General features: G+C 32.2%; 6 protein-coding genes across 6 annotated transcripts; 2 read left to right on the forward strand and 4 right to left on the reverse strand.

Moving 5' to 3' along the window:
- The first annotated feature begins 3981 nt into the window (after nucleotides 1-3981).
- Nucleotides 3982-67904, forward strand: LOC123661278 (proto-oncogene c-Fos). Its single transcript, XM_045596264.1, has 6 exons — nucleotides 3982-4480; nucleotides 58437-58917; nucleotides 60640-60729; nucleotides 62101-62256; nucleotides 66817-66975; nucleotides 67224-67904. Exons 2-6 carry the CDS (start codon nucleotides 58654-58656, stop codon nucleotides 67758-67760), a joined length of 1206 nt encoding a protein of 401 aa, XP_045452220.1. The 5' UTR covers nucleotides 3982-4480; nucleotides 58437-58653; the 3' UTR covers nucleotides 67761-67904.
- A 4009-nt stretch (nucleotides 67905-71913) lies between these two features.
- On the reverse strand, nucleotides 71914-87112 carry LOC123661065 (histone acetyltransferase Tip60). The gene is made up of 14 exons (XM_045596077.1): nucleotides 86985-87112; nucleotides 86781-86907; nucleotides 84926-85078; nucleotides 83771-83914; nucleotides 81680-81834; nucleotides 80358-80537; nucleotides 79051-79134; nucleotides 78512-78713; nucleotides 77459-77581; nucleotides 76681-76843; nucleotides 76052-76160; nucleotides 75080-75183; nucleotides 74862-74910; nucleotides 71914-72126 (listed from the first exon to the last, which is right to left on the reverse strand). The coding sequence occupies exons 1-13, from the start codon at nucleotides 87027-87029 to the stop codon at nucleotides 74904-74906; spliced, it is 1596 nt and encodes a 531-aa protein (XP_045452033.1). The 5' UTR covers nucleotides 87030-87112; the 3' UTR covers nucleotides 71914-72126; nucleotides 74862-74903.
- Nucleotides 87113-87770: 658 nt separating this feature from the next.
- Nucleotides 87771-88842, forward strand: LOC123660858 (mitochondrial import inner membrane translocase subunit Tim9-like). Its single transcript, XM_045595885.1, has 3 exons — nucleotides 87771-88023; nucleotides 88112-88207; nucleotides 88631-88842. Exons 1-3 carry the CDS (start codon nucleotides 87979-87981, stop codon nucleotides 88763-88765), a joined length of 276 nt encoding a protein of 91 aa, XP_045451841.1. The 5' UTR covers nucleotides 87771-87978; the 3' UTR covers nucleotides 88766-88842.
- A 2171-nt stretch (nucleotides 88843-91013) lies between these two features.
- LOC123661245 lies at nucleotides 91014-94244 on the reverse strand. The gene is made up of 2 exons (XM_045596231.1): nucleotides 94196-94244; nucleotides 91014-91787 (listed from the first exon to the last, which is right to left on the reverse strand). Exons 1-2 carry the CDS (start codon nucleotides 94242-94244, stop codon nucleotides 91063-91065), a joined length of 774 nt encoding a protein of 257 aa, XP_045452187.1. The 3' UTR covers nucleotides 91014-91062.
- A 1424-nt stretch (nucleotides 94245-95668) lies between these two features.
- Nucleotides 95669-103900, reverse strand: LOC123661169 (UDP-glucosyltransferase 2-like). The gene is made up of 4 exons (XM_045596156.1): nucleotides 102975-103900; nucleotides 96974-97196; nucleotides 96522-96738; nucleotides 95669-96295 (listed from the first exon to the last, which is right to left on the reverse strand). Exons 1-4 carry the CDS (start codon nucleotides 103785-103787, stop codon nucleotides 95980-95982), a joined length of 1569 nt encoding a protein of 522 aa, XP_045452112.1. The 5' UTR covers nucleotides 103788-103900; the 3' UTR covers nucleotides 95669-95979.
- A 6061-nt stretch (nucleotides 103901-109961) lies between these two features.
- On the reverse strand, nucleotides 109962-117018 carry LOC123661168 (UDP-glycosyltransferase UGT5-like). The gene is made up of 4 exons (XM_045596155.1): nucleotides 116185-117018; nucleotides 115019-115241; nucleotides 113217-113433; nucleotides 109962-110492 (listed from the first exon to the last, which is right to left on the reverse strand). The coding sequence occupies exons 1-4, from the start codon at nucleotides 117001-117003 to the stop codon at nucleotides 110177-110179; spliced, it is 1575 nt and encodes a 524-aa protein (XP_045452111.1). The 5' UTR covers nucleotides 117004-117018; the 3' UTR covers nucleotides 109962-110176.
- Between the last annotated feature and the right edge of the window lie 27161 nt (nucleotides 117019-144179).

Raw genomic sequence — 144179 nt, forward strand, 5'->3', positions numbered from 1 at the left:
GCCTGCGGGTGCAGGACAAGCCGCCTCCTGTTGTGGAGCACTCTCGGGCACCGAGAGCGCTCCCACGTCTCGCGCGTGCGGTCTCAAGCCAGCCGAAGATCTTGCTGTCCCTCCAGCCGGCCACCCCACGCAGGGGACGCTCAACCGGACCAGTCTACCGTCTGCAGAATGGGGACACATGTCCAGGAGCGTCCCCTCTCCAAGCCAGGCAGTCCTGACCCCCAACGCCGGCAAGTAGCGTTGGGGGGCAGGACCGCCCGTCCTCCAACGCCGGATCGCACCGAGCAACCCAGCTAGGGTCTAGGGAGCCCAGCGCGACCCCGCAACTACCCCACGGGTCCGCCGGACTGCACTGACCACCGAGCTAAAAGCTCCAGGGAGCCAGCACAGCCCGGCCCTCACGCATCCGGTCTGCCGGATTGCACCAGCAACCGAGCAAAGCTCCAGGGAGCCAGTACAACCCGGCCAGCACACCGCGCCCCTGCGCTACAGGACGGGCGAGCCAGGCCCCCCGGACCCACCCGCCCTGCCCCTCCCGGCTAGGCGAAAGTCTCACCTCCAACGCCGGATCGCACCGAACAACCGAGCAAGCTCCAGGGAGCCCAGCGCGACCCGGCAACTACCCCACGGGTCCGCCGAACTGCACCGACAACCGAGCCAAAACTCCAGGGAGCCAGCACAGCCCGGCCCTCACGCGACTGGTCTGCCAGATTGCACCAGCAACCGAGCAAGCTCCAGGGAGCCAGTACAACCCAGCCAGCACACCGCACACCGCGCCTTAGCGCCGCAGGGCGGGCGAGCGAACCCGCCCACCCCGTCCACCGTGTGGGGGGAAGGAAGAACCCGCCCCCACGTCTCCGCGCCGTCTCAGCGCCACACACACCGCCGCGCCTCCGCGCCAACAGACCCGCGCTCACAGGACCAGAACGGTACCCGAGTACCGTTCTGGTCCCGGTAGCGCCTCGTCTGGTTTTGGTCCGCGGGGGTCCGAAGACCCCTACCTCCCGCAGTGGTGAAACCGCAGGCGGCGTTCCCCTATCCGCCACCCGGGGGACGCGCCCGTAGAAGTCCAGCAACTCCTCCTGGCCTGGAAGTTATGTCATTACCTACCCCTTGACTCATCATCATTAATTTTGTATAGTTATAGGTACATTTGGTCTTTGGTTTAATTTAATGTCCGTTGCTTTCATGAAGTCTGTGTATTTAACGTTTGTTTTTAACTAAACTTAGAGTACCTCCTTTAAATACAAATGTGTCTAAGGTATTAATCGTATTAAATACATGGATTGACATCCGACTAAGAAATATTAGGTATCGCATGCATCATTTACTCACTAAATCCAAGATAATCTAGTGTTTGTCTCAAGGTTCAGCATGTAGTAGTATGCTATAAATAAAACATAATTTATATAAAGCCGAATTGATATATTATCAATGCAGAACAGTCAAGTTTCCCATTATGTTTTACTAAAAATTTACAATATCACTAGTTCACGTTGAGATAATTTCACATAAATAAAATGATAAAAGAGTATCTGGTAAGTGGTAACCTAATAAATGTACAACGATATAACATTTTGAAATTCTAGAATAAAATAGAAAATAACATTTTACTCGTGCGTCACTTAAATATATGATTTAAAACATACTAATATACATAAAGATTTGATAAAAAGATTTAAATAGGTGTTATTCGACTAAGACTATTTGTAACAAAACATAGTTAATGCAAAAGTTTTGCTACTATTAATTGTTAACCTTCTATATTTGACATTTCTAAAAATTTTCAAAATATAATTTTTATTATACAATATATTGTAATATACAAACGTATATCTTGGAACGGTTCACGAAGATATAGAAGAAGAATGAATAAGAATGAAAATGAAACTAATATTGTTAAAAACATATAAAAATATATTTTATCGTATGTACTTTTGTAATGACTGTACCGCATTTAGCCTGTAACATCACTCTGCTGGGCATTGGCCACTTTCTTCATGTGGGAGAAGGATTGGAGCTTAATCCACCACGCTGTGCCACTGCGGGTAAGCGGATGTGTTTTTTTTTTTCATGCTACATGCTCTATGCATTACTATTTTATAACACATTACACGCTTTATACATTAAATGTGTAACTACAGTGTTAATTTACCGCATTGTCGACGGCCAAACTCATTTTTCTAAACAGCGCCCGCTGGCGGATATGTTCCCTACTATGAGTAACGATCGCTATCAGGTATTTATCATAACGACCGGGACCGATGCCACAAGGACAGACATGCAAACCGGAAAGACATATTAATACAACAACAAATACAAATACAAATATCTATCCTAATCGAAACCGCAAACTGTCGGTGTTTTAGGCGACTACTCGCACCACTACACCAGAGAGGTTGTTACTGACTGTGAGACATGTTTTAAAAGAAAACTCTGCTATATAATTTTTTATGAAAACAATATCAATCAAAATATATATACAGAATATATAATTGCCTGTTTATTTTGACATTAGAAAAATTGCCACAAAAAATGCGGAAGCAAATTTTGTTTCTGATGATCGAATTTAAATTAAGCGTGTTTTGTTTTGATACATCGTCCAGAAGTTGTATTATTTATTGTTATTAAATCATTTTTGCACTTATATAATTTATTAAATTTGAATTGTTAAGAACTTTTTAGTACATAAATAAATTCATGATAAAAGAAAATCTTTGCCTATCGCTTTAACAGCGGGTCACTGGCTAAATGACGTAGCGCATAGGCCTCTACGTCATTCGGGATACTCTACATCTTATATATTTTTTATCGAATTGTTGTCAAATTAAAATCATTGGAAAAAAATCATCATAGTGGATTTTTTCACATCGCATGTTTATAGAGGATATTTAATAACTGATCATATAAAAAGAGAATTTGTAATTTGCCTTTGACGTACATAATCTTTTCTAAAACATTATAAAATTTTAACTGGCTGAATAGGTATCCCAAATATTTATAGATGATATTTATGTGAGCAAAGTATTTTTATTATCTAGGTTTATTTTTCAACGTGTATAAAGTTGCGGGCAAATGCTAGGTAAAACCGAAATTAAAATGAGTTATTATCACTAAGCGCGCTTCTAACAATACTTAAATTTATTTTTATTACTTAGAATGTTCTTTAAAGGTAAACATGGCAATATAATCTTTGTTGCATTTGTTATAAAGCATAGAATGGCTAGTTGATAAAATTTTTGACCCCTGAATTCAATATGCAGGCAAAGGCACGATTCAACGAGTGCGTTGCGCTTATTAACACACCATGTTTTCTTCAATTTCAATTAGTTCTCCTAATAAATAAATATTAAGCGCTTAGATATCAACAACAGTTAAAATTTTTAGATGTCATAGGTATATTCGATTATTTAAATTTAAAATCATTTCAATGAAACAATATGTATTAAGTATGTTTATTAATAAGTCTCTATATCTATTATTTTTCATTACAATAGACCTTAACAAAATAAGAATAATAAAAATAATTTTACAAAACTTTTAAGTTTTAAGAGATGTAGGTAGTAATAATAATCACAAATCCGCTTATCGTTAGGTAGCGCTGGTAGAGACGGCAGTAACGAACTTTTCGATTATAAATGTTATTGTTTATGTGGTTTATTCAATGTTATTCAAAAAAAGAAATGTTATCAAAGGTCTCATTTTACAATTTTTCAATAATCTTAATTACTTTTCCGATATTTTGATAATTGTTTATTCGATTTCATATCAGTTTAGTTTTATCAAAAAGTTTCAGTTAATCGCTAATTGAACTGTAAGTAATCCGTCAATGAAGTCTTCACCAATGGTATTTAAGTGTAGCGTGATCGTTTCTAAATCCTATTGGTAGACGATGATGTGATGTCTATTTTGGTCGCGAGCGAGAATGCGCGCGCTGAGAAACGTGAACGTGTGTGAATCTGTGCACGGTAGATCAATGTATGTGTGTGTTGTTGAGGCGCGCTCTCTCTGTTTACCGGGCGGTACTGTGGCCGGCGAGCGCCTCGCACTCACGTGTGTATCGCGAAATCGAGTTTTCCAGCGGCTGCATTAGCAATCTATGGTGTTTTTCAATAGTTTATTGGTGTTAATTCGTGCTCGGCGTTAATATAGCATTGCAGGGTCCACCGGATAGATCGAGCGAATCTATATCGGTCTCGCTCATAAAAATTATAGGTGTTTTCGGCGAATGCGATGAATAAATTTTGCAAATCGAGTCTGTGTGTCGAAAAGGTTCGTGAGAGCTATGTTTTGATCGGTCGGCGTGTTGTGGCTGTGCCGGGCGTTGCGGATGCTTTCCGTCTCGCGTTCCTTCTACCGGTATCAGTGGAATTGCGACAGTGCTGTCTGTTATCAACCCTGAGGGTACCCACTCTTGAAGACGGAACTGGCTACGAGAGCTTGATCCAGATGCTTCATGCTGTGCCTGGCACGTGTTAAGGTAAACATGACCCTTCATCTGAAAAATATGAAATGCATTCTTTTGAATTTCTAATCACGTATACTACGTTTCCTTATTTTACTGAGTGTTCGTTTGTTTCCGCTACGAAGCGCAGCGAATCTGGTAGAGATTTTATGATTTACGTTACTTAGCATGTGTTACAAAATATGAACATCGCTTCAAAGAAATGAAATAGTTATTACATTTAATACAATGTTCAAACATTTGCATGCGGATTCGAATAAGAATGGTGATGCGATCATGAAATATCGTCTCTATCGATAACTATGATTTTATCTTTCATATTACTTAAATTTTGATAACACAGACATTTATATTGATAGAGACATCAAAATAATACAAACTTGGTAAACATACAAACTCGGTAAAAACTATTCATCTAAGTAAAGCTACAAGATGTAACCAGCTTGTGAGGATGTACGAATATATATGTTACTATTTCACGCAAAAATTGCTGGCACTATTTTAATGAAACTTGGTACTTAGATAGCTAGAGATCTAGAATAAAACATAGGTTGATCCCAACATTCCCATGAGATTTGCGCAGGTGAAACCGCGTGGCGCAGCTAGTACAGAATAAAAAAATAAGTCAAAGAAATATTTTTAGCATTTAAAATGATGATGTTAAATATGAAAATTAAATAAAAATCAATTTCTTAAAACAGGTCTATAGACATTACATTAATTCGTTTTTTTAACATGTCATAATTAATTAATTGTTTTAAATAAATTAATAACACAAGACAGACAGACCGTGACGGCGCAACGGTCATAGCCATGGATTGTACCTGTTGCGCTGGTGGTTGCGGGTTCGATCCCCGCACATGACAAACATTTGTACTGGCCATACAGGTGTTTGCCGTGGTCTGGGTGTTTATACAGTCCTTGTGTGTCTCCCCACCGTGCCTCGGAGAGCACGTTAAGCCGTCGGCCCCGGTTGTTATCATGTACACCTGATAGCGATCGTTACTCATAGTAGGAAATATATCCGTCAACCCGCATTGAAGCAGCGTGGTAGATTAAGCTTTGATCCTTCTCCTACATGGGGAAAGAGGCCTATGCCCAGTAGTGGGATATTACAGGCTGAAGCGTAGCGTAATAATACAAGATTAAATCACAGACCAAAAAAAAGTTTTGATGTAGTGGAGTAGCATAAGACTTTTTAAAATGAAATATTATGATGAAAAAAGTATTTTTATTTTTGTAATAACACTGGAAATAATCCAATCATCTAAATTCCAATAGACATATAATAAAAGCTAAAAATATTTTTTATCATTTACACATTGTTCATAGTAACATTAAGTGTCATATAGTAATAAATAACATGTGATTGATATAGAGATATATACTCCCGATTTTATCATATATTTATAAAATAAAAACATAAACATAAATTAATGCTGATTATTTAAAATAAAAATTATCGATTAATTTGTCATAATTACTTAAATGTATTGTTATATACCGGAAATTGATTATATAATGAGATTATCTCATATATATATATATATGCTTGTCTGTATTTCCTTTATAGAATCGGAAACTACGCATTTGATCATGTCAGGATCTTCAGCAGAGTGTGCATGAGTCCACAAAGGTTTCTGATATACGACCAAAAATAAAAATAAAACATACAGCTAGTTAATAATAAAAATTATCCTTCCAAATAAAATAATAATTGTAGTGTTGAAAACTATTCATTTAAAATGAATTACATGAACAAAATATGTGTGGTTAACAAAAATAGTTTATTAATATAGCTTGCATGAGTAGATTCTAATAAACTTTTATTGTAAATAATATGTATCTTAAAACACCTGCGTTTCTTTAATTTCGTAACAATAAACTACTTATTATTTTTAAAAACAACTAACATTTTCCTTGATCAGAAGAAACAAAATCATATTTAACATTTTTCTAAGCAAAAAACGAAATAGAAAAAAATTACAGTCTATTAATTAGAATTATACTGTTTATTTTCCAAATAAAATAATACAAAACTTCATCAACATAGTGCTAATTGCATGTGTCCGACGGTAATTAATTATAGGGCGCAGCAATAACTTTATGCTTTGCATGAAAACGCATAGCATTGTAATATTATAGACCTGAAACCTTGAGCCTCGGGTAAATAGCTTTAACATAAATACGTTAAAAGCTATGAATTTGTTCATATATCACTGTTGTTATTATTATTGAAGTTTTAACGCTCAATTAGATTTAAATGTAAATACTTTTGTTTTGGCAAAGATGTAACTCTATGCTGTAAATTTTAAATATTAAAATTTGTAACGTCAAGAGACATTTTGTACATATCTAAAAGAGGTATAACTAACATAAAACAATTCAAGTCTAAGTTTCTTGGAATATACGGCCCAAGAGGCACTTAACAAAAACATTCATTATGTTATTATAACATTGTTATAAGTGTATTTTGCTAATGTATCGTCCCTTCTAAATATGTTTAATAATTAATTTCAAAAAATAAATGTCATATAAAATAATGTAAAGTTAATAAAATATTTTAAAGATTATTTTTTCTAATCACTAAGCTAAAATTCAGTAATATTTAGACTCTACTATTTTCTTTTAAATTTTAAATTAGCCTCAATACAAAAGTATTAAATTAATGGAATTTTTATGTTATTAAAGTGTGATACATAATTACTGAATTATTAATCGACGTAAACGTATATACGGTGATATACGGGTAAAATATACGCAAGTAGATACACAAATATGGGGTGATAATAAACCTCTAAAAAACATAATAATAAACCTATTATTTTTAGTATGTTTATTTGGCGTTTTTCTTGTCATAAATCTAGCGTGTGGCGTTTCGGCTTAGAAATTTCTTATTTATTTGGATTATAAATGGCTGACAATTTTTTTTGGAATACCAATCTCTTTATTTGATTAGATAGGAGCTCTTAAGAATAAATAGTTATAAAATAATTTTTCAAAATCCTTAATTATAATAAAATTTGACACTTAACTCTTTTTTTATATTATGTAATTTTATAATGTTAAATCTGTGTAAAGCTATTTAAAACATTTTTGTTCTGCGGTAAGTATGAATTTCGATTCAATAGCCTAGATAAAGTTTGATCATAATTTAAGGACAAAATATGTGATAAACTACGAACTGGCAGATATTCAATCATATAAAACCATATACTCAAATTGTTTTCCTCTAAAATCCACGTTGATTCTCACCAAATACATCGGCTATTAACTTTGTCACAAATATTTACAAACAATGCTTGGACGCGATCATCACAGCATTCATAGCTAACATAATGATATTATAGTGGCCTAGTATATGAGTCAATCAGTCTATAGAACATAACATACTGTGAACTGTGCAGTAGGACATCCTGAATATTCATTATTATTGTTATGTAACGAATAAAATGTGACTAATATACTAACCAAGTTAAAATTAATCACCTCTTAATCAGTTAATGGTAATCGCGTACCTAAACAAGCATATTAATTTTTATTTAATTTGTTTTAAATATTAACAGTTTGATTAGTCAAATATTTGGTTTTTATAAGACTATTTGTTATTCTTTAAGAAGCATACTTAATTCTGTAACGGATTAATTTACTTATTAAATTCTACATAATATTAAAAGAGGAGTTTACGATACAATAAACTACCGAATATGACATACTAAAATGAGAAAAAAAAAAGATTGTTTCGGCGGAATTCGTTCGTTATATTTATTTTAAATGAAAGACATCGCTCTGGGGATGGGCCTCACACACCGGCAATTGTGGGTTCGATTTCCGCACCGGGATCAATATTTCATCACTTCAGCCTATCGCAGTCCAATGCTGGACATAGGCATCCATAAGTTCGCGCCAAAAATGGCGTGAATTCATGTGTTTTGCCCATAGTCGCCACGCTGGATAGACGGTTTGGTGACTGCAGGGCTAGCTTTGTCGCACTGAAGACGCTGCTGCCCGTCTTCGGCCTGAGTATTTGGAAGCCAGCAGTTTGATGGTTATCCTGCTATAGGTCGGCTTTAACAGTTTCAATGTGGTAGTGCAACTTATGACACCTACGGGAAGGTGGCTATATTCTTTACTGCCGTAACCACACAGCAATCATCAATCAATATTTGTATTTGTACTAATTTTTCTCTCCGCTCTGGTTGTCTGTCCTTGTGGGTGTTCCTTTCTTGCCTCGGAGCATGTTAAGCAGTCGGTCTCTAATATAAACACCTTTTAGTCATAGTAAGGAATATATCCGCCAACCCGCAGTCGAGCAGTGTGTTGGAATAAGCTCCAATCCTTCTCTTACATGAAAAAAAAGCCTATGAAGTGGGAATCAATGCAGTTATATGCAAATAAATTTATGTAATTACTAGTAATATATAGCCTTTTCAGTAAACCATCAATTATTATACAAATAATTGTGTTTGCTCGCAAACGAAAAAAAAACCGACTTCAATAACATCGACGAGTAATACAACGTAGATCGACGAAAAAATAGTCAAGTAACTACGCGTTGTCAAGGATTACTCAAAAAGTAGTTATCAGATCTCAATAAAATTTATTTGTGACCACATGACAAACATCAGCTTTCGATTAAATTAAAAATTATTAAAATCAGTACACCCAGTAAAAAGTTATTGCGGATTTTCAAGAGTTTCCCTCGATTTCTCTGGGATCCCATCATCAGATCCTGGTTTCCTTATCATGGTACTAAACTAGGGATATCTCCTTTCCAACAAAAAAGAATTATCAAAATAGGTACATCCGGTAGAAAGTTATGCGGTATAATACAACGTAGGTCGACGAAAAAAGCGTCAAGTAAAAACGCATTATTAGATATAACTCGAAAAGCAGTTGTTAGATCTCAAATAAATTTAAATGGGACCAATTGGCACACACCAGCTTTCGGTTAAAAAAAAATTGTCGAAATCGGTCCACACAGTCAAAAGTTCTGATGTAACATACATAAAAAAAAATACAGTCGAATTGAGAACCTCCTCCTTTTTTGGAAGTTGGTTAAAAATAATATTAATCGTTTATCGTACAACATAGAAATTGAATTATTTCACAATCGTTTACGAAACGATACTTCAATCGATAGGTACTTATCAATATAACCAATATTACAAGAACAACATCTTGAACAAACAACTTATGATTCTTATGAATGAGTTTCGTCGCCTACGCAATGCCGTTTTTTATAACCGTTCATGGACGAACTGAAATAATTGTTTCAACAGAGTTCTATCTATCAAATGTGCGTCTTACCAAGCTCTTATCGCAAATGATAATTTGATTTACAATACATACATTTCTTTAACGTATTATACAATACTAAAAAAATATAGTAATTCACTCTTTAATATAAGCGAAACAATTTCTATAGCAGTTACAATCGTTTTTTAACCGACTTCAAAAAAAGGAGGAGGTTACTCAATTCGACCGTATATATTTTTTTTTTTTTTTTTTTATGTATGTTCGGAGATAACTTCTTCGTTTATGAACCGATTTTGATAATTCTTTTTTTGTTTGAAAGGAGATATTCATAGTTTGGTACCATGATAAGGAAACCAGGATCTGATGATGGGATCCCAGAGAAATCGAGGGAAACTTTCAAAAATCGTAAGGGTGACTAGTAAATTTAATCATGTTTTCATTAGGTACTATAAAGCACTACTATTTAATAAAGGTCTGGAGTCGATCTGATGATGGAGAAGAGAGATAGTCGAGGGAACTCTTCAACAATTTATAGCAATTACCTGATTTTTGAACTTAATTCGTTTCTATTGATGAGAACTTTGCACCTGTATGAGTTATAAGTGCCATTACAGTCTGATGATGGAGACAAAAGTTAGTCGAGGGAACTCTTTAACGATTTATAGCAATTACCTGCTGTTTGAACTTAATTCGTTTCTATTGATGAGAACTTTGCACCTATATGAGTTACAAGTGCCATTAAAGTCTGATGATGGAGACGAAAGATAGTCGAGGGAACTCTTTAACAATTTATAGCAATTACCTGCTTTTTGAACTTAATTCGTTTCTATTGATGAGAACTTTGCACCTGTATGAATTATAAGTGCCATTACAGTCTGATGATGGAGACAAAAGTTAGTCGAGGGAACTCTTTAACGATTTATAGCAATTACCTGCTGCTTGAACTTAATTCGTTTCCATTGATGAGAACTTTGCATATATATGAGTTATAAGTGCCATTTCAGTCTGATGATGGATACGAAAGATAGTCGAGGGAACTTTTCAACGATTTATAGCAATTACCTGCTGTGTGATCATCTGTGTCGCAGGACCAGGTTTGATGATGGAGCCCATAAACACTCGAGGGAATTTCTCAACAATTTACAGCAGTTACCTTTTGCTGTTTAACGACCGCTTTGATATAATTGTGCATGTGCCGTGTCGGCGGCGCCTAAACACCGACGGTCGCGGGTTCTATTCCAGCTCTGAGTGGATATTTATGTTTATATAAATATTTATTTTTGGTCTAGTTGTTAATCCTTGTGGTTCTCCCAACCTAGCCTCCGAGAACACGCTAGGCTCTCAGTTCCGGTTGTTATTACGTACACCTGATAGCGAATTTTACTCATAGTATGTCGACGCGTTAGCGCAGCGGTCACAGCACCGGCTGTTGCGCTGGCGTTAGTGGGTTCAATCCCCGCGCACGACAGACATTTGTATTGGTCATATAGATGTTTGTCATGATCTGGGTGTTTGTGCTTGTGTATTGTGTATGTTTCCGAACCCCCGACATAAGAGAAAAAGCATACTTGTTACCCATACCCATCACTAAAAATTGTAAAATAAAATAATTTTTAACAAAAAAAAAACCGACTTCAAAAAGGAAACTAAAAAGTGAAAAATAAATTTACTTAGTACAAAGTAATTCGTATTTTGATTTAGTTAATCAGAAATGATTAAATAAATATTTTATAATTTTGAAGTTGGTGCCAAGTAAATACTACAACAACCTGGCTACAATAACAAATACAAACAACACACACACAACAAACAAGTACAAAAAATATTATTAGATATGTCAAAACAATAACAGAATAATAACAGTATTCAACCTAATAGTCAATGAAACAAATTATGAAAGAAAACTGAATACAACTTATAAGTAGATACTAGAGTAGTTATGGTTTTACTTGGCACCGACTTCAAAATTATAAAATATTTATTTAATCATTTCTGATTAACTAAATCAAAATACGAATTACTTTGTACTAAGTAAATTTATTTTTCACTTTTTAGTTTCCTTTTTGAAGTCGGTTTTTTTTTTGTTAAAAATTATTTTATTTTAAATCATTTTTTATATAAATATGCTTCGAGTAACAACGTACTCGGCGTTGTTAATACAAGCTTTTTTGAAATAGGTACTTATTTTCTGTTTAAATGGAAATATCATTACCATTTAAAAACAACGAAATGTTTGAATGTATTATTAAAAACCACACTATATACGTGACTTAAAATTGTAATATATTATTTTAATATTAAGTTTTATACTATTTTTACGTACTATAAAAATGTAAATTTGTTAACACGTAACGTTAAAATTTATTTCAAAGTTACAAGAAGAACATATTCTAGAGTTATTGTACTATAATGGCGTTGAGAATGTATGTACGTATCCATGATAAGACTCGGCACACATACATCGGACAAGGCCCAAACACATTTGAATTAATGTTAATTAGTACGTGTTTGTTTACAATACACCCACACCTGTACGTAACTGCACACATATGTAAGCACCGTGCATAATGAGCCTTCACATTTAAACTGTTGCTGATTAGAAAATAAACCAACTTCGGTACGGACATTGAAAAATGTCACGTTTCTCTTAGATTAGGCACAGAGACAAAAGCAATATTACAATAAAAAAATCTCTTTGTGTGGCTTATTTTATGGTATTTTGAATTCAGTGTTAATATTAAAACGTGTTTGTTTTGTACTAATAAAGAACTTCGTTCCAATAATTGTAAAGAAAAAAAAAAATGTATTCGTTAAATTTATTTTTGTCCATACATTCGTTCATCAAGTTCTATACGATAGTACCGTCGTGAGAACAAAATGTTCAAACTTTTGTTGTTTTTCATTTTTTTTAAATAACACTTAATCACTTCCTACAGCTTAAAGAGAGGAAGTCATGCGTTTACAGAAATAATAAATTAACGCCGTTGTTTCAATACAATTCGTTAGATGCCCTTGGTTTGAGGTCAATTTTATAAATTTTCGGTGCGTATTGAAACACTATTTGTTTCTTTTTAAAACGTATTCGGTTACTCTCGAAAAGCTTAACAATCTAAAGTGGGCATTGCATGTCATCTACACGTTGAAATATTTATTGGGAAACGTAATATTCAAGTATTAGCTTAGCTTATTTGTTTGTGGATTGACTACTTGACAATGTTATTATTTCTATTTATATTTATAAAGTTAAGTATATGTTGAAAGGTTTCGATAAGCTAAGGAAATCGACCCCGATTGGACCAAAAATTTAATTGTATTTTTTTATATTTCTCATTTTTTTTAAAGTAAAAAACAGAACACTGACTTAACGCTGGAATAAGTTTTCTTCACGAAATAAATGAATAACCAAGGTCTAAATGGCTTTTTTGTAAAATTGTACCTTTTTAATACTTTATCGAGTTGTTTCAGATACGAGGGCATTTTTTAGCAGATTAATTTTTATGTGTACATATTTTTTTGACATCTAGAGAAAGACAAATAACAAATCATCATGCTGAAAAAATGCACTCGTCGTAAAATTCATATAACCATATAACTTTTTTATTAAAAAATATTATCTAACGTTATTACTGGTACCTTAATTTTAACCCTATAATGTTAGACGCAGCAGTGAACACTTCCAAGTACGGGTGGTGAGATGATTCTGATACACAGTAGATATTATTCGTAAAATATATATTTTTTATTTTTGTTCTAAGTTATAATTTATTGCATGCTAAACGTACAAATCTAAGTTTAATTCTAAATATCTTATACTGTTACGTACTTATTTAAGTTGTGTTCTAAAAAAGAAAACAAAAGATAGTTCTAAAAAATGAATTATATTTTGTTTACGTATAGGGCACGGCTTATGCTATTCGAAAAACATAGGTTTTAATATTTTCTAGAGGGGTCATTTTATCTAGCTTATCGATACCTCTTATTTTTGATTTCGTACAAAAAAGATTCAATGGTTTTTCAATTAAAATCTTTTTGTTCAAATTTCTTTTTAACTCAATGGTTTTATTAAATCTTTAGGATGATCTCGGGTCACTTTCGGTGTCATATCCACGCTCGCTCTTGGCAATTGCAAGTTATTTTCGTATGCACCCAGTTACACAATATCTTGAACCGGAATAATCGTCTTGTTTGTCCTTCGAATTAACAAGAATTCACTGAATCTTATATTCAACGATAAACTTTCGAAGTATAAGAGTTAAGCTTTTAACTACCGAATACGTATATAAAAACTTTTAGTTCATTTGTTTTAATGTCATCAGATACGGATTTTCATGCCTAATCTCTTTCGTTTTTGAATTTTATTGTTATTATGTTGTATTTTTAGACCAAACGACATTGATTTGAAGATTTTAATTTGTGTAGTGATTATTGTGACTCGTCTCTGCGTTATTGAGAATAGATCATTTTTAATTAATTTACGACTACTAATCAGAATGTACATATGCATGAATAAAAGGAATTGCAACGAAATGAATACTTCTTTTTTAACCGAGTTCCAAAAAAGAGGAGGTCTTTCAATTCGACTGTATATTTTTTTTTATGTGTGTTCGCAGGATAACTTTGTCGTTTATGAACCGATTTTGCTTATTCTTGTTTTGTTGGAAAGGAGATATCTCAAGAGTCGCACCATGATAAGGAAATCAGGACCTAATGATATCATCTCTCTCATCTCATGAAGGCATCTCAGAGAAATCGAGGGGAATCTTCGAAAGTAGTGGCGACTAGTGCGTTTGTTAATTTATTTCGTCTACTTACATTGTATTACTTGTCGATGTAGTTGAAGTCGGTCTTTTTCGTTTGCTAGCAAATACAATAATTCTATTCATTGTTGCCAGGAAAATATTTCTATAGAAGAAAATAAATAGGCGATACGGCAGTACGAAGTTTGGTAGATCAGCTCGTCAGCTCGTTTTAAATAAAGACTCATATGCAAACGACGAAAGTAACAGTAATTCAATATCTTATAAAAAAAAGCCTAACGTTTTGCAAATAAAAGTATATTTGAATGAGGCGTCTGCCAAAAATTAATAGAACAATACTAAATGTGTGTTAATAATGGCAGTTGAAGGTCCTTTTCGAATTACACAGTCAATTTGCAGAACAATTTCAGAATAGCTCCGTTTTACGAGTTCCCACTGAAAATATCTGTTTGTCCGTAATAATATTTTAATACTGTATTACGTATCCGGCCATAACTGTATGTAAATATAAAAATTAGATTACAGATACCGCCGATATAAAACCGTTAGGAAACTTCTAGACCTAATTAATTTAGTAAATGTAATCAATATTTTTGATTTTTTTTAATACCAATTCCTCTTTGTATTCTCGTATCGAATTTATTGTATTTTTGCTACAATAAATAAAAAAGTTACATTAAATAACATTACTTACTATAATTTTATTATTTCCTATTTTATGTTTTTCAAATTGTTTACTTTTTAAACAGCATGTACATAATTTAATCATGGAACAATCTCATTGAATTATATTATTTATGGTTAATATTCAAGAAAGAATCAACACTGATAAACTTACTTGTGATTCATCTTGAGTGCGCGGCGTGAATAGAATATTTAGTTATTATAACCTACATCCTGGTAGGAAATAAAATAATTTATTTCTTATATCTATATATAAATTGCATTTCGAATCATATAAACGTAATTACCTAGGTTCTATTGCACTTATTCAAATCTGCTTACTAGACCATCTAAATATAATATTGTTCGTCTCTTCAACAATAATCGTGCTCTGTTTCCATATTTGGTTTTATTATACAACTCCTTTCGTCATAAGTGTATTAAAATGCTATTAAATTTTGTTACAACAATTTCTTTTCAAAAATATCTTTCACACATCACTTCAGCCTATGGCAATCCACTGCTGGACATAGGCCTCCCCAAGTTCGCGCCAGACATCCCGGTCTTCCGCAATCCTCATCCAGCCTACACCGACAATCTTACGTAGATCGTCGGTCCAACGGGCCGGAGGATGTCCCACACTGCGTTTGCCAAGACGCGGTCTCCACTCTAGGACCCGTCTACTCCAACGGCCATCGGTCCTGCGACACAGATGACCAGCCCACTGCCACTTCAACTTACTAATTCTGTTGGCTATGTCGGTTACTTTCGTTCTCTGACGGATAATCTCACTTTTAATCCTATCTTTGAGAGAAACCCTAAGCAGAGCCCGTTCCATTGCACGTTGGGCGACTTTAAATTTGTAGACCATCTTTCACACATTCATATAAATTTATCTTCATTGTGGAAGCTCGGTTATAAAATATAATTCTTTCAACATAATATTTGTCAGTCTTAAGTATTATTTTCGCCATGAAACGATTTATTTATTGCGTTTATCATAAACTTAATAAGCCCCGTAAAGATTAATTTTTATCTCGGAAAATTTGCACTTGCAAATGGCCGAGCCGTCTTTGTCTGAACTGAGTGGGATCTCAAATATTGGTACAGTGTCTCTAAAGCAAACAATTTTATCCGAGTCCGTTTACTTCGCTCTATATGGACAGTTTGCCAGCTGTCTTATCTCTATTTAGGACACTCGCTTTAATACAATTTATTCATTTAGATTTAAGAAAATTTAAAATAAATACAGCTAACATACACATTTGTAATGCAAATAATAGTTTTTTAAGAATAAATTTAACTCTATAGAAACTATAATACAGAAATCAGTTAAAATAACTACTTTGTATAGATGAATAGTGCAGTTCCACAAATCCTTATAAATCTTTACGTTAAAATGGTAGCAATTATTGTAATTTCCAGTAAGTGATAAATACCTTGTATATTTGCATACAATAAATCCATAAATAATGGTAGAGATATTGAAGAATAATAAAATTACACGTTGCTTTTTTATTTAAGCATTATATAATGAGTATAAAGTCTGTTTTGTAATTCTAAATAAACAAAAATATCTTTTAAAGATTATTACTTTTTTATGACAACTGTAACTGTCTATAAATTTGAAAAGCTATTCAAATATTATAATCGAGTAGACGTTGACCCAATAAGCACGGTAATCAGGTTACGGGTCGGGCCCGGTATGCGATCTATTGACGCCTCCATTGTGCCATTAGCCTTGCCAGCCATTTAGGAGATTCATTTCGTCTCATCTCGATTTTAGACAAAATATTTTTTAAAATGTTGTAAGGAAAATTATGTATTTACTTTTGGTTTTCTTAAAAATGTAATAAGTACTACGTTACTGGTGCAGCATATCTCTACATTTTTATAAATAAATAAAATGCAATAAATTTGAAATTGGCAACGCTAGGGACTTTTAGCGAGTTCCTTACAATGGCAATTCGTTGCCAAATGTGAAACCTAAGTTGTCACGTCTTATAATTGAAGGCATAGTCACCTATTACGCTTCGTGTCACGACATATAAAAATATAGAGCGTGCGATAGTATAATGATAATTTTATAAATTTAAAAATCTATCGAACGACGCCTAACGACGACTGATGCCACCTTTTTCTTTAAAACATTTATTGTACTTACTCGTAGATAAAACAAAACTATTCATCTATTTGAGATTTTTACCGTTAAAATACATAATGTATTTCGTCATGTAACTGCATTAATAGACATTTGTCTATGAATGCAGTTCTGTTTGCTTTTTAGTCGTCGAAGATTTTTATTTTTTAATATCAAGGTCGATCGAATTTATTGACTTTGTGACCTATAAAAAGCATTCGTGTAATGAATGAAACAAGTGTTGTAGGATAAATTGATAATTTATTTACGTATGGAAACATTTGAAGCCTCAACAAAATTATGATAAAGAAAATTCTATTAATATATAGATAAGGTTACATGTCAATAGCTATCTAAATGTCTTAAATTATAACAAAAACAAAATGTTTGTTTAATAGTTATAATAGTTTTTGTTAAGCTATCTAATTTGAATTACCGACATATAATTGTTGTACTTGAAATTATAAAGACAAAAACTTTAAGAGTGAATATAATATGTACAGATAGTCATTTTATACACATTTTATTATGTATATCTCCACCTTATAAAGCTACATCATAACTTAATATAGTATTTTCAATATTTTGCTGACTTTTGACTGTTTATTATTAAAATTAGTTAAAAAAATGTGGTGTCATGGGACACCAGGTAGGAACGAAGTTCTTTCGGATAGTATAGAAGCAACACAATTTGAAAAAAAAATGTTGAATTTTGTATATATTTTCTAGTTCTTGATTTTTTTTATTTTGTTGATTGGTTTTTAATTAAGTACATAAAAGTATTTAGGAAATTTAGTATTTTAGAAAATAACAAATACCGTAAAATAAAATAAATCAAACAAAATAATTATAATAATAATAATTCAAACTATTAAGTGAAATAAAAAAAACATATGTGTTTATTTTTGTCGACAGTATAAAATTACATAAATAATTTAAAAAAACAAAAAGTTTACTAGTAATATTTTAGTTTTACAAACGTCATATTATTCAGTCGTGTGACTGATATTACGTCACTTCCGTTATATATTTTTCTTACGGTTTTAGTATCCCATTTTTTCAGTTCGCTCGCTCAGCCAAATGTCATGCCTGCCGTAAGGAACTTCGTTCCAATTATCACTAATTTTTATCAATCTGTTATTAATATCATAAAATAGTCCAATAAGTTAGATAAATCTTATTAAAAAACACCAAAAACAAATTACTAAAAAATATTAAGCATGAAAAAAATATTAAGTATTTATGCATGAAAATATTAGTCGTAACTTTTAATTATTAATTTATTAATGATCTGCCTGTGTAGGTAAAAGACAAGCTAACATATTGCAAATGCACTGCTAATTGAAATCTAAATGACCCGACTTACAATTTGGGAGCCGCTAAATCGGCTAACGAATCTCAAGGCCTAGAATGTGTAAATTAGTGCACAGGCAGTGAGGCCGATAGCGCATACTTGATTGTGATAAAAGCAACCTCCATGCATCAGATCATTAATTCCTTAATTATCTCGCCGTCCTACATCAAACGAGCCGGCGCGACAGTATAGTACAGATTCTAGAGAATGCTGATAATGACGCTGCACACAAATTATATGCCGCTCGTAATTCGCGACACATCGTGAATTATATTATATTTAATATTTTTTAATCATCGCACGTAAGGTTACATAAATAAAGATATTTTGTAAAAAAAATCTCACAAAATGTATTTTTTGTTGATGATAAAAATGTTTTTTCAATGATTCTATTTATGATTTATGATCTAATTCATGTTATTTCAATAACTCAACACTCTTATAGATATTTATTTTTGAACATTATCGAAAACCATTTGATGTCAGATGTTAAGAATTATCTTGTATGTAGTAAGGGTCTGTATATTGTTATGTTGCGTGGTCTGTAGTAATGTGAGAAAAATGGGACGTACTTGAAATTGACACTTAGCTTGGAAAGTGCTAACTACATACCGATAAATAAATGCTTTTTATCTATGAAGTATTTATACGAATATCTAAATAGACTCATACTGCAATACCGTAACGTCTGTGTATTATTAACACCAAAACTGTAAATAGTCACTGAGTGTGTTTAAGTTTATACAAAATAACGTACAAACATTTTACAAAACTTGCACACACTCAGAGAGTTGATAACAGAGCTGAGGAGAACAGAGTGCAGGAGGTCGTACGCTGCTCAATAACAATTTGTCGGTATCGCGCTGCAAGTACGATAAATACGATCTGTTTGATGACACCGTTTTGCCAGATATTATTACTTTAATACATTACATTTTCTTAATAAATTGCCGCTTATATTCAATACATATACAGACTATAATATACTTTTTATATATCGCAAAAAAACATAAACACCATTGTGTCTGCATATACTGCCGCCTATGTGTTAAACCAAATGTCTATACCGATTATTCTACAGTTCTTGCGAAATCACATTTTGTAACTAAAAAAGGAATTGCTAATATAAAAATATTTCTATTTAGTTGAAAAAATGAGCGGTGTCTATAAAATTTATTGCTTTAACTGTATTAGTCTACCTGTTAACCTGATAGGACTTTTACTGCGGATGACTATTAATTCTGAATATTATTTTGTAGTACGTACATTTTTTAATTATCAAGTAAACTAAATCTTTGTTTCAAATATTTATTATATTGAGCGTCGTTTAATTTTTGAAAATCTCGTTAATTTTTTAACTGAAATTTTACCTCTCGATATTAATTAGAAAGTAAAAACTACATAAGCAAGAACTAATTACAGCAATTTATATGATTAAATGACGAAACATTCAACTATGTATAAAATAACTAATAAAACCGTTTATCCAAGGAGCCATTTAAAAAATAAAATTGCTTATAAATTAGGAATATTCCTCATAAAAATGTGGTTATTGCCGACCTAACCTCCATCGTACAGGTGTGGCGATCACGAACGTTCCAAAATCATTCAAACGTTTAAATACCGCAATTACCGTTCGAAAATTGTCTTATTAATTCATTCGCTTTTTATTTATTTATTTTAATTTTATTGATTGTTTATGCAAGAATCATCCCAATTAAGATATATTAAGACATTAATTGTAACATCAAATATTGATAAAATATAATTTTATATGATTTTACGCTTAAAGGTTTTACAATTAGTCAAAGACAAAAATTAATAGAAAGATTGATCCCACCAAAAACATTTTCATGTAAAATGTTGCCAAGACGAGATCATATGGCTCGCACTGTCAAAAAGTTATCAGATCTCATGTAGAACCAAGCTTCTAACTCTACACGCCCTAACTCTGCAAACCCTAACTTTACAAACTCTACACCTTAGTCAAAATATGTGGCTTGGCCGTTTCGCTACCGTCACGTGGGCGTAAGGTGAAAAATTTATTCACTGTTTATTACGTTTCTGTTATACAATAGTTCTATTAAAGAAAAAATAAAAAGAAGAAGAATAATTGATATACATATAATAAAAAATAATAAAAAATATACATATATATAAATGAGACAGGAAAGTCGTCGTCTACAACATCGGCAACCGGTAGTAACGAAACGGCCAAGCCACATATTTTGACTAAGGTGTAGAGTTTGTAAAGTTAGGGTTTGCAGAGTTAGGGCGTGTAGAGTTAGAAGCTTGGTTCTACATGAGATCTGATAACTTTTTGACAGTGCGAGCCATATGATCTCGTCATGGCAACATTTTACATGAAAATGTTTTTGGTGGGATTTCACTTCTTTTTGTAAGTTGCTTATGACAATATTATAGCTGCATTTTAGCTCCGACACATTTTATGCCATAAATATCATCCAATCTTCACAATATTCGGTTTAAGCACGCTGTTTTTGATTTTATGTTGAACTGATATGCAAACGGTGACCTCCGCCAAAACTTAAATAGCAAAATTACAAAATGTAAATTTTCGACATAAACTAATAACCGATTTTTATTTTTTATATATTTTATTATTATTATTAATAACAAGGAGGTCCTATATCAATTTTCAGACCTCTAGCATCAAAATTTGCGGAAGTCTCATACAAACTTCCATCTCCTAGTTTAAGGGGTTGGGGGGTAAAAGTTCTAAGTTTTAGAATTTTTTTGTTGTTTGTGTACTAATACTAGCTTACATACCAAATTTCAGCTTTCTGGGACTTCAGGAAGTACTCTATGAATTTTGATGATCATCAGTGAGTGACGAAATCGGGGTTTTTTAGGTATCAATAAAATCTAAAGTATAAGAGCTATGCAATTGAAACTTTATATGTTTAATAAATCCGCTATTGACATCATATCCCCAGAATTTTGTTTATCTGGTATAATCCAAACCCAAGTTATGAGGGTTCAAAAAAACGACGAAGCGCTTCGAGAAAAGATAGGTAGTGCTTTTCGTTTTTTTTTTTTTTTTTTTTGTTTCGTCTTGGCGGGGGCACTACCATGCCCCCAGATATACTTAATATTAATTTTAAAATTTACATTAATTAGTATTGACGAATAATATAACTAATCTTTATACATACCTAAATATCTCATATAGGTATTAATTTATTCGGTAAATCTTTTAAGTGCAAATAAAAAAAAATATAGAGTATAAGAATCGTATGGTAATTATATAAAAAAAAAAACTAATCTTAGATGTACAAAAAATATGCTAATCTAATTGAGTGGTCTACTACTAGTAATATAAAGTAAAATAGTTTTAACTACATTATTTATAAAGAAAAAATATTGTATTAAATAAAATAGTATTTAGATAACTTTTTAAAAAACTTAACTTGAAATTTCTTAAAAAATATAATATTAGGTATGTTTATTAATTTTAAGTAAAACACAGAGTACAATAAATTTTTAGAAGTAACATTAATAGCCGTCTATGAAGTTATGTATTTAGAATGAAAATTTATAGAAGGATTATGATTATGGTCACCATAAAGTGTAAATAAATATGTTAATTTTATAACATTCATTATGTTTCAAGGTTATTTATGCGATGTTAGTTTTACGATGTTTTGAAGGCAAGGCATACAGTTTTAAATGCAAGCGTATCAATACACAATAAAATTTTAATAATTTTATAAATACTAGTTTGTTTCACGCATTTACACTAATACAGTTATAAAACGTATAACCTAATATATATCAATATAGAAAACTGCGCCTCGCGTTTTTACCCGCGAAGTTATAATCCCTTGGAAATTTTTCTCTCTAGATCTCTAGTTATCTACGTATCAAGTTTCATTACAATCAGTTCAGTAGTTTTTGCGTAGAAGAGACAAAATTCCGTCCATCCTCAGAAACATTCGCACTTATAATAAATATTTTATTAAGTATGAAATAACTTAAAAATTTTAACAATATCTCTTTATTGTTTTCATTTATAATTTATTAGGATAAATTTATTTAAAATATTTATTTTATTCCATGCGCTTTTTATATTATACATCTAATATATAAAATTCTCGTGTCACAATGTTAGGAGCTAAACTCCTCCGAAACGGCCTGACTGATTCTTATGAAAATTTTTGTGCACATTTGGTAGGTTCGAGAATCGGTCGTGAATTATTTATTAAACCCCTAAGTAATAAGGGTGGCCCAACCCAAAATATTTTTTCATTCTTTTGCTAGTTTTTATTTTATTTTATTATGATTTGGTATTGAAAATAGATCCAATACCTAAATTTTCACCCTTCTACCACCAATCCCTATTTTTAATAGCGTTTAGCGGCAAAACAACGTTTGCCGGATATAAAAACGTCGATGAGTCTAGTTCCTCACAAAAAGTAAATATTTTAAAGCTTAGCTAGTTACAAATGTATTTGGTGTATATGTACGTATGTGAGTATAATACGTTCATGAGTATGTTACATAACATTTTTGCGCCCCGTCCCACACTTCTTATTTAGTCCTCTGCCCAAAGGTTGCCTGGAAGAGATCGCTGTATTAGCGATAAGGCCGCCTGTTGCAACTGATGCAAATTCTATTTTTATATATCATTTGTTATGCTGTTAAAACCTTGTATTAGTGTGCGAAAGTATCAATAAATAAATAAAATAAAATTGGCAATAAAATCGGTAGTAGAAATTCTAGAAGTCTAATGGATAGTAACAATTGAATACGATATTTTTGTCATATAAGAATATGTATTAATTCATATATGAATACTTATGTGTTATAATTCGTATAAGAACACGCATTGAGCTACATCCGACATAGGAATCATTTAAAATTAAAAAAACAAAGAATCATTTACAGAACAATTCACTATTATTATTACTAAATTATGTGCGGTGACTTAAGTAACCTGACTTTGTTTAGAAAAATACAAATTTAACACAACCTACGACATCTTCAGTAATAGGTAAGAAGAACTTTCTTACTACTGAAGTCTGCATTTTCTTTGTTTATCGTTTTAAATCTGTTTATTGAAGGTTATGTTGTAACTGTTAGCTTTATTAAAAATACCCAATTAATTTATAATGATTGTATGTATTCATATATATGTATAGACCGATAGGCGGCCAAATTTCTTTTATTTTTCACATCTGTGTAACACTTTATTGCACGTCTTAACGTTGGTGAGACATTTCACCTTTTGTTCAATATATATAAAGCTTAATCCACCATTCTCAATACGTGAACAAATTGTATTTGTGTAAATATTTCTTCCATAATATGACATATTTATCACGAGCGCGAATCGAATCCGCAGTCGCAGGTGTGTGAGCGCCTATACATGGTATACTTACGCACAAGAACACCAGGGCTATGTCACTATAAAATCGTAACTATTTAAAATTGTATATACTATTGGCTAATTAATACCGAGTACGATCACTTAACCAAGTCACCTGCTACTACACCTGTTGGTTTCCATTAAAACATCCTGCAAGTTTTATTGGTTTGACAGGTTAACCCATGTAAGTTTTTTACCGACAACGTACTAAAATTTCGATGTACTGAACATATCCAAATGTAGTTAATCGTAAAGATGTGTGCAGTTATTAATAAATGAGATTTATATGTTTGTGTAATTTTTTCATTTTCCAATGAATGGCATTTCCGTTAGTTCTTAAATTCACAATATCGTTATATAAATTATTATTTTAAATGGATAACATAGCACAAATCAGGAAATAGTGATGTTTTCGCGCTCTTGTACTCTATAAGCTTGTTATGCTTACGCTTATAACGCAAAATATCATCTTCGGAAAAGCTACTTCCTTTCAGAATAGAGTAGGTACTCGTCTTAAGTTCGCAACGGCCAATTCTGTTCAATTATTTAGTAGTAATTAGAAGTTCCACAGGGCCAGAGATAGATTAAAAAAAATGATTATATTATGCAGAGAATAAAGATACACCTAAATATAAACAATAAAACAAATAAGTAATTAAAATTTTAAAAAGCTAGTCTTTATTTTTATTGCAAGATAATGATAAAAAAATTAAAACATATTTTATCTTTCTGAAATGTAGGACAATCTTTATCAATCTTCTGAAGATAAATATCACTTTGTATAATTGTGTTTGCTCGCAAACGAAAAAAAAAACCGACTTCAATTACATCGACGAGTAATACAACGTAGATCGACGAAAAAATAGTCAAGTAACTACGCGTTATCAAAGATTACTCAAAAATTAGTTATCAGATCTCGATAAAATTTATATGTGACCACATGATAAACATCAGCTTTCGATTAAATTAAAAATTATCAAAATCAGTAGACCCAGTAAAAAGTTATTACGGATTTTCAAGAGTCCCTACGCGCTGTAATTGGTCGAAGCGTTACCACACGAATTAGTTTAGAATTCAAATTTTTATCGACACTGTTCCATAGTGCCCCGTGTTCCATTGTTCACCAACTCAGTAGTTGATCCGATGAAGCAAATTAATATAATCGGTGCGGTCGAAGCCAGCCTTAATTTAAAAGAAATATTTACATGCGTTAAATATTTTTTTTGCTTAGGTAGCGTTCCCCTCGATTGTAGAGTTTCCCTCGATTTCTCTGAGATCCCATCATCAGATCCTGGTTTTCTTATCACGGTACCAAACTAGGGATATCCCCTTTCTAACAAAAAAAGAATTATCAAAATCGGTACATCCAGTAGAAAGTTATGCGGTATAATACAACGTAGGTCGACGAAAAAAGCGTCAAGTAAAAACGCATTATTAGATATAACTCGAAAAGTAGTTGTTAGATCTCAAACAAATTTAAATGGGACCAATTGGCACACACCACCTTTCGATTAAAAGAAAATTTGTCGAAATCGGTCTACCCGGTCAAAAGTTCTGATGTAACATACATAAAAAAAAATACAGTCGAATTGAGAACCCCCTCCTTTTTTAAAAGTCGGTTAAAAATTAATTTAAGTCTAATCGAAGGTTTTTTTAATTAATCAAAATCTGGCAGGAAAGTGTTGATTGGTTTTAAAAAATATCGTGAGACCGTACACTGTGTTATAAAACAGAAATAGCCGGGCCTTGAGCTATTATTTAATTTTAATGTGTATTGGGTGTGAACATTTTGGTTCACATGTGTGCACTAGAGACGTGCACTAAGCATAAGAAAATATTACCTTCACGAAATTACGTCAATGTTTACAATGAAAGTGTATTATCTGTTGTACTCGGTGATTGACGAGAAAAACTGTTTAATCAGTTTCATTAAAAACAATTGATTTCGTTAAAAATACTCTATATAACTGTGCCAAAGTTTTTTTGGTTACGATTAATTTAAAATGTGTTAATATTTCTGATTTTTTAAAAGTAAGCGTTTGTATTAAACTTTAATTGAAAATATCAAGTGACTTTTTAATTAAACCAATACCGTTGAAAGAGGAAACGCAAGTAATAAGTTTACCTTCTAGTTAGAGCTCCGTAACTCCCACATACCTACTGTAAACAAACGTTATGATTTTATATTGATTTTAATCATCTTGACACTGTAATATATAAGTAAATTTCAAGGTCAGCCCCTAGTTTTTTGTTTTAATTATAGCCTTCCTTACATATCAAAACAAGGTTTATTTTTTTAGATTTTTTTTTAGATTCTGTTAAAAATAGTCAACTAATAGACGATGTACATTCATATTATCTAACAGAAGTTGGCACAAATCCAGGTTGATCGGAGCAAAATGTTTTATGAAAAAACGCCCGCCCACGCTTGTCATATAATGCCGTATTGATCGTTTGTCAAAATTGAACGAAAAGAAATATATACATATGTTTTACGATATACCGGGAAAAAAAATCATGGATTTATTTTGATTTAAATTCCTCTAGTACAAGATTTAATAGGTTATTATGATTTGATTATTTACCAGATTTTTTTTGTAATACTGCAACATTTATGACTGAAAAAAATACACATATATACACATACATACGTACGTATTTAGTGCTACCGCTGCTACAAGAATATTTTTCTGTCTCGGAAACATATAATTAAAATAAAGACAATTAAAGGTAAAATTAATAACTAAAAAATATTGAATTCTACTTTAAGTATAGTTATTAAGAGAGGAAGCCGTGTTCGACAGGTAGTTCCGCACGATTTGAACGCTGGCACAACTCCAACAGTTTAAGGTGTTAAATAGTGAACTTTAGATGATTATATATTCTATGTGAGAAGAGGCAATTAGCTTTACAAATTTTGACATAATATGATTAACTAGTCACTATTCTTTAAGTTTACTAATAAACAAAGTTTTGTTTAAAAAATAAAAATTAATAGCTTATCAAAATTATAAACTTTTAAATGCTTTAGAGATCACGGTAATACTATGAACACTATGGTTACTATGTACACACACTAAGCTGAAAATCTGAAAGACTTTTTATTTTAAAACATACACTGAAATGATTAATCGAACAGCTTAAATTAATCTTTTGTATCTACGTTTTAATTACTTGATTGTGTATCGATCTCGACTACCCTTCCTAGCCCGATCCTTTGTTCACAATATTCATTAGCGATTCAATGTAAATTAATTAATCAATTCGTTATGTAATGAAAAAGGCATGAATGGGCTAGTCGTTCGTCATTGTTCACTTGTAGTATCTTAATAGAATAAAAATTAAATATAGCCTATAGCTTTTTTTTCTACACTATTATATTTTTATTGCTTTTATATTCATTGTCGAGTGTTGCAAATTCATCAAGCATTGGAAATATCGTGAAATAAAAAACATTGTTGTGATGTTAAATGTTGCCATTGTTGCCAAGGTAGCAATATCTAAATCTAAATCGGTTAATTAATTTTTGCGGAAGCATTCATGGAACCATAGTTATGTCTTTAATAACAGAGTCTAAAGCTATTTCTAACATTTTAAAACAAAAGTGAATATTTCTTTTTATCATAGATATAGTACGACATTTGAATGGAAAATCTTGGGCGGTTGTTGGAAACCTCATTATTAATACAGAGCTTAACAAGTATTTATAGTTTTTTTTTTCTGGAAATTTTAAGCGATATTTGTATTATGTCATATTATGAATGAATTATTAGTAGTAAAATAATCTAAAACATGACAGATGGTTTCCCCATGTCGTATAAGAAACAAAATGCGGGCGGGCTGCCAGTCGGAATTGGGTCGATTCCCCAGTCTCGCAATTTCTGCATTTTTTTCGTCTTGATCGAATAAACTCAGATCAAAGTGTGTTAGCAACAATACGCAAGCTATAAATATATTATAATCACTAGACTATAGTCATACTTGAACTATGGGCACACAAAATAGTCACGGGTTCAAATTATGACTTTTAATATTTGTGTATTCAATTAGCGTGGGATTTTAGTAGTACATTTAAAGTAAAGTTTTATTTTGTTGGCTGGGTAGTATTTTATTTACTTAAATATGTTTACAAATATCATAATCACTTTTTTATACCCACTGCAGAAGTCAATTCGATAGCAGTCTAATCTATTAACAATCGAATTTTTTTCATTATTCCATTCGCATATCTGTTGACGTGATTTATTTCATTCGAGACATCCATTAGCAAGTAAATTGTATATGTTTGATAATAAAGTCCCACGGGCGAAGTGCCAAGCACAAAAAATATTAAATTATATAAAAATATAACCAATATTGTTGGTTTTAATTCTTGTTAATTTATGTTTTTGTAACTTAATTCTTATTTGAAGTAATAAATAGGACATAACTGGTTTCAAATTTAAACTGGATTTTTTGAATGTGGGGTCGGCTATCGTAAAATGTGTGCAGCTGTCTTACCTACATTATAATATTAAAGTTTCATTCTCATGTTTTGTATCCTCTGTTTTTGTGTTACACATGCATGAACGATTTTAAACATTTTAAATAAATTTAAATTAAATTTCATAATACTATTACTTATTTAAAAAATGCTTATGACAGAATATTAAATAGGGATATTGCCAGGCGATTAATACTTAATTATTCCACGTTGCGAGAACAAAACAATCGTTCTTCGGTTTGCTCGTAAGTGTCGAATTTTAGACAAAACCCTACATTGTGTTACGCACTCTTACATAACACGTATTTTCACAGCGACCCAGAATAAATGAGAGTGTTGTCTGACAAATGTAGCGAGAGAGGGGAATGGCCTGAAGAACCATTAATTTTTGTGTTATTATGACATATATATGCAGCTGCGTTTTTGTTTAGACTGTAGGTACTGTTATCAAGTTACAAAGTCGCAATGTATCGAAGTGTACATTAAAAGGAATTTAAAGGGTCAGCATTGGAAAAATCCTCCTCATATTTCAACATAATTTATAGAATGTGATTAATTAAATACACAAATAGCAGGTGTTAATGAAATTAAAACATTCATCAGCAGTTTAATTTTATTAGTTGACAGTTTTTAAACGTAACTACAGAAAAAAGTCTCAAGTAAATTAAATTAAATAGAATTTAATATACTAAAAATTTGTCAATTTTATGAATTTTAACATTAATGAAAAAAAAAACTCACTGTAAAAAAGGTAGAATATAAATTATTATACATATTTTAATCTATTTACTATTTAGGTACATATATATATATATATATATATATATATATATATATATAAACGAGTACGATTATATAACGGAGAATATCGATTTTATTATTAGACTCTTTAAATGTTTAATGAGATAAAATAGTTAAAACTTGTTTATTAAAACACAAAAGCTGTAGCAAATTAATCAAGATCAATAGCAAATATATATAGGATATTTAAATAGATCTGCGGCATGTTTTGAAACAATCTAAATTATTCGTCTCTTATATTTATTTTAAATGTTTTATTTCTTTCTTCATTGGAACCCTTTGTTCTATTCATTGTGTACAGAAAACATTGCGTTGCCTATTCTCTCTTATTAAAAGATTAGCTATGTTTTGGTTTTGTGCTGATATATTGTTAGTTGTTGTTGGTGATTTTAATAAGCTAACATACTATTGCGTGTTGCCTGTACTGCTATAATATTCCACAATCATAAGTCAAGTATCTATCATGAGCGTATCGACTATTACTAGCTTAGAAGGTGGCTCTGCATCACTTGACAGGTTATCGGAACAGTTATACTCGCCACTTTTCCGTTCAAATAAAAAATTAATAGATTCGACATTGTTAAACGTATTAGGAAGCTAAAGTAGTAATAGCAATGGTAATCCCTCGCCTGATAGGATCGTGTAAGCATCAACCAGAAGAGGATCTCGTCTTTTAACAACATAAGGGAAGTCTCGTTTCTGACAATCTAGAACCACTATTGTTAGAAATAATCGCAGGAGCTCTATATACAGCAGTGATCAATATTTGGGGCACGATGACCATGCCGATATAGGGATTACCTACCTACCTACTTTAAGTTCATTTTGAGATGTTGATACATTTATAAATTATAAGACTTTTATTATAATCGTTAGGTAATTCAAGTTAATCGAATTACAAATTAATGAATTTCTATACAACTAGGTCGGGAAACAAGCGTACGGTTCACCTGGTGGTAAGCGATTATTGTAGATTACACACGTCTGCAACACCAGAAGCATTGCAAGCACGTTGCCGACCCTGCCCTTTATTCCCCCCAGGAGCTCTGGTCACTTACTCATCAACCGGAACACAACACTGTTTAAAAGCAGTATTATTTGGATGTGATCTTGTGTAAGGTCGAGGTACTTACTACCCCAGTAGGGCTGCTCCATATTTTGAGCAGGAAATTTCCTATTGTGCCCTACCTCAGTTAAAGACATCATATTATATCTTAAAGAAATAATCCCAATTCTTTGAGCTATCTACGTGTACAGTACTTTGACTCTGCGCAAGCAATATTTGCACTAATATATTGCACTTGAAGTGACATTGACGATTTACGAAAACACATTTATCTTTGTATCTTGTCAATATATCATGAGATCTAGGTCAGATCGGTCCTGACTTACTTTGAATTTTATGAATAAATGGATGAGGACCCGTTAGACCCGTTGGTCAAATGTCCTTTAGGATAAAAACCCGCATTTTAATCATATTTACCGTTTGTGTAAACTTTCACTCTTTGTCAGTTAATGTTATTTTTTTATAACAAAGACTGAATCTTTTTATTACAATATACATATAAATATGTATAATATATATATATATATATATATACATCTAGAATAATTAGTTATTTATTACTATTTAAAGATATATATCTAATTTAGAAAAATATATATTCTAAAAATATTAAATTGTATGTGTAATTAAATACACGTTTCAAATCTTACGGATAAATTAAATTAAATTTGCATATTATAAATATGTGTAATTTATCATTTCATATACTTTTTTAAAACAAGACAAGATCATTCATCAGATTTTATACGCAAGACGCCGCTTGTAATTGCGTAACACAAATTGAAAAGCAACAAGCAAAAATATTAAACAGTATTGTAATCCTATTCTTGGCATTTATAAACGTCTGTGAAAATACTCAATTGAAACATATGAATATGATATATAAATATATAAACAGCAGCAACAGCAACTAATGTCCCTCCTCGAATATCACACATAAATGTGATAAAAAAACCACTCTTTGATCACATCTGTTTCATAGAGAGCGACAACGAACAACGAATTTTGATTAGGGATCCGAAATAACGAATAATGAAGGTGTTTTCATAGTTATATAAAAATTTAATTACAAAAGAACAGGTGTAAATTAAATATATTCAGATTCATATCAAATTTTTTACAAACAAATATAATTAAACTTGGCATAGCAACCACCTTGTGCTTATAAAATAGTCTACTAATATATTCTTTATGTTCCATATGACCAACACACACACACACACACACACGCACACACACACACACACACACACACACACACACACACACACACACACACACATATATATATATATATATATATATATATATATATATATATACCGCTTACTTATTTTAATCTTAAAATTGTTTCAATTTTAAAATATGTATCTTTTCTTAATAAAATTACATTAAACTAAAAAAAAATTAAGTTATATATATATATATATATATATATATATATATATATATATATATATATATATATATATATATATATAATATAATAACTAAAAAAATAAAATATAAAATACAAGTAGGTATCGCAGTATAAACACAAGAAGGAATAACAAAATTGTCACTTCAAGTTTCCGACAGCGCAAAGTAAACGTCTCCTTTTTGGGTTATGGTACTTACATGTATAATGAAATCCCACTAACGATATTGAAATTGTCTGAGAATAAATTAAAAATTTGTATTAAGAAGAAATTAGCAGTTAAGCTTATTATTCGGTGCAGGATTACATGAATGATAAATATGTGTGGACTGATGTGTGACGCTGTTGATATTTCATGCAAGATACCAAATTTGTATAGAAACAGTAACTGCTCAGCCGACCCAAGTCTGAGCTGGTTCGTCGCTGCAGAATCTACATTTCGAATCTTTGGTAGCTTCACTTTTAAAAATAATTAATAGGTATTTTAATTTGTAAAATGATGATTCGTAATTTGCAAAATGATGCCTTTGAAACCTATTTGAATAAAGCTATTATTTTTTTTTTTTAATTTTTATATGCATATACCTACCTACTAATAAAATTTACTGCTTATTAATAAAGCGAAAATTTAATTAGTTTTTATCTATTTAGAAATAATTATTATAGCAATAAAACGTGCAAATAAATAAAGATAAGATCAGCATTTGATAATTTTTAAATATAAAATTTTTTATTTGCTCTGCATCGACCAATAGGATTTGTGTCCAACCTTCGTAATATTAGCTAAATATTTTATATTTATTTGGCACAGCTAAAAGCGTTCAAAACAAAGGAGAAAATAGAACATTACAATTTATTATAGACTCTGCCTTAATTTGGAGGTCAGTAAAATTACTCGAATGAGTCAATTGAGAAAATCGCTGCTTAGTAGTCAGGAGCGATCTAAGTGAAATGCAACCGCCATTCACAATCCGCCAATAAGACACCTTTTGCAAACAAGGCCACGCCCACTTGATGTGCTACTGCGGTTACCTTACATACATTATGTAGCTAGCCTAGTACTTACGCAAGTCCTAGGTTGTGATTGCCAATACTTTGATGGATGACCTTAGCGACGGGTGTTCCCGAAGGTTTTATATTTATTTCTCATTTCATATATACATACCACATTCTCATACTTTTGGAAGCATATTTTTTATATTAATGAATAGATTAGGTAACAGAAATAGTTTTGACGTCTTTTCATCCTATCAAACAGACTGATTTTAAATAGGTGTTATGATTAATGATGTCCACTCAAACTTTATTACGTAGTTCTTTTTATTATTAATTATAACTTGGTTTCCAAGGTTATGTGAAGTCTGTGAATTAACTGACAGCAACGGAAACGTCACGAGGTTTCACTATCTAGAAACTCATTAATAATTGTCGAATTCACGAGATTACCTGTTTTGTGGAGTATACTTGATACCTACTTACAAAATACGAGTATTATTATAACCTATTAATCAACGATAGACAAGGTGAATACAAGTTGACCTTCAACTTGTTTAACGTTTTTATTTTTAGGATGAACATGAAATTTTATATTACAATCTGTGCCTCACGATTTCACTTGCGTTAAGTTTAGGAAAATATGTACTAAAATATTATATTGCCTAGTCTTAGAGCCAGTAGTTCCTGAGATTAGTGCGTTTAAACAAACATGATTGTTCAACAAACTTCTCAGCTTTATAATATTAGTATAGACTAGCTGTGCCCGCGACTTCGTCGGCGTGGAATAAAAAAAAATGTTCAATTCGCAGAGTTATAAAATAAATAAATTTCTAAATTAAGAGTGGCCTCAGTTACTCCTTATTACATCAGCTATCTGCCAGTGGAAGTCCCGCCCAAATCGGTCCAGCCGTTTCAGAAATTTGTTGAAACAAACCTACAGACAGACAGACAAAAATTGTAAAAAATGTTATTTTGTTATATGTACCGTGTATACATCCATATAAATTTAGTAAAAAGCGGTTATTTTAATATTACAAACAGACATTCCAATTTCATTTATTTGTATAGATAAGTAATAAAATTTAAGCTGCTCACAAATTATACATCAAATATTTGAAATTTCAATATTTGGTTTTTACTAATTTTCCATATATTTAAAGAATTTAATCTCTAATTAGAGTAATTGGTACCCCGCAATTATGCATGCAATTTGATATTTGAAGTCTTAAAATATCTGATGTGCAACATTTCAACTTACATCTTACAATTTTTACTTTTATATAACCAGTTTTTTATTACTTGAAAATATTATCTTTACCAATTTATTATGACCTAGATGGAACGCGTGACCTATTAATAAAGTCGTAGAATTAGTGGGCGAGCGTACCTAATGGATTTCCATTAAGTGAATTTGTTCACGAGAATATTTCCGATTCGCTATCGTTCTTCTTGAGTGCTTGGCGTGTTTTATTTTTGATATACATAGTGTATTTCAAGAAAGTCTTGGTTAACTTTCCCTACAATCATTTACTGGATACAATCATATCCTACTGTTCTTCCAGGCTATCTGGATAAATGTCTCGCGATTGATAGAACCATGTAGTTCCTGCCAGATCACAACAATATTTGTTAACGTGATATTTTCGTGTTGATTTACCTAACTAGGATTTCGTGGGATACTTTTGTGTTTTTTATTGTAAAAGAGAAACTAGCCGATCATCCAGTGGTTCCCCTATTACACGTAAGTTGAATAAATCTATAGATTCATTTCAAAGAACAAATTTGATTAATAGACAAGTTATCGATGTACTCGTAAATGGTAGTAGGTAGCCCCATTATTTTATATTGCCTAGAGACTCCCATAGGTTGTTAATGGTACTGGACGTAAGACACATACGTAGTTACATAAGTTGCAATTTATGCTGTAATTGGTTATAGTACCCATACGCTAATTTATATGTGACTGTATACAATGCCTTAATTTGAATTGAAAATGCTTAGTTATCTTTAAGAGAAAGCTCAATTCCGCGAAAACAATCTGGAATATAAGTACACGTGCACCGACTTCACAAAGATTTTCAAGACATCACAACGTTTCACATGTAACCGTATCTGTTATTGTCTGCGTAGGATTGTGGAGATCTTTTAAGGTATTTACTTGTCGGACTACGTAATTTAAAAGCAGATTTGCTGTGGTGCCACTTATTAACGTCAAAACGTAGGCTGTTTTGTAGCAACGTCTCAGTTTTTGTTTAAGGTCCCTGCGGCAAATAAGAGCCACCTTAATTCAACACTTAATATTTTAAATATTTAAACGTTGAGAACAAAAAACAAGACATCAGAGAAATATTTTTTTTATTATTAATCAAACCAAGTACAATGTTTTGGATTACTATTATAATTTTCGTCTACAAATCAGTTTTTTAAAAACCCTCTGTGTGGTCCTTAATAAACCCTGGTGGTTTAAAAAGGGCCAAATTTAAATAATTTTGTTTCACTTATATCAGCACTATTATTAAATTTTCTTGTTTCCACTAATTATCATTTATCACTTTCTTTACGGATCACGCTCTAGATGAATTCTAACTAATCAAAAATATATCGATGGCCCTTATTAGAATAAACTAACAAAAATTCGCATTAAAAAGCATTACGAAAATAAAATAAAAAATATTAAATATATTTAAGAAGAATTAGCGCGTAATAATATCAAAAGCTTTAATAAAAACAAATAAAACTAAAACTTTTTTTGTATAAAAAATGTGGCCCTTATTACACTAATGAGATCAATCATTATAAAATCCAGTAGAAATCAGTTTTATCGTTATGCTTTATTTTACAACTTTGATCAGCTAATTGCACATAGGGCATTGAAAATCAATATCATCTTTTGTCAGGCCCACGCATTCTTCATGGAACCATTTTTGGCATACTGGACACTGTCGCATGTCTTTAAAACTCTCTGTATTACAAGCATGACAGTACCATTTGTCAAAAGTGTCATTTAGTGTCCGTTTCTGTTTTCTATTTTTTAATTCCTGTCCTTTAAATTGTTTCTTTTCTTTATTTCTTCTAATAGGACGAAATGTTTTTGGACATCCTTTCGTCCTTACCTTTGCCTGCTGTGGCAGTTCACTATTTGTTTCTTTCTCACGTTGGTGTTTTTCATCAACTTTTTCAGCAAACAAATACTTGGTTACAACCCGTGCTTTATAATTGATGGCCTTACGTCTTGGCTTATTTTGTTTCACCACAGCTAAATTCGGCGTCGGTATCAGCTCCTGAAATGGAGACTTTGTGACTTTTTTGACTTTTATTATCGATAGCGGCAAGTTGTCTTCAGAATCACTTGCTGTTGTAGAGCCATCACGTACTTGTCTTATACTGTAGAAGTCAGTATATGCTGTATTCTTCTTGGGAGTTTGTTCTTGCCTTGATATTGGATCTACATTTTTATCAACAAAGGAACTGTATATATCACGGATATTTTGAGGCGTAAAATTTTGTGGCGGAACAAGTGATTCTGCAATAAAAGTATCAAATTCAGAGCTATCAATTATTAGTCTTCTTATCGATGCAGCATACTGACTTAGACCTGTTAGTGAGTTTGAATTTATAAGATCAGAATCAGATGAGCTGTAATCAACTAAACGTTTTTTTACCGCTATCGTAGATAAAGCGGGTGAAAAGTCATTCTGATGTAACAAAGATGGTGAATATGGGTAATGATCGTCAAAAAAGGTCATGTCAGAATCTAAACTACTAACATCGGGACTTTTCACTACATGCCGGTAATTTATACCACTAGGACCAGGAGTTGGCGAATTTTCCAAAGGCATATTACTATTTTGATCAAAAACTGTCTTCTCAGAATGTGGACGATCATCAGCAAGATTTTGTGATTCTAAAAAGGAAATAAATAATAAGCTCAAGCAAAGCAAATACAGATAAAGTAAATAAAACTTACAATTATTTATTGGTTTAAGTATTTAAATGTTTCGCTTAAGTTTTTAATTATGACATTATATAGGCATTGTAAGTAATAAAGTAATGAGCAACGCTTAAAAAATATATTATGGGAAATGTAGAAAAAGGTTATGCAAATGTCTAAAAAAATATTATTCCACTAGTTTAATAAGGTCCGGGCAGGGGCTCTATTTACCGACCACCTAAGTGGCCCTTATTAGACCATGAGAGTGATTTTTAGGCGTTTCTTTGTAAAATTGTTAATTGTCAATAAAGCGATTAAACTTACCTTGATTAGTCAACTCTTATGATTACTTTTTAATATAAAACAGAAAAAAATTACAAACAGCAGACTATTTTACACACAATTTATAATGTTTATGGAGAGATTTTTACTAACGGGTGACGTCCACCAACTGTTCGGACAATTTCTTGGCTACTGACAAGATGGCGGATCGTGCTATCACGTGGCAATGAAATTAAGCTTTCCTTTTGGTTCTTTATATGTGTGCGCAAGGGCCATCTTATAAATACTTTGGAAGTGTATTTTTGGAGTAGTGGCCCTTGCAATACGCCGGCTCTTATTACTCGCAGGTACCTTATGAATGAATCTTCTATCTTTATACCAATCTCTTTAGATAACTTATTTAAAAAGTTGTTATTTTTCATTAACGAACTTAATGTATATTTATATATAGAAAGAGATTAGATTATATCGCAGTAATAGATTAATGAAATTGAAATATGCAAAAAAATGTTACTGATAGGTCGTACAGTTGACGAAAAACATACTTCCGCATTTTTATACTTATTATATAATAAATATGTATGTATCTAAAAATGTGTTATAAATAGACATACCACCAATAAAGGCTTAATTAATAAAACTAGTTTATTCACAAAGTTTCATTCATTGGGTCGTTTTTGTCTATTTTTGTACATACAAGTACGAGACTAAAGTTTCTTTTCAATGAAGTAACGTCTAATAACCTCTCAACGTGTAAATTTCTGTAATACTGAGTACATTATAGTGATTAAGGGCTCTATACAGTCGGCACTAACACGTAGTGGGCTATAAAATCTCTCACAGCGCTACGAAACGGTCATAAACTCAGACTTTATCAGGCTTACAATTAATGTCTTCTTCGAGGTCACAATATACCCATAATATACATGTAATCGATTATACGATAGAGGGAAAAGTGCCTTTAATTATAGTCATTATCTTAGATTGAATGGTAGGTGCCATTCATTCCTCTGTCGGAAAAAAAAGATTTATATGAGATCTTAATATATAATAGTATTGCTTTGACGACTCAGTAAGAAGTACGTTTTAAATTGTAATATATTTGTTTAGAAGGAGTCTTCTTGTCAGCTCAACGAATAATTTTAATTGAACTTATTGCTTATACTAAATGAACTATAAACTTAAAGTAAAGAGGTTAAGTATCTCTATAGTTTTGTTGGATATAAATAAATAAAATGAGCTAAACATATTTCTCAATAAAAAGGTAATAGAATATGCTTATTTATATTTTATATTTTTATTATTCTAACCCGTTGGCATCGTTTGTAGTGGCTCTGCTTTATGCTCCGCGGGTTGAGGGTTCGATTCCCGCCTGAGTCTGAGTATAATATATGTATTATTCCTATGTATATTTATTAAAAACAAATGTTTAGCTGTAACAGTCGGCTGTTACCTATAATACAAGTATTAACTTGCTTATCTTAGGAAAAGACGACCATGTGTGTATGTTATAAGATATATTAAGACAAAAGAAATTTAAATTGTAGCACGAAATTATAAATCTTACAAAGTTCTATGATATCCTTGGCAGATTACAAACGAGATGATAGAGCAACCTTCCATTCGAAGGTAAACGTAAAGCTACTTTAAAAAATACATTAAAATAATACAAAATTTAGATAAACATCTTACGCGGTTATAATTCCCGTTGGTGCAGTTTGTAGTGACCCTGCTTTCTGCTCCGGGGGTTGTATGTTCGAGTCCCACCCCGAATCTAATAATAAAATATATGTCGCTGTACCAATCGGCTGTTACCTACAACACACGCATAAAGTTTCTTACTTTAGGAACAGATGACCGTGTGTGTATGTTGTAAATATTTATTTATTTTATTTATTTATTTTATTAAGTTTAAATCTAATGCTAAAAGCTGTGAAGCATTTTAAAACAGTGAGGAAAATAGTAGGTACTGACCATCTTAAATCTTGTAAGTAACCTTAACCCAGTAAGAAATGTTGTGCAGATGTGCGCTTCAGAACAATGTAACGATCTTTATCTATAAACTTGTACTCTTTATAAATAATTGCTCAAATGTTTCTTTAATATTAATTCCTATAAGGAAATAAAAAAACAACATCTGTTAATACGGTATCTTTAATTTGGTTGTGTACATAGGTAAGTATACCGGTAGGAGAAGTAATTTTGCCAAGGCTCCGTCGTTTAGTAGTTATGTATTAAAACAAATATTATTTCTACTAACAAAACATTTTTATGATTGTCAAGGAAGCAATGTATAAACAGTGAATAATTTTGACTTTATACTTACATGTATATCCAAGGTAAAACAATTATCATACGGATTGTTGTAAAAATGTACATCATATACATTTGTAACGAGCTTCAAAACTTTTAATGTAATGTTTAATGCAATATATTATATACTATTTATATAGAAAACTAACTGACCCCGCAAACATTGTTTTGCCATATATGTTATTAACCCACTTAAATACGCCCCCCCCCCTAACTTAGGGGGGTATGAGAAGTAGAAGTTCACCGATTCTGAGACCTAGCCGATATGCACACAAAATTTCACAAAAATCGGTCCAGCCGTTTCGGAGGAGTATTTTCACTAACATTGGGAAACGAGAATTTTATATATAAGTTATCTGTGAATGAACAAATTCTTAATACAAAAACAAAATTTACTTTTTAATTTTAATTTCCTTATTAATCTTATCTTTATGAATTTTTACGATTAAGTACAATTTTTAACCGAGTATAGATAATAATCGAGTATGTAACAGATACGAATAATGTAAATTGTAGTAATCCAAGTATGCATATTTTTTCGGTATTTAAATACACCGAGCCAATACATTACTTACAAGTAAATATTATTAAATATTAAAAAGTCACGTACGAAATATAACTTAATGTTATACAGGAACGACATTGAAGTATTCGTTAAGCAAAAATGTGGGCTGTATAGATTAGGATGACCGCAATATGGGTCAGGATCTCGGAACCGAGAGTACAGAAATGGCATCATATTATATTAAAAACCTAGTTTATTTCTGTAGACTAAACTAATTGATACTTCGAACAAGACGTGTTTCTTTTATTTGTTTATTTTAAATTAATGTTAACTAAAATGGACTAGGCTTATTACAACTTTTACGTCGATAAAGTGAAATCAAGTTTGTCTATAATGTACAGAATTAATGGCTGGGTTATAACAAGAAAATAACTTTTTTATCCTTTTATTGATAAAAATAATTAATAAGTCTAAAAAGAATTTAATTTATGTACAAATAAATTAAATTAAACTTTTAAACATCTTAAACTATGCAAATATTATCTTTTGGAGTTCTCGAAAGTTTTTAAATAATTTTCATTTGTAAGGTTAGGTTTTTTATGGTCGAGGTACTTAATTGTTTTTAAGGTCACGATGATATATGAATATATGCGCTTATGGTTTCGTAATGCGGTTAGATTATTATTTTTATTAGGAATTATTGTTATTCATTTTGTTTCATATTGCGTTTTGAAATTGGAATAATATTCCAATTAGAAATAGGCAGACGTGACAATATTATTAATTTGTTTTATATACTAACCAAGAACTGTTTGTAGTGCTACACTAAATTATGAATAAAAAAATGAGTTATAAAAATGGTACACTTTTTTGTAAGAAAAGTGTTTATATTTACATTTTTTGGTAATATAAATATACAAATGCGACACGTTGGACAAATGTAACATCTTACGCGAAAAATGCTTTTTCGCTTTTACTGATATAAATTATCTTCAAAACGTGAGTGTATTTTGTGAAATAAATGTGTATAAGTTAACATTAAACTACATTATGTAACTACTAAATTTTTCGAAATGTTCAGATACCTGTATTAAACGAATTTTTTTATTATATTTTGACGTGCGCTTCTTAAGACCAAAGCATTTTCTGTAAGTCCTGTGACAAGGGTATTATCCAAAAAAAAAAATAGCAAACATTCTAGTCCCTCGTTATAACTAAAGTCTCACCCACGTCACATACAATTTTGACTTCATAATATTATTCCTTACAATATTAGAACATTTTAAGTTTGAAAAAGGGAACATTAATCAATACGATCCTTTTCTTATACTAGTACTCGTATGTTCATAGAAAAAGCTTTTTCCTACAATTCATGTTGCCTACATTCGTGCCTAACTTATATCTGTTTTTCACATCCTCCGTGAGTGGTTTATAGATAGAATATTAAGACTTGAGCTGTGTGGCTGCGGCACTAAAGAATTTAGCCACCCCCTCTCTTCCCGTGGGTGTCGTAAGAGGCGACTAAGGGATAACAAGGTTCCACAACCACCTTGGAACTTAAGAAGCCGACCGATGGCGGGATAACCATCCAACTGCTGGCTTTGAAATACACAGGCCGAAGACGTCTTCGGTGCGACAAAGCCCGTACTGCGGTCACCAACCCGCCTGCCCAGCGTGGTGACTATGGGCAAAACACATGAGTTCACGTTATTTTTGGCGTAAACTTGTGGAGGCCTATGTCCAGCAGTGGACTGTATAGGCTGTAATGATGATAAAAACTTGAACGGAGTCAGAACCGAAATCAAAACAATCTTTTAACATTATATAATGAAATATTTTTTTGACTATGTAGTCGGTTTTTATGTTTTACGATTTCATGATTATAAAATAGTTATTTTTTTTTGCAGGTATATTATCTTCCTCTACAAGTGACATGAATTATATCTACAGATTTAGTTATGTAAGTTTATAAAAACTTATATTATTATTATTATTATATCTATATTATTATATCTATATTATTATAGACTGTAAAACAAATAAAAGATATCCTATGTATGTTAAGCTTTTTACGCATAAGCATTAGGTAGTATAAGTTCGTGTGAATAGTAAGTTTGTTACAGATACTACGTGACCGCCTCGGGTGATTTCTTAATCAAATATAAACATTACGTTAAAATTTTTAATTTTGTTTAAATATTAGTTTAATTATCAAAGATTGAAAAATGTAAACTCAATAGCTAGGAGTACCTAATTTAACGATAAGTATAATAAAAATAAAAAATCAAGTAGATATATTTATATATCTCAACGCTTTAAATATGAATAAATAAAATAATTAAGTAAGTTACAAAAAACTCTTTTTCTCTTTTTTTTAGTCATCTTGAAATGGCTTTTAATTGAATGAATATACAAAATAATTGTCAACTCTCTGGGTTTAACGTTCAAGTTCAATAATCATAAATCACAATCGTACAAAATATTACATTATTTGTTGATGTAAATCGTGATAATGATTTGTCACGGGTATGATCTTTTCATCATATGTATTTAAGTTACTTCGTCTTTTCATTTTTTATTTACCTTTTTATTATTTGAGACGAGCACAAGCTAACGCCCACACTCATACATTAAGTTGGAATTTGCGAAAGTCGGCCTTTGTTAACTTTTTAACTTTTACTTAAGTAATATTTTTCATTTTAAGGAATAAAAAAAAAATCTCAATTCTAGCCGTGTAACATAAATAAAAAAGTTATGACTTTATTAAATCGTGTTTGATTATAATAACAAAACCAGTTTTATAGTCACTTCTACTGTATAGATTTTTAAAATACGTATTGTTTTCCTTGAATTAGGATCCGTTGTACCAATTCAAGAATAATATGTATACGTGGGGTTAAAAATACCTATATATACACAAGGTCAACACAGACGGCTGTCACGACAGTATAAAAATTGTTGTAAGCAAAGTTAAATGATTTTTAATTTAACATGTCGACGCACAGATTGGAAACTACCATTTAGCTTTACTTTGTGTGCCTTCCGTTTCATGCTATGATGTTAGTGAGGCTCATAGAGCTTACTATCTATTGCTTACTTGGTATGCCTAATATCCTTACGACATACTCGTATCTGCAAATATATGTATTTAAAATTAATGCAGTTTACTTCTTTCAAAACAGAGTTACGATTACTTATCTTTTTAGAATATCTTCTTCAGGATAATAGATCCCTTGTAAACATAACATGGACAATTTTTGACGGTAGCCGTGCAGATGATGCTTACTAATTTTTGAGTTATATAGTACTACAAAACACGAGAATAGAAAAATCATGAAATGTCGAAAAAGTTTTCTTTTGGGAAAAATACTTAAAATGCAACGACAAATACAGGAGTCCTACAAGGACTTACGGCGTGTTAGGTTTTCGAAATACGCGACGTAAATCGAAACGACGTAAGTCGATACATATTTTTGATATGTTTACATATAAAACTCAAGGGTTAGAATCCACACGGACTCAAAATTGAAAAAAAAGCTGCATTTATAACAAAGGATATATATACTTTATTATCAAAAGTAAGTTCTTAAAATAATTATATAATTATGTATTTATGAAGTGTATTTATTTTTGGTATTTGCGTGTACTTAAATAATCAAAATATGTAATGAGAAATATAATAAATTAAACTTTTGGGTTACAGAAACTATCAATTCTAGATTGCTTCGCTTCTTTCTTCTTGATATATATACAGGTATAATATATACATGTCTTGGTAACACTGATAGGCTGCAGTACTTAAATATTTAATTATAGTACACTTTTGAAAAATAACACTAATATAAAAGAAAAAACAGAAGGAACCGAAAGAACCGGGAATACCCGGGTCCGATAAGATAAAGTACCGAAAATCCCGGTTCTTAAACAGACCGGTTCTAGAAACCCTTATTTAATTTATTTTATGTTAACTTTTTGTTTGTTATTGTAATGTAAACATTGGAACGATTACTGATTCAATTTGTTTGACAAGATATCATAGCGATTTATACTATTTCGATACCTAAACAAAATGTTGATTTAACTAAGAAGAACGTTATTGAAGTTTGAAACACTTATTATTAACAAATTTACTAAAAAAATATTAACAATTGTTGTTCTCCGTGAGCTTACCTTACAAGGTCATATTGCGGCTACAGCTACCATCAACAGTAGAATTAGAAAAGTGATGATTTAATGAGAAATATTAATAAATCTATATTAGCTTAAATAAATCATAGTTATATTTAGGATTTCGTGGTTGTGCTGTTATAAAAAGAAGCAGTAAATTGTAATACATTAAAGAAAAATACTCTATTGCTTACCCATTGTACGAAATCATGACAATATAATTATATTGTTTTAACTTTTAAATCGTAGGTATAAGACTTTTCTTTTCGTGTGTTGATAAAAAACAAATAATCAACATTTATGGCAACAGTAATATCAAATCAAATTATTATTTAGCTATTTTTTGAATCAAATAAAAGTTATTGCATCAATAAAGTTTTTTAAATCACCATCATCAATATTAAAGATTCAAAATACAACCTGACAATGCAAACACTTGATTCAAATGTACACATTACAATATAAACTCAATTTCATATTACGCCATAAACGTTTTATCACTTGTTTCTTAAGTATGTTTATTTATGAAATTATATAAATACTTACCAATCTACGTTTAAGGATAATCGCATCCATATCAATGGTTCGGATCGACAATGACAAATGTTATATAGCGCACCTAAAATTACACATACATAAAACTAAATTAAATAACCTTGTCGCAGCTCACGACCACATGATGACTTTTGTTGTTTACGTGAATAACTAAACATGTGTTGCTCTGAGCTAAGCAATCACTGACATGTTATTGTATTTTTTTATCTATGATCTACGTAATAAGAGCTATAGGCTAATGTAAAGGACAATAGGCATAGTAATTAGTACAATGCTTTGTAAGTCCAGGTATTATCAATTTATTGGCTTCCTGTCATAAAATGTTCAAGGTCTCAACAAAATTGCAAATCCATAGTTGCAGTTTTTCCGCCTATATATTACGTGGGTTGGGTTTTATATGCTCAAATGTATTACTTAAGTAATGTTCTCTTTATCTCTTTGCTTGTAAAACTTAAAAAAGATACCAAGCTTTTACAAAAAGATGTAGATAATTCAAATCGATTTTTTTTAAAATAGGTATATGTATGGTTATTTATTAACGATTAATGTATTTTTCCTTGACTTGTTATGTAATCACAAAATAAATTGTATTATAAATTACTTATTTACTCTTTTTAGTTCACATAAATGTATTAAAGTTACGTATAGAAAAAAAATTAAGCAAATATTCAAATATACTTTTAATTTTTTTTTCTTAAGCAGTGTTATTTTTTTTTCATTTTAAATATTATTCAGTAAATTTAAATTGTGTTTTTTACTCATATACTTGCGCATACGATAGTATAAACATTACATATTTTTTTTAAAAATCTGAATGATTGTTTAGTCAAAAAATATTCGTAGTGACACAACGTTTACAAGCGAGATTATGAATATAATTCTTAAATATATATATTATCTTTTTTAACCGTGCTTGTAAGCGTGAGAACCAATATAGTATGCACTGTAAAGATAAATAAAATCTCTTAATAAGGTAATAAAATTCGATAAAAAACTTTATTTACGTTTGTGACAGATCTCCGTTTCGTTCATTCGAATTACTAAAAAGCTTATTGAAGTGGAACGTGTCGATTATGATAATTGTATAGCTTTCAATTCGTTAAATACCTATAGGTATATACGAATGATACAAAACGTCAATCGTGACTGCGCCAAGACTGGGTATTATGAATAATAGTTTATAGCATTCATTTAATGAAGGTTGTAATATAAATAATTATACCGGAGAATTAGCTATATATTTATATAAAAAATAAATGAAAAATATTAAAAAGCAATTGATATTATTATACATTATTTATTTTACTGCACAATAATCAAGTCATCAGTATAATTGTAACTTTAGATAAATTAGTTAGTTGTTTCCTATTTATGAACAATAAATTAAAGTTTAATGAAAATGTAGGTACAATTTTTGCAACATAAATTATTTTCACATATCACCAAAAACTTCTCTAAAAACCATCTATTATCTCTATTTAATCGAAATAGTGTATAATATCTGTAATAATCTAAATAAATAATACAAATCATACATATTTTACGACCATTTAATTATATTATATTGATGTCATTTTCTAGTTAAACTTAATAGATATATTTTATAGCTAGGAAGAGACGCCGCGACAGCCTACATGCTAATACTATAATTCTATCCTTTTATAAAAAAGTAAAAAAATAATTATTATATATCTATGGGTTTCGATCGCGTCATATCCATAAAAAAAAACCTTTTTTAGGTTTTTAAAGTATGTATATAAATAATATATAAAAATTGTGTATAATAAAGAAGTTTGTTTCCAAAAGTATACACATGTTGCGCTAATCACAAATGTAGTTAGGTATATTTATATAATTAAAACTTGAAACATAAAAACACAACATCTGTGTACGATCAATATAGTAATTGTTGCCTATGTAGTATTTGTTATATTATAATAGTTGGTACCCGCGACTTCGTCTGCGCAGAATTAGTAAGTACTTCGAGTAGCTTATTATCTTTTCAATATCTATCCTTATACCAAAATTTATCAAAATTGGTTCTGCGACATAAAAATCAATTTGTACCAAATGTTTATTAGAAATATATTATCAATTTTTATTGTATTTATGGTTTATTGTTTTTGCGATAATGGCTTACTCATAAAAGATAGATATATATGCTATCGCGGACTTTTTTGTGGGACTAATTAATTCATTTCTGTTATACATTATATACATGTAAACTCTACAGTTTTTGCAGCGCACGCCAGAATAGCTCGCAGATAGCCGATGTTTTTCCGACTTACTTGACAATTGACAATTATCGTTATATTTTGGACAATTCACATATTATCTTAAAAATTATAGCCTATAAGTTATTCTAATGTATAAGATTAAAAACTTTAATAAGTATTGTATTTGTAACCTTTCATTAAAATCCATTCAGTAGTTTTTGCGTGAAAGAGGAACAAGCATCCATACATCCATACGTACAAACTTTCGCGTTTATAATATTAGTAGGATTTAATATGTGGGTGTCAATATTCAATGCAAATTTTTTTCGTCTACACTTGACAGACGCGAAAAACGAGTGAACAATGCGTTGCCAAACTTCTTTTGTTCCTTTTACGCGATGTATAAGTGAATACATAAAAACCGGCGCTGAATTATACGGCAGACGATTAGATTAAAAAATCAGAAGTGCCATTAAAAAAAACGAATAATATTTCTTGATAATAATATAATATGAAAATTAAATGTATGAAAGAATTGGCCAATTAGTCATAAATTCGTCCATTGTAGGTACTGCACAATCTTTAGCTATTTTAAAATTTTGTTTAATAAATAATATTTTGCATAAAATTCGTTCCAGAACAATAACTACTATTCAAAACAATAAAACCGATAAACAAAAGTAGGATATAAAATACATGTTGTATTATGTATTTATTGTACAACTTTATAAGTACCAAGTGTAAAACAGGACAAGGCGAGGTATTAAAAACATGAAGTGGATTAATGTTTTTTATGATACATTAAAATAAATTATGTCTGCTTTCCCTAACATGTAGGACTACTTAAATTATTTGAGCACGAAAGTTGAAGCGCAGGTATGAACATATAGACTTTATATTATTAGTATTTGTGTTTGGAAATATTATTGAAATTTATTCTTTAATGTTTACTTTCTTATTTAAATTATATTTAGTTTTACTTTCTTATACTATTAAAATTACTTATTTATTTCTTATACTATTAAATACCATGACATAACTAAACCTAATCTATTGATTAATCTAGATATTATAGGTACATAAGTAGGTGGAATAAAAGACCCAAGTTTTAGTAGCGTCACAAAAATGTATTATTTTTAAGACTTTCATGAAACAGGATTTTGACTGTATTTTTTACATCGTGTTATAATTTTTGAATATCATATCAAAAATTGACCGCTCCAGCGGGGTTCGAACCCGCGTCTCCGACGTACCGTGTCGGCGCTCTAGCCAATTAAGCTATGGAACGATACACCCGCTCGAGTTATAATTATTTGAAAATCCATCCTTAGTATTTTTCGCGACTACGAAATATCTTTTATGTACAACGACCACGTAAATTAGTAAAATTACATACATATTCGTCAAAATATTCTAAGAGAAAATCCGACGTTTATACTCTCTACATAAGTTTATTCTATGGTCTGTCGTTGTTGTGTGTGTGTGTCGGCTTACTCCGGCACACCCACCGACGCCGAAATTGCGGCCGATAGTTTTTGCCCGCAGCCGAGTGTCAAGGACATACTTCTGTTGCTACGTTCAAGCCATGTTCAACCTCAAGTTAAATATATCATTTAGTTTAACTTATACACGAGGAAAAAGTTATGAATTATAAATATCGTTTCTTTTCGTACTTATGGTGAAGGAATGATATAATCTATGTTATAATACAGAAGAGTATGGACTCTACATTAACAGTTTACACCATCGCACAAATATTCATTATGCTAAATTATGTCAATATTATTAATAATGTTAAAATGTAATTTAGACATTTCGAAACGCTTATAATTATTTGAAATTGAATTCTTTTTATTACGAACGTATTATTAGATTTTTGTAGTTATAATGATTAATTTTCTTTTTAATTATTTCAATTAATCCAAAACATTTTAATATATTAAAAAAATAATCTATATATTAATATGTGAAGCAAATCTTTGTATCTCTTTTTACGAATATTGCGCGGACGGAGGAATATTTCGCACACTTATAGTTTATACAGAGAAGGAGCGCAGAATGCTGAATGAATATAATATGTTCTTAAATATTATATTAAGCAATATATTACAAACACTGTATATCATTTATTTGACACACACATTCATATATACTTTTTTTTCAATGTTCAGACTTTTAATTTAAATGAATTATGGTCGAATTTCGACCACTAGTTTAACATATTTACTTCAGTGTGAATGACAGATATACAAATACAAATCCTTGTTGGATAAACGAATAGAATTTGAACACCTTTCATTTGTTTTGTGTGAAAAAATATGTAATTTTTTATTATGTAGGTATGAAACCGAGTTAACTAGCTCTTCGTCAATGATTCCAAATCGTAAAACTCTAAAAACGGAAGGTAGATCCAGTTTAATGGATGTCATTGACCCTAATGAGTTATGATAATAAACAATATAAACAATCCGACGACAACATCAAATGATGACAGTCACAGACTGTATAGCGAAAAATGTTGAAATAAGTGAATTGACATCATAAATATAATAAATTTTAAACTTATTATATGACTCTAGTAATTATCATTTCTAATACAAGTACAATTTTATGCTTCTGTTTTAATGAAACACTTTTTATCTGTAAATGCTAAATCGCTAATTCAAAGACTTCTTTGATACCTCTCTGTATATTTGCAACGTTTCGTAGTTAAAAAATTTTTTTGGTATGTTATATAATTCACACTAAATATGATAAATTTAATACTTTAATAAATATACGTACATACATACTTTCATTCGTATAATTTTTATAGATAGCCTCGCCCACCTGACATACGAATGAGATACATTTAATATTCGGCTATCTGACTTGATGAAAGAGTTTTTTTTTTATTTTACAAACCAATTCAAGTTGTGCCTCGAGCGATAATAGTTGCCTATATAGAAATTAGTAATACGTTATGACAGGTCATTATAATTGATTTTAACTTTTTTTTTGCGAAATATTTTGTTTGATATTTATTTTGATTATCTTTTTATTTTGATTCATATTTTTATGTTATCGTAGATCTATATAAATAGAATATACTTTATTACACACCATTCAGAAAAGATTTGCATGAAACGGTTATTTACACATAGAGTTAGAAATGGACATATTCGGTCATATCGCTTAGTAGCGATCTCTCCCAGGCATTATTTTTATTAGTGAAAGAATTGTTAAAATCGGTGCATTAAATCGTTTTTGAGTTTATCCATTAACTACACGTTACAGACGCTATGACCGCAGGACGAATCAGTATCGGGAACCTCAATGTGATAATCGCGGTAAATTCACAAACATAAATACTTATATATTATACATATATTATAATAACGAAACCTTTGTATATTAATATTAGTCAAGATTAGAACGTTAAGTCAGGAACTGGTAATTATTCTACACTAAATCGTGAAGTAGTTAATTTTATCTACAATCAATTAAAAACCATGCATAAAGGTTTAATTTTTGAAATAAGAATATAAGTGCAGTTTAGGAATTTGATAACTTTAAATATTACCAATAATTTCATATCTATAAATGTCAATAGATAAAAACAGGAAAAAGGTAAATCAAAGATTCAAATTTCCTTATAATCTTAAAATCAAATATTAACAAAAGTCTTCAAAATAAGGCTTCAAAATAACCTTTAAATCTTCATTTTAAAAATATACCTATTCTTTATCGCTTAATTATTTAACTACTTTACTATATACCTAGTTGTAATAAAGTTATAATGTAAAGTATAAACGATTCGGAATATAATCGTAAATTCTGCGAATAAGATTAGCAATAACTACAACAGTCCACTTTTAAAAACGTGCCAATACATGTGTACCAAACTATTTATTACAATACATTATGTTCATTAGTTTTATTTATAGGTATTTTATCGTTTAGATATTTTTTTTTTTTGGAATAAAGGTACATTTGCAATTTTGTTCTCCATATCGCCACAAAAGCAATGACAGTCTCTGTATCAGGTAGGTCGTGTTCAGTTGACAGATTTATAAATGATATGATCTCGTTATGTTTAAGGTTAGGCCTAAAATAAGCAATAAATCTTGCAACATTAGTCACTTGTGTAATACAAAGCTCATGTACAATTTAAAGTATATATATATGAAATCCAACAGTCAATGTATAATATTTGTTCATCGACTGAAAAGTGTTATTGACTCTACAAAAAATACTCTACATAAAAGGGGCACTCATCCTTCGATTGAATTATATTCTTATCTCTTGTATTTATTTATGATAAAAGTTAGAAAAAAAATGCTTTATAATGTTTTGTGTATATTCGACTGATGTGTGTATTTTTCTGCATTTTTAACGGACTTCTTTTGCGAACGGCAGGATGGGGAAAGTGTGTGGGGGGGTATATATAGGGTCCTCGGCAGAACCTCCAGGAGAGACGAGGATCCACCGCTGGTGGTTAACGGCATGGGGCTTGATGCCAGGGGCTCGGCCCGACTCCTAGCCGAGACCTTCTATCCGGAGGACTCCGAAGAGGATGACTCCGAGGAGCACCGCCGGGTGAGGGTTTTGGCCGGGCGGGCCGACGTCGATACTTCTTCGGGTCAAAGCGACCCTCCCTTCACTCATCTCGAGTTGAAGCTGGCCAGTCGGTCCTTTAACCCGAAGAAGGCCCCAGGTGCGGACGGTTTTACCGCCGATATATGTCTGCACGCGATTGCACTGGACCCGGACCTCTTCTTGTATCTCTTCAACAGGTGCCTCGAGATCCAATATTTTCCTAGGCCCTGGAAGGAGGCCACGGTGATCTTTCTCCGCAAGCCGGGGAAGACTACCTACACGACACCCAAGTCGTACCGTCCGATCGGGCTCCTTCCGGTGCTTGGGAAGATATTGGAGAAAATGCTTGTCGCCAGGCTGCAGCACCATCTGGTGCCCAGGTTAAGTACTCGCCAATTTGGTTTCATGCCCCAGCGAAGCACCGAGGACGCCCTCTATACCCTAGTGAACCATGTAAGGTACAACCTAGGAAGGAAAAAGATCGTTGTTCTGGTTTCCCTGGATATAGAGGGCGCCTTCGACAACGCTTGGTGGCCAAAAATAAAGATTAGACTGGCTGAGGAAAAATGCCCCGGAAACATCCGAGGGCTCTTGGGCAGCTACCTGTTCAAGTGTCTGGTAGACCAGGAACAGTTCAACGCCAATAGCGACAATGATTATAACATCTTTACAGACGGCAGCAAGATTGAGGGCAAGGTGGGGGCGGCGTTATCCGTATGGAACGGCGCTGCCGAAGCCACAACCCTCAAGCTTGGATTGCCGTCCTATTGCACGGTCTACCAGGCCGAACTCCTGGCGATATGCCGGGCGGCGCGGATGGCCGCCGACGACTTGGCCGGATCAGTTGGAATATATTCCGACTCCTCGTCGGCACTACTCACCTTAAAAAATCCAAAAGCCCTCCATCCCCTGGCCGTTGAGGCGCGGGGACATCTGCAGAGGGCTTTGCTCCAAGGCAAACGTGTCAGTTTGCACTGGATCAAAGCCCACGCAGGACTAGAGGGGAATGAGCGTGCCGACCATCTGGCCAAGGAGGCTGCGCTGGAGCTTAAACGCGCTTTCGATTACGACAGTTGCCCGGTTTCATTCATCAAGCGGAGCATTCGTATGCAATCGCTTGATGAATGGAACCGGCGGTATCGTGACGGGGAAACGGCTGGCGTTACCAAGGTGTTTTTCCCTGACGCGATAGCCGCATACAAGATCACGAGCAAAATAAAGGTGGACGGGTTCGTCACCCAGGCGTTGACGGGGCATGGCGGGTTCTCCGAATACTTGCATCGCTTCAAGTGTAAGGAGAGTCCGTCGTGCGTCTGCGACCCTGGGTGTCCCGAATCTGTCTTCCACGTCCTCCTGGAGTGCCCAACTTTTGCCTATGAGAGGCTGCGTTTCCAATGCCAAACTGGCGTAGCACTGAAAAAAGAAACGCTAAGTGAAATTATTAAAAACGGAAAAGTCAGACCACTGTTCCTGCAGTATTGCAGTAAAATAGTCATAGATGTAAATAATAGAAATAGACACTAAGAAATTATGTTAACTTAATATAGTGGTATATTTAGAGTAACATAAGCAATTAATGTATATAAGTAGGAACAGTAATAAGGCAAGATATCTTTAATGTAAAAATAGTTAGAATTTTGCATGAAGATAGTTAAAAATTGTAAGATATTAATAAGTATATTCATAATTGAAAGGTTAGCTAGAATAAGTGCCTCCATAGGTTGAAGTTACGAATTAGCGAAGTAACTGTGAATCTTACGTTATAAAATAGAAACAAGAATTGTTGTAATTGCAAGTTATGTATATAAAAGATAAAAATAAGATAAAAAGTGTAAATAAAAATATTATGCTCAAACCCCAATCATTTTCCCGTGTTAAAAAAAAAAAAAAAAAAATAAGAAACAAAATTAGAAATTAGGACTAGCGTAGATGGGAACCCACCCAGTGTGTGAATGTGGAAGAATGAAAGAAAGAAAATTAGTATGCAGGATGAAAGTGCGAGAAGAATAAATGCGAGAACTGGTATGAACGAGTAGCTTAAGTAAGGACTCCGATCCCCATGTCGGAGGTGTATAAATCAAAAAAAAAAAAAAAAAAAAAAACGGACTTCAAAAAAAGGAGGAGCTTTCTTAATTCGACCTTACTATACCCTACCTACCTTATATATACCTACTTATATATATTTTTTAATGTATTCGCGGATAATTTCGTCAGTTATGAACCGATTTTGATGATTTTTTTTTTGTTAGAAAGGAGATAACCCAAATGTGGTACCGTGATAAGACAACTAGGATCTGATGATGGTATCCCAGAGAAATCGAGGGGAACTTTCGAAAACCGTTTTGGTGACTAGTGCGTTTGTTAATTTTTTTCATCCACTTAAGTTTTATTACTTACCGATGTAATTGATGTCGGTTTTTTTCCTTTGCTAGCAAACAATTAATATTAGTAGATTATTAACCAAGGGGATAAAGCAGTGTCTTCTGTTGCGGGTGACGATTTAAATCGCGAGCGTAACGAAGGACTCGAAGCTTACTCCCGAACGTAGCGAGGGTGTTAAAAAACTAAATCACGAGCAAAGCGAGGAATTAAAGACGAGTCCTGAGTGTAGCGAGGGATTTATGTTCACCCAAGACTAAGACAGCTTTATCACCGAAGAAAATACTCTACTTTTCGTACCATTTGCGAAAAAAATAACACAATAATAATATGAGATAAACATTTATTAAAAATAATGACAATTAAAAGTAAAAGTTAACATTCGAAACATTGGTCCAATTATTGCTAGAGAGATACATTTTTGTTTGGTACATTTATTGTTGATGAGTTGATTTGAGTATTTCTTAATAATCATAAGTACATAATAAATGCGTATTCCATTTTCAAAAAGATGTATAATGCTTTATATAAAAACTCAATGGTGTAAACACTGATGTAGTTCAGTATAAATTTCGGTAAGTATTCCAAATTTAAATCACATTCTCCCCCTAGAAGATGAATGAAATTCAGTACAATTTTCTTTCCCTGTTTTTAACAGATTAAAAATGACTATTGTTACGAGTATGTTCGCTTTTTGTGGCATAGAATGTCACTTTTTTGAGCAAGTGGTACGAAAAAAATATTTTCAATTTCATACAAAATTAATGAGAACAATACGTATTAAGCCACGAGGAATATTTCTAGTCTTGTAGTTGTTATAATACTATAACTAATTTCAACAAATATGAGTATTAATTTCGTGCTTTAAAATATATTCAAAGAACAAATATAACGACTGTGCTAATTGTAGAAAAAAAATACGGTAAAACTTAATTATCTGTCTTTTCTCAACATAAATTTAAAGTTTTCAATAAAAAAAATAAAAATAAAAAAATAAAAAAAATAGATAAAGCTTATTATTCGGTGCAGGATTACATAGTTGATAAAGATGTGTGGACTTAGTGACGCTGTATTTTATGCAACATGTTACTAATTTTGTACTAAAACACAGTATATATATATATATATATATATATATATATATATATATATATATATATATATATATATATTATTTTTCAAAAGAGTAACTGCGGAGTTTCTTGCCGACTTTTCTCTGTAGAATCTACATTCCGAATCGGTGGTAGTTTTACTTTTACGAAAATAATAATTTATTTTTAAAGTTTTAATTTGTAAAATGACGATTCGAAAGTGTTCTTGGGGCCTATTCGAATAAAGCTGTTTTTGATTTTAATTTTGATTTGATAATTTGTAAGATGTAAGAAAATGCGACGACTAAAATAATTATTATCGTAAGTACATAAACAAATTACAGTGTTTTAATTAGTAATAAAATTCAATGATTTAAAGAACACACAGTCTCTTTTTACATGATATAGAAGTATATAAGATACCCATAGGTAATAAGTAGGTACCTATGTAAGTTTAATAAGTAATAAAAACGATTAAGTGTTATTTGGTACATGCGTATAACGTTACTAAATACCTTTATAATCTGTGTAATTGACTTGTGTACAAAATGTTGTATACATAATGCTCTCGCGTCAAAATACGTACATAGGTATATGATGCTTACCCTCCGCTTCAAGCGCTTCGACAAATACGCTAGTCCAAAATTTCCTCCAACGTATTTGGATTTCCTTAAAAAGTTTTATCTTCAACGTTATTATAATAATATATTCTTGATTCAAAATTTATTAAAATGCATTTAAAAGTATTTAGTTAGTTTTATAATATTCTAAAACCGTGGCTATTATCATTTTAGATATAATAGGATACTTTTAATACGTGTTATTATGAGGTATTCATATGCGCGGTCGTGTAATCGTACTAAGTCGACCTTCATATACCTATTAAGCTATATTCATTCATCACTTTATGACCACTTATTATTTTATGCTTCAAAAGCTTCAGCGTTTTTTAATTTAGCGTTATAAGTATAAAACATATGAAGACATATATTTTACACACATGTATATGCTTGTACAAATTAGTATATTAATATTTTATAACTTATTAATCTTTCTATTAATAATGTTAATAACGGTTAAAAAGTTATAAAATAAGTACTTCATATTTAGAACCGCATTCATTATTAAGTGTTCTCTTAAACAGTAATAAAAGTAATGCAATTAAGTTGACAAACACAGTTTATATATTAAACTGTCGGTAGAGTTGGTGAACGGGTGCGGCGTAAAGTAGGTTACCTATTTCTCGTAGCGCCACGAGGATAGGGACACCATTACTAAAGCCGAGAAAGCCGGACAAAGCTTTTAAAAGCTCCGGAAATTTTAGAGCAATTGCGTTTCTTTTTCTAAAATATTTATTTTAAAATGTTATTATATTTTACAGTACTTTAAAATGTATTTTATTACTATTGTATAATTTTAGTTTATTGCATACTAGCTGCATCGTGCGGTTTGACCCACGTTATTTACGATCGCGGGAGTGTCGACTTTTCGAGATAAAAGTAATCTATGTATTATTGTAGATCTCCAACTATCTACTTACAAAGTTTCACTAAAATCGGTCCAGTAGTTTTTGCGTTAAAGAGTAAACATACATACATACATCTAATATTGAAAATTTCATATTTATAATATTAGTAGGATATTTTATGCTATTAAGTATCTATCCCTCCCCTATCAGATACTCTTTGGAGTATAATAAAAAGGTAGGACAATTCCGGGAATTGCTGGTTGAATGGCAGACCTACATGAAGACAAAGACCCGATTCCACTTTAGTTTTAATGTTTACGACCTTTTAGAAGCAAACTAAGCGACCCCTTTCATTCATACTCTGGTTTATGATTAAATTTTGTCTGCAAGTTAAAATATACTTATTATGAATATTTAAACAAAAAAGTCGATTTTTTTTTACCGTTATATCAAATAAATTTGAGTTTAAATGTTATAATACTCAAAAGTAAAAAAGTATAATAAGGATAAATATATTTGTCAAGACTTAATACAAGCCCACGCGATATCGGCCGGATACATTTATTTTTCATTTCCCTTTTTTGGGGTACGGACGTCCTACTGACTGGTATTTGCATATTATATGTTAGCGTCGGCCCACGCGTCACAAACAACTGTTATTATGTAGGATTAAAAAATCTCTATCATTTTAAAATATCTTTTAAGGAATTACAATTATTAGAGTATTTAGCTTTCTATAATTATTTATACGTATATTTATAGTGCCAATTGCTAACACATGGTATGTAAGAAGATGTTTCCTTAAAGCACTAAGCGGCAAGTTGATATTTATTGATGTGAATTTCAAAATAGAGTAGAATATCCTCCTTTTTTAGAAGTCTATAATCTAACTAAATGTAAATTGTATTGTATTTAATTATATTGTATATTGTACACTTGTATAACGATATGGTCGCTTCAGCCTATAATATGGCACACACTGGGCACAGGTCTCCTTCCCCATGCAGGAGGTGGATCAAAGCTTAATCCACCACGTTGTTCTAATGCTGGTTGGTGGATATAGTCCCCACTACGAGCAACGATCGCTATCAGGTGTACATGATAACAACCGGCACTGACGACTTGACGTGCTCTCCGAGGTACGGTGGGGAGAACCACAAGGATTTCACAAACACCCAGACCACGGCAAACATATGTACGGGCAATAAAAATGTTTGTCATGTGATATGATATGATACTTTTGTATAATTTAATTTGTGACATCAAACGTATACACAATAATCAACTTGAATAATATACCTATTATACGATACTTTTACACAATACATTTATTATAGAATCATAAATCAATGTGAGATAAAACAGATACGGGGAGTGGCAGTCCAAAATACCTATAAGCGGTTTGAACCTTGAAGACGACAATCTATTAAGCGTCGTCCAACCATATTACTGTCGGTGAGGAATTTTACTTACATATTATGAGAGGAATGAGCAAACTCGTACGCAACTAGGTTACCAAGAGTCAGGATTTTATTGTATTTACGTGACAGATATGACTATAGATATCTGCATACGTTGCTATAAACGCTGTGTCAAGGTGCCCTACAGCTTTCGAGTCGCAGCTATATAGGGAATGAGCGCATTTAGCTCCTGTTTTAATCGTATTCTCGAATCGTGTTTTCGGTCACGGCGTGTCCTAGATGTTCGCCGAGCACCCCAATTTCCACACAATGTTGTCTATGCTAACAAGTATGTCGTGGCGTCTGCTAATGGCTTAATGCATGCATGTCCTTGTCGCGGTAATCCGCACGATACCGCGCCCGTTCGAACAATGGGCAAGACGACATGTTACACGGAAGAGCGTTAAAATGCGTCGTAAAAAGCGCTAGTTTTAATTTTATAGCGCGCGTTCAATTGGTGCCTGTAAAAAATTGTTTTATTGAAGTCACATCCTGGATACGAGGTCGAGATGCTCGGATAGCTCTAATTAAAAACTTGTTGCGAGATCTTTCGAAATCGGGGCCCCGCCGAATTGCGAAACCCAGACTTGCCCTTTGCGAGACTTTTATTACGCATTAACTGTTTTATTTGAGGATAAACAATCGTCCAATTTATGGCTAAGCAAAACTTTATACTTACATAAACTTTTCTTTATTTACAGATCGCGTAACTTTGTTACCAACGTTACCTCCCCGTGAAGACTTCTAATCGGACTCGAGTGCCATCGGGAACCAGCTTACCACAATCAGTGATATTTAGCATTAGGACATAGTGATAGTGCGTAATCGTGATATAGACTTAGTGTTAATTCGTTGACCGATAGTTTTAGTGTGAAACGTAACCAAAAAGAAGCGAAACTGGCTCCTTACAAGGATATAATGAATTCGTCGAGCATAAGCTCAGCTGTGCCGACGATTAAATGTGAGGACACTTCCCCGTCGCCTACGGCTGCAGTGGGCACGGACGGAGAGTCGGGAGCGTATTTGAGCGTGAACGTCAACCTCAGCGCGACCATGATGAACTTTCTCGCGGCAGAGGGCGGCGGGACCACGACGCTGCGGACACCTGAGATTGTTAACGATGTCATCACCATGACAAATCCTCTAGACCAGTACCATTACGACAAAAGTTCTAGTTTAAAGGTAAACAATCTTAAATGTGTATAGTCACATATTTCTTACACACGCCTCTTTAATAAGTATTACGTATTATGTATTACGTATCGATATATGTTATTCCAGATATAATAATCGTTCTCAAGCGAATTACTACAACTTATATAATAAATCACTTTTAGCGACCTTGAAATATTGCTTGCTTAACCTACACCATTGTCAAACATTAGAATAGAGCAATTAAGATAAAGTGCTCGATTGGAACTACTCGGTAAATATTCAGTCTACTACAATATCGACAATTTTTATAACGACTAATAAATTAATATTTAACCTTGCGCTTTCAAATTGCAAATTGATCAAAATTCAAAAGAGGTCCTGGCAATGTTTAGATCCGTTGCACGCGAAATGCTCGTTCGAATGCAAAATAAGCTATTGAATACTTGCCAAGCATTAGCTGCCACGTAACGCTATGCGACCATTAGCCGTCATTACAAGCATTGGATAATTCTAAGCGCCATGCAATTTAAGTTTATACGAGAATATCAACAACAATAAAACAACTAGACTAACGGACGCCACCAACTTCTTCATTGTCTTGCATTTTGTTTATTCTAAGTAATCACATCGATAAATCATTAGGTATTAACGTTTCACTCTATAAATGAGTGTCATTAGCATACTATATTACATACTTGGGAATGTAGAGCGTGAAATGATCACGAACAAAGGGTTAATCTGTTGTGACCCATCTTATTGTAATCGTTACATATTCTCTCACATAAACACATCCGCTCTGTTACATAATGTTTAAGGGAAGTTAGCGTGTATTATGTGCGGACAATATTTTATTTGGTTGTCATATCTATCCAATTTAATAACACACTTTTAATTAAAAGTGTAGCTCATTACTCAGTTCTGTTATTTGCGTGACCTGACACTAAAATGTCTGAAATAACATTTTGTTGTTTAGTTATTGTTACATTCACATATTTTGTATTATTGAATAATATTTAACTGTAATTATAAGTTTTCTTCATCGCACAGTATAAAATAAACCTAAAATAAATTAAGCAATTGAAAATTCCGCTAATTCTCGTTTGAATCTGATAATCGTCTTCAATCCAGGTTTTCTATACAGAAGGCTAAGTTGTCCTGCCCAAAATAGATGCTTAGTAACACACAGGCATGATACCAATAGTTTTATAATAGTTATACAAACAGTTAATTAAATATACGTATAAATTTAAGTCTATTATTTATTATTTTAACAAAACCTGTTAAAAGTCATATCGGCATACATTTTACCAAACCGTATTAAAAGGCACTTTAATAAACATGTCGTCCGTCAAGAACATACATAGTCCATTTAACAAGCGGCTAGTGACATTGAAAATATTACACTAATTCCAGCACAACAATATAACAAAGTAATACAAGAAACCAACTAAAAACACGGTATTCAATTTGATTTAAAACAAGAGCGTATTTATAAAAATTTACACAACAGCCCTGGAAATATCTACTTTTTAATATACTAATATCGATTAACAATTGGCTAAATTATCACCTAATACAAAACTATAAAAACGTTCAATGTTTGGCTACAATTAAACCTATATTAGAAATAGTATGGTAAAAATCCCTTTTTTTTTAAAGGCGGGTCATTATGTTCATACATTTATACGAATACTTGTAATTTATTAGTATTTTCGTCAATTAATTATCTTATTCATCTCTATTTCACAGAACGGGATCTGTCAAGACTCCAACTCCTCTATGTCTAACAGTTCTTCTGCAACATCGCCAGCTTCAGGCACTCCACCTAGCATACAAAAGGTAATTAAAAGATATCAAACTTTCATAGGTTTAAAATATTAATTCTTTTTCTTTTACTAAAGTGAATAAAACAAATCTTAGGAAATGAAATTTTCAAACACACACAACAAGTCTTCATACGTAATTGAGATTTCGATAAAGTAAAGAATATCATAATTTTAAAGCTGTCATTTTACAAAAAAGTAACTTTACCTATATCATTCCAGCCGATACATTAGTAATTGTGCTCAAAATTTATTCCCTAAGAATTGATATGCGTTTGTGTACCTAATGAACAAAAACATTTAACCTGTTCCGTTTTAGTAAGCTTTATTTATTGAATCGGGGATAGAAAAATAAAATCGATATTACAAAACTTTTGGTATAATTAGTTACGTGCATAATAAGTTATGTATAAGAACATAACTTCTTATTGTAAGTATGTATATAAGTTTTAAAATATTAACGTGCAACCTCCGTCACAACCTCATGATAATTTTTACACTTAATTATACTTTTTACTATTATAATCGTGCAAAATTTCCATAAATGTAGTTGATTGAATACTCGATGTTTCTTTTTGTTTAGAACTTAAACAATGGACGGACGTTTTTAATGTGAGAAAAATGAAGACTTCTAACTATTACAATAATAAATACTACTGTTGCATTTGTCCACATTACCGTGGTATGTTATAAAGACTACGCGAGAACATACATGATTGTTATTATTACGCTATAACCTTGGTTGGTACCATCATTTGATCAAGGTTTTATTATTAAAAATAAATTATCTACAAGACGTTTTAGTGATTTATTTTTAATATCATGATTATAAACAATCGGCACGATTTTTATACATTTTATTAATCAAATTGTATAAATCGTAATTCGTTATTTGTTGAATTTTAAATAAACATGAAGTCATAAGCGTGATTAGTCATAAGAGTATTTAAATTATTAAAATTATGTAACATGTTATTAATAACATTAAACATGTATTCTACTGAAAGAAATTTTATTGTATAACGCTTCAGCCTGTAATATCCCACGACTAGGCCTCTTTCGCCATGTTGGGGAAGGATCAGAGCTTAATCCACCACGCTGCTCCAATACGGGTTGGTGGATATATTCCCTACTATGAGTAACGATCGCTATCAGGCGTAAATGATAACAACCGGGACCGACGGCTTTATGTGCTCTCCGAGGCACGGTGGGGAGACCCACAAGTATAAGTATAATATTGGTATAAGAAATATAATTCGGATAAAGTTGTTCTATGATTCTTTCTCTATTTACACTTCTAGTACTGATTTTCAGAAGTGTACTATTATATAATAAGGTTTTTTATACTAAAAAAATAAAATAAAAAGATCATGAAATTTCCTTGCAGACGTGTTCGGAATTAATAAAGGCTGGTTTAAAGTTGTCAATAGAGTCGAAGAGGAAAATGTCAGGCAGCGACACAGATGGAGGATTCAAACGGCTCAAGAAAGAAGAAAGTGATGATGACTACGACAGTAGCCATACGCAGGCACCCAAAAACGAAGTAAGTGTCCATAGCACCCACACCAAAAATAAAGCCATTCTACACAGAAGGTAAGAGGGTATCATAATTAAAAAACGTAATATTATTCAACGCTTTTTTATTAAATACTAGCTGACCCGGCGAACTTCGTATCGCCTAACAGTCGATTCTTTAATTTTTTATTTTTTTAAGTTAATAAGTCAACAATTACATTATGTCAAAAATTAAAAATTATAAAACTCACAAAATTCTTTTAATAGTCACTAAAAAATCACAATGAATTTTTTTTTGAATTTTTCTCTCCGTAAGAACCATCCTCGTACTTCAAGGAATATTTTAAAAAAAAGAATTAGCGAAATCGGTCCAACCGTTCTCGAGTTTTGCGCTTAGCAACACATTCAGCGACTCATTTTTATATTATAGATAACGCCCATTTGCGACAACAGTGTGATATATCAAAAATCGTAGTTTTACAGAAAACCACTTTTTAACTTTTGAATGACCATAACTCTTAAATTATGGTCAGAATAGCTTAACTGTGTATGAAGTGATTAAAGATAAACTATTAATGAATTAAAATATTAATAATAGGAAATAAATTAGCGTCCAAATTAATGACATTATAACGATTGAAAAAAAAAGAGAAAACATATCGCGTTGTTCTAGTAAAAAAATATATTTTGAAGATGGTAAGTTTAGTTGTCACGTTGAAGATGATGTAAAAAATATATTTGTTCATGTTATTTTTAAATAAAACGTTTATCATGAAAATATTTTTTTTATTGTAAGAACAATACTATCAGTTCAGATGATAGATGAGAGGTAATTGTTGGAATAGGCGGACGTTTTGTTTTGCTATTGCAAATTGCACCTGTAAAAATATTTTTGAAGTAGGTAGGTACTTTAGAAGGTATATTATATTTAAAATACTTATGCTCACATTACGTTTTCTTATCCTAAAAACTAAAAATTATTAAAATAAACGTAAGACTCTCAAAACTAACAATTTCGTAAAGTACTAAAAAAACAAAGGAAGAGGAACTATAGGTATATAATATGTATACCTCAGTAGAAGAAATTTTACCTACTAGTCTAATAAATCAGTATAACAGACTAGTTATTACAATCAAATACTAAAATTATTAACGCACACATTAGACACTTAGGACTATTATAGATACTCTCTTTATTGTACACTACAAAGAAATGTTACAAAAAAGGGATACATACGAAGAAAGATGTACAAAGGCGGTCTTATCGCTAAGAGCGATTTCTTCCAGACAACCTTAGGGTATAGGACAGGGCATATAAAATGAGAAGCGGTAGGGAAGTGTACAAATAGTACAATAGATATTTATCAGTTCTATAAAATCATACTTAATTCTTATGGTTTAGGCTTCGCCTTTAGTATAGTCATATAATAAATGATATATATTTAACATTTTTAATCAACGTTAATATAAAAGTATCAATTTTTTTTTTTTTATAGTAGTTCACTTCAGTCTATCGCAGTCCACTGCTGGAACAAGCCTCTGCAAGTTCACGCCAGGCATTATGGCGCGAACATTTTTGACTCGAACTTGTGGAGGCCTATGTCCAGTAATGGACTGCGAAAGGCTGATGTGATGTGATTATGGCGCGAACTCATGTGTTTTGCCCATAGTCACCACGTTGGACAGGCGAGATGGTGACCGCGACGCTGCTGCCCGTCTTTGGCCTGTGTATTTCAAAGCCAGCAGTTAGATGGTTATCCCGACATCGATCGGCTTTATAAGTTCCAAGGTGGTAGTGGAACTTTGTTATCCCATAGTCGCCTCCTTAGACACCTACTCGAAGAGAGTTTTTTGTTAAAAGCGTTCTTAAGTTGTATCTCATTAACAACTTTCTTTTTTACTAACACAGCTTTTTTCATTTGATCCGCGTCAGAAGTACAGTAGTAAATCGCATGGGATAATCTTTTTGCACTCGAACTGCTTTGATTTCAAATGTTTTAATGACCTTTTTGTCTTCACCCGTGTAAATTGTAAAATTCATTTGATTAAGAACAGCCATAAATGATATTTTGTTATTTAAAAGATTTCATTTGATAAGAACAATCATAAATGTCACTTTAACAATTCGTTTACATGCATTGGTTCTGACTTTTTTCTTGCAGCTTTGATCGCCCCATAAATCCTTCGAGGATAAAAATAGGTCTGTTTCTTAGTTCTCTTTTGAAACTCCTCATTGTGTGTGTGCCTCTTAAGAAGAAATTTGTGTGTGGTGGAGTTATTGTTTGGAAGGTTCTTCACAGCATAGAGGTAAATAGCAATCATGAACTTATTTATCTGTGTAAGAAACACCACCTATTGCTCTTTGCCTTTCAGAAATCTTCTTTAAGTACTCGTCAACACAAATGGCAATCTCATTCACACCGCTATGAATTCGATTTAAAATCATAAATTGTCAGGTTTAATACGTTTAATTTTTTAGTTTAGGTTTATAGTAGAAAAGGTAAATTTCTTCTTGGGACACTGACTGCATGTAAATCAAATACATCTACAAAAATATACTTATCTTTCTTCTTCTCAGTTCGCGACATCTTCTTTTCTCCTAGGTTAGTTACATATTGCTCTTTTTGACTATCCCTGCCTTCATCATTACTAATTTTATAGGCTTCGGAAAGTACGCGTGCATCTTTTTTGGGAGTAAAAAAAGAAATATTAAAATTTTGAGTAAATAAGCGATAGAATATTATGTAATTTGCGTATAAAACGTTCTGGGCCTTGCAATATTCAACGTAGTCTCGGTACATATCGGAAATGGGTTTACTTCCATCAATGTAATGTCTCTTGGAATTCACTCTGGATATAATGGGACTCTATTTTTGATATAACTTCGATGAAAGCTTTGACACTAATTTTTATTATTTCGTTAACCTAGTCATGATTATTGTGACATCCAAAATTGTATTTAATCAAAAAAATATTTGTATTTTTATTTTCTTTAGTGCGGTTTTTATGGGTCTATTGTTAACATTTAGAGTACATATTTGAAAAAAGGTTTTACAATTTTTATCTTAACCTCAGATAATGTAAAAAAGAAAGCTTTGTTGTTTTCTCGCTTTAGTGCTCAGTTCGTTCCATCTATGTTATTTATGTACAGTTTGTAAATACATGTTGTTAGAAGTGACTAGGTTTCCACTGAGAAAAACTTCATCCTTGTGTCTTTTTGCTGTTTCATCATCATTCACAGTTTGTAACGAACTGTTAGAAGAGACCAGGAAACTGCTGCCGAGCCAATCGTCGGCTATATTGCGTTGCGCTAATTGTAATATACATTTAGGCCTAGTCCCCATCTGCAAAAATAACTGGATTTAGTATTACTGTTTAGTGTATATAACGTGATAAACAGATATACCATTCAATTTCATTAGCATACATTCTGCAATAACAGAACATCAACAAATGACCTACAACATTTTTCCGATATAAGAAAAATATTCAGCATCTACAACGTTACTATTTAACATGTCCCGGTGGTGCTTTGAGTTTCTTACAAGAATAACGTGACATTAAAAAAATGTCTCGTTAACTATGATTTTTGTTTTACAAGAGCATTGTGACAAGTACGACGTGCCACATTGTCGAAAAAAATAAAAACAGTATAAAATACTTACCTTTATCAGCAATACCGCGGTATCCTCGAATATCACGTTTTTTGTTAAAAAACGAAGAACACCTCACATCAAAGTGCAGGTGGCAACTGAACTGTCACGGTGTCGAAGCAAACTAGATCGCCAAACGAGACAGTGCTATAAAGTTACATTTTGTCTTTTTCTCTCACAGTATTGTTGTTTTTGGAGTAACAAATACCATATTTTTGGAGGTAAAAGAACACAAGATCGCGATTCAGAATTTCTATAAAACAAAAAAACGGATAATTCGAGATGTCACACTATCGTCGCAAATGGGCGATAAGCTGTTAATTAATTCTTGCACAAAGTCTTTTATTCGATCTATTTGTTCATAATATACAAACTTCATACATACCTACTATAAAATCAAACGAGGGTACCAGGAACGGTTCATGAAGATTGCAAATCAAAACTAAACTGGCTTTATAGCAGCTGAAGAGCATTACAATTCAACGGCTTTATTGAAGTTTTATGAGCTTACAAAGAAGGTTGGCATTGCAAATGTGGCTAGGTTCGTGACTTAACTTCCTGATTGAAAGTTGACGACAGGACGATGAGAAATTATTGTCATTGGAAGAGTTTGAAAGCAAGTTGATGCATTCAGGGCATTGTTCTATTGATTGATTTATTTTATTAATAGTTTTGTTCGTTTGCAACTATAAGTAACTGTTTTGTATTCTTAAGAATTGATATTAAATATTTATTTTAATGAAAAATTATTTTAGTTGATTACACCGAAAACTTAATATGGAATTTAAAAGATTATATCTGCAATATAAATTATCTTTTAAGTAGTCATTTTATCTTATTTTAAAGAAGATGCTTGGATTTTGTTTAGGGATTAAGGAGTAGGTAACCTACACAAATCATTTTATAGAATCAATATAATATTAACCTGGTTACAGTTAACTCCCGAAGACGAAGAACGCAGACGTCGCAGAAGGGAAAGGAATAAAATAGCAGCTACGAAATGCAGAATGAAGAAAAGGGAAAGAACTGTCAACTTGGTGAATGAAAGTGAAGTCCTCGAGAACCAGAATATTGACCTTAAAGCACAACTTAAGGTAACTTTTCGAGAATTTTATCTATCTCAAGCGAATGTGAGGTTATCCCATTTATTACCGTTCCGTTATTATTTCCGATTGGTAGCAACATACGAGTAATGAGAAAAAATCAATAAATAATGACTTTAAAATTCTTAATTTGTACATCAACAAAAAATACTTAAGTGGTATCTAATATATATTGAATTTTGTATTTTCGATTCATTTGTTTGAATGTTATTTGAAACATTATTTTTTACTTTTTACAGGATCTCGAAGTCCAAAAAAGGCAATTGATTGACATGTTAGCGCTGCACGCTGCTTCGTGTGTCAAGAACAATTCAAACGCGAGGACGTCGCCTACAACACCCTACAACATGATCCGAACATTCGAATCGCCGCCATTCCCCGTCTCATTCGACACTCACTCCCCGTACATACGTCCGGAGTCTGCAAACATACTTGCTTCTAGCTACACATGTGCCACTCCCATCAATGGTGATTCCATAGATACCATAACGTCGCTCGAACCGACGTATTTGTCTCCACAAACCATAGACGTCGAGTACAACAGGCCCGATAGCGTCCTCAGTCTTCCAACAAACTCTGACGCGAATTACATAACCACAGATGGCTATTTGCCGAAAGCCACTACAATTTTGGGTCCGATTGAAACAGAAGCGGAATACTACGAATCGGAACTAACTTATGTGTCCGCCCCTCAACAATGCCATAGTTATCCCGGCAATATTCAAGACTCCCAAACGAAAATAAGTAACAGTCTCAACGACGGATGTCTCGTCTAGTGGTGGGCAATACAGTATATGGTCCAAAATTAATTTCGCAAGTATATGTCTAGTTTAGACAGTGAATTAAAAAAAAGTTTAATCCCAATTTACTTCGCATTCTGTTGAATAATGTTTCGTTATATTATATATAGATAGTTTTAATTTCGGTGTATTAATATCACATCTTTCTTGATTTGTCTCGCCAGCCGTCGGAAAGGTATTATTTCGAAACGAAATCGTATGTCTACTGTGTAGAACAACAACGTAGAGTAGTATGCAGCCTGTAACCTAACGGTTACGTGCTATAAATAACAACTGGAAAAATCTGATAGTTGCCGCAATGCGGCGTTGCGATGTCACATCATATAATTAATTTATTTTTTTAATATTTCAAGTGTTGTGAAATAATAAAAATCACCATTACCAAGTAACACTCAATAGGACTGTATAACAGTCGGTAGGTTATATAATATTTTATTTTGATTTTAATTTAGATTAACTCTATGATTACCGCATTCGTTATTTCGTAAGTTCTATAATTTTGCTTTGATCTGTACAAAATATTTATCTAATTCTTAGATCTGATTAATTTAACGGCGGTGCAATTGCTGGAGAGGTCGGTTGTAAATAGCCCTGCAATAGCTACCCGTGTCTAGTCGCCAATAATGACGCCAAATTGAAAATAAAATCATCACATAATAATATACCTATCGTATCTTACAGTACAATCAATTTAAAGATACCTCCTGTTGAAGCTCCGTATATTTTATTTTAAATAGAAATATATTCACAGATTATATCGGGATACTGATATTCCAATAAACGTTGTTTTCATAAGATTTAGATTTAAGATGCTTTAACTCAGAATAAGTCGTGATAATGTAGCTTGTTATCGATTAATTACTTAAGTTTAGAATTACTGCATATTCAGCTTTTGTTACTAATAATTATGATATAATAATATATTGCTATGGACACTTGGTGTTATTTGAAAGGTTAACAACAATGAACGTGCCTGTTTCAAATAAATTATTCTCGTAATGTATTTTTTGTTAAAACTTCAAAACTAATGAGTTGTTTTGGTTTTTGACATTTTGTTTCGATAAATAATATTTTTGTGCAATATTAAATGGAAAATGAAAATGTTATCATGTTCTAAAACGAAGAAAATAAGAAAGTAAACCTAATGTAAAATGTGCAAAACTGTAAATAAAAGCCAGGCTTATACAAAACAGTGCCTTCAACAACCAGTGAAACTAGTCTCTCGGCTGCGAACGTATAACGGCATTATAGCAGCCAGTCGCGAAAGCATTTATTTTTTTATTGTTATTGTGATAAATAATATCATTCGTTCGAAAATTTTAAAAAGTGATTTAAGTAAAGACATCATCACTGTCATCTTTTATGGGGAGGGGTAAAATATTTGATGGAATGAATTGAGAATGAGGATCGACCAAATTTTCGAGACCTAATACTTTGGAAAAATTCGATTGCTAAATTAAATTATATGCAGCTAGCATAGATTTGACATTACTTACATTAATAAAATAAAACGATACTGGTCATTGTGTACGATCCGTAAGGCAATCATGTTTAAGGGAATGGGATCACTCATCATTTACAAAATATATACCAATATAAAGTATTTAATAAAAAATATGATAGTTCTGTTTGTTATTTGTAAATAAATACTTTTTTAAAAGTATAATGTTGTAAAGTAAACGATTATTGTTGTAAATTTATGTTGCGACTACTTCGAAAGTATGTCTATATTCTCGTAGTAATCTTATGTTTAAGATTAACTTTGAAGGGTATACTTAAATCAGAAAGTGATTGTGTTGTATTTTTGATATGACGATAAAATATATCATGATTATCACTTATCATTATTTTAAGACAAAATCGTTGATACTTTGTTTTTTATTGTGGACATTTTTAATTTTTTCAACATATTTAAAACTCTATTTGTTATGTAGAGATACCTCTTAATATTTAAAAGACGTCTTATATACACAAACCCATACAATTAGTATACTTACGTTGATTAACACAAAATTTTCTGTCCCATCCATAAGTGCCTACCTATATCTATATTGATAATACGAAAAAAAAAATGACTTAAAAGAAGATATGTATATATTTAAGATATACTTACAATTTGTATACTAAAATTAAGTATTTTGATATTGAATATAAATTTTTGTTGTAAAATACCTGCACGAAGATGAAAGCAAAAGTTCTTTTACGTTTATACTTTCAGATAAAAATAATTCGAAAAATCTATTTATAAAATACCTATATATTCAAGTAAAGGTTGTTAAATCAAATACTTACTTGGTGATGCTGATACCTTTTTTACATATTTATATGTTGTTTATAGTTTTCGCAATGTATTATTAAATCAACGGACATTTTAATTCTATTTATATCGATATAAAATACGATATTTTAATTAAGTATACGCCTTATGTCTATGTAACGCCTTTTAATAAATCTATAAATTATTTCAAGAAGTCCTAAATAGTTGTTATTATGAAATTTTATCTGATACTGATTAAAATATTTAAATGTTAAACATCACTTGTACCTGCTTCTTGAATATAAATATTTTGACAATCGAAGCAAAATTACTGTGCTTAACTACTGAAAAATAAATCATATATTACATTGTTTTGTTTTCTTTCCTTCTCATTTATCCTTGTTTTTATTATTTTAATTACAATGAAATCTTTAAAAGTGTAATTATGCAGATAAAACTAACTGGAATCTAAAAATTATTTACTATCAACGTAAATCATATATCATTTTAATCGATTTACGTGCCTGCGACTTCGTCCGCGTGGAATTTAACAAATAAGTTATTTTTCAGTTCGTAGAGTAACAAAATAAATAAATTTCTAAAATAAAAGTAACTTAAGTTAATCCTTATTACATCTGCTATCTGCCAGTGAAAGTCCCGTCAAAATCGGTCCAGCCGTTTCAGAGATTAGCCGGAACAAACAGATAGACAGACAGACAAACAGCCAGACGGACGGACAGACAGGCAGACCGACAGAGGCAAAAATTGCAAAAAATGTTATTTTGGTACCGTGTGGATGTACCATATGCATTAAGATAAAAGCGGTTATTTTAATATTACAAACAGACACTCCAATTTTATTTATTTCTATAGATTTTGGGGTCACACAATCATATTGTAGGTAATACATCGCCACCCACCTCGTCCGTCTGTTGACTATAACCTAAAAACTAAACTTACACAGCGATTTATGACTGGTTTAGGCGTAAAATTTGTTAAGGTTTTGTATGAATTTTTTAACAGACTTCCAAAAAAAGGAGGACGTTCTCAATTCGACTGTATTTTTTTTTTAATGTATGTTACATCAGAACTTTTGATCGGGTAGACCGATTTCGACAAAAAATTTTTAATCGAAAGGTGGTGTGTGTCAATTAGTCCCATTTAAATTTATTCGAGATCTACCAACTACTTTTCGAGTTATATCTAATAATGCGTTTTTACTTGACGCTTTTTTCGTCGACCTACGTTGTATTATACCGCATAACTTTCTACTGGATAAACCGATTTTGATAATTCTTTTTTTGTTGGAAAGGGGATATCCCTAGTTTGGTACCCTGATAAGGAAAGGATCTGATGAGGGGATCCCAGAGAAATCGAGGGAAACTCTTGAAAATCCGCCATAACTTTTTACTGGGTATACCGATTTTGATAATTTTTAATTTAATCGAAAGCTGATGTTTATCATGTGGTCGATCTACGTTGTATTACTTGTCGATGTAATTGAAGTCGGTTTTTTTTTTCGTTTGCGAGCAAACACAATTATTGGAATATGACGTTGTGTAAAAATTTCGGAATATGTAGGTATATTAAGAAGCTTCCTTGCTTTTATCAAAAACGCAGACTTAATTTCTTTGGATAAAACAAAAAATTTGAATTGTTTTTGTTTTATAGTTCTACAGAAAAACCTTAGCTGGTATACATATATCTATCTTTTAAGAATAGCTTGCTTTAAAAACTTTTAAAAAAGTGGTCACACACAATGCAGTAATCAGAAAACTATCGAGACGGATGCAGCAATCCATATCCTATTATCCTATAATTTATAGTTTTTCTTACCAAGACATAGAAAAAATAATAAATAAAACGGAATAATTTGCTTAAAAATATTTGTTTTATATCACAATAAACAGAAATAGTTACAGAAATTGTTTCTACAATACTTTAGACAGTATTTTAATATCAGAACAAACAAAATATGTCATGTACAGTAAGTAAACTTCAATGCTCAAAAATAAAAATGGCGTAACAACGTTGACAGCTGTCTTCTGAATGTTCTTGATATAACTACCTTTCAATATTCCCTACCTGAAAAATAAACATTTATTTAATATCTGCAAATGCAATCATCGGTTATCCTTGGAAGTTAATTTTCAAAAATGGTCATGCACAAATTTAAGCAATATTTACCAAATACTTCTACTACCAAGTCCTACACTTATATAAATGCTTAGAAAATAATTTTAATTTCACCATAATTTTAAAAATATTTCACCATAAATTTCAAATTTTTGGAACAGTTGACTTGACCAGTTTTGAAAACAACTACCTGAATTTCATTCCAACACAACATATATGTGTGTGCAAAACGTAAACAAAAAAGCAAAACTTCGAGAAGAACAAAAGCCTTGTGAGTTATGGAGGTCAAAAATAATGGTGATTATATTTGATAGATAGATAAAATTGTATACATGTAACCTTAATATTTTAGATACGATCAGTATGCAATTAATGCATTGCTAACAGTAATAACTTGAACTGTTCCAAATTAACGAGTAAAGAACATCGATAATATCAGACTATTTAAAAGCAAAATAAAAACTATTTAACCCTGGAGTGGGCACGTGGATAACTTATGTAATCCATCAATTCAAAATCGATAAATTCTAAAAATCGGTTAGCGTTTGTTGCGTCACGGGATCTCTGCAAACATGCGTGCCTTACATATATGTAACCCATGCAACTAAAATCTTACTAATTTTGATACATTAAAATTATTTTCTTTATATTTTTTTTTTGTGATAAAATTAACTTCAAAGTAAACTTTGACGTATTGTGGATATTAATTATTATCATGAAAATATTGTAACACTATATCGCTTATTTTTTTTAGAATAATAATGAATCATCGACTAATTACAAATATTTAGTCATGGCTGGCTGTATGAGGGCAATCACAAAAACGAAGTTTTTAAGCTGAGTCAAGCCTTGACAAGGAGATAATTCATTTGGAAGAGCAAATTCATAAATCTTAATCGGAGTCCAAGTAATCCTGCTCCTGGTGTGTTTGACAAGAGATCTAAAGTTAGTTACGGGCCTCAGCGACATCGTTGCAGTGAATTGACGATACGAGTACGGTAAAAATAGTTCCTTCGAATAGAAAATTACGCAGACAAGTTAAGTAGTACTTGTGCCTCCTGGGCTTAAATAAACAGCTTGACAAAAAATAACAATTAAAAATGTATGCACAGTGAATAAAACTATGATAATGTTTGCAGACGTGGGTTTTTGATTAACCTGTCTAAGACATGGATTAAATCATTGGCTCATAACAGAGAATAACAAAAATAATTACAAAGTATTCTAACAGTAAAGACGCAGTTATGATATTTTTATATAATTAATAAAAATATTTTGTTGCAATACTTGTTTTTTGTCAGTTTGCTAATAGATTACGTCTGCAATCCACGCGACCACTCGCGTAAATTTTTGGTGCGTAAACACTGCAGGGTTAATAAAACAGATGTAGGTTTTGTAATACCCGTTCACAATTTGACAGTTTGCAATAAATTGACAACAATTGTATTGTCTGTTACAAGCCAATAATATTAAAAATAATAATGAAACATATATAGTACTAGCTGATTTTTTTCCTTCCTTAATATAATAATTACATATATCAAAATAAAATTCAGCCTATATTTCAAGTTGGATCAAACTGCACATCATCATCATCATCACTTCAGCCTATCGCAGTCCACTGCTGGACATAGGCCTCCACAAGTTCGCACCAAAATGGCGTGTATTCGTGTTGCCCATAGTCACCACGCTGAATAGGCGGGTTGGAGACTGCAGGGCTGGCTTTTTCGCACCGAAGACGCTGCTGCCAGTCTTCGGCCTGTGTGTTTCAAAGCCAGCAGTTGGATGGTTATGCCGCCATCGGTCGGCTTTATAAGTTCCAAGTAATAAGTAGTTTAGAGGTCCATCGCGGACAAACAACGTGACGCGCAATTTATATTATATTATGATAAGATATGAATGGGTCATTTCATATTTGAAAGAGACTAAGTTATCAACGGTAGAATGAAATGGCTGATTTTTTCTCATTGATTGTAATTTAATGATAAAAAATAAAAAAGGAACCAAAGTTCATAATTATGATAAAAACATTTTCAAAGTTTCATATATTAACATTTTGTTTACATTTTGCATAATTTAGTTGTGTGTTGTAGTGACAGCTATATTAGATAATTTTAGTTAAAGTTAGCATCGAGGGTCGAAAGCAATAGAAAATAAATAATAAATGGTTGAAAATATAAATAAAATAAAAATTCCAGTGCATATAATTCTCTAAAATTGTTGTAAATGATTTATTTTTACATTTTAAAATTACGCTTTACTATTTGTGAAATAAAAAATATAAATAGCTGTAAATCTTTAGCAATGAGAAAAATGACTAACATATAGATTAAAATTACAAAATTGAGAAATTATAATGAGAGGGATAAGTAGATTGTAATATTTTTTAGTAATATAACTAACTGTATATAGATAAATGTGATTTTAAAGCAAAATTTAAAATGTCATAAAATGTACCCATATAAAATACTCAGTCACCCATTTTCGCTAAAAATATTAAAATATTATTAGCAGAAATATATACAAAATAAATAGCAATGATATGCGTGCATTTGAATATGTCAATAAAATTGTGTTAGTCAATGATAATTATAAATAATGATGTCGAATGCCTTTGTTACTGACGTAAATTTAATGATAGTTAAGCAGTTACATATATTCGTTAGGTACAAAATGAGTCATACGTGTCGAAGCCAGAGTTAGATAGCTCGCATCTCCGAAACACTTCAAACGCTGGTGACAAAAGAGAAATATTTACTTTACAGTTTATTATGTTCTATTCTTCAAGTATTAGAGTTCAAAGTCGTATTTAACATGTGCGACAAAGCTTACAATTTTTAGAAATGAAAATAATATAAATTAAATGATAGATGAATTGTTTGTGTTAATTTCGGAAACATACCATTTCGCCCTTTTTGACCAATCCTTCGGAGTCCAATGCAAACACTTGGGATCGATTCTTAGTAATTTTTTCTCCATAGCTTTTTCGTGTTGTTGTATTGTTTCCTATAAAATATATTAGTTTTCAAAATGTTAAAACTACATATAAAGTTGCATTTTTCAATATTACTTATATTTTAACAAAGTTATTATAATTATTAACTTATGTGTAACTGTTTATTTCAAACTGTATTTGACATGCCCAATGTTATGGTTTGGATATTGTTGTCGAATTTATGATTTTTGATAGAACTTATTGTAAATCTCTTTATTACCAACTCTTCATTGTATGATATAAGTTGTATTATGGACCTAACTATGTAATTTGTAACCTTTTAATTAACTTGAAGAATTTTTTTATTTTTATTAATTTAATGTATCTTTTTAATTTTAATTTTATAATTTTGACTTTATATTTTTGCCTTGTGTTTTTTTTTTGTTTAATCATTTTAAATTATTGTCCTTTGGACATTGTATTTTATCATGTAGGTAGGTAAAGGTAAAAGGTAAGGTAATTGTTACAAGATTTACACGTGTTACTAGACACATTTTAACGATATTGTTCATTTTAAATTTTTAATTAGTGATTGTCTATTGATAAACTTTTTTATTGAGTAATTGTTGTACTTAAATTATATTTAAATTCTTTTGTATTACTTGACGTGATAATGCATGTTGTGATAACCTGTAATTAAAAGAACATTGACATCCTATTGTGAAAGAAACTATTATTAGTGTATCTTTTGTTGGCTATCCTCCAATAATAAATATATCGTAAAAAACTCCTAATCAGTCTATAATACTACAAAAAAGTTCACATTATAATATAAATTTAATATTTTTTTTATAGCGTATCAAATAATATTCAGATCGTAAAATTTACTAGAGGTAATAGGGTTGATAATTAATTAATAAAAGTTGATAAGTTCCTTACCTGATTCACAGATATGATGTACTGGCCCTTATAATAATTAATGAGGTTCAAGTTCTGTAAGGTACTGATGACGTCTTCTTTCTTAATACTTGTTAATTCACAAATTTCACTAAAAAAATATAAAACATTTTTGTGACAAACATATAATGTGAAATAAAATATATTTAATTACAAACCTACGTAAATAAAAATGAATCGAGGAAACATATGTACGCGCATAACTTCCCAATTACGGCATCAAATTTGATCATTCCTTTTTTCTTGGTATTGTGAGTACAAGGTTTGTAAAACAAGAAAAAAAATTGGCTGTTATAAAGACTGCCGATAGAAGTGAAATCTTAGAACTTTTAGTATTAAAATATGCATGTCGGGATTTCACCCACCCAAAAGCCTCTAACGCGCACAAAACACGGCCGCTGCGAGTCATGAGAATGTCGGTGACACGAATCCATAAGATTTTCCCCTACCAAAAAGTACCCAACGCGGCTGAGTTACTTTTCATTTCAAAAATTTAATAAATTTACATTTAAAAAAAATTACTTGGCAGTTTGAATAAAGTTCACTGGGTTTGCTAGTATATCTACATTAAAATTAAAATTTTACAATAAAATATATAATCAAAAACATACTTAATTGTTATAATGGGTTTCTCGTTCTCGCCAACTGGTTTAATATTTATTAGTATTTCCAATATAGTTTGAGCCCAGTAACTTCTGTATGACAGTAGACCAAGATCCGACAAAGGTTTTTCTGGAGAGCCGGTCTTGCCTTCAAACTTTGATAATTCATAACCTGAAAATTCAATAAACAACTTATTTATCTAGATTTTGATTACATCAAACATTTTTTGGAAAGAAAGACTAAATTTTGTAAGAGAAATGATGAGGTAATTTTGTATATTGAATAAAGTTTGTATGAAGAAGTATTTATAAACTAAGAAACTTTATAATTAAAAAGCTAACAGTAATCAAGACTTGATTTGATTTATTTCAAAAGTCACCAAGAAACAAATGGGAATAGTATATTTCGCGTCATGTAAAAAGAACGCTGGCCTTGAAGCTGCGCAGAAGCGATTTATCGGTCTGTTTAGTGGTGGTATGGGGTAGGGGACGGGAGTGTTTATCACGTGTCGCATGCTTGCCGGAGTGCTATTTGTTGGACAGTTCGACGTCGACACAAAATACTATCGCGCACAAAAGTTTTAAATTACGAAATAGTTTTACATAGAGAAGCGAGAAAAATTATTTATAATATATAATTGGCGCCATTTAAAAAGAACGCTGGCTGTCAAAATGCGCAAAGGCGATTTACAATACTATAACTACTATGACAATTACGGGTTAAATAGCACCTTTGTTATTCAAATAAATATGTCATGATCATACAATGCTAATTTTTTATACTTACTAAATTCTATAAGTAAAGTTCCATATCCCTTTCTTTGGTATGGAGGTAATGTCAATATACATGCTACATTGTAGTCTTCTGTGCTTTCTTTCTCTTTAGAAAAATATCCTACTATATGAAACCCTGAAAATAAAATATATATATCGATAAGCATAAAGAACTTTAAAGGTTAACTTAAAAAATAGTAAAAACTAGAGATGCCACGAACAGTAATTTTGCCGAATACCGAATACCGAATGTTCGGCGAGGCTCTTGGCCGAAGCGCCGAACATTCGGCAGCCGAATATTCGGCCAAACTTAGTACTTTTCGCGGGCGACAAGACACAACTCGCCACCGTACGAATTAACTTGCATCGCTGAAGTACCTAATACGTTTGGTAGGCGCGGGCGGTTTTGTTTCATATTTTCATTTGTGATTGTGATTAGGTCACGGTCGTGTCACAACCTGCTTTATTTGTTGATCGTTAGTGCATCGTACGTACTGTATACTAAAATATAACATTTAACGTGATTGATTACCATAAGAAATATCGTTTGTTCGAAAAAAGCAAAATGAATCAATTTAATAAGAAATCGCCTATTTGGAACTATTATAAAATTTATAGTGAAGACAATAAACTGGCAGTTTGTTTGTTGTGTTTGTTTCTTACCACTGGTAGATTTTAAATATTAATTTGTTAGTTCTTTTTTGGTTAAATAAATATCTTTGTGAGTAAATTTTGAGTTTTTTCATAATTTATTTTGGTAATCCTTACTGTATTTTATCATAAATAAGGAAGTAAATCTGTTTATCATGATTTCACGCCCAAACTGCTGAACCAATTTAAATGAAATTTGGTACACAGATACCCTAGAGCCTTAGAAAGGACATGGGCTATAATTTACGCGAAGTCGCGGAAAAACAGTTGGTAAGTAATAAAAAAATTGTAATTCGGTATTTGGTCAAATGGTTAACCATATTCGGCCGAATAGCGAAAAAAAGAGGCTGAATAGCCGAATACCGAATAATTGCCGAATATTCGCGGCATCTCTAGTAAAAACTAATATAAATACCTCTCGAATCAAACTCTGTCATAACATAGAACAAAAATGGATCAGTGTCATAATACAACGTCTTGTGGTCTAAGAATAGTTTAGCAAGTAGGCACAGGTTCTGGGCATAGCATTTGTTTTTTCGGCCATCTATCTCGAAGAATGATATACTGCCTTTGCGATATATTTCGTTGCCAGGTGGATGTTTAAGTTTACATTTTATCTAAAAATAGAAGATAATACATTAATGTTTCGTCAACATTGTGCTTGAAGCTGTGCTTGCATCGTGCTTATTTTGATGAAAAATAACAAGTTTATTAAAAATTTTGACATAAAAATACAAGTTAAATAATTATGACAGTTTCCTGTTTCTTTTTTTTTTAAACACACGACAAGTTGAGTTGAACTGTTTGAAAGAAAATTTGGAAGTATTTAAATATTTGATTATAGTTCCAATTAAAATCATGATTATCAAGTTAAGAAATATAAGGATTTTCAATACATATAATTTTAAAGCATATGTATTTAAAAATATTATATTAGTACAACAAGATACTTACTAGATGTCTTTCCAGACACTTTTTACTTTTTCTGTATTTAAGACAGAACTCGCATATGTATATGCAAGGTAGGTTGACCATTTCCTGGAATAAAAATAAATAATAGTATATGATATAAAATGTTGTAATCAATATAGAAGCACGTTTCCTAGTTAACGTTGTGTAATATACAGAAGTAAGCGCCGTATTGATAATCTATCATCATCATCATCATTACAGCCTATACACTGCTGCACATAGGCCTCCACAAGTTTACGTCAAAAATAACGTGAACTCATGTGTTTTGCCCATAGTCTCCACGCTGGGCAGGCGGGTTGGTGACCGCAGGGCTGGCTTTCTCGCACCGAAGACGCTGCTGCCCGTCTTCGGCCTGTGTATTTCAAAGCCAGCAGTTGGATGGTTATCCCGCCACCGGTCGGCTTTTTAAGTTCCAAGGTGGTAGCGGAACTGTGTTATCCCTAAGTCGCCTCTTACGACACCCACGGGAAGAGAGGGTTGGCTATATTCTTTAGTACTGTAGCCACACAGTAAATATACTATACAAATAAATAAAATTGGAGTGTCTGTTTGTAATATTAAAATAACCCCTTTTTACTAAATTCATATGGATGTATACACGATACATATACCAATTCACAATTTTTACAATTTGTGTCTGTCTGTTTGTTTGTTCTGGCTAATCTCTGAAACGGCTGGACCAATTTTGACGGGACTTTTACTGGCAGATAGCTGATATAGTAAGGAGTAACTTAAGTTACTTGTTACACTGGCCTAACCCCACGGTATCAGTGTGCCTCCGACTTAACTTCATACGAAGATAATTAAACAATATATTTGAATATAAGAAACCCAGGTGTGCCCACAACCTTATTTTCTCTGTACGGCACACGCGCAAGATTTCAACATCATTTCGGACGAAGATGGCAAGCAACGGAAAGCGACCACCGCAGAGACCACCGCAGCGACGGCCACACCGTGGAAACCTTTCTTCAACTTCGTTTTATTAAATCATTCTTCTACTTAACATCAGTAGGGAATCACCTCTTTAGTATTAAGTTTAATTATAATGTAGATTAATAAATTATTATAAGTAAATTGCTTTTTTTTGGCATCTGCGGCTGCAACAATCGTAACTTACTTTTACTTTAGAAATTTATTTATTTGATAACATTGTAAACAAAACAATAACGTTTTTGTTAAATTCCACGCGGACGAATTCGCGGGCACAGCTAGTAATAAAATAAATACAGACAAAGACAGGGCCTGTATACATTCGAAGTGAGCCGATGTCGAGGGGCGAGGGCTACCTGCGGGTAGGGCGCGAAGTACCAGGGCCGGATGCGGTGGCGGCCCAGCTCGATCATCTCGACGTTCTTCATGCGCGTGACGAGGTCGTCGTGGCCGTGCGCCAGCATGCTGCCGGACGTGCGCGGCCGCGCCGTGGGCGTGGCCGCGCCGCCCGCCTCCTCCGCCTCGCCCTCCGCCCACTGCGCGCCCTGCGACCGAGCCGCTGGTTACTTCAACTACCGATGATGCTCTTTTTAACCGACTTCCAAAAAAGGAGGAGGTTCTCAATTCGCCTGTATTTTTTTTAATGTATGTTACATCAGAACTTTTGACCGGGTGGAGCGATTTCGACAATTTTTTTTTTCATCGAAATGTGGTGTGTGTCAATTGGTCCCAGTTAAATTTATTTGAGATCTAACAACTACTTTTTGAGTTATATCTAATAATGCGTTTTTACTTGACGCTTTTTTCGTCGACCTTCGTTGTATTATACCGCATAATTTTCTACTGGATGTACCGATTTTGATAATTCTTTTTTTGTTGGAAAGGGTATATCCCTAGTTTGGTACCATGATAAAGAAACTAGAATCTGATGTTGGGATCCCAGAGAAATCGAGGGAAACTTTCGAAAATCCGCAATAACTTTTTACTGGGTGTACTAATTTTGATAATTTTTAATTTAATTGAAAGCTGATGTTTATCATATGGTCACATTTAAATTTTATCGAGATCTGATAACTACTTTTTGAGTAATCTTTGATAATGCGTAGTTAATTGACTATTTTTTCGTCGATCTACGTTGTATTACTTGTCGATGTAATTGAAGTCGGTTTTTTTTTCGTTTGCCTGCAAACACAATTATAACGCTCTTAATATATCATTATAATTCTTTTGCTGGGACAAACAGTTGTCACCTAAGTTCTCGGATAGATTTGATTGAAATCTCGCATGTAACACAATTAAACCAGGTAGATGGCGCTGTTGTCAATTTGTCGGTACCTAAATTTTGTTTTCCTGCCATTATAAAAAAAAAAAAAACTTATTTCGTCAATGGGTTCACACGTTATTTTGCTATTATCAATCCATCCAAAATGTTGACATGCAACATAATATTTGTTTAATCGATACTATATTAGTATTAAAAAAGACTTCAAATGACATTTAATTTATAGTTTCATTTGTATTTTATGTAACAGTATTTATTTTATAGTATACTCATGCATTGTTATAAAACATAAGAGGTTTAAGTGGAAGCGCTTCCTGTATTTTTCATTTTGTGAGAGTAATGCACAGTCTCCTTGGAGACGTGCAATAAAATATAGTATAGTATTATATATCTTACATCATTCTCTAAAGAATTAGCTTTTCGCTTCCTATTCATTTTCTTTTGTAATGCAGCGGCCAGAACTGCGCCTCCATTGACTAGCGACGATGAGTCGTTCACAAGTGTTGGACTCGCCGGCCGAGAAACAAGTTGACGGGGCTCCACTGGTGGCACTTGAAATATATGAAAATTTTTATGTTTATTTTAAAATTGACATTTGCACTTCTTATGAATAATTTATGTTACTGAATTTTTTAAAGTTGATTCTCATGTGATACATTCTTGTTCAATTTTAATATTTGTAATATTAATATATACAAATATATTATATGGCTCTTTGCTTCATTATTTACGTCATATTATATGGCTCTTTGCTTCATTATTTACGTCATAGCCAGTAATCTATAGCTTATCCCCATATCAAACACGCTATATAATATCCACAAAACAATATGTACATAGAAACATCATCCATTTTCGAATGAGAGAAAAGAAAGGGTGGGTAGAAAAGCCGTTTTATCATTGACATGAAATCTGTAATTTATATCATTTATTCCTTTCTTTGTGTAAAAAGATATCCAGACAAAAATTATTTTTAAGATAAATTGGAATAGCACTTCTTTAATTAGTGCATTAAACCAAACTAACTTTTTTATACTGATATAAATTAAATATATATTCAGTTGTATATGTGTATGAGTTTTATGCATATATGTGTGTGTGTAATCTTATTTATATGTAAAATTTTATAATTAGAAGAACATTAGTTTTGAAGTATTGAGTTTCAGTAAGTGCCCTCTAAGAGCCTTGTAAATATAAAACAGTTGTACTGTTTGTTAAACTTTCATCTTCATCATCATCATTTCAGCCTATCGCAGTCCACTGCTGGACATAGGCTTCCACAAGCACGCGCCAAAAATGGCGTGAACTCATGTGTGTCGTCCATAGTCACCAAGCTGGGCAGGCGGGTTGGTGCTGCCCGTCTTCGGCCTGTAAATTTCAAAACCAGCAGAATATCTCGCCATCGGTCGGCTTTATAAGCTCCAAGGTGGTAGTGAAACTGTGTTATCCCTTAGTCGCATCTTACTTATAATTTACTCGATTGTAATAATTTGCAACTTTGTTTGACCCATGTAGGCAGTCCTTGATTAATAAAAATTATATACTGTTGTTGTTAATTTGTTGTTGTTATTTTTTTATGCCATCTTAGACAAGAAGTGTGTCTAGTAAAATCAAAGGCAAAGTGAGCTAGTATCATATGACAAACTTAATCAAAACATGTCTCTAACATACAAACTCAAAGGAAAGTAAACATTTGTAAAATTTATTTTATCAATGTCTTGATTGTGTATTTGTTTAACAACAAGGTCGTTTATTAAATAAATATGATTATTTACTAGGTCCTTATGGAAGATCAAAAAGTGTTATCCATAGACAGAAGAAGGAAGTAGTAGGATTTCTGCGTAATGAATGTGAAATTTTCTGTAGAGTGCGATCAAACAAAATAATTTTAAAACAGTTAAATTTGTTTGTCAGCTAGTCAAGTGTATGAGGATACAATAGCTAGATCAATGCTAGATCAGTCGCATCTAGCAAAAAACAAAAAAAAAAAAAAAAAAAAAAAAAAACAAGTTAAATATGTTGACAAACAAACTCGATGATTGTTAAATAATTTCATTAGTCTCACAATACTTCTATAACTAGTATCAATTGAGACAGATCATGCTCTATGTTATTATTATAAGTGATGGGATCAAAAACAAATAAATGACTTGTGAATGATGTACTAAGTATATCAAATGTAAATTTGAACAGCTCGAACAATTTCTTGTATCTTTAGGAGAAGAAAATTGTTTTATAGACTTTGCTTATGGCTTGAGAGATTATAAAACAAAAAATCTTTAAATATAAGCAAAAAATTATGTGTAAACTTTTTCTTAAGACATTAAGAGCAGATACTTTAAGAAAGATAATAAGATGCTTAAAGTGCATCCTTATGTTTATAAACTGTTAAACATATAACCTGCCTTATTTGAAATTTAACAGTTCCTAAGCAAACAAATTGTTTTTTGAATATAGGAACTGGAAAATAAAATGCTAAAAATGTACACATACCAGATATAACTTTTTGTGCAGCACCATTGACTGGTGTTTGTACTTTCTCAATTAGTTTAGGTTTTAATTGTGGTTGCACATTGTTTTCTCTAGTGATACTCGAGATGATTTTCTGAGTTTCATTGCAGACAGTATCATCTGCAGACAAAATATTATAATTATTATAAAATTATAATTATTTTTCTATATATATAATATAGTATATATAATCATTATTGAAATCTCGAATTTTAATAGTTAAGGTTAACATTAATGGACTGAGGACTAAAGCAAAGAAATGCATGCAATCTACAACACTATATTGTTTCATGCAACAGAAATGAAGAGTCAAATTGGTAGTCTTAATTGATTGCTTTTTTCTAATTTCTAATAGATTATTTAGAAAAAAGTTAAAAAAGTAATGAGAAAAACCATATATGCATTTTTAAGTTTGACTGCTAATTATTTTTTTATATTAAAATATCAAATTACTCACAAATTAAGATAGACGTAACAAAACATAAATACATACAGAATAACATATATTATGTCTATACACATAAAACATACACACACTCAAATACATGCTTATGAAACATTTGGGTTAGAATAATAATAATAATTATAATAAATAAATTGATAATAATTATAGTAGTGTTTTAGTTAATTTTTATTTTAAATTTTATTTATTTCCTTGTTTTATTTTTATTTCTGTATATAGAATAATTGGAATACTTTTTTTTCTCATATTTAATACATAGTGTTTATTTCCCTATCTCTTCTTTATAATACATATTTCCAATGATGTGTCGAGTTAGCCTATTATTGCAATATATAAAAAACAATGAATATACTGTTATTTTTTTATAAAAAAAATTATAAAGTTATACATACATGTGTTGGCTTTCTCTATAGTAAAAAAGAGTGTTAAGATTTGCAACATAAATACAACTAAAACATTATCCCTAAGGTGGCCTTATAAGAACTAGCCACACAAAAACTATTTGAAGCAAAGAAAAAGCTAACATTTAATAAAAATGTACATTCTGACACACATTTTTTGTAATAAATTGAAGTGAGGTAGTAAAGATAATCATCACTAACCTAATGATAACTACTAGTGTATAGTGATTTTAATTGTGCCGTAACTAATAGCATAAACACACATACTAAGAAAATTAGGCATGACGCCACCTCCAGATCCAATATGAGTTTTCTTTGGAGTTGTTGTGCCTGCGGTTGGAGCCCCATCTCTTCTTGGAAACTGCACTTTTCGTGTATCGAGCCATGATTCTCCAACCCATTCATCTAAACGTTTATTGACTGTAATAAAAAGTTTTATTTGTATTAGATATATTTATAATTGACTAGCTGAAACAACAGACGTTATTCTGTTGGTGTTCTTGCACAACATGCAACGTGTGTCTTGTCAAACGTGTGAACTTTACATAATCCTCACATTAACAGAAACTTGGAAAATTTCTGTGTAATTTCACTTCAATTTTCATTCCCTAAAAACCTTCTACAAAATATTAAAAACTGAAAAGAAAAAAAAAATATCTGGAACTGAATTGATCCAGCCATTCTTGAGTTTTGTGCTTAGCCACATATTTAACCATTCATTTTTATTTATATACATCTGTTTTTTATACTACTAGAGTGGCAAATATGACACAGTCCACCTGATCATAACCATAACCTATGGATGCCAGATGGAGGAAAGCATGTAGTGTGTTATAAAATAGTAATGCATAGAGCATGTAGCATAAAAGTAAAAAAAAAAAAAAAAAACAAATAACCATAGTCGCAAATAATTATCTTAATTATTAACCTACATAAATATATATGTATATATAGGTATATATATCTCTCACGGTCAGTTTTGAACTCACCATCGAATTAGAGAAAATAAGCTTTGCAATTTGAAGCATGCAATGTTGAACTTAATATGCCTCAACGCTTTGAAAATTAAAATGTAAATAAAAAAGGCATGAGTACTTAAGAGCCTATGGATGTTAAAACTTAATATTAAAAAAAAAAAAAAAACCTATGGATGCCTGTAGCACCAGAAGCACGAGCCACAGGAACAAAACACTACTTGATAGCAGTATTACTTGGCTGAGATTTTCTCTGAGGTTGAGATACTTCCCAAGTAGGGCTGCTTCAAATTTTTAGCAAGATATTACTTGTTATGTTTTAACTCAAAAAATCTACTGTGATTATAGTAATTTGTATTACCTTATTAAGATACTCTTTTATTAACTGATTCCAAAAAAGGAGGAGGTTACTCGATTCCACCGTTTATATTTTTTAATGTATATTTGGGTTCGACGTTTATGAACCGATTTTGATAATTCTTTTTTTTTTTGTTAGAACAGATATGTCTCAAGGTTGGTACCATGATAAGGAAACCAGGATCTGTTGATGGAATCCCAGAGAAATCGAGGGGAACCTTCGAAAATCGTAGTGACGACTAGTGCGTCTATTAATTTTTTCAACTCCTTATGTTGTATTACTTATCGATGTAACTGTAGTCAGTTTTTTTTGCTAGCAAATACATTTTTTTTCAAATATAATTATTTGGTTTTGAAGAGTTGGTCATTAGGTATAAAAAAAACAGAACTTAAATGACTTAAAAGTAAAAGGACTGGTCTCAAATGTATAAAACTATAATACTAATGTATAGTATTTAATAAAAATGTTTTCATTCCTTTTTAAAATTATAAGACAATAAATAAAAATTTACTCTCAGTTTTTCTGGTTTCTTTCGTTTGTTTTAAAGAGATCCTAATGTTTTTTGTATATGATTTCAAGCTTTATTGATTTAAAAAACAATTATTATAACTTTAAAGTTCAGGTAGTGCTATTGTCAGTTCATAAACATCCTAATTATAGTTTAGGAATCAAAGTATAATTTCCAATTAATTGTTGATTATATATATCAATTACTTACATTTTTATTTTTAAATAAACCATTAATGAATAAGTCGTGAAACGATTTTATAAAACAACAACAAATACTTACAATCTACGTAGTGAACGTAATATCCTCTTTGCCCTCGGACTTCTTTTATACTTATTATTTCTGCGAGGGGCCAATCATCACCTCCTTGCATTCGAACGGGTAGTCGACATCCTTCCACCAACGATGCCTACGCATAGTAAACACAACATAAGTGAATATTTAATACAAACTATTTGATAACATTTTTAATTATTTAACACATACTGCCGAATCACAAAATGTCGTTATTTCGTCCTCATTTTCAGTCATTATGGAAAATAAGAGTATATCCTTTTAAAATAATACAAAATCGTTTCTATTGCTAATGTTTTACCATTAACTGTCAAACAAAATGATTGTCAATTGTCAGTTAAACGTTAAACAAGTGTTGCAAAACTTATAATACATTTAAGAAATCGGTGCTGCTACCAACCTCAAAATTGGTAAAAAAAAGAAAACAAAAAAAAAAAACCACAATATCAGCAGCGAACTGACAAAAGTGAAAGATAGTTACTGTGTTTGTTTATTCCATTCTTATCCCATTTTAATTTTCGGAAAACCTTTTCTAATACAGCCTTGGATAAGTTTGTTGACAATAGGCCTGATTCGGTAATTATTAATTATAATTTCTTCTTTTTCTTTTTTTTTGTCAAATTATATTTTGGCTATACTATTACATACATTACATACATTGCGTATACATTTTGTTCAAAATAGGGTTTTATGTACTTGTGTTCAACTCCTTGGATCTGAAAACTAATAATAAATTAATTTATTTCTATATTATACAATATTCTGTCAGATTATAAGTAGAATAGGTGTCCTAAAAGTAAGTCAGCCAAAATTTTTAAAATCAATCGATTATTTTATTATTCGATTTTCTTACGAAATGTCATATCTCTATGATTGGGTGAACTTACTGGCAACTCTGGTATATATCAGTGCCCTAAAAGTCTAGATACCAGGCCATAAACTCCGAAAAAAAAGAAAAAATCAATAATCAGTTGGCACCGCAGAGTATAGTAATAGTTACTTAAATACTCTTTGATAGTTACAGAAAGCTGGCACTACTGAAGTACTGATACCTCCTAAATTACTAACCTCGAATTTCTGAATCCTAGTTATAAGGTCTAATTAATTTCTTTTTGAATGAAATTATTATAATATAAAATTATTTGAGCGATAATAAAAAATATTTGAGCTATATTCATAAATTACGATGGCTGCTCCAGCACAAATGAGTGAAGCTGATCAAATAAAAACGGTATTTGTTACATTTTCGAAAATAAACATTTTGATTATTGGTCCTTAAAATATCGTTTTTATTACAAATTTTATGTATTCTATTACAGTTTAAGGACTTTTTAGTGCAATACAACAAACTATCTGAACTTTGTTTTAATGATTGCATTCACGATTTCACATCAAGAAATCTGCGACCATCTGAGGTATGTTTTCGTTCTAAGAATTTGTTAAAAAAATATTCGCGGTGTCAAGAAAAAAGAAGATAAGTTAAATTATAGTCAAGTCAATATATAAAATTTTGATAATGAAATATTTACACCTATTGTTTAAAAATATTAATAGTTCTCATGGCAAAAAGGAGTTAAGTCTAGTATATTGAGCATTAAATAAATTTCAATTTTCTAAAAAATCACACGAGTTGCTTTCTTATACATTGTCCATTGTGAAAAGTTCAAATATATGTACTTATCTTCTTTTCCTGAACACCACAGGTACTGACATTTTGATTTTCATTACTGATGATTAGATTTCCTACTAAAAATAAAAATTTTCAAGAAATGAGAATATCCTAATACCTTTCTTTATAAAAAGGTTTTATATAAATAAGGCTTTATTTAACATTACAGGAAAAATGCACAGTGAATTGTATGGAAAAGTATTTGCGTACAAATCAACGAGTATCACAAAGATTCCACGAGTTCCAAATGATAGCTAATGAGAATATGCTTGCTTTAGCTCAGAAATCAGGAAATCCAAGCTAAAGTTTTATAGTTAATTTTAGTATTATCTTATTAGTGTTTCTGTTTGAATGTTGTCAAATAAAATGTTGTTGAACAAAGCCTGACATTTACATTATAAGAGGCCTATTACTTTTGTGTCCTACAGAATCTTTATGATTATAATCCTTCCTTAGAAACTTAAAATCTTGTTGCCCATAAGTCATGCTGTTATCTAATATTCAATTTTTAAATTATCAAAATTTTTTTATCACAATTTTAGGTTTTTAATGCATTTAAGAAGCTATCAAACAATGTATTCTTATTCTTATTAAAATTTACTGATAAGAATAACTTAAAATATATTCACATTAGTCATCTATAATAGTATCAGTATTAGTGAGATGAACAGTGCTGTTTAGGTGCATTAAGGATGACGGAGGTGCATTATTGACGCATCCACAGTGTGTATAAAGACAAATATATAATTTCTGTGTTTTCTATAACTCAAAAAGTACTTACTCGTTAGATCTCGATCAAATTTAAATGGAACTCCCATATCAATCATTACCTTTCGATTAAAAAAGACTCATCAAAATCACTCCATGCAGTAAGAAGTTATGAGGTAACGCACATAAATACAGCTATCTATAGGCTCTATATATTTCCTCCGTTTTTAAGACTGTTAAAAAAGCAAGCTGTTCTGCGAAGTGAAAATCGATTGTGACAAATTGTATGGAATGACGTATAATTTCCCGCCAACCACGCGCCCCTGCCTCTGATAGTTTTTAGTTCTGATAGTAAATTCGGTGTTTTTTATAGTTGCAAAAATTTTAGGCCCACTCATGTATATTGCTCGCAGCAATAGCAAAATTCGCAACGTGAGTTACAGCCGATGATGAATGATGATGATGATGATCATGATGATGATGATGATGATGATGATGATGATGATGTGATGATGATGAAAAAAAAAATGATTTTGATCCCGACCGAGACCCGCGAATGAATAATTTTAGGACGCATTTATTTTTAATTCACCTATAACTCCTAAGATAGTGTTAAGGATTAATACTGTATCCATCTTAAATAGCTTTTGAATTACTGCATTATACAAGTAATCATTTTTTCAGAGCTAAAAATGTGTAGTGAGCTATTCTTAAAAGAGCACATCTCTGACTTCTTTGTAGATCTATAAAAAAAAGAAATAAAATTCCATCATACATTATTTTGTTATAACTGTATCAAAGGGCTTAGCTTAGCGTTTACGAAGAAAGCTTCCACTTAAAGAAAGCTTTAACCTAGACTAACGCCGAGTTGCACGAAAAGAAATTAAAATTTAAGTAGCGATTAAACTAATTTAACCGTAAGAACTGTATGAAATTCTTGTGACAAAAGAGTATATATGGTAGTGTGTGTCAAATACATGGTAGTGTGTGTAATGCTTTTTTTATTGATTGAATGTATTTTTATACATAATTTTTAAAATAATATTAGCATTCTGTGCTCCTTCTCTATATAAACTACTAGCTTTTGCCCGCCGCTTCCCTAGAGCAATATACCTAAGGGTTAAGACTATTTATTTTTTCTGTCTATGCTGAAAGTACTTCTTTATGGAGAACACTACACCTAGGAAGGTTCGAATTGAATAGTAACCCCATAGTGGTGAAACGGGAGTTCAGAGTTTGTATTGGGAAACAACTGAATTAATTTTATGTCATTTCCGCCGTCTTAGACTTCGAAATAACTGCCATTTTCGCAATCAACGTCCCAAAAAACATAACGACACCCATGTCGATTATTAGGGTTATTTACCCTATTTCACCCCCTAAGGGGTTGATTATCGGAAAATCACGAAAGACATATTTGCTTATTTATTTTTGGGAGTACTCCTACGAAGCTTCGAATCGAAATGTCTATTTAATATTGTTTTGCCATACAAATTTTGAACCACCATTTTACTCCTTTAGGGGTTGAATTTCGAAATATCATTCCTTATTCCTTGTATACATCATAAAGGGAAACTCTGTGCCAAAATTCTAGCTTTTTAGGTCCAAAGGAATGCAGAATGCTAATATATTTATTTAAATAATGTATAAAACATAAATTAAACCGATAAACAATAAAAAAAGAAGACATTACATACACTAGGCATATATACTCTTCAGTTTAATGTTCAAATTTATAATTTAAATTAATAATTATGGTCAATTTTCGATCACTGGGCGACCACTCATATTCTCTACAATAGAACATGAGAACTCTATACATGAAAGAAATGAGTAAACAAAAATCGTTCACAATATTTTATTTTACGATAATTATAATTGATAACTTGATATTTATTTTGTGTTACATGTGATTTTACTTTCTGTGGGAGATGTACATGTTACGGTTTTCTTTGTGCAAGATTTTACACAGCTTGGTTCTGGAGGGGAAAAATCTAAGACAAATGAAGACTGAGAAGAAGTATAATCAAAGTGGTAGTCATTGAACTTGGCTTCGATACTATATTTTGCCTCTGTTGCTTGATCATTGTTATCTGTATTTAAGACATATTTTAGTGGATACGGCCCAGAAGGAGCGTTGCTAATATTCGAAGGCTTAGTGCAAATGCTGTACTGCCCACCGCGTCTAATTATTCTAATTAAGGGTTGATTAGAGACAGAAGTTTTGCAACATGATGTAGATGAGGGACAAACTGCTAAACATTTTGGTGGCATGCAACATGGCTTTGAACACGGCGTTTTAGAACAACTGGATGGGCACGGCGTACAATCACTTGATTTCATACAGTTATGTTGTTCAATTTTCTTAAGTACTTGACATGCTATGTGTCCTGGTCGCCAACCACAACGCAACTGGAAATAAACTATTTTATATAACAAACTATCAAAATAATGGAACATAAAGAAAAATGTTGAAACCTGATGTTCAGGTGAATCCTTCGCTGTGTACAGCCATCCCATATGCTTTGGAATGGGACCCGGTTTAATTTCTCCTTTTCTTAAACATCGATGTTTAGGTAGGTCGCAACGACCCAAACAACTGACAGAAGATTTATTTGCTAGAGATTAAAAAATAATTAAAACAAATACGCGACATTAAATTTTTTATTTTATATGATTAAAACAATAACTAACATCGACCAGGTTTACAGCAGCACGCCATTTCTGTTAAAGGCGATCCAGGAACAAATTAATTTTCTGTAAGTTTACTGATTTTTGCAAACATGTCAACACACACTTTAATACCAACAAATAGGCATATATAATCAAAACTTACGTTTTATGGCGTTATAGAAGTTTCTACTGTTGCCATGTTGTTTTAACATAAATTTGTCCCTCTTACATTCTATTAATTATATCTTCAGATAGTACTTTAAAATAGTGTAGTATGTTTTATTGAAAATATATGTCAAAAATGACATTAAATATCTTCTTTATTGTGATTTTTTAAAGAATGTAATAGTTGTATTGTAGTGTCCCTTTTTGGCCTGTTCATATGAACTTACCTAATACTTTTTTTTTGTAATCTATATCTAAAGATAAAAATAATCTTATGTTTTCATTGATTTGGATATTTTGAAATGTTTCTATCTAAATGATTTTTATGGATAGAAAAACTAGGTAGGTACTATTAGCAAGGTACATTTGGCTAACCTTGGTTATAGGGTAAGATCGGTCAACTCGTAGGTATATAGGTAATACGAAATTCGGTACTTATATTAGTGTTGATAATATAAAATGCGAGGTTTTATCACTACGCTTTGCTTCGCTCTTCAATTTGCGTTTGACGCTCTGACTCGTGTGTCTGCTGCATTCAATTAAACGAGGAAAGTCAATTTTGTATAATTTCACATCGTTCCCGATTTCCATATGGATTTTGTTATCGATTCGATATCGATGTTGGATTTGTTGGATATTTGATAACTTGTTCTGTAATAACTTGTTTGTAATTTAACTTGTTCTATAACATTTTTATCCAATGTTTGATTGATACTATTTAATTGAATTTATTTTAGACAGTTTTAGGCAAAGATCAGATCTTAAACTAATTTTTAAAAAATAGTATAAAAATATTGCTGATTTTCTTGGGAAATAAGAAAGAGAGAAGGAAAATGTGTGCTTGCATCTCTGTCTCTTACCCCTACAGTATTATACGAAACGTAACTCTCTCTCTTTCTATTTTTACTAGCTTATATCTCTCTCTCCGCCTCGCCCGATGACACTTTTCGTAACGCCCACATAATGCATTCACCAGCTTACTCCCCACGTCAAGCGTGCGTAAAGAAGTTTTACTTCAAAAATCCTTAGACAGTATTTCGATCCAAAAGTTGTTTCAAAGTCAGCAGTTTCGTAGCTGAGGTAAGATTTACTGCCATTATAAAAAAAAAAAAAAAATAACCAGCGATATTTTTCAAATTGCCTATTTTTTCTATATTTGTTACATTATAATTATGTAGGGGAAGTAGGTACGTACAAAATGGCACATGGTATGGTTTAAGGTCTATAACATTTTATTGGTAAATCATATGACCGTCATATTTCACATAAATTATCTTTGGTTATTCACATGCACAATCCAATTAACATTCATTAAATGAAAATAACGGGTTTTTTTTAATAAATCGAAGTCAAATGAAATTCATTTTATCCATATTATGCTATTTATACAATTAAGACTAGCAAATATTACCAATACAGTAACAAAATGATAAACGCATGAAAGCTATAGATTAGATAGAACAAATGAAACGTTTCTTCTTTAAAAAATGTTAACATAAGAAGCATGAGCTTAATGCAAACAATTTAGGCATCAAAATGAGCCTTAATTAAAACGTCTGGCTAAGAACGAGAAAAGCTATTGTTGCAAATTATATACTATATGGACAGTCCTCTTCATCGTCCTTAAAAGCTGTATATATAATAACTTGTTCCGTTACATTTTTTATGTTCTTTTTTTTTAAACAAACGGTATTACATCAATATACAGAAATACACCATACACAATAGTATCACTTAACAAAAATAGTTTCCGTTATTAAAAATTTTCATTTTCTAATAACGCTTCTTGTAACGTTATATGTCAATTTCTTAGATGTTTCTAAGTTTCCTTGTCCATGAGACGTTCTATAATGACTGGTTCTATTTTTTCAATAAGGGAGAGCCAATGTGAAGGTCGTTGGATTGTCTTTAGAAGCATATAAATATGCTAAGACAAAGTCTTGTAGAAGTGTTGTTTTTAAGGTTCAAATGTTTTTATATGCTAAACTAATTGCTAAATCCACATTGTAATGGAAATGTTACTTTCTTAAACATAAAAACCTTAGGACTATAACTTTTTAAATTATATTATTAGCATATATAGTTGCTTGTGTTTGTACTTACAAAATACTTGTATCTTAGAATTATGTGGTTTATATGGTACTATCTGTGAAAATATAACAAATCCAAATTGCTCGTTTTCTCTTACCACTTATGTCATTATGTTCGTTGCCTGGGTAATTGGATACTTTATTCATTTTGTTCTTATAACGTTAGTAAAAAACAAATTATATAATAAAAAATATTATGATTTTTTAAAATAAATGTTAGTAAAGTAGAACAAGAATTTAGTAGGTAAATATTGAAATAAATATGTCAGAAGTAGAGAAAACAACCGCTTAACTAGCGCTAGTAGTGTAGCAGAGTCATCGGCAGTTTGCGGGTTCGATTCCCGCTCGGAATTTATACAAAGTAGAGTATTTGTACAAATATTTCTTTCCGATTTAGATATCTGTCCTTGTGGGTCTCCTCACCGTGCCTCGAAAAACACGTTAAGCTGAGCAAGTTTAAGGTCGGTCTCGGTTGTTACCATATACACCTGATAGCAATCGTTACTTATAGTAGGGAATATATCAACTCGCAGTGGAGCAGCGTTGTGAAATAGGCTCCGACACTTCTCCTACATGGCGAAAGAGCCCTATGCCCAGCCGTGGGATGTTTCAGACTGAATCGTGAATTAGAGAAAATTGCGGAAACTTACCATTTACACAAAAAAATGTTTCAAGTCACGGCGCTCGAATTAATGAATTAAGTGCGTTTAAATTTAACAGGTTTCAGAAAATAGGTATTTATTCTAAAAAAGAAATAGAGAAAAATAACAAGGATTAGAAAATATATTCACAAACAAACCATTTATGTTAAACCTTACGAATTAATACAACAAAAATATACTAATAGACTTGTACCTACATCATAGAAAAATAGTCCGATCTTGTCGAACTTTATTTTAAAATTAATAATATTTTAACTGACTAAATATACACTAGAATGAGCTTCACGAGATCGTGTTGAGGTACAGTACCTACTAAGCCATAAATAAAGCACGTCGACGAAAAAACGGAACCGAAAACGAAAGAAACAATTGGCTAATTATTTATTTATCTATCTATATAAATAAAAATGAATGTTGCTAAGCGCATAACTCGAGAATGACTCGACCAATTCGACTTTTTTTTTTCGATGTTCCTTATATAATATTATAATTAATGGAAGTAAATAGAATTTAAATAAATAAAAAAAAAAAATGTGTTTAACATTAATTAACAACAAAACTAGCCTTGTGAGTCTTCACAAAATTATTATAGTTCAATTTTACGGCGCTGGTACAATAGTTTACTTATATTAATAAAAATGCGATATTACTAAAAAACCAAGTTTTTTCCCTTTGAAAAAATCTCATAAACCTCATATAAACATGGACAAATGCTCATGACTAGGTACAACTAGTATAACTAGGTCGGGGTATCAAAAAATTAACTAAGTATAGATGTTCTCAAGCTACGGTAACCACTTGTAACCCAAGTGGTAAAAGTTATGAGGTAACACGCATAAAAAATACAGGCGAATTGAGAACCTCCTATGTTTTGAAGTCGGTTAAAATATAAAAGAATAAGTCTGTAAATGTTACAGGTATGGATGACTTTTATTATATAGAGACATATAGGTTAATTCGAAATTACTTTCTTAAGAACCTGATAAGTAAGAGTACGATGTTTCTGAAGCACTCTTATTATATAAAACAATCTTAACTGTGCATAAAATTTCGTCTCATAAAATCGAAAAAAAAAAAATAAGAATTTAAATAATGGATTTTTTTGGATTTACCTTCCTAATATTAGTATACAGATTTCTGGACATTTTAGATTTATTATGGTAAGACAATTTTCGGTTTGTAAAATTACTGCAGATTTAAATATATTATTGGACTATACTTTATTCACGTTTCGTTCGTTTTGAAATTTTGCTTTTTCTGACGTGTTCAGAAACGTTTTTATCTTTCTTCATTTTCGAACAACATAATTTAAAAATAATCAATTTAAATGAGTAACCTATTGATAACAATAATACCACACAAATAGCAATGACGTCCAAGTTATGGTACTCATAGAAAGGTAAATCTGCAGCTGCAGTTCTGAATGTTAAGTTAGAATAACGAGCTGCATATTCCGTCCAGTATATTGCAGTATCCATAGGAGACATAGGACGATCGTGCCACGCCTTCGATAAAAGCTTTACTTTATCTCTAAACCTGCAAAAGATTAAATGATATAGTAACACTTTTACTCCCTCATTAAAATTTAAGAATGTTTTCTTTTATTGATTCTTAGATCTTTACTAATCATATTATATATTATCTATACAGATTCTCTCTAAATTATAATATAATCGTCTATTTTAATCAAGGTTATTTTCAGTTAAGATAAAGATTTTAGATAACAATTAAAATGAAATAATTTTTTTATTCATTCACTTACTTCGAGTCTAAAACTGTTTTGAATGCAGCAATCAGATTCTCTTTCGTAAGATCTTCAATCTGTAGTTGTATACCAAGGCCACTCTCTTCAATAGCGGCAGCATTGGATGGCTGATCGCCAGATACAGGCATTGCAACAATGGGTACTCCGAAGTAGAGTGCTTCAGTCGTACTACCCATTCCAGCATGTGATAGGAAAGCCAAGATTTTAGGATGTCCTGAAAATATTTTAATACTTCTTATTAAGTTTTTAAATAATTACTTCGATTCATATGATAGATAATAGCTTTTGCTTTGATCAAGATATCTCTAAGTTATTATATACTTTAAAACTACAGTATTACTTGTATGTTACAAAACCTTTTTGGTATTTGGTTTTAAGAAATCTTAAATAAAATAATTATTATAATAATTTCTGATACCTAACCTTTTTATCATTTCGAGCACACTTACCCAAAATATCGACTTGTGGCAACCAAGTGGATGAGTATAGTTTATTTTTATCCATTAGCAAAGTCTGATCCTCCCATTTCCATATAAACCTTTGCGGCATTTCAGCCATACTTTCTAAAATTGCTTTTAGCTTGTCCTCTGGCATAGTGGAACTTTTAACGACTGAACCGAAACTTATGTATATGACACCATGTTCTGCTTCTTCGACGAATTTCAGCAAATCCTTTAAAAAACGTGGCTTTATAGTGTTAAAGAAAATAATATTTTTTTTTCTTTTGTGGTAAATATATAGTATTTTGCTCATTGTACAAATTGTTAACTTGTTCAATTATCTTTATATATTAATTAATCAACAAATATTGCAAAAGTATGAAAAAGCGGGATCTCCTAACGCAAGTCCTTATGCATTTAAAAGGAGCTCTCAATAACAAATCAGTTTTTGTAAATCTACAAGTCAATTTAAGACTAGTTTTTTTTTCTCTGGCTGGGAATCTGAGATATCGTTAAATTAAAATTTATCTCAATTAAAAACTATTGAATAATTGACGATATTCTGTGTTGTAAACTCAAGCTGTATATTTTATAGTTTTGCATGGGGAGACTCACCTATAGTTATACCGTTTAATATAACTATTGAAGCGGATTCGTCTTTTATAAATGTATGTCAAATTTTTAATCAAAGTTTCATCACAAATAAAAGGTGCAATTTAATGAACAATTCACAGATTATTTACAAGATCAGAAGGTGTTATCAACTAGCTTAATACAACGGCAGCGTAGGTAGCACTACAAGATACGGTATAAGGAATATATATATATACCAATACACGCTCATTGGAAGGCTTATGCTGAACTAACCAACGTTTTTAATTTTTTAAAATTACTTATAAACAAGTGTGGTGGAGATTTCATTAGGCAACCCGAATACTTTATTTGAAATGAAGAAATGATTTCAAAATATGTACCTACTATATGTATATATATCTATGTATATATTTTAGCAATATTTATATATAACTAGCTAACCCGGCGAACTTCGTATCGCCTAACAGTCGATTCTTTAATTTTATTAATTTTTTTTTTAGAATTTTTCTCTCCGTAAGAACTGTCCTCGTACTTCAAGGAATATTTTAAAAAAAGAATTAGCGAAATCGGTCCAACCGTTCTCGAGTTTTGCGCTTAGCAACACATTCAGCGACTCATTTTTATATTATAGATATATTTTTAAATTTATTTTGTATATATATTACATGATAAAATAACTATTAAAACACTTAACTAAGGTAGGGCATAGCAGAAAATATTCTGCTCATAATCGGGAGCAGCCCGGCTGGGTCGACCTTACAGAAGATCACAGTTAAATAATACTGCTTTCAAGCAGTGTTGTGTTTCTGTTGCGAGTAATCCGACCAGAACTCCTGGGGGGTTACGGGTCGTCGGCAACGCGTTTAGGATGCTTCTAGTCTTCAAGGCGTTTATAGGCTACAGGAATTTTCCTGCTGTGCTCTACCTCAGTTTGCTCCATTATATAATATGCCATTATCCGAAAATTGTGGATGGGAAAATTTATATATTGTCGATTCAAAACTTTTATTTAAATACTTTCTTAAATTTGCGGGGACAGTCTACCGTATTGACAGGATGAACATTAAATTTTTTGACAGTTACCCATGAAAATTTTGTACAGGATTTATTTTCTTTTATTTTTTTTTTGTCGTCAATTTTCCATGTTTTTAATACAATAGTTATTCTACTATTCGAAACGGAGACAAATACGAAAAATCAAAAATCATTTAAATCAGTACAGACGTTCCGACGAATCCGACTTTGTTTAGTATATTAAGAAGATATCGCGTAGGGTAAGTATGATAAGTTATCTTTAGAGTTGTAGTAACATGTTTTTATATTTTTTTTATAAAAAGCTGTGCCCGCGACTACGTCCGCGTGGAATTTAACAAAAAGTTAGTGTGAAGTTCACAGAGTAATAAAATATCTACGTTTCTAAAATAAAAGTAGCCTAAGTTACTCATTATTACATCTGCTATCTGCCAGTAAAAGTCCTGTCAAAATCGGTCCAGCCGTCTCAGAGATTAACCGGAACAAACCGACAGACAGGCAGACAAAAAATGTAATAAAATGTTATTTTAGTATATGTATCGAGTATACATCCATATGTGTTTAGTAAAAGCGTTTATTTTAATGTTACAAAAAGACACTCCAATTTTATTTATTTGTGCAGAAACCCGACTTTGTTTTATATATTAAGACTAGCTGACCCCGCAAACGTTGTTTTGCCAAAAATGTTATTTACCCCATTAATCCCCCCCCCCCCCTTATAACTTAGGGGTATGAAAAATAGACGTTGGTCGATTCTCAGACCTACCCGATATGCCCACAAAATTTTATTCAATTGTTGTGAGTTCAATGTTTAACACCATGACACGAGAATTTTATATATTAGAAGATATCGCATAGGGCAAAGATTATCATCTTTGCCCTATGTTATCAGCAGTTATTAGCTTTATCTTTAGAGATTTAGTGACACGTTTTTAGAGTTCCGTATCTCAAAAGGAAAAAGTGGAGCCCTTTTGGAGGATCACTTTGTTGTCAGTCGGTCTGTCAAGACCCTTTTTCTCAGGAACGCGTGGAGATATAAAGCTGAAATTAATATCAAATACTAAGGTCTACCGTTCTTTAGAGCTTTAAAAATCAAACTTGTAAGCCAACGCAATCAAACGATACAGCCGTTTATGCTGCAAATTTTCGACATTCGCAAGGGAATCAAAACCTACAGGGTACTTCCTGTGAACTCAAAATCTTGAAATACGAAGCAACGTCGTCAACGTCGCACAGATAAAGGAAAAATTGCGAAAGGCATAAATTTTTAGTTACATCATAAAATATATATTTTTTAAATTTTTGTACGGATCCGTTCGGCCCTTGGCCGGTTTTTTAGTTTATTTATTTTTAGGTTATTTATAGCTGTGCTCGCGACTTCGTTCGCGTAGAATTTAACAAAAAAATATTTTTCAGTTCGCAGAGTAATAAAATATTTCATTTCTAAAATAAATGTAGCTTAAGTTCATTCATTATTTACATCTGCTATCTGCCAGTAAAAATCCCGGCGAAATCGGTCCAGCCGTTCCAGAGATTAATCGGAACACACAGATACAGACAAAAATTGCACAAATTGGCAGACAGATAAAAATTGTTATTTTTGTATATCTACCGTGTCGTCTAGGAAACTAGTAATTTTAGTTCGAATCTTTCGGCAGACTGAAAAAATCTATAAAATAACAAAAAATATTATGCTTCAGCCTATCGCAGTCCACTGCTGGACTGCCAAAAATGGCGCGAACTCATGTGTTTTGCCCATAGTCACCACGCTGGGCAGGCGAGTTGGTGACCGCAGAGGCGGCTTTATCGTACCGAAGACGCTGCTGCCGCCGCTGCCCGTCTTTGGCCTGTGTATTTCAAAGCCAGCAGTTGGATGGGTATCCCGCCATCGGTCGACTTTTTAAGTTCCAAGGTGGTGGTGGAAATATCTTATCCCTTAGTCGCCTCTTACGACACCCCCGGGAAGAGAGGGGGTGGCTATATTCTTTACTGCCGTAGCCACACAGCAACAAATATTTAATACTAGCTGTGCCCTGCAGTTTCACACGCGATAATATGAAAAAAAAACAACAAAAAAAACAAACTCTTCAGCTTTATAATATTAGTATAGATATTTGAATTATTAATTCTTCCGTGAAGTTTCGAGAAGTGTGTTTTTTCTAAACATAGATACTAAATATGAATATCATGTATTCGGTGCACCGTAACTTATGGCACAAAATATACGTTTTTTAGAATGTCTGTTTTTCTTTAGCACAATGGTCACTAGCACCAAGCTCAATGCAAAATGCTGCTTTTTTCAACCCTGTCATGCTCATTATAAAGGAATTAAATATTTAAGAAGGTCCTGAGAAGCTGGCGACTTCGAAAATATAAATAATTATCAACATCAAATCATAAATCATAAAAAATTATCAACATCAAATTTTTGGTGAGCAAAATATTCACAGCGCGCCTTCTCACAGGTTAAAAATAAAGTCAAATTTAAAAATCAGTTAAGAACTTTTTTTCACACGAAATGTGATCTATTACACCCACAAAACCCCATTTGAAGAAACACAGTTAGAAGTAAAACACCATGTACTTAATTGCGATGAATGATGTTATTAATATTCATTTATTAATACTTTATGTCACAATGACAATGTAAAACCAATTTTTTTTTAAACTAGCGACCCGCCCTGGTTTCGCACGGGTGCAAAAACTATCAGTGTTTTTCTACTACATTATGCACGTATTATACATATAAACCTTCCTCTGGAATCACACTATTTATTAAAAATAAACGGCATCAGAAAACCGTTGCTAAGTTTTAAAGATCTAAGCATACAGACAGTGGGAAGCGACTTTGTTTTATATTATGTAATTATAAATAAATATTAAATACATAACTGCATACGTATTAATAAGGTGTTGTTTTTTTTTACTTTAGTACTAAGCCGGCATTTCGATTCGATTATTTTTCAGTATTCTGTACTTGTCTCACTTCCCCCCTCTGTCCATACTACGAGTGACGCGATTAATGACAATTAACCCTTTAACCGCCATGTCATAATTCGCGCGAAGTGTCTGTAGCGCCCAGCAACCTTTAGGTACAATTTTGCATAGTGTTGTAAAGTATAGTTATCGATAAACAAAGTACCTAATGAAATAAATAAAAATTATAAAATTTTAATCAAAGGTTTAATTTCTTTATTAAGTATATAGTACCGCACATAAATTAATCTTCAAACATACGTTAATCAGTCTTTAAACATACTTAATCAGTCTTGATTGTTATTTATTCATAAAAAAATTAATACTCTGGAGATGGACACGGGCTGAAAGTCTCTTGATTTTGTGTTAATTTGTGTTAAGTCTTTTGCACGAGTATTACGTATTAAAATGATATTCGTTTCTCACTGCACAATAAATTTAAATAAAACAATTTAATAAAAGATATAATTACCTCTTCGTCGATATCAAATTCTTCGTCTGACACAAAGTCGTCATCACTTTCTAGAATTCGTATTAATTCTTCAGCAGTCGTTATGATACATTTCAATTTTAAAAACACGAACGTAAAACTTACTAACTCACTACTATATCACAAAAACACGCGCAACACTAATGGAAAATTTCATACGGTTGTGACGTCATGAACGGTCGTGTTTATCCGACGCAGGCGCTGGCTATGAACTGGCTATACTGGCGAAAAGGACTCAGTCTAGGGATGGGAATTAGCATTTATAGTTGTCCTTACAAAAATAACTAAATCGCTAATTTCTTACAAAATATAGATTTACACAGAGCAAAAACAACACGTTATTAAATAACAGTTACATACTTTATATACTTTTTTTTTATTCAATAACTTGGTATAAAAAATTGGTAATAAATTATAATATTTTTGTATATAAATATTACATATCTTATAAATTCTAACATTATGTTTCATCACTACTGTCGGATAAATACGACATGGCGTTGGAAGTCATATACTTTCTCCATGATAATATTAGTAAATTTACCTTAATTGAAATAGTATTTTATTTTGTTTCTTGATATAGTAAATCTGATTTGTAACACTAATTAAAAGGTTAAATAGATAAACTTTAAAAAAAATGTATTTTAGGCTAAAACATCATAATACGTTTAGAAATTGAATATATAATACACAGGGTTTTGTGTCGGATAAATAGTTAAAACACAACAGTGAGATCTATTAAAAATGTTTTCCGCATATTTTGAGAAATTTATATCCATTTTATTATTATTATATTTCTCTATACGTGAAACAAGATATAATATCGTCCTTCTGGTAAATATATATTATTTATTTTTATTTACTGCAGTCATAGGTACCTATTTATCATTTATAAGTATACATAGATATAATACTTACTCCAGTTAAAGGTTTAGCTTCTTTTACGTGAAAGCCGCCTACTTCAATAACGTTAGCTGGGAATAGTCTTGATCCAGTTAAAATGAAGTTGTGATACAAAAGTGAAAATTTTATATCTCTAGCTAAATCCTCTAAAGGAGGAATATCATCATAATACTTTGCTAGTGTTTGCTGATTATGTCTCTGACTTATATAATAGTAGATTGTCTTAAAATAAATGTCTAAAACAAATCTTTCAAGTTTTTGTTTTAGCGTCGGTCTCGTGCCTCCATCCGTAAAATGAAAAGAAACAAACGACGGATTGCTTGGAACTCCAAGTCTATTATAATGCCAAGGCATTAAGACGTGAGAAGATATGCCTACAACAGGTACTTGAAGCTTATAAGCTATGCCCAAAGCACAATCACTGTTAAATTGTTCCATTACCATTACGTCGAATTTTTGTTTTTCTTTTACAATATTTTGTACAGCTTTATTAGCTAACAATACTTCACAATTGTCCTTTCCAGAAGTTGTTAATTCTAAACCCATTTGTAGCACAGTTATATAAGATTTACGGAATGGTAAATTATTTTCTATACTTTTGAGAGTGCCCGACAAACTTATGTCATGATAGCGCTCTTGTGGCGTTGCTTGTGGAAAATGCGATATCACTGTTACATTGTGGCCTCGTTTTGCTAGTTCTTCTAAATACACTTTAAATACGATAAAATGACTCTTTCCGTGGTACGGAAAAATGCCTAGAATATTTAATGCGGTAACATTGTATGGTATTAAAAATAGTACCGCAAAATATAACGCGTTAATATTCATAATTTTAAAATCGTACACACGCGGCCGTCCGTACTATTCAGGTTTCTAACTGGTACTCGTACTTGCGTGAGTGAGCGAGACTACACGCCGTTCGGAAGGAGACATACAATAAAGTTGATGATTATAAACGAGTAGTTATTACTATTATAGTGTGTTTCAGTAAAGATAAATAGTTCTCTTCGTGGTTATATTGGCTAAACTGGCTTCAATGTTGCCATATCTTGATATAAAATTTCTTTAACTACTTAAGATAATCGTATTCTTAATTTTTTAACCGACTTCAAAAAGGAGGAGGTTACTCAATTCTACCGTATATATATACGGTATGTATGTTCAGGGATTACTCCGTCGTATATGAAGCGATTTTGATAATTCCTTTTTTGTTGGAAAGAATATATCCTAAGTGTGGTACCATGATAAGGAAACCAGGATCTGATGATGGGATCCCAGAGAAATCGAGGGAAACCCTCGAAAATCCGCATAACTTTTTACTGGGTATACCGATTTTGTTGATTTTTAATTTAATCGAAAGCCGATGTTTATCATGTGGTCACATTTAAATTTCATCGACATCTGATTACAACTTTTGGAGTAATCTTTGATAATGCCTATTTACTTGACTATTTTTTCGTCGACATACGTTGTATTACTTGTCGATGTAATTCGGTTTAGAAATAGTGCGTTCAACGATAAATAAAATACACATGATATCTCAATGTAAGTCCTTGTGATATTTTATGGCCAACTCCTAATTCGGCTGTTATTTTAGGTGACATTCAATTTATAAGTGTTCGTATATTGTAGATAGCATACTCATTGTATGTATACATTTTTTGCATTTAAGCAATTCAGCTGAGATAAGATTAAGCGGTTTTATCAACTATCAGGTATTATTATTTTTGATTGTCGTTCTATTTATCGATAATCCAAGTATAATTTAATATATTATGATAAAAAAATATTAAGATTTACATCATATACGATTGTCGCAAATATGTAATATTATAAACAAAGCTTAATATATTCAAATGTATAAATTTGTTAGTTGTGTTTCCATAACAATGTATATATAGCGATATATAGCAATATATAGCAATATATATGTGGCGTTGCAACCTTTATTGTAACTTTTATTATTTAATTTATTATTTATTTAATAGGGATGATACACAACAGAAAAAGCTATAAAAAACAAGAATGAAATACTTGTAATCATAAAGGCCAATTTCAATATTTACGTTTGTTATTCTTATAAAAATACGCTTATCAAAGGAGATAAACCAGAATTTAACGTAGTATGTGGCGTGAGTTTATTAGACGTGCATCAGCACGTAATTATATAGATATAGATATACACAGTAACTCAGTGGCACGTGTGCCTCGCAACTCCACACACACGGCACTGGAGCTAGTTCCCGTCGCACACATAACACCACCGTCCACTACTTACTACACCACACTCTACTTTTGTTTGTTAATAAATAAATAAAATTGAAGTGTCTATTTGTAATATTAAAATAACCGATTTTTAATAAAGGCATATGAATGTATACGGTACATATACCAAAATAACGTTTTTTTTTTACAAATTTTGTCTGTCTGTCTGTCTGTTTGTTCTAATTAATCTCTGAAACGGCTGGACCGATTTTTACGGGACTTTCACTGGCAGATAGCTGATGTAATAAGGAGTAACTTAGGCTAATTTTATTTTAGGATTTTATTTATTTTATAAGTCTACGAATTGAACAATAACTTTTTTGTTAAATTCCACGCAGATGAAGTCGCGGGCACAGCTAGTATTATATAACTACCGTCACACAACTCCGTTTCTAAAATATCATTCAGCAACCATCATCATCATTACAGCCTATCACAGTCCACTGCTGGACATAGGCCTCCATGAGTTTACGCCAAAAATAGCGTGAACTCATGTGTTTTGCCCATAGTCACCACGCTGGGCAGGCGGGTTGGTGACCGCAGTGCTGGCTTTGTCGCACCGAAGACGCTGCTGCCCGTCTTCGGCCTGTGTATTTCAAAGCTAGCAGTTGGATGGTTATCCCGCCACCGGTCGGCTTTTTAAGTTCCAATGTGGTAGTGGAACTGTGTTATCCCTTAGTCGCCTCTTACGACACCCACGGGAAGAGAGGGGGTGGCTAAATTCTTTAGTACCGTAGCCACACAGTACATTCAGCAACCAAGTTTCTGTGAATGATAAAACATTATAATCGTTTATTACTATATTACATATTGGTTCATAGGTCATGGACATTCTGATAGCAGATATTTAGATTCATATTACTCAAAAAATTACGACGATGCGTTGGTGCAACGGCCACAGTACTGGTTTTTGGCTATTACGTTGGCGGTTTCGGGTTCGTTCCCTACCCAAGATAAACATTTGTATTGGCTATACAGACATTTGCCGTTGTCTGGGTATTTTGGCAGTCTTTTTGGTTTTCCCATCGTGTCTCCAAAAGCACAAAAACCGTCGGCCAAACACACAATATATTTATATTAATAATATATAATATTTTAGAAAACTTTATGCTGTGGGATCAATAATTTCTAGTAGTCCCACTGGCCAAAATTTGACCATAATTTTAACCACAGACTTTAAGAATAAACATAATTGTGTTTGCTCGCAAACCAAAAAAACTGACTTTATCATTACATCGACAAGTAACACAACGTAGGTAGACGAAAAAATAGTAAAGTAAATACGCGTTATCAAAGATTACTCAAAAAGTGGACAGAAGATTTCGATCAAATTTAAATAGGACTACAAGACAAGGGCGGCTTTTGACTAAAACATGAGTCACCAAAATCTGTACACCCAGTGAAAAGTTAAGCGGTATAATCGTTTCTAGACGTCTTTCCAGCGTGCTTACCATACTCAACAACCTGTGTCAGTTATCGTCACCTGCTGGATGCAATGATGATGACGGTGGTTGTGCCTATAGTGAAGAACAGGACGGGTGATGTGGCAGACAGGTCCAATTACAGGCCTATATCCCTAGCGACAATCATAGCTAAGGTTCGGGACAGTCTGCTTGAAACGCATTTAAAGAAAGCTACTAAAATTCACGACGCTCAATTCGGCTTTAAATCCAAATTGTCAACGAAGAGCGCGATTATATGTCTCAAACTGACTACGGTACTCATCATGGGCCTTTACGTCTATTCCAGACGATTTAAACGGTGTCTGAAAAGCATTTTTCTGATGGCTGAGCCGATACGGGAGCGGCAGACTCCACCACACAACGAACAAGGAAAAGATGCGCTAGTGTAATTGATGTTGCTGTTTTGATGTTTTTTGTTTCTCCTGTCCGATAAGAGTCCAAACCAGGCTTCATCATGATGTTGTTGACCATCCTTCACACTCTTCCGCCATTGGTCTCTGTTCTCGGCTAATTTTTCCCAGCTGTTGTAATTTATGTTAAAAGCGACACACACAGTTTTTTGGGGTTTATGGACATGGAAAACAAAGTGCATGCTTCGGAAAATTTGTCCATGATTGTTTGAAGCTCGAGAACTGAGCTTGCCACAAAAGCTGCATCATCGGCAAATAACAAAGAGTCAACGAAAAGATCATGACGGTTTCGTTTAACTTGAAGCAGTGAGATGTTTAATAGTTTTCCGTCTACTGTTGTATGAAGGTGGATACCCTGTTGGCTATTGTCGAAAGCAGTTCTTAGGATAATCGAAAAGAATATACCAAACAGGGTAGGAGCCAACATGCAGCCCTGACGGACACCCCTACGCATTTCGAACTGATCCGACGTTTGGCCATCAAAAACTACAGCGCCCTTCATATCCTCGTGAAAAGATTGAACGAGGCTCAGACTTACTATTTTTAAAAAGCTTAATTAAAGATACTTATCTGAATTGTAAGATGTTTACTCTATTAGATTTAGTTATCTGTTAATGCGCTGTAAATAATTATTCAATTTTATATTTATGATAAACCATTACCTACTTAATAATTAATGTAATAGGTATATATTTATTTGTGTATTTATTTATATAACAAGGTTCCACAAAACCACCTTGGAACTTAAGAAGCCGACCGATGGCGGGATAACCATCCAACTGCTGGCTTTGAAATACACAGGCCGAAGACGGGCAGCAGCGTCTTCGGTGCGACAAAGCCAGTACTGCGGTCACCAACCCGCCTGCACAGCGTGGTGACTATGGGCAAAACACATGAGTTCACGTTATTTTTGGCGTAAACTTGTGGAGGCCTATGTCCAGCAGTGGACTGTATAGGCTGTAATGATTATTTATATATGTTTATTATATATTTATATTATTATTATTATTATATTAGTTATTAGTTATTATTATTATAATTGTAGGATTCACTTTGTTTTGCCTTTTCGATGCCTACTGTTTTGTTCAAAATCTCCTCTACCCCAAGGTTGTCTGGAAGAAATCGCTAACGTAGCGATAAGACCGCCTTTGTGCATATTATTATTTTATAAGTTTTTATTTTTTAAGATACCTATGTACTTTTACTTTTATGCACAATAAAGTATATTTTTTCTTCCTCTTCTTCTACCTAAGATTATTACATAAGATAAGACAAAAATAATTAAATTCAAAAGACGTTTATAATTCATGATTGTTCAGGGACGAGCTCTTACGCAGACACTATCATATCGTCGATTTTTGGGTGGCTGTGTATATATTATATAAGGCTGATAGTTGATTGCCGCTAAACTAGACGTATCTTGAAGTGAAGAATGTGTTTTATCCTCATATCGCAAAAGTATGTTTTTCTTAAAAGTATGTGTTAAATTTTATTTTTAAGTTTTTGTGTTTTTGCATATTAAATAAATAGTATTACATTTTTGTTTGCATCTGTATGGTAAAATTAAAGTATGTATTACTGAAATTACTGTATTTAGCACAACTGTTCATCTGTGTTGTTCGCACGATAGCTCTGCGCTGCGAGCGGTATTACCAGACTGCTAAAACTACCGCTTTAGCGTACAAAAGTTGATAATTCTGGTATCTGGTATCAAGAGATCTAAAATAAAAAGAACATACATATCAGACTCTAAAATTATATAAAAATTTATTGTAGAAGTTATTAGGGAAGTGGGAGCTACGTAAACATGCTAGGCTAAAAGGCTAAAGATAAAACAATAAAAATATAACTTCATGCTTAATTTGACACTGGCAATCTGTAGTTTTTATAAGTGTGGAGCAAAAACCACACAACCAACCCTTAAAGCTTAACGAATGGTAATAATGACTCGTGTACCCAGGATCAAGTTTTTAGGAAGAAGATTTACGGAAATAGTTCAGTGCTCCCATTACCAGATTGCTCTTATTACCCAGCGTTCCTCTAATAATATAGTTATAAAATTCTTCTGCAATACATACGACCAAAATATAGTCCGGCCACTCAAAGAATGCATTTCTGACAGGTCGTGATCGATTAGGCGATGTAACTTTGAACTGGCGTACAATTTACGGCAAAATTTTAAATATCTTTTATTTACCTTATTAACGAGTGATAACATTAAAATTTGAATAATTATGCCAAGTTACAATAAATGTATTAATTTTGGGCTAAAATTATTACAATTACTTAATTAACAAATATAAAAACAATAGCTTTTAAAAGTCAAACCACGTCAAACGGCGCTGTTTCAAGGTTATGTCAACTGTTTGTTTTTGTAGTGATGTGACAAAATAACAAGGCAATTGTAATCGAATATTCGCAGTATGAAGGAATTGAGTAGAAACTTTGTGTTATGTCTGAGGACTTCAGGCATCGATGTAATGCAAGAACTCCTAGAACGTGATAACGTGTTGGGGTAGGAAGAAGATGGAAAACGGGACCGAAGGTAGGAGGGAGAATTTTGGTCATGGAGTACCTATGTTATAGAGAAAAGAAAAGATGTGCATATCACGGCCAAAGTGAAGTGGGAATTACTTAAGCTTAGAACGAAATTAGGAGATGTGATAATATTTACGTAAACTAAAGATAAAACGTACCTATCGCAAGATTTTATCGACGCTCTAATCTATTAAATTGCTCTTGTGTCATATCTATAGCACACATCTGCATAGTCGAGGATTATCATTATGCAATTTTCGTTAGGTACCTATTTAATACGAAATGATTAACGTTTTACAGTTAATATACTTTTAAATAAAATGCAATTTAGCTAAAAACGTAAATAATTTAATTTTATTAATTACAAAACCAGTCTAATGTTTCACTTAACATTAAGTATCACTGCTTTTACAGTTAGATTACACGTGCCTCAGTAGATAGCACGTAATTACAACTGGCTTAAAGAAGTAAAAGAAGACATATTTTCACGTTTTTCCCGACTTCCTTATTTTTATAAATTAATTAGTAAATAATGATACTATTACTCAAACTTTACTCGTTTCCTTCTTTGCTCTTCTGTTACTGTTTCTACTGAAGGTTCATTTGGACAGCAGCAACAGCAGCACAAACTAAGAATTTTATACAGAACGTACAATAAAACATATATAACGAGGCCAAGGAAAGCCAAAACATCTAATTGTAGCTGTTGGTACCAAGGTACACCAGCAGATGTCACTACTAAGTTAGGAGCTCCGTTGTATCGTGCTACGTATTCTATCCAATAGATGGCGCTTTCTAACGGTGTCATTGGGCGGTCGTGCCATATTCGAGACACATGCTTTGCTTGTTGTTGCCACCTGAAATTAATACAACTTTTTTTTAATATATAGGTAAGCCATTAATTTCAAGTTGAGTTAAATTTATCATTAGCTTCTTTTATCGTAGATAACATATTTATTGGACTTAATTTAATTCAGAGGAGACTAGATTAAACGAACTTATCAACTAACAGATATTATTATTTATCACGGCCGTTCTGTTTATTGACAATTCGACTAATTTAGTAAATTATGAATATAAATAAATAATTCGGACTATCATCTTATAAAATCACTTGATAATAATTTATGTTTTTAAAAATTGTTTTTCTAATAATGAACCATGTCATGAAAATGTGTTGTACCCTCAAAATCATAAATCAAAAGTATCAAAACAACTCTTTTGTCTTCTAAGTAGGTAGTTAATTTATATGCCAAAAGTTACACATCTTCGACAACGACAAACGTATCTTTGAATTTACTTTTGCAAGGATTATTAATACCTATTATCGCCGCTCTATTTAAACCTTTTATAATACCCAGATAATCGAGTCTTCATTATATTGCATTCATTATTGTTATTTGTTAACATGTTATTACAAATAGTGTACTTGTGATGAGCATGCAATGTAAGTTTTTGCTTTAAATTTCTAACGAAAGAGACCGATATCCAAGATACAGGCTATGCCTAGTTTAGATGTCATGATGAAATTTTTTTTTTAACATAATTTACCATTACATACCCATGGGTACAAATATAAACTAATTTCGTATCCATATTATTTTGAAGAGTTTTTCTTATTAAAAATTGTAAACTTGAGAAAATATATTAAAAACGATAAAAAATATATTGTAAACTTATTATGAAAATAATTCATAATTATTTTCTTTTCTTGTTTATTTTAAATTTCCCATCCCAACGTTTACGGGACAGCCGCAAACCGTGACAAGCATCTGTGAAGTGTTACATCAAAGCTTTCTACTTTCTACAGATTTATGCAAGAACCACTCGTTTCGTAACACGTAACCCTGCTAGTTTAATGCTCATATCACACTCTCTTGTATTCACTTTGTAACACTGCAATAACGTTATTAAAAATAAAAATGATACCTATCTTTTAATCGTAATATTATTTAATTGTCTTGAAATAATGTTTATATTTGAGATCCTCTTTTTATTTTTTAAGATATTTTACTCAAAATATATTTTATTTAGGTATGTTATATATTTGTTGTCTGTTAAAAAGTAAAAAATATAGGTATATGAAAAATAAAACGTAGTTGATGGTTTAATATCTTGGGTCAATATCATCGTCAACATGGAAACGACGATGATGTAACATAATCGATCTTAGATTGGAGAATAAACTTCACTGTTGGTTGAAGACTTTTATTTCGTGTTTTTATTATTTTGTTTTTTCAATGTTGTAAATTTATAAATGTATTTCTAATATATTTAATATATAAAATTCTCGTGTCTCGGTGTTTGTAATTAAACTCCTCCGAAACGGCTTGACCGATTCTCACGAAATTTTGTGTGTATATTGGGTAGGTCTGAGAATCAAATAACATCTATTTTTCATCCCCCTAAATGTTAAGGGTAGTCCACCACAATTTTTCAGATAAATTATTTATTTTTTAATTTATTATAATTTAGCGTTGAAAAATACATAAAACCTAAATTTTCACCCTTCTACCACCAATCCCTATTTTAAAATAGCGTTTAGCGGCAAGACAACGTTTGCCGAGTCAGTATCTATACATTAATACGTGAAGTTTTTACTTTATACCCCTTTTTACAAAAATTGCGTGAACGGAGGAGTATGAAATTTTGCACACTTATAGTTTATATAGAGAAGGCTTGCAGAATGCTAATATTTTTTTGAAATTATGCAAAAAAAATACATTAGATCAATAAAAAAACATTACACACACTATGATGTATTTGACACACACACACATCTATACTTACACTCTTTTGTCTAATGTTCAAACTTATAATTTAAATTAGTATTATGGTAAAATAACGCTTTTTTATAGAGAAATTATTGGAATTTAATCCGCACCATGTGCATGTGCTGTGTGGCTATGGCACTAAAGAATTTAGCCACCCCCTCTCTTCCCATGGGTGTCGTAAGAGGCGACTAAGGGATAACAAGGTTCCACAACCACCTTGGAACTTAAGAAGCCGACCGATGGCGGGATAACCATCCAACTGCTGGCTTTGAAATACACAGGCCGAAGACGGGCAGCAGCGTCTTCGGTGCGACAAAGCCAGTACTGCGGTCACCAACCCGCCTGCCCAGCGTGGTGACTATGGGCAAAACACATGAGTTCACGTTATTTTTGGCGTCAACTTGTGGAGGCCTATGTCCAGCAGTGGACTGTATAGGCTGTAATGATGAATCCGCACCATATACTTCAATTGCTGGTTGGTGGACATCATGTATGTAAAATTTTCCGACACATTGACACAAAGTTTAGCAGTGCTAGCACAGCACAGGTTTAAAGCCGCAGCTACCTGGTATCGAGTTACATGCTCTATCCATTGACAATAATCGTATTTACAATACGTAACGTACGAGGTAATATGATCTCTCGTTTGTTGTTATATCACACGTTATATCACACGTTAATCACAACATAAAAGACGTTTGAAATTAAATTCAACATAGAAAATGATGACAACTATGAAATGTAGTTAAAATTAAACTAAACTGTTTTACTAATAAATAAGGAAGGAGGTAACAAGATCTGACTCACCTTGGATCTAAAACATCGTTGATGGCGTCTAGTAGTAAATCTTTTCGTATATTTTCATAATTTACTACAATGGCGACTCCAGCATCTACCAGGGCGGCAGCGTTACCGAACTGGTCACCGAATAAAGGAATAGCTATGACCGGTTTGCCGGTGTCCAAGGCTTCTATTGTGCTGAGTATTCCCGCGTGAGAAATAAATGCTTTCACATTCTCGTGTCCTGGAAATCATAACCAAACACATAAATCATGTTACTATCATGACTGTAATGTTAATCAACCTTGATGAGAACGGATAATATTTGGACACTTAGATAATGAATAATGATCATGATATTGAAAATATTTAAATAATATCATGTTAGATATTGATGATATATCATAGTTTAATTATGAAATCTTTTTATCGTGTTTTGAAATAAAATTTACAATTGCAAACACCATTACATAAGCACTGTCTATCGCAGGTTCGATTCCCGGTTGGAGTGGATATTTGTAATTGTACTAATATTTGTTTTCGGTCTGGGTGTCTAGATCATTTCTCATCACTGAAACTCCACAGCATTCGCTCTTATATAGAAAAGTTCACGACCGACGTTGATATTGCTCAATTAATTTTAGCAATTTCACCAATGTAATGTCTTACAGTTTGTTATTTATATTGTAACACTACATACATTCTGATTACTAGATGTAATATTGATTATTTTGACAGAAAAAAGTAAGTATACGAACTTTTAGCCTCCTTTTAACTCTTAAAACCACATGATATTAAAAATATCAAGGTGCATCATATCAAAGTGTTAACTGTTATCGACATTCTAAATATCAATTTTGTTATATCTAGTCCCAGAAATAAGAAGATCGGAGGGAATTTCAAGAAAATATTTTTTCAACTTCATCATCGTCATCATCATTTCAGCTTATTGCAGTCCACTGGTGGACAAAGGCCTCCACAAGTTTGCGCCTAAAATGGCGCGAACTTATGTGTGTTGCCAATACCAATATTCTATTAATATAATAAGTAATATTAATAGGTATTTAATACCATTTTTACATACCTATAATAGCTAATATAATACGTTTATTGTACACACTAATAAAAATTTTCTATTATGTCCTACAGAAAATAAGAAAGGTCTACAGTGCCTTCCATGTTACACTATTAGATTTATCATACGAAATATAGACAGTCCGATACGTCACCTAAGTAATGTTCGTCAGAGACAACGCTCTACGAAGTTGAAATTAGCCGATTATCTCATTCCAAAGGTCGATTTGCATTATTTATGGCTGGGTATTTTATTTTCGTGGCGTATTTCGTTTCATATTGGACAATGCGTTGACCCAACAGCCATAGCACTGGCTGTTGCGTTGGCAGTTGGAGGTTCGATTCCTGCTCACGATATACATTTGTATAGGCTGACAGATTTTTGTGATGGTCTAATCGTTTGTGTTTGTGTATTTTGTGTCTCCCCGGACACCCGAAAGAGGAGAAAATTCCCGTCGCCGCGTAGCCGTTGCGTGTGAAGTATTAATTCATATTTTAAACTCATAGTATCTAAAAAATGGTTACTGAATGATTGAGCGACTAAATTAAGAGCTTTTTTGAATCTCAGTGCGTATCACTATTTAATTCGTCTATAAACTCAACTGAACGTGAAATTATAAATTCAGCCATACATTGTTTCTTATTGATACTTAATCTATATATAGATTGAAAGTATCATTAGAAACTCAATACTTAAACGTTATTTCATTAAATGTACATTGAAAATGATTCTCTCACTGAAATTCAATACTTACTTAAGATATCATATTGTGGGAACCATCTCATAGTCATAACGTTTCTTGGCAGGTTCTCTAGGTTCGCTCCATCCCATTTGAAAAGTACTCGAAGTGGCAATTTTCTGAATGTTGATACTAGTTCATTTAATTTTTCTATAGGAAGCGTCGAGTCCTTGACGGACGAACCCAAGTTTACGTAAATAACTCCGTGTTCCGCTTCGTTAATGAATCTCTCGATTTCCTGTAATTGTATTACCTGGCTATGAAATTATTTAATTTAAATTTATATATTTTACTGAGCACAAGTTGTAAGAGGTTGGCTTTAATTCAGCGTGTTACATAGGTAGGTATAATGTCAATAAGATTAAATATCATATTACTTTGTCAACTATCACAATTTTATTAATATTGCTATATTAGGTATAATATTACAGATATCTACTAAATATATTAATTGTGGTTGTTAATGTCATTCTCCTGACCTTATCATTATACCGTGGGAATTTTTATTACAATATAAAATGTGCTAATGAGTAGACAGGGAAATGCATGATTCAATATAATATTTCAAACATAAATGTATAAACAAATTACGATAATAATGTTTATACACAGCTGTAGCCTACTTTAGACTAATAAATAGAAAGCTAAAAGCGATAATTGTGTTTGATCGCAAACGAAAAAAAAAACAACTTCAATCACATCGACAAGTAATTCAACATGAGTAAATGAAAAAAAAATTAACAAATGCACTAGTCGTCACTACGATTTTCGAGGGTTTCCCTTGATTTCTCTGGGATTCCATTATCAGATACTAGTTTCCTTATCATGGTACCATACTTGGGATAGCTCCTTTCCAATAAAAAAAGAATTCAAAATCGAAATCGGTTCATAAACGACGAAGTTATCCCCGAACATACAATATATATACGGTTGAATTGAGTAACCTCCTTTTTTTGAAGTCTATTATAAAAAGATAACACGTTGTTAATAAATGTTTATTCATCATTGTATGAAAATATTAGATATAGATTGTTAGTTTTGTCCTGCAGCTTAATCTTTGAGTTTAAAGCATATACGTGCAGAATACGAGCTATCTATATACCAAAAATACTTAATGCTATTGAGAACTTACATATTTTATGAACATAAATTTCTTAACCTTTTGGTTATGTTTAACTTACCGTTGGTATAACTTTCGGTGGCCTAATGTGTATTCCGCCAATGTCAACAATATTATCTGGACGTACAACGCCTCCAAAAACTGATTTGTACGTGTTTACAAACACCAAGCTGGCGTTCGATGCGATGTTTTCCAACGTCGGCACATCGTCCCCTAAATATTTATACAGGTACACGTGATCCGTCACTTGGGATCCTATGTAATACACCCAATTAGTAATATGATACAACACATAGCTTTTTACTCGTTCAAAGAACCAAGGTTTCTTCCCGTATGGCAGCAACGACTGCGGAACGTGTGCAGGGTTAAAATTAATCCCTAACCTACTGTAGTGCCACGGATGAAGCGGTTGAGGGTTGAAAGCGATGTATGGCGCAGTTAAGTTTGCGGCCAACGCTAGTCCACAATCACTATTATAAGATTCCGTGATTATGACGTCAAAGCGAGGCCGAGTTCTTATCATGTGCAACACCTGATTATTATTCACAAGCGTCTTGCAGTCATCGTTGCCAGCTTTAGTAGACACTAACGTTTCAAACGGCACACGTGAAATCTCATTCACTATAACTGATTCGAACGACAGTCCTTTGTAAACTTGTTTGTCACTGAGTAATATCTCTCGATAAGTAGCCGGCGCATCTGGCAATTGAAAGTGGCTAATGAGAGTCACATCGTGGTTTCGATTCGCCAGCTCTCTGAATAAATCCCGGTATGTGACATAATTGTTGCGGTCCAGTGAAGGGAATATGCCAAGTATTTTGTAGCTTTGCGCCGCGTATATTTGAACGGCGATGTAAAATGTGAATATGTATTTATTCATTTTCAACGTACGTTCGTTTTGCGGCGTGGTTCCGTGATTACTAGTGCGTTAATGGAAGCTTGCGTATCTACCTAATAATAGGTAGATGGTATGAGGTAATCGTTCCGCTGACGCTGTGGACGCTGTAGTAATGTCGAAAGAGTCAAAAATATTCGGTGACTACGCGCGGCGTCATTGAACATGACCTCGATTTCTATAATAAATAAGTAAGATATACTGCCGTATCTTTTTACGCTACTGTACAACGACCGGCAACCAGTAACTAAATAGAACAAAATTATATTATGCACGATAATGATTGTTTGTATACATACTTCTAATTAATAACAATAATTGAGGAGTGGCCTTTTCATTTTCATCCGCCCCTTGTAAAGACAATCCTCAATTACAGTATTTCTATATTCTTTATTGCACTTAAAAACACATTCGAAAAAAGTGTGTGTGTCAGCTCCGACGCATGACTGGAGATTTCTCCTTCAGACCGACTGTCTAAATAGAAATAAAAAAGGCTTACTAGTCTAAGAAAAAGATTAATACAATATCAAATGGTAAATAAACGAATCAAATAACACCATCTATCGATGATAAGTTGCGACGGGATGGCGTTATTACAAAATGTCGTTACGCCTTTAAACTTTACATGATAGATGGCGTTACAAGAAACGTAGCGAGGTCATTCGTTCAGTTGATTTTACTCCTCTTATTTTTTTTTATACCAGGTGCCTTATATGAAAATCGACTCTTAAAGAGTAAACTCTATCAAAATCCGATATTAATATAATGGCAGTTGGCAAGGGTGAACTTGTTTCTAAAAGTGATCTCTACCAGCTTACATAATGTATTTTATTACTATGGAAACAAAACTTTTAATTATTTTATTTCTTATGTGTAATATGTATTATAAAGCTGATGAGTCTGTTTGTTTGATCTAATTACCTTAGTAGGTTAGAATCGAAAAATTCTTTTTGTATTCTGGATAGTCCATTTCATGTTGAAATGTAAATAATATTTGTTTTTTTTTTTTAAATTAACGCAACTAAACTGCGGGGCGCAACTAGTGCATCTATATAAATATAGTGTGAAGATAATTTAAATTGCCTCATTTATTATCTTTATATTATTTAAACATTTATTTTCGTAATATTAAATTGAATATATTAAGGTTAGTAACGTTAATATTAGATCAATGCTTATATATACCTTTCAAAATGGTAAAAAGTAAAAGAAAAAAATATATAGTAGGATGAAACCGCTCAAAATTTGCATTTTTTGAGAACATTTACTATAGTAATATATATTTTTTATACCACCAGAAAGTAGATATTAAATCTCGAACAAAAAAAAAGCTGACCATTTTTTAAAAAATTAGGGTGCTTTACCATATTGAGGTTAAAATAAGGCAAAAAAATAAATATTTTAAATAAAAAAAAATACAGTGTGTTTGGGACATAAGAAGACAAGTTTTCACCAAATTGCGTTAAAAAATGGTAAAGATAAAAATAAAAATCAAAAACTTGGTTTTTTTGAATTTTTCACATACATTTTGAGGTTATGTGAAAAAAGTCTAAATACAAAAGCTATATTATATCTTTTTATTACTCACAACTTTGCTGTTTAACTTTTTTCCATAGGACTTGTAGTTTAGCCGGAAATCAAGATAATCCGCTTTTTACCCTTAACCCTTTTTTATTCACCATGCAAACCACATTTGATTGCAATGAAACAGCGCTCATTTGGATGTAAAATTTATTTATTAAACGTATGAGGGTGTAAATAATTAGTATAAGTATTTAGAAATGTATCTGTTAATACCTGCCAATCCAGTAGTTGTGCCAAAAAATAAAAGACCACGTTTGAATTTTCTATAGGCTTCTATACTGTCGGTTGGTATCAAATTCATTTTTTAAACCTATTGGTATCATTTTAAATAAAGAGCATTTTTTAAAATTTTGAATTAATTGTAGCCTGGCCATGAATTTTCATCCAACCTGTAAAAAAGTATTCAATTATTTGTCACCTGTTTAACATTGTTTTTGAGACACGTGGGCAGTTATATAAATTTAGGTTTATTAAATCTCTATTGCATGATTAAGTGTGTCTTTGCAACTTAAGATTATTAATAGGCCTTGTGATAAATCCTATCTTTTGGATAGATCCTATGTACTGGTTCTTATACACTTTTAATTAGTCATACTCTAGATGTATATTAGATTTGACCATAATTTCCCGTTGATAAGTAATTTACCCGATTGGCCTGAATCTCTGATTACTTGTACTTGATTATGGTTTAACTATTTGGTTACGACACCTCAAATAAAAGTCTATACTGTCTACATAATATATGATATGTTAAACTAGAACCTGTAGGTAGTTTAAATTATATTTTATAATATTTCCTTAAGAGTTTACTTTAGATTGATCAAGCCTAAATTTCAATCCTGCGGAATTGAATAATCTGATGAATGTTATGTTTATTTTACGTAAATTGGCCGTAGGCAAGGTCGTAAGTATTCACATTTGGACAATTATATTTTTGTAGAGCGAATTATATTAAAGAAAGTGTCAGACTTTGAAGTGTTATACTAATATAAACGCTTGTATGACTATTTTATATAACTTTAGGTGTATGAGTAAATAAATACTTGTAAAACAGGGAAAATTACGTTTTGTCGTCGTTATGATGCGATGCCAGTTATTCGAGTAGGGCTTCTTTCCAGGGTTGCAGCTATTTTATAAGTCATATTAGTTTTAAAATGCTTGCACGTAAGTTTTATTTTAGTGTATGTGTTTTATTTTAATAATGTATAATGTTTGGAGATACAAATGAACTATGTTACAGAAAGCCCGACACGTCACCCGAAACGTCAGGTATTTAAAAAACTTAATAAACTGCGAGAAAATCCGAAAAATGTTGTTACATTATAACGATCGTACGTACTAGGAATGTGAAAAATAATCAATTTTTAAGTAAAAAAATAAAGAAAAAAACATAAAATAAACAAAAGTAGCTTGTTAGATCGCACCTTTCGATTAAAATAAAAATCATTAAAAAAGTACACTTAGTCAAAATTTCTGAAATAACACATAAAAAAATACAATCGAGTTGAAAACCTCCTTCTTTTTTGGAAGTCAGTTAAAAAGGTTGACTGCTCAATAAATTTATGAAAAAAGGTCAGCCGAAATATAATGAATATCGTTTAGTTTCATCGACAATTATATTAAAATGATAGGGATTCAACGGCCTTAAAAAATGTCAGCCAAAAAATTCAAAACAAGGACAATTTTATTAATTAGTTAATTTAAGCGATTTTTCCTAAAAACTTGCGTCCCGAATACATATGCTGTTTTTGGCTTTTTGGAACGAAATTCCTTACGGCAGGCTTGATTTCCTAAATACTTTTATGTACTTAATTAAAAACCAATCAAAAAAATTAAAAAAAAAAATTAAGAACTAGAAAATATATATAAAATTCAACATTTTTTTTTTCAAATTGTGTTGCTTCCGATATACTATCCGAAGGAATTTCGTTCCTACCTGGTGTCCCATGTTTCCTTAGTTTATGGGGTGGCAAACTTTATAGGCCCACGGCGCTGAATTTTAAAATACGCCAGTGACCATACCGACCAGACATAACCAAACATTTAAAAAAAATAGAGAAGAATAAATGTTTTAAGATTCTTTTAAAATTTTTATTTCAAAAATACATATGAAATATAAAATTTTATTATGTGTACAGATATTGAACTCTTTAACAACCCTATTAAATGGCACAAATCCCCACACAAAGCTTACTGTGCTTTATTACCAGTTCTTTACATGTATGGTATCAAAACCTTTGCCATGTCAATAATCTTTTATTTGTTACAGTGAAAAACGCAAAAGACCTCGCTGATAGTTTTTTATTATATAAATAAACACAAAAAAACGATTGTGTTACTTTTTGTCGAGAAATTGTTCGAAGACTGAAAAAGATTGCAAGGACCGCAGCCCGTCTCTATTATATTCGAATTTGTAAGAGGCATTAGTTCGGAGTCCCAAGCCCTCGACAGCATAAAAATGTAATTATAAGTGGGAAGTTCGTGGAGCACTTAAATATAGATTTACCCTTTGAAGAGCAATTTGATAGGGCGAAGGTATGAGATCCATCATATCTCGATTGTGCTCCTCTCAATTATTCCCCTCTCGACTGATAACTTCATTCATTTTTCAACCGCTGTCTGATGGTTGTATTTAGATATCGTTTTACTTGTACAGGGAAAACCAGTTAGAGGATGAGCTCGCGATTACGAAGTCGGATGAACCGTCTTTATATTATAGTTTAGCCCCGTAATGTTTGACTTTTATAATTTTCTTACACGTTTCTTTTTTCTTTTCATATATTTTAAGCAAAAATTAATATAATTATATTTTTTAATTTTCATTGAATTTAAATCAGCTTATTATTGAGTAACTATGATCTTTTTCGACAAAAAGGTATTTTGAAATTGTGACCAAAATATTTTGTCATGGTCAACTGTTCTATACTACTATTGCTTTAGTAGTTTAATAAAAAATCTAAACTACCCATAGCTGGATCCATTTTCTTTTTTAAACGAAAAGGCTTGGAACTTGGTCTATAAAATATGTCTCAGAATTTATTTGAAAAAACTGTATAGCTGCTGCATTTTCTTTTATCAGAGAGTACAAGACTCAAATTTCAATGCAAGTTAAGTACTTAAAAACTCAATGGCGCCAGCACGGATTTGATAAAGACTTCTTACTCCGAACAAAAAGCAGCATCCGAATACCAGTGAGAGCCTCTTATAACGGCGTATATTTTTGTCTGTATTTTAGTGTCTCATAGTTTTAAGAAGCAACCCTATTAGCTCTAAATATGTATAATAATAAATAAACGCTTCACACTCAACGGGCCCCAAAAGGATTTTCTCCTGTGTCGGGGGTCCGGAAACACACACAGTACACAAGCACAAACGCCCAGACCACGACAAACATCTATATGGCCAATACAAATATCTGTCGTGAACAGGGATCGAACCCGCGACCGCCAGCGCAACAGTCAGTACTGTGACCGCTGCGCCAACGCGTCGTAGCTCTAAATATGTTCTATATTTTGAACGATTAATCACTTTAGTAAATTTATAAAATTGAGATGAATGTTGTTATTTCACAAAATACGGCCAGATTACTTAAAATAAAAAAAATACAGTATGTGCTTAATACCACACAGCAAAAGTGAAAACTTCATTGGCAATCGCAATCAACCAATAACGTAATAGGTCCCGAGTTCACCCGATCGAGCCTTTCAACTCAAAGCGTGACGGATCAGCCACGATACTTACAACCTACCAAAAAATATGTATTTGTGACGTGCGCCAAAAGAAGATTTCACTTCGCAAATTATTTTATTATGGTAGGCTTTAAAAGCACATATTTGTCATTTTACAAGTTAGAATTATATTCGTTTAAGTAAATAAGTTACAGTAAAATGAAGCTATCACCGATATATAATACAGATTCTGCAGAGAAGAATCAGCAAGAAACTTCACAATTACTCCTTAAATAATTGTGTTAAAAAAAACCGAAAATACGCGCTATCAATCATTACTCAAAAAGTAGTCATTAGGTCTCGATCAAATTTTAATGGGACTACAAGACAGTATCAATTTTCGATACACCCAGTGAAAAGTTATACGGTGTAATACAACGTAGGTCGACAAACATTTGTCAAGTAAATACGCATTATTAGATATACCTCAAAAAGTACTTACCAGATTTCAATTAAATTACAATGAGACCATATAACACGCACTACCTTTCGATTAAAAAAAAAATCATCGTAATCTTTCCACCTAGTCAAAAGGTCTGAGGTAATTTACATAAAAAATACAATCGAATTGAGAACCTCCTCACTTTTTGGAAGTCGGTTAAAAAATAAAAATTATAAAGTGATTTATTATAAATTTGGTATTATAAAGTGACTTATTATTGGTATTGCATAAAATATAGAGGCTTTAATTGCACCCATATTTGTCTTCATTATAATCTTGAACCGAATAATATGCTTTAGCTATAAAATTATTTTTAATATTTTGAATATCATAACCTAGAAAGAAGACGTTTAATTTACTCAGTCGAAAACTTGGAAGTTAAAGTTATACAGACCAGTTTAGAATAAAGTGTTGAGTAATAAGAAATCTGTCGTTGCACCTATTGTTAGTCTTCGGCTAAAATATGTTAAAATAAGAAATTATTTTGATTGTAATACACGTAAAAGGTTCGTGTAAGCACGATTTTAGGTAAGCAGCCAAGTTAATATGAATCAAAACCACAACGCGCGCCACTCGAAGTGAAATGCTTACAAAAAGTGATAATCTTCTGAAAGGGAAATAATACTTCGGCAGAATAGTAGCAAAATCGCCAAGACAACAGCACAATAAATAAAAAAAGCATGCGTATGATAACAATTGTATATTATAATAATTGTAAGGTTTGAGGAAATAATAAGTGAAGATTAAATTTAATTAGCTTGTTTGAATAAGTTCTCGAAATGACACACATACACACACATAACAAAATTGTCATTATATTATTTTATCAATATTGATTATTTCCAAACAAACATGTTTGTTACTGTTAACACCAAAGCGCCAAACAGAGACCGTGTACTATATTTCTTAAATACCACTTTGATAATAAATGTTTAAGGCGCTTCGTAATCTTCTATTATATATTAATAGGTGAAGCAAAAACTTTGTACCACTTTTTCTGAACAATTGCGTGGACGGAGGAGTATGAAATTTCGCACACTTATGTTTTTATAGAGAAGAAAAGCAGAATGCTAATATTTATTTTAAAAAATGCATAAAAATACATTTAAATGATAATAAATAAATTATAAATTATATTAAAAAAAAAAAAAAAAACATTACACACACTATAATGTATTTGATACATAAATGCATACATAATCTTTTGTTTAATGTTCAAACTTATAATTTAAATTAATTATGGTTGCAATTTGACCACTGGGCGACTGGTCATAGGAAATATACATACTGTAACAGGGTTTATTAATTTTTTCTAAATTGACAATGCAAATATTTTTCAGAAAATCCAGTTCGGAACAATTACCGTAATATTTAAAAATCTATTTAATACGAATGGGAGTGTGTGAAGCCACTGACTATATTAACGAAGATATATTCTAATATCTGTATACATATATTGTAGAGACCGTAAAACGTTTAAAGTCATCTTTGCTGTCTCTCACGATTTCACTCCCCATCATTTTTTCCCTACTACGTACAACACACTTGCCTTACACTTATATAGTTTTTAAGGAGTCTCCAAAAAATCGTGACAAAGATTTAGTATTTGATGTAAGAAGCAGGTCGTACTTGCAATTAAGAAATACGTGTAACATCTATCACGTTTTCCTCACAGATCTTTAATTATATATGCGTATTTTTCAACGATTTTTCGTAATTAACGTGTGCTGACGTGTGACATGTGACATAATTGCTGGTGTAGTGATCACAGCAACTGAGTACTGCGCTAAAGGTCGTTAGATCGATCATCCCCACAAGTGACAAATATTTGTATAGGTGATCCAGATCTTTGTCTTGGATTGCATATTGATTGGGCGTTTATGGTAGTGTTGTGTTGCCGGACCCCAATATATGAATGACATCGTATCAACATCATGGCAGTTGTTTATTGTATAAAAAAAATATTATTTTTAGGTATTAGGCTTTTATTAAAACTATGATTACTGTATTGTTTACAATTTGCTTAACATTTATTAATAGTATATCCAGACATTCTGTTCCTACATTGTTATTTGCTAGACATCTAGTCACAATGTAGACTTGTGTTGTATGCGTTGTTATATGTGCAGTATTTATAAAGTACTATATTGTACTTGTGTATATTAACCTATTGTTTCATACTCTCGTTATACTACACCCGGCGGCGATGACTGTTGAAATATCTGATTCAGAACGGATGATAGTTATATTGGTTGGACTGGCAATGTAGAATAAAGATATTTTCAATGTATTCACTAATTGGTATCTTGCTCGTGTCTAGCAGATAAATAACATTTTGAATATTTGTGACGCAGTTTTTCAAAATGTTTCACATATATTTTTTTACTATAAACGATGAATAACGATTTCTGTAATCGCTTATCATCAGTTGAACCGTACGTTTGTTAGCCGACCTAGTTTTATGAAAAAAAAAAAACAAGTCGGAAGAAAACGTACTACTGCACCTCTTTATCCCCTTAAGTTAACGCAATGGTAAGCGATACGTAGGTAAATAGGTCCGTAAAAATGTTAGTCTTTAGAAGATCGAAACAAAAGTTCCTACAATACCTATATTTATTAATGGCAAGTAAATAAAATTTTGAAAATGAATTTTGTGTCAAAATTAAAGGTAGAAACGTATGAAAAATAATATTTAACAAGGAATAGTAATTCTTCTAATTAAGTACGAAGATAAACTTACTTTAAATAGTATGTTGTTCAGACGATAGTTTAAGCAAGAAATTCGGAAATATGAACATCAACCTGGGATACACCCACTATTCGTTACTTTGTTTCTTATTTTTTATCAAGAACGTCAAAATTTGTGTAGGCGATCAACAACTGTGTAATAAATAAGATGTCATGAAATTTGCTGTCATACGCCATTTTATATAAATATAAATAACCTTTCATTACGAAAAGAAAAAATAATTTTATTCATGGGGTTTAACGCTCAACTAATTGGGAAAATACTGGAAATATAATTTTGTTTTCATTACGACAACTAGAACGACAGAAAGGGTGGTGTTTGTAGTACAATTTAGGATTCAACATGAAACTATTTAACGTAGGAGGTACTTACACTTAAGTGTAATAACCACAATTCAAAATTGTGCGCTCCGTGTTACACATTTTAACTTTACGCTCAAAGGGTTAATCTAAGTGCAAGCGATATAGTATGTGTTTAAAGTGCTATATATTATGTATCATACGTATAAGTGCCTCAGTTAAAGAGCTAAGTGCTGTTATTATGACATCTGTGTATAATTTGTGCTAAAATTATACAAATACGTTCAAATGGGGAAGTTAACTAATGTTAAAGGTATAGAGGTGGATCTTGTTAGAAGCAGTCTGATGTATTATATATTTTAGAATAATGTTTTAATACTTTGCACTTGATGCTAGTTTTGATAATGGATTTATCGTGTTATCTTTTTACCATCATCATCAAATGAAAGTCCACTGCTGGGTGTATTTTTTTTTAAATCTTGGTCAAGCAATGATTTTATTATAAAACGTTCATCTTAGTACGTAGCTTCTAAAACATAGGTACTTTATACACACATTAGCGCAGCAGCCATGCCTCTGACTATTGCGCTGACTGCCGCGAGTTCGATACTCGCTTCTTGCAAGCATTTGTTGTTTGTTTGTGCTTGTGTATTGTGTACCCGAACATAGGAGCAAATCCTCGTGGGAGCCGTTTAGTGTTAGGTGTTTATTTATTTTATTTGAAACTTTAGCTAACTTGATGACATACCGAGTGGATCAAGTGAGATGCATAACATTTAATGACGTCTATACGAGTTATTTTAGGCTTTATACATAAGTTCTGTCAAATATAAGTATGTAGTAGTTTAGGCTTAAAACATAACTGGAGATTCGGCACGAGATATGGATCCTTAGTAATCCGAAACGATACTGATAGACTTAGTTACTTTCTTTTCAGTAATTTCGATTAGGTACGTAAAGTTTGCAGAAACTGCCAAATGCAATCAAAAACACATTTTTGAACGTCACCATTAATTAGAAACAAACATTTGGAGTCCAAAAAGTTCTTCAGATTTAAGAAGGATAATAACATGCTATGCATTTCATATTTGCAGAATTCAATGTTATTTTAAAATTTACAGCAGTATCATGACCATTTAGCACTTATTCCTTGTAGCCATTAATACTTTTTTTATTAAACAAGTGTATGGTAACAAATTATTTGCGTCGCTAAATTAAATGTATTTTGTCGATCATAAACACGACCTTTATAATAATGTAAGTGTTTATGCTGATGGAGTGAGAAGGACTAGGTATAAACATCAATGATGATATTACCATATTATTACTATCCTGGCAGAGTCCCTGGAAGAACTGAAATGACATAAAGACAAAATTAGACTAATTAGACTACATTTTTTCTAATATAGGCTATATTGCATGAAGCCAGCTCAGGGACTTTTGAAGATATCAAAGATTTAGATTAGTTTACCTTTACACTGCGGGATATCTTTTTATATATTACAGAATAATTTTGTTTCAGCCTTTGCTCAAAATATTTTAAAATATATTCTGTTAATACAAGTATAAAAATGAAATTTTACAAGTTCTATTCTTTCAAGTACTATTTGACCAATACTGTAGTCATCGAATATAAAAGAAAAGTACAGCTAAACATGACCCAAATTAATATTGTAATCTTGATTCGAAGAAATAAAGTAACGTTTTTGGTTCTTAAGTTGTAAAGTTGTAAATATATACAGTATTGTGAAATTTCGAAAAGTTTGAAAATGAAGAATATTTGTAAGTCATTTTTAATAAAACTTCATTGTTATGTGCCCTGTTTAGAATTTGAAATGTGAATAGCAGTGTTTCAGTTAGATTTCTAGGTTTTTCTATATAATATTGTATGTATATATAAGTATAGTAAGTAAAAGGAAAGAAAGTATACTTTATTCTAACTTATATTAACTATACCGATTTAAAGGTAGGTAGGTAGGGTAGGTAGTTTAGAAAGAAATTTACAACAGATAAAAGTAACTATTATTCCACCAGTAGTATTATTAAATATAACCTCAAACTTTAGGACATTTAACATGTAAAAAACAGAAAACTGGAATAAATTATGATGGAGATAAGATAGATGTAAGGAATTTTAACCTAAATAAAAGATACACTTCTATTAAATTTAATTGTTATATAATATATATAACAATATATATAATATAATAACTAAAAAATATTATTAAAAGGAGTCCCTTTAGAAAAGGTTCCGAAGATACTGGCAGCGTTCCCCCTTTGAATAGCTAGACTAATTCTTTGTCCGAAGTAGCTGCCAGCTCTTCGGTCTCCTGTAACGTCGAATAACCTTCTTGCTATTTCCTTTAAAAGTCTTATAGCGCTAGGACCCCACGGACCAAGGGTCTCGACACCGAATGGGATAAAAATCATATTCGGAGCCTAGACCCCTGTATTTGTCTGCTTTTGTTTTTTCAGCCGCTTCACAAGCCGCATCAGCTCTGTTGTTGGTTCCATGTCGATGGGATGGGGCCAGCGTATCTCAACAGATTGCATCCCATACCACCACCCGCCCAATCTTCCATGGAATCAAACTTATACCGTTCAGTCTCTTGCCATCGTCTCTTGCAATACCAGTCGGCTCAAGTAGACTTCGCAAGTTGACGGTGGCAAGGGACCCGTGTATGATATCGTTAAGTGCGGCATGTCTCGAGAAGCAGCTTGCACTTTTTAGGCATGACAGACCGTGATGTCCTAGCTTGTCGACATCACTGCCACAGGGAATGTCCCTGTGGCAGTGATGAGGAGTGCAGACCGGAACCCCAAGCCGTAGACAGGTTGCGATTCGGAGCGTGTCAGGCTCAAGCGTGTCATGTTCCTGTATTTGACGATGGGTACGCGTGAAGCCAGTAGCCGGCCTCATGCGAACCCACGGCCAAAAGCCTAGCACGTGCCGAACCTGTACTAGAGCTTAAAAGATTGTCATAAGTCAATTTGTAGTTTATGTCGTCCCAGCTCCTCTGTGAATTTGGAGAAACTGGAAAATTTTGACCTGGGCATGCAATTAAGAAAGTGTTTCTAGCTTCTTCCAAACCAGCAATCTCAAAGTTTGAAGGGGATGCCCTTAAAATTTTACTTATGAGATTTGCTGAACTATGGACAGAAGATAGGAAGGCTGATAAAGCGACACTGGAAATTTTGCGAATCCCTAAACCACCATAACGGATAGGTAGGGCTGCTTGGGTCCAAGATTGCTCGTTCAGTTGCATATTAAGAATCGATTCTAAACTAATTTTGATTAAGTCGTCTACTTGTGTTAAAAGATCTGGGTGATTCCAAAAGGAGCAGCAACGGAACGTATACGTAAATTTTGGGACGAAAAGGCAGTATATTAAGATGCAAAGTGCATAATGTAGACTAATTTCAAGGAGACGGTCAACTGAATTTTGAAATTTAGTGATTGAATTATTAATATATTCAGAAATAGATTCATCAAAAATTGGAGATCCTAAAAGGTAAAGGGAATTACTGTTAACTATTTTAATATTTGGAGCCAAAATATTAAATTTTTGTTTTACGTAATTTAAATTTAAATCGCAGTTATTTATAAAAAGTTCGCATTTGCTAAAATTAAGTTCCAAAGCAATGGCTTTAAATTTATTTTGATTAAAAAAAGGTCCGAAAACACAGCATCCACATCACCTCCTAGGGTTCCGTCGTCCAAATACCAGACGTTATATTTAATAATAATATAATAATAATAATCATTTATTTCAGACAAAAATTGTCCATAATAAGTGTTAGTAACAATGATCTTATAAAACTATGTTAGTAACAATACTAAAACAAAATTAGATAAATTACATAATATTAAATACTAAATAGGATACTTTTGACTGGCCGATGGTAGGATAGAAGTTCTACTTAATAATAATAATAATAATAACTACTTGACTGCGTGCAGTCGTATCCATTTAGAATTTAGATTTTTAATTATCCGATTTATAGTTAAACTAAAAATTGCAGGCCCAAGGGGATCACCCTATTGACAACCTACTTCCGAGGACAGTTCATTAGAACGATATAATAATTTTGTTAGGACAGCGTAACTGAGAAGAAGATAATTGTATATTTCCGGTATATGCTGTTTTATTTCTGTCAGCAGGGTATCCCTATTTACCGAATTGAAAGCATTTTTGACGTCAATTTTGAGCAACACGTCAGGCTGGCCGTAAGTTAGGAAAAGCGTATGGCATGGACGGCTGCCTCACAGCCTCCTTTTACACCGAAGCCTAACTGTACGGGTTCAAATTCCGAATTTAATTTTGGTAAAATATGTCGAACAGCAATTTTGGACGCCAGACGTCGCAGTGTTGATCCAACAGCAATTGTTCTCACCCCTCCGTCCTTTTTGGTGAGGGCGATGAGGGTTTTTTTTTTACAATAATTTCTGAGTTGACATTACCGGAATACATAAAATTGATTAATTTAGTGAATATTTAGTAAGTAAATATGTATTATATATAAGAAGGTTATACCTAACCATCACAAGCGGAAGCAAGAACGCTTGAACTCATGAAGTTGTGTGAGAGCTGGGTACCACTAGGGACTGGATTACGTTTAAAATGGACGATAATAGTTTATATGTACAAGTGAAATATACGAAGGTTTCGTGACTGAACATATTATGAATTCAGTATACTCGTATATAAATTTTAAATAAAAACTATTTATTTTCTAATTTCAGTGTTTGTGTATCCAAATCTTTGTATATTATTGAATATACTCAATATTCAATGTTAGAAGCTTAATCAGAGTGTGTATTATAATTAAAAACAAAATGCGACAATCGTGCTACCTTTGTACGATTTCGTGTAAAATATTGTTTTAAGAAGTCAATACAGATGTAATGAAACTAATGGCCACATCCAATGCAGTAGTAGTTAAATACTTAGTATCTACTAAAAACGAGTGTGCTTTAGACCACTGAAGTAAAACTTACGAAACGTAACTCTCTCTTTTTCCATCTTCACTAACTTATATCTCCTATCTCCCTCTCAACTTCCGTTCGCCTCGCCCAATCACATTTTGCATAACGCCCTCGTCACGCATTCACCAGCTTATTCCCCAAGTCAACCCCGCGTAAACATGTCTTACTTTAGTAAATAGTTCATACGATTGATAAAATTAATTATTGCAGCACTTTAGTATTGCACGTATAAAACGACACTTTCCGCAATTCATTTTGTCTTTTCCACCCATATGTTAATCGTCCATTATATAATAGTCTATATTGAACCTGTACATACACACACAGATGTAATGTAATGTTGTGTTGGTGTGTTAGCATGATAATTACGTTTACTGCAGCCGATGGATCGAAAAAAAAAAACCAGAATGACTTAAAAAATACTTTAATTACTTAAATTAAAATTACAATTAAAAGACGTGAAATCTATTTAATGCGGGAATTAGGAATGATAGATTGTGTACAAAAACATATAAAGAACTTAAATTTAAAATTTGACGAAATCACTGCGTAATCGGCTCGTGGCTGGACGGACGTTACGATATGGGCTGCATCGGCTTTCCTTGTATATTGGAATGGATCTAAAATGCTTGCTTGGAATTATTATAAGTAAGATTAAGGTACCATATGATAGATAGTACGATTCCGTACTTAACACGAGTGTTGGCGTGTTTAACGCTATAGTTTCATCAGCTCCCTCAACTTACACCTCGAAACTATCTTACATTACAAAAATGTGTTTGTTACTGGTGACATTAACATAAATTTTGATTCCGACTGATACGGATAATCCTCAGGAGCGGCGCAAATACAGGTATTTGAAAGATTTACACGGCCAACACTATTTTATGTTCGATATTTGTTCTAAACGATATTTGTAAATAAAACAAAGGTTTTAATATTAAATCAAGACGTATCTATTCAAAACAAAAATAAAACATCAAGAAATATTCATATTCGCTTTCTGAAGATTGACCTAGTTCATTCGGATTCACAGGCATAAGTAGAGCAATTGTTTCTGGCAAGAAAGAATCAAGTTTTCTACTTTTTACACTTCTCTTACTACTTAACAGAGGGTGTGAAGTCAAAACAAGCCGGTTAAAAATGTCTCTGTTGCAGTCTTCTCTAGAAAATTTTCGAGCGTCTTGGCAGTATAGCCTGAAATGCTTATATTTACATTTTACATTTTTTATAGTAACTGCATCATGGATATAAAAATATTTATAATTTTTTTTATATTTTTTTTCATATTTTGTGCATTGTTGGTGTCATTGGGCGCCAAGGGTAATTAGATCAACATATAAGCGAGCAGTAATAAAATAAATAAAAAAGCATTTTATTTCCTGCATCACAGTAAATATTTACAATAAAAAAAAAAAAAAATTAATAAATAAACAGTGTGCATGCAAAATTGATTTTAGACAATGTTATAAAAATGTATTTTAAAAGTGTTTTAATAAATTATGTGAATATTCTAAATTGAATTTGGGACGTAAATGTACAACAGCAAAAACTTTTCTCAACGGACGGTAAAGGCCTGCTCCAGATGACCAATGTTCTCTATCCTCTGCTACTTGCATCTAGTGGGTACCAGCTATCAAACCAGTTTCTTTTCGAAATCTGACTTGAATTTCCAGTTTCTTTTCATTTTCAATTTTTTTTCAACTTCTGTTTTCCTCCTTTTGTATTATTTAGAGGCAATTTATATGCCACGTGAAAAATGCTTTAGAAGATATGAATTCTTGCACGTAGAACCGAAAGTCTAATCTCAATAGCTTCTGGATTTATCTCTTTTTTAACATCTAATCGGTTGAAATCCTTAGAAGTCCCACCGGCTTGTGGATTTCGTGCCTGTGGCAGCAGTTGCAGAATTTACCGTCTACCAATGTCATGATAAATATTAGTTTCACTAAAAAAAATCTCCATTTAAATCAACCTGTGTTGCTTTTAGTAAATCAGTAAAGTTTTTGACGTAATTAATTTCTTTTTCCGTTAGGTCGGTACTCTCTTTTACGAAACGGAACCTAATTGGCCGGCAATATCGTGGAGGAGAGGGTGTTGGGTTTTCCCATACAATATTTTTTTCATTTTGGCCACAAACCAATCGTAGAAGGACAAAACAGCTCTGAATCTGAGTAAGTATCATTCTCATTTTTTTTTGTAATAAGATTGTTAAGATCCGTCACAAACTCATTTAAATATTATCTTTAGGTTATCTCGTTCTTTCACATTTAATGTCATGAGAACTTCTTCTAGAGAGGTTGACAGGTGCCTTACAGTTAGATCAACCTAAGATTGTAAGTAGCTTTCAGCGCAGGTACTTGTTATTTTGTATGCCTCTGGCGGGGGATAACATTCTTTTATTGTTTTTTTTTTTTTTTTTGTAAAATACTGTAACAAGGAAAAAACTTTTTGTTGGTATTTCTAATTATTTCGTATTATCGACGAGTTAAATCAGCTTCTACAAACATTGCCTATGCTTGCGATGGTGTAAGAGGGCAAGTTTCGTCTTTTCTTGTTTCAGCAAATGCTCTCTTATATTTTGTTGCACGTGTCGGACTAGTAGTGGTGATTTCTTTTAATACATCGGAAGCGTTTCGTTTTCCACTTTTATGCAACTCAATCTGAACTCTATGAATGATCATATCTTCTTCTAGATAAGACCGAATCTCCTCAGTTTTCCTCTTCTTTGTTTTTTCACTTGAATCTCCAATAACTTCCGTGGGTGGCTTGGCCGATTTTGTGCAACAGCAGGAATCTCAATAGTTCCTTCAGGCCAGGAATTATTATATTTGCAAAACACGTCTTCCTTCTTATAAGCTTTTGACCACCTTTGTCTTAATTGGCTTTTAAAGTGAGAAAAGGTGGATTTAAAGGTCTTAATTTGCTTTTCTGGGTAAGCTCCGTATGACAGAAGATCCTCATTCAAGAAAGTCAGTTTTTCTTCCAAATTAGGGTAATTAAAGCTCTGCATACGTTCGAACAAGTATTTATGGGTTCCCGGGTAAAGTTCTTGCTCCCCTGTTTCTTTGTGAACCTAAAACAAAAAAATGTGTGTGTCAGCTTCGACAAACGACTGGAGTTTACAAGAAAAGGCTTACTAGTCTAAGAAAAATGTTAATACCATATCAAATGGTAAATAAATTAATTAAATTATCGATGATACGTTATGAAGAGATGGCGTTATTAGAAAATGTCGTTACGCCTATATACTACGCGATAGATGACGTTACGAGGTAGTCGTTCAGTAGATTTTACTTCTCATATTTTTTCTATAGCTCATATGAAAATCAATTTTTAACGAGTAAACCCCAAAAAGATTATGCTTAAAAATTCACTTATTATGTTAAAAATGATTTTATATATTTTCTCAAAAAAAAAAAAAAAAAATAGGTACTTATTCACGACTTTCTGAAACAAATGTTTGGATTAGTTACAATTCAAAGCTTTAACTTTCGATTACATCAAGAATTATGACAGGGTCTAACTTGGTAGTATAACTTTTAAACAAAATTTTTAAACATATTACGCATGAATTTCAATATTACTTTATCAGGACCCATAACTTTATTCTTCCAAAATAACCCCAAAATAACAAATATTCACTGTTAAAGTCCTTGTTGCAAAGGAACGGCCCGAGAACAAACACATCGACCAAGCGCGACGATCAAATTCCGACTGCCCGTGGAAGCGGCACGAAGCATGAACGGTGGGAAGCTGGGAGGGGTTGGGTATTATTCTCTAACCTGTCCCGCATCCCAGGTAGTCGTTTTTTACTGGTTGCATTTTATAAATTTGTCTTTTGGCCGCGTAGATCGTTCAAATACCCGTATGTGCGCCGTAACAGATACAGTTAGATACCTAAATGTGCTTTCCTTGAGTGGTCTCCTGCCTGGTTATGACCTACACGAGACTGGTCTACCTACGAGAGCGAACGCCTTTCCTGACTGCGATATGTTTAAATTGGATGTCTCAACTTAGCTTTTGATGCTGTTTTTCACGCTACTACATATGCAACGCAACACATATGCATACGCAATTCATACGACATACAATGATGCCCTAACAAAACATTCTTTAAAAATCATAGATAAACTCACATTCAAATTTTGTTATACAATTGTATTGTTCAATTGTGTTTAAATTTCAATTTCATCAAATAATGTATGTTAGTAGTATGCAATATAAATAAATTAAAATACAACACAATACTTGTACGAGAATTGTAAGGGTTAATTATACAAACGAACATTTCGAACGATTCCGAATTCTAAATTTAATTTAATAATTCTCTGTGTTAATTTTGAAATTGCAAATTTACAATAGAAATTTTACTAGCACAATACAGATACGTTTTCTTATGAAAAATCGACACTATAGTAATTAAGGTTTTTAGGTGTATAATAATAATAATAATAATAATCATTTATTTCAGAAAAAAATCCATAATCAAAATTAAATTAAATTAAATTAAATTAGGTGTTAGTAACAAATAGACTTCAAATAAGATAAAACAAAAAGAGGGTTAGTAACAATTACATTATATAAATTAAATTAAACTAAATTAAAATTTGTGGTTTCCGGTGAGACTCCCGTACTAAAAATAGTAGTCCGCAGCGGTCCGCAGCATGGAGCTGTATCCAACGATGAATCAATGGGGAGTCCCATCGGTCGGCCAACACACTCAGGACGGTGTTCGATGTTCCACGTATAGCTACGTCTTCTCTACATACTACTCACCTCTTAACTAAGTATTAAAGTATTGAAATTTATATAACAATTATTATATAGGTAGCCTGTACAATTCCTTTAGCCACAGTTCCTTTGGAAGGATGTCTGTGTCAAATACACACAATTCCTGAAATTCCTTTCGGATTGAGAATTACGCATTAAAACGAATAATTCACGACCCATGTAGTGAAAGTAATTTTGTTTGTGTTTATATTTTAAGACGTTATTAATATTAGATCTAGGTAAACAAAAATTAATTAAGATTCGTTCTAAATACTCATTAAATTATTTATCCTCTTTTATATTGAAGGAGGCGAGGTCGCATATAATAGTCACTTTATTAGGTCCTCATGTGCAGCGTCTCACGGGTCTTAGACCTTAATCTGTCCGTAATCAAAACAAATCTCTGTGAGACGGGTAGCTCTATGGTGCGTTAACATAAAATCAATTATTACTCTGATTGGACCGTATAACGTGGTTTAAGTATCAATTGTACTATCACTATTTTTAATGACTTTGCTCCATTTATAATTACGGGTGACGTGAAGTTTTGTAGAATACATAATATCTATCCGGTAATATAATGACGAAAGCCTTACTATTTATTATACGGGTAATAATTTATTACAACGAGACAAATGTTTTTTTTTTCTTTATATGATTAATAATGTTTTTAATATTTTTCTTTATAAGTTTAATGAATTTATATTGTTTGAGGATTATAGGTATCACAATAACACAATTAAAACACATAATCGTAACTAAAAGACAAATTAAGTTCGAGTCTTAAAGCCATTTTGTACTTATGCACATTTAACTTCCCTTAAAAGGCTTTCACAAATAATAATAATATTCAGACCTTAATTTTGTCTTTGAATAAGCCGAGTCTTCCTTAACGAAGCTCAATTAAAAACGACTTAATGAAGACTATTTTCTCTCATTTTTCTAGTACGTCTCGTATTATACGCATAAACGCTGTTAGTTCGCTGGGTGAGGCTAAAAAGCACACCTGGTGTTTACTACTTTAATTACGTTAGCCATTAATTTAAGTTGGTAAACGGGGGATGACGACAGAGACGGATTAGTACTATTTTCAATATAAATTTGAAATACACGACATTTACTTAATTTAAATACATATAGAATAGCTATTCAATTCAAACCCAATGATCGTTGTTAAAATTATAACTTAAAAGTAAAATTTTATCCATAATAAAGTAATGTACAAAATCTTAGATAGCTATTAACTTTCTAATATATATCGTATTATATAAATCTTTGTCTATGAATATAATATAATATAACAATTACAGTACTATTAGATTTGATATCTTGATATAAAACATTTTCATTTCCAAATATCAAAATTAACTAAAAGTAAGAAATATTATTTTACTTCATTAAAACTGAAAATAAAAATTATTTTAACTCATAAAAGCTCCTGGGAGGGGGGGGGGGATTGAGGATTGGGGCGGCAACGCGCTTGCAATGCTTCTGGTGTTGCAGGCGTCTATAAGCTACGGTAATCTCTTACCATCAGGTGAGCCGTACGCTTGTTTGCCGACCTATTGATATAAAAAAAACTTATTATTTTTAATTAAAAGAAGTAATAGTTTGATAGTCCCTTATTTGAACTCGAAAAAATATTTTCACAAGACACAAAATACGTAACGCACATTTAATATATAATAGGCACAAAGTACAGTGCGTCTCATTTCGAGGTTGTTTTTGCAAGTGCTGTGAACTCAACGACCGTGTAATGACCCTTCCACGTATTATAAAGTCTTTTTACCGCTTTTATGTACAAATTATATCCCTTTGCATACACGTCGAGCATAAAAGTACCTATTCGGTTTATTTTTTCAACGTTTTCTTTTCAGATAATCGTAAGAATATGTCTACTTAAGTAAAAGGGAAAATTTTCGACGAATAATTTGAAAAGCCGAGTTCAAATGGCTCGTTAAGCGCTTTTAAAATGGTAATTATTGAGGTCTGACTCATTCGTTATGCGGGGCGCGATTGGAATCGTACGAATTTGTAAGTAGCGTAAATGTTGCTTAATTTTGAAGTACTTAATGTAGGCACAATTTGTTTGGACGTAAAAACGATAACGGATAAAAGTTGCCGTTTGCGGGCGCAACGCGTAATCCGACAGTTTTCCGATGTGAGTCAGAGCGCCCCTCTGTGTTGACGGATGGCGGGAACTGGAAAATACACAGAATACTCGTTTAAGTGTTATCAAGTAAATAGAGAAAACCTTATAACATTATCAACGTTAATCGCAACAGAATTTTCAAGCATCGATTGAAAATATTAGTTCTCAAACTAATATATATATTTTATTTTATGTCTTCAATAATTCTTGTTATTTTGTCAGAAAATGTACTTTATAGGCATATTTTTCAAAATTAAAACGTTTTAACATCTTTTTATGTGTTGTTAGATTATTATTAATTGATAAAGGTTATTTTCAAATTCCATAACGCGCTAATTAAACGTTTTCTATGTAGGTAGGTACTAATACACATTTATTTCATTTCTTCTTGTTATCACTTTGTACAATATTTGTAGTATTGAGTACAAAATAGGTATAATAATTTAGTTACGTAATCGGTTCAATTCATTAAAAGAGTTTATATATCATGTGGTTCATTTTTTTAAACAACGAAAAAAAAAGAGAGGAAGTTCTAAAGTCGCCACGTATATTTTTTTAATGTTTGACCATGCAAATCTTTTTACAGATTTGTCCAAATTTTATAATTCTTTTTTATTCGAAAGCCCTAAATCTTGAAATTGATCGTCGTCTAGGAGGCAAGAAAGAAGCGCAGCTCGCAGATTAATTGGCATAGGCATAGGAAAGAGCAAAGTCCACATTTTAAAAACTTTCTGATTATATCTTTTTTAAACTGTTTGATTTTTTAACATCACCTACCTAAAAACACTCGGGCTGCTCGGACGAATTTAACGACATGTCAATTATGTAAATCCATTCAGCGGTTCTAGAGATATGGGGTAATAAAGAATATTACATACATACAAGATACGCGAGAAAAACATAACCCCTCCTTTGCAGTTGGATAAAAATAAGTAGCAATGATTACAACACAGCTTTTTTTATTGAAGTTTTTGTCCTAATAAAAGACTTAGTATGGTGAACACCGAATTTTATAGTGTTGTAAGAAATCCACGTCAGGCCACTGGCGATAATCCAAGAGCTTTCAGATTGTTTCCGGGATGCAACGTGACTTGCATATTGAGATAACCGCTTCAACCTGTAGGTGACTTTTACATATGGTGATAAATACTCACACGTTCAGTAAAAATTGGAAAAGTAGGAAAACTATGAAATTCCAGGAATATAGCAGCGACATGTCAATAGAAACATCTTCAGTTGTATAGCGCCAATCTGTATTCACAACGATTTCAAATCGAACGTTTTAAATGAAAATACTCTTACAATAAGGTTTTATTGTCATATGGGTCATTGAATATAAAGTTCGATTGGCTACTTTCATTTTAATTCCACCCCATTCAATTTCCCATCATAGATTGACTTCTCTGTGTTTGTGTAATTCCGTTTTCAAAAATGTTTCAACGAAACTAAGTGCTTGCTATTAAAATTAATATAGTTTGAAATTGAAAGTCAAAATGTCAAAAGAAATGAAAACAGTCAAAATTTTTAATGAAAATATGTGATTCAAGTTATGAACGTAGCGCACGAGTAAAATTAAAAATGCGCTGTCACGAAGTATTGTAATGCGGTGGCGATTTCGTTGCTAACAAATCATGAAGTTTTTGTCTGAGCGTCCTGTAACGAAGGGATAGCACGAAATGTGATTATTCAGGCGGTACCATTTGCATGTCATGTTCTCATGTTGTAGTGAATTACTGGTCGCTAACTGTAAATTTTTCAGGTGTGCCTTCACAAAACCGAGTAAAAAGCTATATCGAAGCATGTTGCACAGTGTCCGTGCCCGCTTGTACCTAACATCGGCCATGATATGCTTAAAATAGGGTGATTAGGAATCTCTGTGCTACATGTGTTGTTTGCAAAAAAATGCTAGGTGCTTTTCAAAATCGCTTCACTGCGCCTGTCGGAATTATGCTAGGTTCGCAAGTTGCGAGTGTATTTCATTTTAAATTGAGTTCACTTTTGGAAATAAAACGCTAGCAAGCTTTTTTACACGTTTCGAAATAGTTTCATTAGACACGAATGGAATCACACGAAATGTTCTTTTATTTGTTTCAATGATAAATGAAATGCTTTCGCTATTACGGATAAAAATGAAACTAAAAATCAATAAGTAATCAATATTTTTGATATAATTGTCAAAAGGCAAGACAAACGAAACGAAATTAATAAATATTTTTAAAAGGTTTTATATTAAAATCATTATCAAATTATTAGATTAAAAAATATATATTGATAAATAAATAATAATATATTTTGATACAAATTTGTTATTTTATATAAACAAAAATAATCGTAAGAGTAAAATAAGACACTCATCATGCTAGTGAAGCTTTGCTTACCTGCTACATGTGGAAATCTTGACCCGAGACAGAGGTGAGCAGTAAATTCTTTACTCCGCCAACAAATCTACGTCGACGATAGCGGTGTTTTATTTGGGTCAGGTTCGAGGACCAGAGTGTATTTTCAGATAAGTGTCACTGTACGAATTGTTTGTTTTACTACCTACACTGAAAGACTCGATTTCTGAAACATTGTTTGATCTTGTGTATTTTGTTTATTGTATTTTAAGATTTTCATTTCACTTTAAGATTAACGTCTTCTTACACTTGAGATAAAACTTTTTTTATTTGTAACTGTAGGGAAATTGCGTGGTTGTAGTAATGAAAGCACTAATTTATAATAAACTTCTTTAATCAACGTACAATGGCGGTTACACAGCGAGCGGCAAGCAAAGGAAAGGACAGAGAGATTAGGGCACGGAAAGACGATACATTGCGCCACCTTATGGCAAAATATAGAACTAAAAATGGTTGCGTTCCAATTTAACTAACACCCTCCCGTGGAACGCAACCCCATTTTTGATATACAGTATAAATGTTTTTCTACAGTGGTGCCCTTAGTTAAATTGTCAGCAAGCATATTTTCACCTTTAACATAAGAAAAATTTATTAGCCCATTGTCAACATGATCCTTCAAGAAATGATAGCGGATGTCTATGTGCTTAGATCTAGGAAGATAGCCATCACTAATGGATAATTTTACAGCACTCTGATTGTCGCAATGTATGATGAGCGGGTTATTCTGCTGCTGTCCAAGTTCGTTATGCAACTGCTGCAAGTACAGCGCCTCTTGGGCCGCAGAAGACATCGCCATATACTCCGCTTCTGCCGTAGAAAGAGCAACAGTCTGTTGTTTGTGTGACCTCCAGGAAATAGCTCCACCCTGCAACATAAAAACATAACCTGTGCACGACTTGCGATCACACACATCGCTAGCCCAGTCCGCATCACAGTATCCAGTAACATTTTGGTTACCATCTTTGCTATAAATTAATTTTAAATCTTTTGTGCCTTGAAGATAACGAAATATTCTTTTCACTGCAGTCCAGTGAATATTACTAGGGTTATTATTAAATCTGCTCAATGTGTTTACTGCAAAGCATATATCAGGTCGAGTACCTTGGGCTACATAGAGTAAAGAGCCAATTGCTTGTTGATAAGGAAACTCAATCATTTTCTTATCTTTGTTTTCTTTCTCAAATTTCATACCAACTTCAAATGGTGTTTTAACAGGTTTACAGTCTGACATTCCGAATCTCGCTAATATATCTTTTATATATTTCTCTTGATCTATCATTACCTTGTCCCCATCTCTAGTAATATGTAGACCCACACACTCGCTTGCCGGACCAATATCTTTCATTTCAAAGTAATGTTGTAATTTTTCCTTCAACAATATTTTTGTAGACTCTTGAGCTGTGAACAAAATTAAATCATCAACCCAGACAGCTATAAATGTTTTATTTTCTATATTATAATAGACACATGAATCTGTCTTTGACTGATGCATTCCCAACTCACATAATACATTATTTAATTTCATATTCCATAGCCTACTAGCTTGTTTAAGGCCATATAAAGACTTATGTAACAGACACACCTGAGATCCACGTCGATACTGTTCTGGCTGCTGCATATAGATCTCTTTATCAATTTCACCCTGCAAAAAGGCAGACACAGCGTCCATTTGATCTATTTGCAAACCATATTTAGCTGCCAAAGCAAAAAGATAACGAATAGTTGTGTACCTGACAACTGGCGAATATGTTTCTTCATAATCTCTACCTTTTCTCTGCGCATAGCCTTTTATTACGAGTCTGGCCTTGTAACGAATAACATTTCCATTCTGATCAGTTTTTGTCTTGAAGACCCACTTACACGGCAGAGCCTTTTTACCCGATGGAAGGTCTGTCAGACTCCAGGTTTTATTTTTCATCAAGGAATTGTATTCCTGATCCATTGCTTGCCGCCATTCCGTAGCTTGTGATGATGACAAAGCCTCCTCAACGGTCTGTGGATCTGCGAGATCTGTAAACAGACACAAAAAACCCGTGTCTTTCCCTTTTTGTTTTATCTTTGACCTTAATGTTATACCGCTAGTGTAATCTTGTCCGATTACTGAACGTGGAGGATAGTATGTTTCATCATGCTCCCCAATATCAGTCTCATATTCACTTAAGTCTTCACTGTCACCTTCCTGTGTATCCTTTAGCTCCTCCTCAATAGAAAATTCCTGTTTTTGACTGGTACATAAGCTGTCTGATTTCTCTTTTTCTGATAGAACAGAATTGGTTGACTCTGTCTGGTTCTCCTTATCTGAAACACTAGGTATGGTTACTGCAGCATTTTCTTTAAAATTCTCTATAAAAGTAACATCTCTGCTTATCATTACTCTATTTGTTCTCGGATCCATCAATCTATATCCCTTCGAGTTATCGCAATATCCTACAAGTATCATTTTCATAGACTTTTTGTCCCACTTTTGGCGTTTTTCTTTTGGTATATGAACCATAGCAATGGATCCAAATATTCTCATGTGTAACAAATTGGGTTTCTTACCTTTCCACAGCTCATATGGAGTCTTTCCATTGAGTGACTTTTTGGGACATCGATTCATAATGTATGCCGCAGTCGCTACCGCTTCAGCCCAGTAACTCTTCTCCAGGTTTGCATAGAATAACATGCTCCTTGCACATTCCACGAGAGTCCTGTTCATTCTTTCAGCCAGTCCGTTGTGCTCTGGTGTGTATGGAGTTGATGTTTGATGTACGATACCATGTAAAGATAAAAAATTATTTAAGTTAAAATTGCAATACTCTTTTCCATTATCAGTACGAATTTTTTTAATCTTGAGATTCAACTCATTTTCAACTTTTGATTTAAAATCTTTAAAAACTTCTAGAATATTCATTTTATCTTTCAGAAAATATAAATGTGTCATTCTAGTGAAGTCATCGGTGAAAGTGATGAAGTACTTCATACCTCCATGAGACTTACTCTCCATAGGGCCACACAGGTCAGAATGTATAAGTTCTAAAGGTTTTAATGCTCTAGATCCAACATTTTTGAACGGTAATCGGGTTTGCTTACCTTCCAGGCAATGGGTGCAGGTGTCAACATTACCTTTATCCTGGGTCAGATTCACACCCTCACAACACTCTGGCAGCCTCCTAATATCTAAGTAATTTAGATGGCCCATCCTTAGATGCCACAAATAAGCATTGCCATCACCACTTAAAGTTAAATGTGCCATTTCTTTATTTATGTTCATAACATATAAATTGTTGTTCAATGATGCAGTACATATTAAATCTCCATTGATACTTTGAATTTCACATCCTTGGTTATTGAATAACACATTATATCCATTTTTTACAATTGTGCTTACAGACAAGAGATTTGCTGCCAACCCCGGAACAAATAGAACGTTTTTAATTTGTATTTTATCTTGTTGACTTATTTGTATATCCACACATCCGACTCCTTTTACATCTAATGGTTCTCTGTTAGCAACTGTAATAGACTTCACGGGTGGTTCACAGACATTGTACATCCAATCGTCTCTGCCTGTCATATGCATCGATGCACCAGAGTCTACAAACCAATCATCAATATTATACTGTTTAACATATGCCAAAAAAGCTGCGACAAAACTGCGTTCTTCCTTACTTGATCCTCTCTTTGGTAAATTGCAGAACTTGGCGAAGTGACCACTCTTATTACAGTTATAACACCTCGGTCCTTTCGATTTAATGGACTGGTTGTATTTCTTTGAAGTTGTATAGAATGCAGCTGACTTTGGTATATTTACTTCTTGTATAAGTTTAGACTTAACAGAGTCAGCACTAATCTTTATTCCTGAACTTTCTAATCCCATTATCATAGGTTTGTACTCATCAGGTAGGCCAGCCAGCATTAGGGTGCCGAGCCACTCGTCATTGACATCAAAACCAATATTACGCAATTTGTGGGCTGTGATCATTATCCTACTGACATAGTCCTCTATACTGTTGCTAGATTCTAGTGTAGTGTTTATTAAATCTTTAAGTAAACCGACTCTTCTTGTAAG

This window comes from Melitaea cinxia, chromosome 16, assembly GCF_905220565.1.
Source record: "Melitaea cinxia chromosome 16, ilMelCinx1.1, whole genome shotgun sequence".
Lineage (NCBI taxonomy): Eukaryota > Metazoa > Arthropoda > Insecta > Lepidoptera > Nymphalidae > Melitaea > Melitaea cinxia.

Bases quoted from the DNA above. Each gene is read 5' to 3' on its own strand.
- LOC123661278 (XM_045596264.1), top strand. From the start codon at position 58,654: ATGAATTCGTCGAGCATAAGCTCAGCTGTGCCGACGATTAAATGTGAG. The intron at 62,257-66,816 runs GTAAGTGTCCAT...ACCTGGTTACAG, and splicing joins CGCAGGCACCCAAAAACGAA to TTAACTCCCGAAGACGAAGA. The intron at 66,976-67,223 runs GTAACTTTTCGA...TACTTTTTACAG, and splicing joins ACCTTAAAGCACAACTTAAG to GATCTCGAAGTCCAAAAAAG.
- LOC123661065 (XM_045596077.1), bottom strand. From the start codon at position 87,029: ATGACTGAAAATGAGGACGAAATAACGACATTTTGTGATTCGGCA. The intron at 77,582-78,511 runs GTATTTATATTA...TTTTATTTTCAG, and splicing joins GACAGAGTTTGATTCGAGAG to GGTTTCATATAGTAGGATAT. The intron at 75,184-76,051 runs GTAAGGAACTTA...TATATTTTATAG, and splicing joins ACATCATATCTGTGAATCAG to GAAACAATACAACAACACGA.
- LOC123660858 (XM_045595885.1), top strand. From the start codon at position 87,979: ATGGCTGCTCCAGCACAAATGAGTGAAGCTGATCAAATAAAAACG. The intron at 88,024-88,111 runs GTATTTGTTACA...ATTCTATTACAG, and splicing joins AAGCTGATCAAATAAAAACG to TTTAAGGACTTTTTAGTGCA. The intron at 88,208-88,630 runs GTATGTTTTCGT...TTAACATTACAG, and splicing joins GAAATCTGCGACCATCTGAG to GAAAAATGCACAGTGAATTG.
- LOC123661245 (XM_045596231.1), bottom strand. From the start codon at position 94,244: ATGAATAAAGTATCCAATTACCCAGGCAACGAACATAATGACATAAGT. The intron at 91,788-94,195 runs GTAAGAGAAAAC...TTTAATCTCTAG, and splicing joins CGAACATAATGACATAAGTG to CAAATAAATCTTCTGTCAGT.
- LOC123661169 (XM_045596156.1), bottom strand. From the start codon at position 103,787: ATGAATATTAACGCGTTATATTTTGCGGTACTATTTTTAATACCATAC. The intron at 97,197-102,974 runs GTAAGTATTATA...CGTTTTTTAAAG, and splicing joins AAGCTAAACCTTTAACTGGA to GATTTGCTGAAATTCGTCGA. The intron at 96,739-96,973 runs GTAAGTGTGCTC...AAATATTTTCAG, and splicing joins GCCACAAGTCGATATTTTGG to GACATCCTAAAATCTTGGCT.
- LOC123661168 (XM_045596155.1), bottom strand. From the start codon at position 117,003: ATGAATAAATACATATTCACATTTTACATCGCCGTTCAAATATACGCG. The intron at 113,434-115,018 runs GTAAGTATTGAA...TATGATTTCCAG, and splicing joins CCCACAATATGATATCTTAA to GACACGAGAATGTGAAAGCA. The intron at 110,493-113,216 runs GTGAGTCAGATC...TATTAATTTCAG, and splicing joins AACGATGTTTTAGATCCAAG to GTGGCAACAACAAGCAAAGC.